Source organism: Triturus cristatus, chromosome 7, assembly GCF_964204655.1.
Source record: "Triturus cristatus chromosome 7, aTriCri1.1, whole genome shotgun sequence".
Lineage (NCBI taxonomy): Eukaryota > Metazoa > Chordata > Amphibia > Caudata > Salamandridae > Triturus > Triturus cristatus.
The window spans coordinates 440,787,262-440,931,440 of NC_140590.1; positions in this window are offsets into that span (position 1 = coordinate 440,787,262).

The window sequence follows — 144,179 nt, forward strand, 5'->3', positions numbered from 1 at the left end:
TGTTCTAACAAAAAAATGTAGTGAACACCAAGATGGTGAAAAACAATGTTACTAATTCCTTATTTGGCGAATTACTTAACAAATATTTCAATTTGCCTTAAAAATTAATAGGCGATAACAATAAACTATTCAATATTAAAAGAGTAATACTTTTTTTTAATGAAAACCTACAAAGTCACATCAATTAATAAAAGTTATAAGAATCAACAGATACATTCATTTAGCACAACTGTCTGGACAAACATAGCTGATAATTATCACAAAAGGTAGTTATAGTTGTTTTATGGTAAAATTGAGAAAACAGGTAGAGTGTAAATAGTACAGGTGAGTAAAGATACAAGTTGAAGATGATGGGCTAAGCAGATAGAGAGGAAAATCCAGACCCAGGAATGAATGGAACATGGTGCAAAGTCAGGATGGCAAACTAGGGTGGCAAGGAAGTAGGCAATGGCCGAGCAGTGGCAATAGGGATTGCATGCAGAATCTAAGATTCTATGAGAGCATGTGCCCACATAGCAAAAAATGAAAAAAAGGAAGCGGAAGAAGAAGCTACTTAGCAAGGTAATGAAGGAACTGAAAAGGCAGAGGGAGAAAATGTACAAGAAATAGCATCATGAGCGATCACACCCATAGTGCGCACAAAGCTCCACTGTTGAATCAATTTTATCAGAATGGATATTCATCCGGTTGACAATTTTTTGTCTATGTTGTAAATTTGAAGATCCCATTATAAAAGCGAATTTTGATGAAATGGATATGTCGAGGGGAGAATTAACCATGACCACATGGCATGCCATCACCACTGTTGAAACTGCTGCTACCATGAAGACCATGAACTCAGGGGCTTCATCTGACCCTTGCCCAATCACACCTCCACCAAAGGAATGCTAACAATCTGCAATACACTAACATCCGTCCTCAATACCTACGTCGACTCAGTCACATTTCTGGACACCTGAAAACATGTCACCATCATGCCACTGGCCAAAAAACAGCTGACATTGTCACATTCTTCAACTACAGACCTACCTCTCTCCTACCATACCTAGATAAAGTCTTAGAGAAACTAATCAACCAACAACTAATTGACCACCTAGGCAACCGCCAGCTCCTTGATGCCACAGAGTACTGATTCAGGCTCAATCACGGTATAGAAACAGCACTCATCGGCACCATAGATGACAATCGAGTGATCCTTGACAGAAGGGATCGGAATCCCTCATTCTCCTTAACCTCTCTGGAGCATTTGATAAGGTCTTACACCCTGTCCTGATCAGGTGCCTGCACAAGATTGGCATCCAAGGGTCCTCTCTCTCTCGAGATCGGCTCCCTAATGGATAGAACACAAGCTGTCAGCCTGGCACCTTATTCCTTGCAAGCCCACAAACTTATCTGCGGTTTATCACTCAGTCCCACACTCTTCAACACATACATGATCCTTCTGGCCGACATCAGAGTACATTATATCAACATCTTCTCCCATGGCAAAAACATGAACCTCATACTCTTCCTCAACACAAGAAGCAAATTCACTGCCTGCATGACCGAAGTCGCTAACTAGATGAAAGCCAACCATTTAAAGCTCAGCACTAACAAGACTGAAGAAGTGATCTTCGACAAGAGCACCTCACCATGGGATTCCAACTGGTGGCCAGCTGACTTAGGACCCACAACCACACCCAGCACCCATGCCAGTAAGAAAACTGAATATGGCCACACAAGTTGACGCTGTCACTGCATCCTTCTTCCAACCTTAAATATGTTGAAGATCTTCAAAATGTTCCCAAGGAACATCAGAAAAACATTAATTCACATCCTAATCACCAGTAAGGTGGACCACGATAACACCCTCTATGTCGGGATTACCACAAACTTGCCAGACTCATCCTCAACCTCCCACACAGAACTTACATCACACCTCACCTCAGGGAGATCCATTGGATCATCATACACATGCAGGCTATTTCAAACTCAGCAAAAACCAAAGGAAATGATGGACGGAGTGTTGAACATTGCAAGCACTCACCCCCCGTCAACTGATCTGGGTTTAATCCATCACCGTTCTTTAGCCCACTCTGCCATCCCAGTTCAGACATGGCCATATGCAAATCAGTCTGACCCTGTGCCTCACGGGAACAGTCCAGCCCGAACTGCTAAGCCATGTCTTCCCTGGACCAGAAACAAGCTTCCTAGGACCGGTTTCTGGCATTTCAGCCGTCTTCAGCCAGGCTTGCTTGAATCCAGTGGCAAAGTGAGCAAGGGACTCACGTCTGAGCATACCCTGCCAACTTATGGCGAACACAGCAAAAACCAAAGGAAATGATGGACGGAGTGTTGAACATTGCAAGCACTCACCCCCCGTCAATTGATCTGGGTTTAATCCATCACTGTTCTTTAGCCCACTCTGCCACCCCAGTTCAGACATGGCCATATGCAAATCAGTCTGACCCTGTGCCTCATGGGAACAGTCCAGCCCGAACTGCCAAGCCATGTATTCCCTGGACCAGAAACAAGCTTCCTAGGACCGGTTTCTGGCATTTCAGCCGTCTTCAGCCAGGCTTGCTTGAATCCAGTGGCAAAGTGAGCAAGGGACTCACGTCTGAGCATACCCTGCCAACTTATGGCGAACAAAGCAAAAACCAAAGGAAATGATGGACGGAGTGTTGAACATTGCAAGCACTCACCCCCAGTCAGACATGGCTTGGCAGTTCGGGCTGGACTGTTCCCACGAGGCACAGGGTCAGACTGATTTGCATATGGCCATGTCTGAACTGGGGTGGCAGAGTGGGCTAAAGAACGGTGATGGATTAAACCCAGATCAGTTGACTGGGGGTGAGTGCTTGCAATGTTCAACACTCCGTCCATCATTTCCTTTTGTTTTTGCTTTGTTCTCCATAAGTTGGCAGGGTATGCTCAGACGTGATTCCCTTGCTCACTTTGTCACTGGATTCAAGCAAGCCTGGCTGAAGACGGCTGAAATGCCAGAAACCGGTCCTAGGAAGCTTGTTTCCGGTCCAGGGAAGACATGGCTTGGCAGTTCGGGCTGGACTGTTCCCATGAGGCACAGGGTCAGACTGATTTGCATATGGCCATGACTGAACTGGGGTGGCAGAGTGGGCTAAAGAACGGTGATGGATTAAACCCAGATCAGTTGACTGGGGGTGAGTGCTTGCAATGTTCAACACTCCGTCCATCATTTCCTTTGGTTTTTGCTTTGTTTGCCATAAGTTGGCAGAGTATGCTCAGACGTGAGTCCCTTGCTCACTTTGTCACTGGATTCAAGCAAGCCTGGCTGAAGACGGCTGAAATGCCAGAAACCGGTCATAGGAAGCTTGTTTCTGGTCCAGGGAAGACATGGCTTGGCAGTTCGAGCTGGACTGTTCCCATGAGGCACAGGGTCAGACTGATTTGCATATGGCCATGTCTGAACTGGCGTGGCCGAGTGGGCTAAAGAACGGTGATGGATTAAACCCAGATCAGTTGACTGGGGGTGAGTGCTTGCAATGTTCAACACTCCGTCCATCATTTCCTTTGGTTTCTGCTATTTCAAACTCACACACACATTCAAGGCACTACCAATTTAGCCCGACCTAAATGAACAGTTGCATGTCCTTCCACCAATCACCCAAACGCCTCAACTCAGCAGCACTCATACTCAAACATATCCCACGCATACAAAGAACCAGATCAGGAGGACAATTAATTTCTTAAATCAATCCTAAAGTTTTGAGCAACCTACCACTCCACATCAGAACCTTTTCCTTTCTTCTTGAAATCCAGAAAAAGATGAAGATATGGCTATTAGCTAACCAATCTAACCTTGGCAGGGCAAGGCACATACACCTCCTTAGCACCAGGATACTCTTGCAGGTACTTGCGCTTTACAAATAAACATAACATAGCATATTATAACATAACAAAATGCAACATAACACATCGGATGTATGACTTTACAACGCATGCTATTACAACGCATACCTTTACAACGCATTTTTTACAACGCTAGTACTACTACAACGCATTACTTTACAACGAATTCTCTTACAACGCCAAACCTATTTAAATACTGAAAAGAGCTGTTACAACGAAGTATATCACAACGCATACCATTACAACGCGATTTTTTTTTATTTTTTATTAAAAGTACAATAAAATCTGGCACGGGATGCAGGGAAATTAGGGGTTTTAGGGTGGGGAAGTGTATTAAAACGTGGAGAAGAACTGTACGTAAATCGACTGAAACGCATTACCAAATTAATACTCGGGTATTAAAATTAATACTCGAGTATTAAAATTAATACTCGAAATTCCCCATAAAAATCCGTTTTCACACATTACTAATTTTTTAAAAAATAACGAAAAAATAAATAACAGAACAAACACATTTTTTACATGATTAGATCGCAAAGTAAGTCAACCAACTGAAACATAACACACATACACATAGGCGCCATTTTACCCATCTCACTTGTAAAACTTGTCCTACCACAGTTTCTATGTAAACAATACCAAAAGACATGTTCCAAAATGGATGCCAAAACGGAACAAATGAATGAAAACAATATTTGTTAAAAAGCATTTTTAAATTATCATTTTCCACAGTAAAACAAAGCATTAAAAAAAACACATCGAACGCAGTTTTTTAAAAAATTAATAGTGACACAGAGTAAAACTTATAAATACAAGGGAGACACCATTTTGCACTCAGTTGATTATCAACTAGCAGAGAGAGCAGACGTAATAAGCTGACCCTCTGTCACCTGCACTGCGACCTCCTCAGAGAGAGCACGGAATTCACTCGTGAAAGCATAACAACAGAACAACTACTAGTAAGTTATTAATATATTTCTAAACGTTAGTTTTTAGAATATTATATTTTCATAACCCACAAAAAATATAATTTTAATTAATAATATAAACTTTACAAATGTACTGTTTCCAATATATTATCAATAAAATTAAACACAAAATCAAAACAAGTATTTTATTTTCCACAACCAGAAAATCTGAAGATTTTGACATTCCACAATAGCTACACCTATTTTGGCATCCCCACCACGTTAACGACTGACAAACTCAATTATTCAGGTAAATGTTATTTATGTGTAATGGTTTTACTTGTAAAAATTTTTTTTAAAATTTTCCTAAAGTCATGTATAGCAAAGGTGTTTTTTTTTATTACTCAATCTCAACACATTATAAACGAAAAATTACCATGATGCTGGAGTAACAATTTCAAATAAGACTTCAGTTAGTTACCACATCTGCAAAAGCGTTTCATATTACTAGGGCAAATATTTGTATTCTAAGTCCATGAATGTTCAGCATTTTACTAATTTAGTAATAGTTTTGAAATTACCTGTTATGTTTTAGTTGAAAAATGCATCAAATGTGTAGTATGTTTACTCTCACCAATTGTTACTCATACTCCTTTTTCAAATTACAAATGTTTTTTATAATTTTTTTTTTTTTTTCTATCCAACGTTGACAAAGGAACAATTATTTATTTATTTTTTTTCCACCAGTGAACATCTTCTCACCCAAAAAATTTTAACCTCCTACAAGCATCAGGTTAAAGGCACGATAACAAAAAAACAACTGGAAAAGGTATGTTACCTTTTCCATTTTTTTAATACTATACATTATTAATCCTTCCTTTTGCAATTATTCCTCCTCTAACGTACCTAATTTGAAAAGTAATGGATATTTTAGAGAAACAATATACTATTTCTACTCTAGGAAGGAGCAACATTAGGGATATTTCTGTGTAGTGTAGGGGTACATATCTCTATTTCTACTGCAGTAAGGTGCATTGATTAGGACAGTGTCATGTAGTACTAGTTATATTGTATGTCAGTATAATTTTAAAGATACTCAGTTTCTACATTTGTAACCACCGTTAATTATTTTTTTTTCCTCTTTTTTTTTTCCCAAAGAAAACAATTTTAATTCACAACTAAAATCTTGAGCCAACAAAGAAAATCATCTTCAGCCACCTCATCCATAAAAGCAAGTTCTACAAAACAAGGTATTTATTGACAGCACGGATTCTCAACCTTCAAAATATTAGACTAACTATTACATTGCTAAAGTTTTCCAAAAAAAATCAATGCAATTATGATTACATTTCCCCATTTCAGAATTATATTTCATGTCTAAAGGATGGTTTAGCATTACGGAAGTTGTTATGTGCTGCAACTTATATCACATGTGCAATTTTTGATGAAAAAATTTAAAAAACACATTTCTCAACATCGTTCTGTTTCCAAATTTTTGTCTTTTTTCACTTTTCCAGACATTTAGTTATCGATTCCACAACAAATCACCTTGTAAGTGTCTACACAAGCCTACACACCAATACCACTGACCAAGAGTCAGCAAGAAAAGCAATTTCGAAAAAAAAGGTAATTTCAACCAACATTGTAAGGTGCAGCAGATTTTAAAATGTACCATGCTGTAGAGGTAACAATTTACTATTAGAAATCAAGGAAGGTGCAGCAGTAGGGAAAGTGTTGGATAGTGTAGGGGTATCAATTTACTATTCTAACTCCAGGAAGGTGCATCACTAGGGAAAGTGTTGGATAGTGTAGGGGTATCAATTTACTATTCTAACTCCAGGAAGGTGCAGCAGTAGGGAAAGTGTTGGATAGTGTAGGGGTATCAATTTACTATTCTAACTCCAGGAAGGTGCATCAGTAGGGAAAGTGTTGGATAGTGTAGGGGTATTAATTTACTATTCTAACTCCAGGAAAGTGCATCAGTAGGGAAAGTGTTGGATAGTGTAGGGGTATCAATTTACTATTCTAACTCCAGGAAGGTGCAGCAGTAGGGAAAGTGTTGGATAGTGTAGGGGTATCAATTTACTATTCTAACTCCAGGAAGGTGCATCAGTAGGGAAAGTGTTGGATAGTGTAGGGGTATTAATTTACTATTCTAACTCCAGGAAGGTGCATCAGTAGCGAAAGTGTTGGATAGTGTAGGAGTAACAATTTACTATTCTAACTCCTGGAAGGTGCATCAGTAGAGAAAGTTTTGGATAGTGTAGGGGTATCAATTTACTATTCTAACTCCAGGAAGGTGCATCAGTAGGGAAAGTGTTGGATAGTGTAGGGGTATTAATTTACTATTCTAACTCCAGGAAAGTGCATCAGTAGGGAAAGTGTTGGATAGTGTAGGGGTATTAATTTACTATTCTAACTCCAGGAAAGTGCATCAGTAGGGAAAGTGTTGGATAGTGAAGGGGTATCAATTTACTAGTCTAACTCCAGGAAGGTGCATCAGTAGGGAAAGTGTTGGATAGTGTAGGGGTATCAATTTACTATTCTAACTCCAGGAAGGTGCATCAGTAGGGAAAGTGTTGGATAGTGTAGGGGTATTAATTTACTATTCTAACTCCAGGAAGGTGCATCAGTAGGGAAAGTGTTGGATAGTGTAGGAGTAACAATTTACTATTCTAACTCCTGGAAGGTGCATCAGTAGAGAAAGTTTTGGATAGTGTAGGGATATCAATTTACTATTCTAACTCCAGGAAGGTGCATCAGTAGGGAAAGTGTTGGATAGTGTAGGGGTATTAATTTACTATTCTAACTCCAGGAAAGTGCATCAGTAGGGAAAGTGTTGGATAGTGTAGGGGTATCAATTTACTATTCTAACTCCAGGAAGGTGCATCAGTAGGGAAAGTGTTGGATAGTGTAGGGGTATCAATTTACTAGTCTAACTCCAGGAAGGTGCATCAGTAGGGAAAGTGTTGGATAGTGTAGGGGTATTAATTTACTATTCTAACTCCAGGAAAGTGCATCAGTAGGGAAAGTGTTGGATAGTGTAGGGGTATCAATTTACTATTCTAACTCCAGGAAGGTGCATCAGTAGGGAAAGTGTTGGATAGTGTAGGGGTATCAATTTACTATTCTAACTCCAGGAAGGAGCATCAGTAGGGAAAGTGTTGGATAGTGTAGGGGTATCAATGTACTATTCTAACTCCAGGAAGGTGCAGCAGTAGGGAAAGTGTTGGATAGTGTAGGGGTATCAATTTACTATTCTAACTCCAGGAAGGTGCAGCAGTAGGGAAAGTGTTGGATAGTGTAGGGGTATCAATTTACTATTCTAACTCCAGGAAGGTGCAGCAGTAGGGAAAGTGTTGGATAGTGTAGGGGTATCAATTTACTATTCTAACTCCAGGAAGGTGCAGCAGTAGGGAAAGTGTTGGATAGTGTAGGGGTATCAATTTACTATTCTAACTCCAGGAAGGTGCATCACTAGGGAAAGTGTTGGATAGTGTAGGGGTATCAATTTCCTATTCTAACTCCAGGAAGGTGCATCAGTAGGGAAAGTGTTGGATAGTGTAGGGGTAACAATTTATTATACTTACTCCAGGTAGGTGCATCAGTAGGCAAAATAATGGATGCAGTAAAAGTTTTGTTGTAAAAAAATATTAAATTATATCATGCTAATTTTTTTATCTTTTTTCCTTTTTTCAGATAATGTCTAGCCTTGGAGCAGCCAACTTCATTAAATCCAGGAAGGGCAAAAATTTGTTAAACCATGGTGGATACATATATAGTAAGGAAAGAATAAGTTTAACTAGAAATCATTGGAGGTGCGTGCAATACTACACTACCCATTGCAGTGGCAGAGCGGTTACTGTTGATAATTTGGTTGTGAAAACCACAGAACATAACCACTCTGCCTCTGCAATGGATGTAGAAATCAGAGAGACAATAAATGAGATGAAAGCAATTGCAAGCACCTCCAATGATTCTACAGGATCAATTTTAAGGGAGGTTGCACAGCATGTCCCCAGTCATGTTGCTAGTAACATGCCTATAATACCCAATTTGAGAAGAATTATTCAGAGACAAAAGCAGGCAAGTAATATTCAATTGTCTACACCACATACATTCTCTGACATTAGAATTCCTCATGATCTTTCTATTTCTTTTTCTGATGAACCTTTCCTTCTGCATGACAACGAAAACCCTCAGAAACGTATTCTAATTTTTAGTACCCCACGTAACCTTGCTAAGTTAGAAAGTAGTGAAATTTGGATGATGGATGGGACGTTTAAAAGTACACCCCATCCTTTCACTCAAATTTACACTATACATGCAAAAATTAACAATAGTGTAATTCCCTTAGTGTATAGTTTGCTACCTGATAAGACTTCTGCAACATACACTGAACTTTTATCAGTGATTAAAAGCAAAACATCTGCAAGTCCTCGAAAAATAATTATTGATTTCGAATTGAGCATGATCAATGTGATCACTAAAACGTACACGGATACCCAAATTCAGGGATGTTTCTTCCATTTTTCGCAGGCATTTTGGCGTAAACTACAGAAAACATCCCTAGTTGCAGAATATTCTCGGGATAGCAAACTACAGTTTGAACTAAAAAAATTAACTGCACTTTGTTTTGTTCCTCCCGATAGTGTGGACGAGTACTACACTGCAATTATAGAATCTGTTTATTATACGAGTAACGAGGAAAAATTGGCACCCATTCTAAATTATTTTGAGGACACATGGATTGGACACCTAAGCAGATCGGGTCGCAGGAGGAAGCCACGATTCCATGTGGAGTGGTGGAACTGCTACACGAGTTGTTTAGAGGGAGAGGCCAAAACAAACAATGCCATTGAGGGGTGGCATAACTCCTTCAATCATACAATTGGAAAACCACATCCTAACTTCTACTCATTTTTGGAAACTTTGAAGAAGGAGCAAAGTTTCCAAGAAATGAGAATAGCACAAACACTCGCAGGTAGTCTAAACCCACGAGTAACAGTCAAAACAAGGGAAATGTCTGAGAGACTATTGGCAATTCTGCAACAGTTTTCGTTGTGTGTGGCTATAGACTACCTGGAAAATCTTTCTAACATTCTTTCTTTTTAAAACAATGAATTTACTTACTTTCCTGCTTTGCTTTAAATTATAGTAATTTTTAAAAATCAATTGGCATACAAAGTTTTTTTTTCTAAAAAATTTTTCAAACAAACAAGTCGGGTTTTTTTTTATTATTTAAAACAAATCTTCATTTCCACCAAAATAAACCAATTAGTACAAATTTACTGTTCCATAGAATTTGAACCACTTTTCATTATCGGAACTCCATTTTCCAAATTACCGAAAAAATCCAATTTAAATACCGTCAAAACCAAACACCAAATTTCAAACAGATGTATAATATACAAATCAAACCATATTCCGAAATGCACTTTGCAGCTGAATCATCATTTGTATTTCAATTTAACATTTAGAAAATTTACAAGTACGCATAATTTTGGAACTTAGAAATGAAGATCGACAGTACGTTTTTTACTTCGTAAATAAACAAATCAACTGTCTGAACAGTAACTTTTAATTTTGTAAGAGTTACATACTATTTTTAAATAACTAACTTACTTTAAGCGACCCGACATAGGCATGTATTAATGACATTAATGTGGACATGTTTAACAACATTTAAGACATCTATTAGTTTTCCAGCAACCTCCCCTTATTCTTTCCTTACTATATATGTATCCCTTTTAAAAGTTTAATCTATAATATCAAGTTAAAAAATTTCCTACCTGGACGCAGATCAGCTTCCTGCTGCTTCCTCCTCCGATGCTCTGCAAAATGGCGTATTACGTCGACGCTCACGTCCTTACGTCATCGCGTGCATCTCAATTTATGGCGGACTACTTTTTTAAATTCTACTGTAAATAAATGTTAATATATGTAAATAAAATATATATATTTTGTTATAAAAATAAAACTTACTTTGAAAAATTAATGAAAAATATGCTTTTTTTTTCATGATTTTTAAAACAAATAAAAATGTGAAATCAATAATTGTTTGCTGTCATTATTTTAAATTCATTTTTTTATACTCCAATATTGTAATTAAATAAATGTAAATTAACTAAATATGTTCCTTACCTTGACTCTATTGTCTTTTCCCTTCAAAACTTTCTCTTACTTCACTTTCTGTACCTTCTTTTCTTGTTCCGCGGGTTGTATATTCTGAGGCTGCCAAAATAAATAAAGGACAAAGACGCTCATAGACTTCAATGGAAAAGCGTGGGAATTTATTACAAAAAGTAAGTTATAAATGTTTTTTCTAATTTAAAAATTTTTTTAATGATAAATTTGAAAATTTATTACTCTTTTAATTTTTATAGTATTTATTTGTATTTAAAAAATAAAATTATATTATTATTATAATAATTAAACCAAAAATACTCTTCCATTACTTTAAAAAAGGGCACTGTCTTTTGTACTTATAAATACTCTAGTCTTTTCATGTGTGATAAAAATACTCTAGTATTTAAAATTAGGTACTCACTCATATTTATTTAAATTATAATATTAAATACTCCATTTTATTTTTTAATAAACTCATTCAATTTAGAAAAATACTCAACTCTTAAATTTTGTAATTATTAAGTATCAACTTTTATTATTTAAAAAATCTATTAGTTTTTTAACTATCCAACAAAACATTCCTACTAAACTAAATAGCCAAGTATAAATATTAAAATACTCAAGTATTAATTTAACTGCTATCCAACCAAACATTTCTACTAGACAAAATACTCAAGTCTTAATATTTTAATTAACTACTCACTTTTTTAAAATTAATATTGCTTTTTTTAAAATAATTAAAATACTCAAGTATTAATTTAACTGCTATCCAACCAAACATTTCTACTAGACAAAATACTCAAGTATTAATATTTTAATAAACTACTCTCTTTTTTAAAATTACAATTGCTTTATTAGAAATAATTAAAATACTCAAGTATTAATTTAACTGCTATCCATCCAAACATTTCTACTAGACAAAATACTCAAGTATTAATATTTTGAAAAACAAATAACTTTTGTCAAATTATAAATGCTTTTTTAAAAATAATTAAACAAGATAAATATTTTTTTAAATGGAAAAAAAAAAAAAAATGCGTTGTAATAGTATATGCGTTGTAAAAGTACTTACCATATAACATCTTGCGTTGTAAAGCCATGCGTTGTAAATGAATGCGTTGTAAAGGCATTTTCACATAATGCGTTGTAAAGGTATATGCGTTGTAACAGTACTTACCATATAATGGCACGCGTTGTAAAAGCATGCGTTGTAAAAGTTTTTGCGTTGTAAAAAATGCGTTGTAATAGCATAGCGTTGTAAAAGTTGCGTTGTAAAGGTGGTTCCCCTAACACATCATAGCATAACATTCATTTCAGTGACCTGAATATACTCCAACTTTGTCTGCTGTGCGCTGAGCATACAGAAGGTACCAGACGATGCAATAGAGAGCAGAAGGTAGAGTAGTATAGTTCTGATGTATGTTTCACATGAGCTTTCTGGACTAGGACCAGTGCACGGTTAATATGGTGCTAGACACATGTAGGGGACTCTTCATGTCTGGTAGCACAAGGCCAGCGGTTCAGCTCCACTCACAAAATGAAATGCCTGATGCAATGTCTGGATGTGAGAAACAATATTATTGCAGATGACAACTGATTACCAAAAGGTTTACCCATGGACCTATCGCATACGAGTGTGAAAAGTAGGAAACTCTTTTCACAATTTTCAAACTTAAATCCTAAAAGCAGGATTGGTAGGTTTTTGTGTGTTCTGGCAAGTTTTAAAATGTTTCCACAATTGTAAGTAACACAGAGTGAACTTTCCTTGAGGATTGTTCTTGGAGTGGTCCATGCAAAGGAAATGAAAACCCAAAGATCTGTAACTTTATGGGTATTCAGAGGCATTCATCATGCAACAATTTAAGGATATTGTGGGGCAATTTCGTTTTGCCCTATTGGCCCAGTGCATAATTTGAGCAGGTGGTTTTCTGTGCTCCGCACCAGCACTTAGTTGTCAACACTGGCTCTTAAGACAGTCTGCCACATGGTGGTGTTTTTTGTCTAATTTTGAAATGAGCACAAACACAGTTACATTAAAAATGATGAAGACCTGCCGACCAATCCAGCCTTATCTTTTTGGGTGGCCTGGAATAGTCTGAACTGTCACACTGTTAGGAGAGTAATGGCTAGTAGTTGTGTTGGTACTGTCATTGGCAGCACCGACAGGGGCAATGGGTGGTGCAAGCTGCAGTAGCCTCCTTATGAGAGCCCTGGTACTTTTTTTTTTACAAACTAAGCACTGATTGGTGTCCCTCCTCTTGTATCAAGTTGACCATTTTAGAGGGATTTATGCTGAAGCTGGGCTCCTTCTTAAGTAGCTCCGTAAGGCTGTTGCATTTAATTCCCTAACTGTAGTGCTGTGCCATTTACAATGTGTTTCCCACACTTTTCTACATCGCTAAACATATGCCTAAATGAAGCTGGTGTAAATTGTGCAGAAACTCTGGTGCCGATCACGATCCGGTAAAAAATTCCCCCGTGCGACTCGTATCGGGTCTTTTTACCGTACGAATCGTACAAGTGCCGTACGAACTGGCAATCACGATTCGCATGGTAAAAAGTCCATACGACCCGCACCGGGAATCATTCCCCACACGTCCTCGGGTCGGAAAATGTGTCCGACACGTCCTCGGACGATTTACCTTACAAACGTAAAAATCCAAGTCCGACCGAGGAATCACGATCCATCCCGTGCGTCCGAGCCTACAACCGTATGGAAAAAACACCGTCCGCACCGAACACCAATAGCAACCATGGAGACATGTGCCCGCATACGCGCCCAACACTCCCCCCAGCCCCCGTACGTCCGACACGTACCCCCCGTATATGTATACCCCCACCCGTCTATGTACACCCCAGTACGTTCCAGTCGTACCCCCACCCCAGTACGTGTCGTACCACCGTCAATGTAAACCCCCCCACCCCTGTACGTGTCGTACCACCGTCAATGTAAACCCCCCCACCCCTGTACGTGTCGTACCACCGTCTATGTACACCCCAGTACGTTCCAGTCGCACCCCCACCCCAGTACGTGTCGTACCCCCCGTGTACCTACACCCCAGTACGTTCGAGCCACACCCCCACCCCAGTACGTGTCACAGCCCCGTCTACCTACACCCCAGTACGTTCCAGTCGTACCCCCACCCCAGTACGTGTCGTACCACCGTCAATGTACACCCCCCCACCCCTGTACGTGTCGTACCACCGTCAATGTACACCCCCCCACCCCTGTACGTGTCGTACCACCGTCTATGTACACCCCAGTACGTTCCAGTCGTACCCCCACCCCAGTACGTGTCGTACCACCGTCAATGTACACCCCCCCACCCCTGTACGTGTCGTACCACCGTCAATGTACACCCCCCACCCCTGTACGTGTCGTACCACCGTCTATGTACACCCCCCCACCCCTGTACGTGTCGTACCACCGTCTATGTACACCCCCCCACCCCTGTACGTGTCGTACCACCGTCCATGTACACCCCAGTACGTTCCAGTCGTACCCCCACCCCAGTACGTGTCGTACCACCGTCAATGTACACCCCCCCACCCCTGTACGTGTCGTACCACCGTCTATGTACACCCCAGTACGTTCCAGTCGTACCCCCACCCCAGTACGTGTCGTACCACCGTCAATGTACACCCCCCCACCCCTGTACGTGTCGTACCACCGTCAATGTACACCCCCCACCCCTGTACGTGTCGTACCACCGTCAATGTACACCCCCCACCCCTGTACGTGTCGTACCACCGTCAATGTACACCCCCCCACCCCTGTACGTGTCGTACCACCGTCAATGTACACCCCCCACGCCTGTACGTGTCGTACCACCGTCAATGTACACCCCCCACCCCTGTACGTGTCGTACCACCGTCTATGTACACCCCCCCACCCCTGTACGTGTCGTACCACCGTCTATGTACACCCCCCCACCCCTGTACGTGTCGTACCACCGTCCATGTACACCCCAGTACGTTCCAGTCGTACCCCCACCCCAGTACGTGTCGTACCACCGTCAATGTACACCCCCCCACCCCTGTACGTGTCGTACCACCGTCTATGTACACCCCAGTACGTTCCAGTCGTACCCCCACCCCAGTACGTGTCGTACCACCGTCAATGTACACCCCCCCACCCCTGTACGTGTCGTACCACCGTCAATGTACACCCCCCACCCCTGTACGTGTCGTACCACCGTCAATGTACACCCCCCACCCCTGTACGTGTCGTACCACCGTCAATGTACACCCCCCACCCCTGTACGTGTCGTACCACCGTCAATGTACACCCCCCCACCCCTGTACGTGTCGTACCACCGTCAATGTACACCCCCCACCCCTGTACGTGTCGTACCACCGTCAATGTACACCCCCCACCCCTGTACGTGTCGTACCACCGTCTATGTACACCCCCCCACCCCTGTACGTGTCGTACCACCGTCTATGTACACCCCAGTACGTTCCAGTCGTACCCCCACCCCAGTACGTGTCGTACCACCGTCAATGTACACCCCCCCACCCCTGTACGTGTCGTACCACCCTCAATGTACACCCCCCCACCCCTGTACGTGTCGTACCACCGTCTATGTACACCCCAGTACGTTCCAGTCGTACCCCCACCCCAGTACGTGTCGTACCACCGTCAATGTACACCCCCCACCCCTGTACGTGTCGTACCACCGTCTATGTACACCCCCCCACCCCTGTACGTGTCGTACCACCGTCTATGTACACCCCCCCACCCCTGTACGTGTCGTACCACCGTCCATGTACACCCCAGTACGTTCCAGTCGTACCCCCACCCCAGTACGTGTCGTACCACCGTCAATGTACACCCCCCCACCCCTGTACGTGTCGTACCACCGTCTATGTACACCCCAGTACGTTCCAGTCGTACCCCCACCCCAGTACGTGTCGTACCACCGTCAATGTACACCCCCCCACCCCTGTACGTGTCGTACCACCGTCAATGTACACCCCCCACCCCTGTACGTGTCGTACCACCGTCAATGTACACCCCCCACCCCTGTACGTGTCGTACCACCGTCAATGTACACCCCCCACCCCTGTACGTGTCGTACCACCGTCAATGTACACCCCCCCACCCCTGTACGTGTCGTACCACCGTCAATGTACACCCCCCACCCCTGTACGTGTCGTACCACCGTCAATGTACACCCCCCACCCCTGTACGTGTCGTACCACCGTCTATGTACACCCCCCCACCCCTGTACGTGTCGTACCACCGTCTATGTACACCCCAGTACGTTCCAGTCGTACCCCCACCCCAGTACGTGTCGTACCACCGTCAATGTACACCCCCCCACCCCTGTACGTGTCGTACCACCCTCAATGTACACCCCCCCACCCCTGTACGTGTCGTACCACCGTCTATGTACACCCCAGTACGTTCCAGTCGTACCCCCACCCCAGTACGTGTCGTACCACCGTCAATGTACACCCCCCCACCCCTGTACGTGTCGTACCACCGTCAATGTACACCCCCCACCCCTGTACGTGTCGTACCACCGTCTATGTACACCCCCCCACCCCTGTACGTGTCGTACCACCGTCTATGTACACCCCAGTACGTTCCAGTCGTACCCCCACCCCAGTACGTTCCTGGCGCACCCCCAACACAACCTCCTAAGTACGGAGCGCACCCCATGCCCCAACATCACAACCGCATGTACGAGTCGTACAAAGCCACACACAAGGACCAAATCGTACAACCAAATGGCCCATGTACACACCGTACACACGCTCAAAACGCACGTACACAACAAGGACAAAACAAAACAACTCAACAATACACCATTCGAAAGGCACACAGCCACTAAACATGGCCAACAACCACTAAAATAACACAATCACTGACCTGCAACTGTCAAAAACAAACAGAGGCCCAATACACCACCACTCCTTATAACACACCCACCCAAAATTCAAACACTGCCACACCCACCCATGGACCAATAAAAAGGGCCCACACACACAAACCATGAGCCTTTGCAACAGACCCACTGCTGCCAGACACCACAGAACCAGACTACAAGCGACACCACATCTTACACTTGCACACCTTCACACGACCACCCTCACAAACACCCTCTCATCACATTCACACACACACACAACCATCCACACCCCCCCCCAACATCCACACACCCCCCACACCCACACCATCCCCACCCACACCCCTCACCATGCCCACTACCAAGAATCCAAAGTTCAGTCACCGAGAGTTGGAGGTCCTTGTTGATCAAATCCTCAGAGTCGAGCCACAGATCTTTGGAACATTGGTCAGAAGCACCAGCCAGGCAGCCAAAACAGCCATGTGGCAGACCATCGTCGATGCTGTGAATGCTGTTGCGGACACCAGGAGGACCAAGCAGGATTGCCAGAACAGGTGGTACGATCTGCGGAGGAGGGTCAGAGCCAAGAGACAGGAGGAACACGACCAGGCCAACGCCACCGGAGGAGGGCCCTCCCGCAGACCCGTACAGTACCATCCCTGGGAGGAGAGGGTGATGGCCATACTGCCGGTGGAGGCAGTTGAAGGAGTAGAAGGACTCCGAGACCCGGGTGAGTACACAAACAACGCACCTCACATGGGGGGAACTGCAACCACAACCAAAATTAATAACAGGCACGCAAACACCACAAGCCATCGCATTACTCAACCACACTCCATGAGCAGGCACATGCCACTGCTGCCACCATGCCCCATGCACCCAGCTGGACAATGTCAAGTCACAGGCCACAGAAGACAACAACACATGACACGGTAACCCGGATGGCGGGAGGGTGGGCACCAAGAATCACATAGTGCGACTCCAAAGCAGACAACAATGCCCTCTGCCCATATGGCCTAGGTCACAGCCAGACAAACACTGTGTCCCAACACAGGAATGACTTGCCAGCAAATGGCGGATGCCTTGCATCAACACATGGGGGTGAAGGCACTGTTTTGCACATGCCAGCAGCTAATGAACAGCCAACAGTGTGAAAGAGTGGCAGCACACACCACCACAGCAGCAGCGCACAGACACACAGCAGACAAAATGGGTGCCTGGAGATCAGAAACAAACTCACATCAACAGGCCAAGGGCCACTCAAAGATCTGCTAACAGTGTGTGCCCAGGAAGCTGGGCCAAGGTGACAGAGGGTGACACACGGAGGGAGGGAGAGGGGGACACAGAGGGAGGGAGAGGGGGACTGAGAGGGAGGGAGACGGACAGAGGGAGGAGGCTGACACACAGAGGGAGGGAGAGGGGGACACAGAGGGAGGGAGAGTGGGACACAGAGGGAGGGAGAGGGGGACTGAGAGGGAGGGAGACGGACAGAGGGAGGAGGCTGACACACAGAGGGAGGGAGAGGGGGACAGAGAGGGAGGGAGAGGGGGACAGAGAGGGAGGGAGACACAGGAAGATGGACAGAGGGAGGAGGCTGACACACAGAGGGAGGGAGAGGGGGACACAGAGGGAGGGAGACACAGGAAGATGGACAGAGGGAGGAGGCTGACTCACAGAGGGAGGGAGAGGGGGACACAGAGGGAGGGATAGGGGGACACAGAGGGAGGGAGAGGGGGACACAGAGGGAGGGAGAGGGGGACAGAGAGGGAGGGAGAGGGGGACAGAGAAGGAGGGAGACACAGGGAGAGCAAATCAGTCCTGTGGTGTGTGGGAATGTCTGCTCGTCAGCAGGTGGACTGCGTGCATGTAGACAAGGGTGGCCAGTGCCAGAACCCCCCCTCTTCATCATGGCAAAACGCAGGGCCATGTCACAACCTGTACACGAGCACAAGGACAGCCACCTGCATCATATGAGTGTGTGGATCCACTCCATGTGCACATGTACAGTGCTACAAGGAAGGCGCAAATGCATAGCTCGGCACACATGCACACTCCACTGCTGACTGCAGTCACACTTGACGCAGCAAGTAAGACTGTGCCACACATAGTTAAAGGGGCCAAATTGGTGCCCAAGGGACACACACATGCACAAGTGCACTGTGAGTGGAATGCAAGACAGATCCTAATTCCAAGAGGAAATGTGCCAACTTTGTAACGGATGAAACATGGATGTTGCATGGATCAAAAGTAACATTGTCTCTCTCACACACAGGTCAACGTCGTGCTGCACCCCCCAACACTGGGGGGGAACACTCACAGGACCCGGATCTGCAGGAGACCGATCCCACCGGCAGCGACCACTCTCACCACTCTGCGGACGACCCCGACCGACCTGGCCCCTCTGGTGTCCAACCACCTGCAGCACCTGCGTCAGGTACAACCGTGCCAACCACCACCCCCACTCCTGCCACATCCCAGGAGACACCCAGGATCCCTGCCCCAACACCACAATGCAGCCAGGCTCGCCAGGAGGGACACGGTGTCCCGGGCACCCAGGAGGAGGCAGGCGACAACGCCAATGCCACCCCTCAGGGGTCCCGGAGACCCCATGTGCCCACAAGTGCAGGCCAGACGCAAGTGGGCAGGGGTGGTGGGAGTGGAGAGCGGCGGAGGCGCGAGCCTGACCAGTTGGCTGGGGATCCGGTATTTTCCCATGTCCGTAACATCCTGGACTCATACCGGCAGGACACCACGGGCATGGCCCAGGTTGTGTCCGTCCTCGAGGGGATCAAGGTCCAGCAGGCCCAGCAACATGCGGAGCTAATAGCCTGTCTACAGCTACACCAACGGAGGATGGAGGACAGACAGGCTGAGCAAGTGACGGCGTCCCAGGGGATTCACGCTGAACTCCGTCGGATGGCCGACACCATGGCCGACCCTCCCTGTGCCAGAAGGCGGAGAACATCACCACCCACAGGGAGGGATCATGAGGAGGAGGAGGAAACATCCGACGGAGCATCCCAGACGTCGTCACGGCCTGCTGCTGAGGTTCCCCGCAGGAAGCCGGGTCGTCCACGGAAAGGACCGTGAGGGTGGCTGCTACATCACCATCTCCCAGGACACCTGGCCTGGCACCTGGCCCACTGGAGCAACAGCATCACAGCATCAAGAGACATTCTCTGCCACATGGCCCTGCTGGTCACTGGCTGACCAATGTTGACAAAGACTGTGGCATGGACTCTGAGGATTTCCAATGGCAAGGACACCAACTCCCCTACTGAACTTTGGATTCCCTAATCCCGGAAAGGCCCTCACTTGGCCCCCCCCCCCCCCAATAATAAATCACACTATTAAGAGTAGATGCCTGCTGGTAGCATTATTACCTAACATGTGTCTTGTACAGTCTAAACATGCCTGAGTCATCTGTTCACTTCAACCATCCACACCCTGGGGCCTGAGTCTGGCACAGGACACATGGGTCACAGTTTTCTAGGCAAGACAGACATGGAGCACCATACACACCCGTGATGGTCAGAACCAGCTGAGGGGGTGGCCGAACAACCGTGCTGACAGACACATTGAGTACAGCAACAGTCATGCGCAGAGGTCAGGGATCCTGGCCCGTGTCCTGGGGGGCACCCAGGTACGTGTAGACAGGTGGCAGAACCATGTCCTGCAAGCTTGAGTCCGGTGGATGCAGAGAATGGGGTCATGGACAACGTTGGATGCATGGGGATGGCACATGTCACAATACCCACACAGTCATGGACATCATGCCCATTACACAGTCTCAGCACACACACACAGCTTGCATCTTGCCACTCGACACATTGACACATAGCCACAATCAGGGAATACCATGCCAGACATGCAGGATGCACCGTGCCAACACACCAGCATTGACTGAGAAGAGGCACCTTGGAGGCATAGGGACACCTTTAATAGTCATGTGTTTGGGATTGCAGAGGCAACTTGAAGTACACATGAACACATCATGTGGAGTAACATGTGGCTCCAACACTGGCACCCCCCTTCTGCAGCACAAATGCGTGATAGCCATGGAACTGGCACACAAGTGTCGGATAATAGCTAAATACCCACAGCTGCTCACGGAGAGCCTGCCATACACCATACATCCGCTGATGTGGAAGTCCCACGCCATGTCAAGACAATGTTAACCGTATGTGTCCGAGGGCAGTGTCACACACATTGATGCCTTCATCACAATCCACCATCCCATCACTGATGACTGACAACCAGGCAGCCCATCTATTCAGGTGTACCCAGCTGCATGTCGTGTCCCATGGGGATGCCACATGTCTGCAGAGGACCCAAACCCCGACCGGGGCAGTGTGCACACATCGTGAACAACTGCCACACCCAATACGCCCCAGATGCATCCCTTACCCCATGGAGACTTCCAAACGTGTCCGTGCCTGTAACGCTGAGTCAGCCCACGATGCCATGTCCATGAGGAATAGCAGTGCCACAACAATGCAACCAGCAAACGGCATGCGCAGGTACCTGGGGAAGAGAGACACACAAGAAGTCAGCCACAAGAAGCACAGCCACTTGCATGTGCATGTACTCGACACATGTATGTATGACAACATGCTAGGTCACAATTATGTCTGGGGAAATACTACCATCACTGCCACCATCACTCCAGTGACACACCCACACACACCTCTGACCCACGTGCCATACATGCAGGTGGAGACACACATCACAACGCATGCCACACGGGGACCAATGCGTGCACACTCAGACCCTGGTACTCACCACTAAGCAAAGAAGTCGCGTATGAGCCGAGTCCGGATGTCCTCTTGCGGCTCCACATCCTCCACATCACTAGCCCCATTGCCAAGCCCTTCGTCCTCCACGGGTGGATGGTCCTCGTCATCTTGATCCAGGATGAGGGGCACAGCTCTTTCAACTGCCATGTTGTGCAGCATGCAGCAGACCATGAAGATCTTGCAGACCTTCGCCGGGGCATATGGGAGTGCGCCGCCGGTCTTGTGGAGGCACCGGAATCGGCTCTTCAGCATGCCAAACGTCCTCTCTATCACTCGCCTTGTCCGGCCATGGGCGGTGTTGTAGCGGAGCTGGGCCGGCGTGATGGGGTTGCGGAGAGGTGTCAGCAGCCAAGGCATGTTGGGATAGCCAGCGTCCCCTAAATGGAAAGCACATGGATATCGTTAGAACAGGCGAAGCGGTAGTGCTGCTCGGCCAAACAGAATACAGGACAGACAGACTGTACCCACCAACAACACATGCACGTTCGTTGCGCAGCTGCATCATCATATCAGGCATCCCGCTACGCCTCATGATGTAGGCATCGTGTGCTGATCCTGGAAAACGAGCACAGACATGTGAAATCACCATGTTGGACAGACACACCACAAGGGCATTGATGGAGTGGTAGTGCTTCCGATTGCGGTACGCCACCTCCCGTGCGTGTGGTGGTACCAAACCTACATGTGTCCCATCTATGGACCCAATGACATGGGGCATCCCTCCCAGGGCATAGAAACCACGTTTGACCTCAGTCATCTGTTCAGGGGTTGGGAACTTGATGAAGTCATCCAGGTGAATCAACATGGCCTCCAAGAAATCATGCAGCACACCGCTGAACATGCTCTGGGACATGCCACCAACATGAGCTATGGTATATTGGAAGGTACCCGTGGCAAGGAAATGTAGGGCAGCCATTACCTTCAGCTGGGGTGTCAGTGCCGTAGGATACCTGTGCTGCGGTTGCAGGTGTGGTGCCAGTCTCGCCGTCAGCTCCAGAATCAACGGTTGGGTGAAGCGGTAGAGCCGGATCCTGTCATTCTCCTGCATGGTGGCCAAGTCTGGAATTCTTCGGGCAACAGGAGGCGCTCTGCAGTAATTTGGAAGTGACAAGGAAGAGTGAGTGCACTACGAGAACAACTCATGTCTACTGAGCACATGTAAATCTGCCAATACACACATGCCACATAGGGAGTCAGGCATGTGCTACATGCCCAGGACACGTATGGATGCAAGGTGACACTCCTTCCAAGACCCAGCTACACACGGTGATTGAGAACCTCCCCATGCCACGCCATGGGAATAGCTGTGTCCCAGTGCAAGTGAACAGCCCGACGCAAGACAGAAGTGACATACACCCACACATCAGCAGAAGTAGGATGCCGATTGTAGAGACTGGTAGCGGAACACCGGAGCCACAGGTCACATGACATTACACTAGGCCTGCCCACACACCTTGCCATGAAGGTGCACATGTCATGACTCACCACACATTCCTTGTGAGGATGCTGACATGGCCTTGTCACGCTACTCCGTGTCCCATGCATACATGTGCACCTCACATCAGATACCACATGTGGCATGGTGTGCGGAACAGTGTGCAATGACAATCTACACACAGACACATGTTGGTTGCTGCAACGGCTGCAGCTTTTGAGGGTGCTACAACATCAACCTGATGTAAATCCCGGACACATACATGACATAGTCACATTGTGCACTGTGGGTAGTGACAAGTCAGGTGTCATGACCCCTGTACCGGGCATCATGGGACACTTCCGTGTGTTGGTGTCCGTGCCATGCCAGTGACGCTCACCCCAAGTGCGCAGTACGACATGCACACATGTCAAAGGAGTCAAGGGCATGCCTGGCACACATTGCACCCTCACACAGTACACCTGTACACATCTCATCATACATCTGGTGCCTCCTCCACTCAGGAGGCATGTTCCACATCACAGCCTGTCACACCTGTGCCCCACACATGTAGTAATGCACAGACGATGCCTTGATGTCCATTCCTGGACAAGTATGTCCATCCATGGACAAGTATGTCCGCCCTATTCCTACCTGTGTGTCGACTATCACCACAGTGATGTGTACAAACCGGCGTACTGCTGCTAAGAGGGCCTGTGTATGTTCCCCAATCACTGTGGGAGTGCTGCCGTATGTGTACCCATCGTGATGGCGAGCGTACAGGCATTTGTACGGTCCGTACCACAACGAGTACGCATACGCGTGCAGAACCATAGTGAGAGGGCCGTACACTCGCATGTACGCTCACTATCACTATGGTTCTGCACGCGTATGCGTACACGTAGTGGTACGGACCGTACACTCGCATGTACGCTCACTATCACTACGGGTACACAGACCCATAGTGATAGTGAGCGTACAGGCATTTGTACGGTCCGTACCACAACGAGTACGCATACGCGTGCAGGCCCATAGTGATAGTGAGCGTACATGCGAGTGTACGGCCCTCTCACTATGGGTCTGCACGCGTATGCGTACTCGTTGTGGTACGGACCGTACAAATGCCTGTACGCTCACTATCACTATGGTTCTGCACGCGTATGCGTACTCGTTGTGGTACGGACCGTACAAATGCCTGTACGCTCACTATCACTATGGTTCTGCACGCGTATGCGTACTCGTTGTGGTACGGACCGTACAAATGCCTGTACGCTCACTATCACTATGGTTCTGCACGCGTATGCGTACACGTAGTGGTACGGACCGTACACTCGCATCTACGCTCACTATCACTATGGTTCTGCACGCGTATGCGTACACGTAGTGGTACGGACCGTACACTCGCATGTACGCTCACTATCACTACGGGTACACAGACCCATAGTGATAGTGAGCGTACAGGCATTTGTACGGTCCGTACCACAACGAGTACGCATACGCGTGCAGAACCATAGTGATAGTGAGCGTACAGGCATTTGTACGGTCCGTACCACTACGTGTACGCATACGCGTGCAGACCCATAGTGATAGTGAGCGTACATGCGTGTGTACGGTCCGTACCACTACGTGTACGCATACGCGTGCAGACCCATAGTGATTTTGAACGTAGGCATGCATGTACGGGCCGTTGCCATGCATTTGGGGTGCCCTAGGGCCCGGAAACGCACCGTACCTGTGTGTGATTCTCCTAATTACATAGGGGACAAGTATTAAGGCCTACATGCATGCTGGTTGTCATGGCGACCAGGTTCAAATTTCGATTTTGTTCTGGAAGGTGCACAGCAGAAGTCAGTTGGAATTCTTCTACTTTGTTGCAATGTGTTTGTGGGGCTGACATCATGCAGGAGAATGAAACCGATAGAGAACCCACAGACTGCTAGGTTTGAAGGGATTGGTGGAAACATAGGATGCAAATGTGAGTGACCAATCACTCTGTACTCCTGTGCATGAGACTGGGCAGAAGGCCACATATAAGGCAGCCAGGTCCCATGAGGGATTACTTGCCTGCACATCTTTGCATTTGTCGACCAAGCTGCTGCTACTGATTCCCTGGAACCATGTCAAGGGCTGTGGAGAGGACACAGCCATTCACCCTGGAGGAGAACATGGCTCTGCTGGATGTGATCCTCCCACAGTACCCCATGCTGTATGGGCGACCAGGGTATCAGGTGAGTGCATAGGCCACTGCCACAGACTGTCCCTATGTTGTGACTGTGTCTTCAGGCATTGTGACCCGGTGTGACACACATGCCATGTACTGTCGGGGGGGTACCAGGGGGGGGTGCCTGATGTCTCCCAGCAGTGCCCTGAGACAGGAGGGGTGTGTGCAGAGTCCTCCCAGCAGTGCCCTGAGACAGGAGGTGTGTGTGCAGAGTCCTCCCAGCAGTGCCCTGAGACAGGAGGTGTGGGTGTGATGCACAGTGTGAGCCTTGATCATTGATTGTGACATTGCCATCATTCCACCTGAGTACCCACTATGGCACGTGCTGCCTTTTCCCTCACCAGAGGATGATGTCCCTATGACAGAGGTGCAATGCGTTGGCTGCATTACATGCCATGTAGTAACCAGCTATTATGTTCACATATGTCTCTCTGTGACATGTGGCTGGTGTATTGATGTGGTGTCACTTGTACTTCCTCACAGGTAGGCGCCACTGCCAAGGAGCAGATCTGGCTGACCGCCGTCAGTGCCGTGAGGCGTGTGGATGGTCGGAGGCGGAGCCTGTCCCAGGTGAGGAAACGCTGGCAGGATATCCGGTGCTGGACGCGGAGGATTGCACGGCTCCTGCTGGGGGACTCACCTGAGAGCCACAAGAACCGCGGCCGCCGCCGTCTGACCCACCTCCACAGGCGTGTGCTGCCGGTGGTCTTTCCAGACCTGGAGAGGCGCTTACAGGCGATGCAGCAGGCGGAAGGGGGTAGGTACATGTGCGTTTGTTGTGTGTCACCGGCATTTGTAAGGGCACAGTGGCATTAATTCACTGGCAGGGTTTAAAGGTGCTGTGCCCATCCAGTTTGCCCAAGTGTAGCGCTGCGCCCCTGCCACCCTTCCCCTCCTTGCAATGTGTTCCCTGGTCTGTGTGTAGTCACTCCTTCACAAGGTAATGTAGGCTGGCGCTTTGTCCACGAGAACAATGACTGTAGCATCATGGGTGGTGGTGGTGGGTAACAGGTTGTGGGACCTTGCCTGTGAACTGTCAAGTTCACTGCATGTGGGTTCCATGTCAGTTGGCACTGATGCTGGCTCCAGACATGGGAGTTGGTCTCTCATGTGTCATGCCTTACAGCGCGCATGTCCTATGTAGTGGCCTGTGACATGATGTGCATGAGTGTGCGCTACGCATAGTGCAGGGATGGTGACGTGTGTAGCAGTCATTCCCATTCAGTAGCATGTAGTTGCGTGCCCAATACTGTCCCCTGGGGCACCTTATCCTCAGTGTTGTTTGTGTCATCATCAACGTGGACACTCTCACTGTCTACAGCGTAGGTTGTGCTCTGTGCCATTGTCCCCTGTCACCATGTATATAGACGTGCTATTATGTACAGGTGTCCACTGTGCAGCCTGACCTGATTGTCCCTCTTCATACTCACAGTTGCCAGTGCCTGTGTGTCTTGTTATACTCATCTGAGGATGGGCACTGGTACCTCATTATTTGTACAGGCGCACCTTTGCTGTTTTGCGTCCAATCTTGCCTTTTGCCTGCCACTGTGTTTATCACCCAGACTATGAGATGTTGGTGCCACCTGTGTCTCAGCAATTAGCATCGTGTGGGGGTTGCTTGGGGCGGGCAATGCCTATGTGTCAAATCCTGATTCCTAATTGCTGGGTCTGGACAGTGTGTGATGTTACTGGACACACACGCAAGGTGCAGTGACCGAGTTATGTTGGGCATGTTTGCAGCATTACCTATGCAGCATGTGTCTCAAGTTCATGGATATTGTCCCTGGTCATAGGTATTTTCACAAACGCTGTGTGGTGCAGAGGCAGTGCAGGATTGTCCCCAGGGCCTGGGTGCTATGTCAGACTCCGTTTCCTGTCATCAGCTATTGTCTCATGCTCTCCATGGTATTTCAGTGGCATGGTGGCTCAACCAACTGTGTTTCATGCCCTACATCGGTACCTTGTTTTGCAGATGTTAGGGATCTGCCTCTTCAGGCTATGCAATGTTGACTATGTAGATTGGACTCATGTGACAGATGTGTACAGGTGTCTGATTAATTTCTGTCTCTCCACCCTGCCCACAGCATCGTCGGGGGACACAGAGGGAGACATGGACACGGACCAGGCGGAGGGACCGAGCACCAGTGGCAGCCGTGACATCGGGGCTGGCACATCGAGTGGGACAGAGGCGGAGGATAGTGTGGCCGAGGACCTGTCGACTGGCACATCAGACTACGAAGCTGACAGGTCCGAGGAGGATGTCTCAGAGTTGGCGGAGGCTGCACCAGCAGCTGACAGTGGAACAACACCTGCCACCGCCCCCTCAGTTCCCACCAACCGCCTCCCACTTGCTCGTGTCCCTTCCCAGCGTGCCCGGTCACCGCATGTCTCCTTCCTGCCAGGCACCGCACCCCCTGCCCCTGTCTCCACTGCTGCCGCCAATGCTGAGTCTATGGACATCCAGCGGCAAATGCAGGTTGGTCAGGCTGCGATCCTGAATGTCCTCCATTCCCACGGGAAAACCCTCACCAACATCGAGGCATTCTTGGAGGGCATTCATTCTTTGCAGGCTGACCAACGCAACTTGCTGAGGTCCCTAGACTCCACACTGACTGCAGCAGTGGGTCTCCTGCAGCGCGACCTCCCCCCACCTACCCCTGCCCCATCCACACTTCCCACTTCCATGCCTGTCCCACGTACACCCAGACGTCGGCATGCACCCACCACAACAGACACAGGCACCACACCAGCAGGGAAGGTCCACCGCACTCCTCCTGACACGCACACACAGGGTGAGATAGGCACACCCACTGGGTCGGGGGGCAAACGTGTGACACGCAGCCAGAGTGGGAGTCCGCATTCCACACAATCCACTCCCTCCAAATCCCCTCCCCTCAGCTCTCCTGGCCACATCTCCCCCAAGGACTCCTTCATGGCCGCTCTGTCCCTGAGCCCCACAGTTACGCCACCACGCAAGCGGTCAAGGAAGTCCTCGGTCAGGGTGGTTGAGTCTCCCCCCCTGTCTCCACCCTCCCCCGGTGGCGCTGCAACCCATCCCTCTGAACCCCCCCCCTCCTTGGGGCCTGAGGTCACTTCGGGTGCAGGGGACTCCCTGGAGGACCTTGCTAAGGTGTGTAGTGCCATCCTGGCCTCCGCCTTTGGCCATGACACACCCCCTGTGGTTGAGTCCTCCATCCCTGCACCCACAACGCCGCCCCTTTGCCCTGATGTCCCTGCGGTGCCTGTTGCTTCCCCCCCCCCTGATGCCCTCACCAGTATGGAAGACGATGGCATTTGACTGTGCAGGCAAGGTAGGGGACACACATCCCACTGTGTCCCCCATGCAGCTGGGAATCATTGACTGCCCTATGGCCTTTGTTGACTTTGAACTGCCTTTGATCCACGGACATTGTGCTCATGCTGAATAAAGCTTATTTTTTTTTTCATTATCACACTCCTGCTATGGTGGTATTGGTGTTGGTGGGGCTGCTACATTGTTTTGGGTGGTGTTTAAGGCTTTGGGTGTGTGGGATTTGTAGTAGTGTTCTGCTCTTTGGGGCCACCCTAGGATCTGTGTGCCATCACAAGGTGTTGGCTAACTTCCTTAGGTCATGTCAGCAGTTACTGCATGGTTCAATTGTCCCAGGGTGTATTCCTTCCTCTGTGTACCCAGTTTCTTCCCTGCAGGGTGTTCCCAATGTTTAGCGCAGAGCTGTGTGTACATGAGCTGTGTGTGTGACGGAGCCCTTCTACTTTGGCCATGCATGCATGGCCATGTCTCCACCTGCAACAATCGTGGCATCCTTGGTGATCACTGTACTTGTGTGTGGAGTCAGTTGACATGAGTTCATGGGGACATGTTCCCTTGTAGGCAGTATGGATGTGGGTAATTGTGGCATCACACACATGTGTTACACCCCTCCTGGGTGTGGACACTGCTGGGAGGACTCTGCACCCACCCCTCCTGGGTCTGGACACTGCTGGGAGGACTCTGCACACACCCCTCCTGTCTCTGGGCACTGCTGGGAGGACTCTGCACCCACCCCTCCTGGGTCTGGACACTGCTGGGAGGACTCTGCACACACCCCTCCTGGGTCTGGACACTGCTGGGAGGACTCTGCACACACCCCTCCTGTCTCAGGGCACTGCTGGGAGGTCTCTGCACCCACCCCTCCTGTCTCTGGGCACTGCTGGGAGGACTCACCACCCACCCCTCCTGTCTCAGGGCACTGCTGGGAGGTCTCTGCACCCACCCCTCCTGGGTCTGGACACTGCTGGGAGGACTCTGCACACACCCCTCCTGTCTCTGGGCACTGCTGGGAGGACTCTGCACCCACCCCTCCTGGGTCTGGACACTGCTGGGAGGACTCTGCACACACCCCTCCTGTCTCTGGGCACTGCTGGGAGGACTCTGCATCCACCCCTCCTGGGTCTGGACACTGCTGGGAGGACTCTGCACACACCCCTCCTGGGTCTGGACACTGCTGGGAGGACTCTGCACACACCCCTCCTGTCTCAGGGCACTGCTGGGAGGTCTCTGCACCCACCCCTCCTGTCTCTGGGCACTGCTGGGAGGACTCACCACCCACCCCTCCTGTCTCAGGGCACTGCTGGGAGGTCTCTGCACCCACCCCTCCTGGGTCTGGACACTGCTGGGAGGACTCTGCACACACCCCTCCTGTCTCTGGGCACTGCTGGGAGGACTCACCACCCACCCCTCCTGGGTCTGGACACTGCTGGGAGGACTCTGCACCCACCCCTCCTGTCTCTGGGCACTGCTGGGAGGACTCACCACCCACCCCTCCTGTCTCAGGGCACTGCTGGGAGGTCTCTGCACCCACCCCTCCTGGGTCTGGACACTGCTGGGAGGACTCTGCACACACCCCTCCTGTCTCTGGGCACTGCTGGGAGGACTCTGCACCCACCCCTCCTGGGTCTGGACACTGCTGGGAGGACTCTGCACACACCCCTCCTGGGTCTGGACACTGCTGGGAGGACTCTGCACACACCCCTCCTGTCTCAGGGCACTGCTGGGAGGTCTCTGCACCCACCCCTCCTGGGTCTGGACACTGCTGGGAGGACTCTGCACACACCCCTCCTGTCTCTGGGCACTGCTGGGAGGACTCACCACCCACCCCTCCTGGGTCTGGACACTGCTGGGAGGACTCTGCACCCACCCCTCCTGTCTCAGGGCACTGCTGGGAGGACTCCACACCCACCCCTCCTGTGTCTGGGCACTGCTGGGAGGACTCTGCACCCACCCCTCCTGTGTCAGGGCACTGCTGGGAGTGATGGGCACCCACCCCTCCTGTCTCAGGGCACTGCTGGGAGGACTCCACACCCACCACTCCTGTCTCAGGGCACTGCTGGGTGGACTCTGCACACACACCTCCGATTTCTGGATATGTGCGCTTGGCACATACACGGTGGGGTTACGCACACTGCATTAGAGGTGAGGGTACGAGTCTACTGACACTGGTGTGGTGGGGGTACGCTCCGTACGTCCGCGGGTGTGGGTACGGGTCGTACTTACACTGTTGGGCAGGGGGGTACGCTCCTTGCATTCGTGGGTGGGGGTTCGAGTCGTACTTACACTGTTGGCATGGGGGGTACGCTCCATGCATACGCGGGTGGGGGTAGGGGTCGTACTTACACTGTTGGGCAGGGGGGTACGCTCCTTGCATTCGCGGGTGGGGGTACGGGTCGTACTTACACTGTTGGGCTGGGGGTACGCTCCGTACGTCCGCGGGTGGGGGTACGGGTCGTACTTACACTGTTGGGCTGGGGGTACGCTCCGTGCGTCCGCGGGTGGGGGTACGGGTCGTACTTACACTGTTGGGCTGGGGGTACGCTCCGTACGTCCGCGGGTGGGGGTACGGGTCGTACTTACACTGTTGGGCTGGGGGTACGCTCCGTGCGTCCGCGGGTGGGGGTACGGGTCGTACTTACACTGTTGGGCTGGGGGTACGCTCCGTACGTCCGCGGGTGGGGGTACGGGTCGTACTTACACTGTTGGGCTGGGGGTACGCTCCGTACGTCCGCGGGTGGGGGTACGGGTCGTACTTACACTGTTGGGCTGGGGGTACGCTCCGTGCGTCCGCGGGTGGGGGTACGGGTCGTACTTACACTGTTGGGCTGGGGGTACGCTCCGTACGTCCGCGGGTGGGGGTACGGGTCGTACTTACACTGTTGGGCTGGGGGTACGCTCCGTGCGTCCGCGGGTGGGGGTACGGGTCGTACTTACACTGTTGGGCTGGGGGTACGCTCCGTACGTCCGCGGGTGGGGGTACGGGTCGTACTTACGCTGTTGGGCTGGGGGTACGCTCCGTACGTCCGCGGGTGGGGGTACGGGTCGTACTTACACTGTTGGGCTGGGGGTACGCTCCGTACGTCCGCGGGTGGGGGTACGGGTCGTACTTGCACTGTTGGGCTGGGGGGTACGCTCCTTGCATACGGGGTGGGGGTAGGGTCCGTACATATCCGTCCCCACGCTATGTGATGTTTGTGCGGCCCGTACCCAGGCCTTTGCCACGTGGGTGCGATCCGTCCCGCCATTGTTGGGGTGACGTGTGTGGGCGTGGTCCGACTCGTACCCACGCTCTTCAGGCGTGGGTACGGGACGTACCTGTCTGGTTGTGTTGCCGGTTCGCGTGGTGACGGACTTCCGTTGTGGCGGTCGCTGGATTATCAGGACACGCCCCCACCCCCTCGTGGTGACCAGGGCATGGGAGTCAGGTATGTCCAGGCCATGTGTAGTGTGTCACTCATGTGGTTGTTTTGTGGCCTGCCCTGGTCGTGCCACCCCCACCCCACCCCACTTTCCCCCCTCCCTTAGTTATTCTGACCTTCTGCGGCGTCTGCGTCGTAACCTGTAGAGGAGGTGTACTGCTATGAGGGCAGGGATGACTCGTAGGTTCGGGTCCATGTCTGTCCGTCGCGTACTGGTACTCCTTGCTCGCGTCGTCCTGTCGCGTACGGGTCCTCCTTGATCGCGTCGTCCTGTCGCGTACGGGTCCTCCTTGGTGGCGTCGTCCTGTGTGTCCGTCACGTACTGGTCCTCCTTGTTCGCGTCGCCGTCTGTCCGTCGCGTACTGGTGGTCCTTGTTCGCGTCGTCCTGATTTCCCGGCAGTTTTTGGCTGCCGCAAAATATTCACCGTGCGGGGTGACGTCGGTGCGAATCGTGATTCCTGGGTCGTGAATGGCTGGCTGCGTGCGTCCCGACGTCAGGTCGGCGCTTTCCCGGATCGCATTGGTAGGTGTTTTTTGTTCGGTCGGTCTTTTTTACGATTCGTACGGTAATGGTGTACCCGTGCGAATCGTAATTCCATGTTTGTATATTTTGACGACCGGGTACGCGTCGGACGGAGAATATGCTCCGTCCGACGGTTCGTACCCGGTTTTTACCGGATTGTGATCGGCACCTCTGTGTGTAAATCTCTCAAATATACAAGAGGTGTAAAGGCAGTAGCGGCTCCTGGAGGGTGTGCTGTGGTGCTGTGGGGCAGGGGAGGGGCAAGGTGGGAGATAGTAAACTCTGGCTCACGGCCGCCCGGAGTAATGCAAATAAATAAATAAATAAATAAAACAAATTTCATTGTGCGTGCTGAAATGCCAAATGGCGATGCAGCGTGTGCAATTAAATTTGTTTTATTTATTTATTTACATTACTCCGGACGGCCATGAGCTGGGGTTTACTAGTCCCCACCCTGCTCCTCCCCCGCACCGCCTCACCGCCCCGCAGCACTCCCACTACGAGCCGCTACTGTGTAAAGGTAGTAAAGACCTGACTGACTGACTGACTGAAGGTATTTATAGAGCGCACTACTGCCTAGGCGTCTTGATTATGATGTTTAGGGTTGGGAGAAGAGCCATGTTTTAATGTTCTTCCTGAAGACAGATCTATTTGGTAAAAGTCTCAGGTGTGTGGTCAGTGAGTTCCATAGTTTGGATGCCAAGAAGGAGAAGCGTTTTCCTCCACACCTTACTCTCTTTATCTTTGGGAGTTGTACCAAGCCAAGGGTGGCCGACCTTAAAGACTGTGATGGTACGTATCGGGAGAATAGGGATTGCACATCCTTGGCCCCACCACCAAACAAGGCTTTATGCACCAGGCACAGCGTCTTAAAGTCAACACGTCGTCAGACTGGGAGCCAGTGAAGTTGTTTTATACTGTTCGATGTAGAGTGATGTTTGGGTAATTTGAGCAAGACTCTAGCTGCCGCGTTCTGGATTGACTGAAGTTTGGCAAATTGAGCGGCACCTGCTCCCAAATATAGTGCGTTACAATAGTCAATCCTGGACAGAATCGTGGCTATTACCACTGTTTTCCTCAAGGAAAAAGGAATGAATGGAAGAATCTTCCTCAGGCCTTTTAACATAAAAAAACAAGCTGATGAAACTTGGTTAATCTGAGGGGCCCAGGTGAGGTCTTTATCAAACATGAAACCGAGGTTCCTGGGTATGTTGACCGGAGCGGGACAGGTACCGGCTGCAGTTGGCCACCAAAGATGGTTCCAGATAGAGATTTTCTTACCAAACTCTATCACCTCGGTTTTATCTGTGTTCAGCTTTAAAAAGTTAGAGTTCATCCAGGTCATCAGGACAGAAGTGCATTTGCAAAATTCGGCTGCCGTGGCATCCACTGACTGTGTTACAGACCACTATAAGCTGCGTGTCATCAGCATGACACCAGCGTGAAGCCGTAACTTTTTATTAGTCTGGCCAGAGGGGCTACAAAAATATTAAAAAGTGTGGGGGATAGGGCCGAGCCTTGAGGGACTCCGCCGGGGAGTGTAAACTCCTCAGACCAATATCCATCCCAAAAAATCACTTGTTCCCTAGAGGATAAAAATGAGGCGAGGAGGGCAAGAGATATACCACTGATACCTACATCCTGTAGCCTTTGTATTAATACCGCGTGGTTCACGGTATCAAAGGCTGCTGTTAAATCAAGCAGGACCAGTACAGCCCTTCCTCCATCATCCTCAAGTGTAAATATGTATCCTTAGTGATGGGAAGGGTGGAAAAGCGAAACACCACTTATTTCCTAAACCTATTAGGTAATGATGAAATTATCACATGTATCCCACGATTGCAAAATGGCCACACAATTTCGAATTCCTCTCAGTTCTGCATAAGGCTCTGGGTTATAAAACTCTGTGGTAATGAATGCACCCCCACAATTTTACTCAAATTAAATATAGGAGATCAAATTTACCAGCATTAAACCAGGGAATATGCATATTAAATTCCAACAGATAAATAAGGGAAACTACCTTTACAACATGGCTTCAAGCACACGTTCCGTTTCACTGCTAGCTAAATAACGCTTGCCTTAACCACACATATGCCTGAACCATGCATATGCGCGGTTAAGGCAGTTGGCGTTTTAGCTTACTAAGCGGGCAGGCAGAGGAACTGAAAGGGAGGACATGCATGAAGGACTGGGATGCGATGAGGTAAGTTGGGCTGGGGGCTAGTTTTTAAGGAAGGGGCCGGTTTTAGGGCTCAGGGTGGGGAGCCGAAGGGGGTAGGTATAAAGGGGGGGGGGCTGGTTTTAGGTTTTAAAGGAGGGGGACGGTTTTAGGGATCAGGGCGGGGGGGCTGGGGGACGGGGTAGGCTTTAAGATAGGGAGAAGTGTTTTAGTGCTCAGGGCAGGGGGAACGGGCAATTTTCATGGCAGGTGGTTTTTAGGGCCTAGGGTAGGGGGGTGTTGAGGTGGGTTTTAAGGTAGGGGGCAGAGTTTTAGGGCTCAAGGCAGGGGGAAGGTACAGTTTTAAGGTCTGTGGGAACATTTTTAAGGCTTAGGGCAGGGGGAGTTGGGATAGTTTAAGGTTTTAGGGGTGCGGTCGTTTGTAGGGCTCGGGGTGGTTTTATAGGACAGGAGCCAGGATTTTAGGACTTTGGGCGGAGGGGCTGGGGTGTGAACTTTACCATACATCCCTTTATCAAAGATGCTTTTACCACAAAATTGCGTGGTAAAGGCATGTGTGGTAAAGAAGTGCGCTGTTTAGACGCATTCATTGTTGGGGCTGCTGGTACAGGCACCTGTGGTTCAGCCATGCAGAGGCCTGCTTTACATCTCTGGTCGGATGTGCAAAGCCCCAATCTTGCACGTAAGTTGAAAGGCATACAACTAGTCTTCTGTGCACAGTTAAGAGTACTTCACTTGACTGACGTGCACAGCACGATGTTCTAATAGAAATATAAATAAATAGTAAAAAATAGATTGTGGTTTAATTTGACTGGATAACTTCGTAGGCATTCTGAGCCTCAGCGGGAGAGGAGGGAGGTGAAGGGATGTAAAAGCTGCACGCAGATAAGGTCAGAACAAGCTCATCAATTCCTAATTACAAAGCAACTTGCCAAGCCACTCAAATTAACCTGTCTCCGTCCTGCAGAACATCCTCCAGCTGTCACTACTATCTCAGACTCTCAGACTCTCTTCATCTCCCTTGCACATTGGTTTTATTCATGCTATCGCCTTTGCGAAGCAGGCTCAAAAAACATGTTGCACTATCTGCGAGCGAGACGCCCAGACTTGTCTGGCGCGAATCGATTTAAACGACGACAGTCTGTAATAAAGTATTATTTTTTTTCAAAAGAGAAACCTGTCACTATGTAGTAGGAAATATGAATATTCATGTTAAACATAGATCACTAATGCCCGTATTACCAGTGGACCTTTACGGGAAAGTGAGGAATAACTGGAAGGAAACGGACCAGGGATGACCAATGTACCCTCATTTCTAAGGGAGGTTTCAAGGTCCTACTTATAAGGGCCCGAATATTACTCACTGGCATCAGCACCCCCAGGAGTGGGAACATCAGGGCCATCGTAATAAGGACCTAAATGATCCATCTGCAGTGTGAGGTTTGATCTGCATTCAGGGTCACACGGAGTACAGTGCAAAGAAATGGACATTGAAATAGGGCAATAACCAGTGGCACTGCAATAAACATAAACAGTGGCTTTCATCAAATACATCTTTTTTTTTAGAGGCTGTGTCTGGGTCAAGACATGGCTGGAGTGTTCTAGTCATCATGCCATCAGTTCATAGACTCTGGGGTGGGCAGCGAGAGTTGCACTGGTCTGTGCACGGCTATGCACAGATCATCTCCACTCATGCTGGTGGTATTTTACTGGCAGTCTTCCTCCCGGGTACTATTCCTGGCCTGGTGCATGGGATCCCTGTGCATACTACTTCCTGGTCGCTGTGGTTACAGAGTGGACCGAAGCAATGGTTTCCACAGGTGTCTGGGTTAATGCTGTCACCTGACCACAGACATCAGCTGAGGAACTCTGTCACTTGTGAAATGTGCAGAGAGCTCGTATAATAGCTGAATATCCTTGATGTGAAAGAAGACTCCAAACAGTTCTCTGAAACGCAGCAGCACGCTACGCAAGTTGGGGTGTACAACGTTTTTTTTTACTGGCAAAGTTTTGCAAAGTGAAATAATGATGGAACCATGAGAAACAAAAAAGCGTTAATGAGTTGTTTTTTCTATATTTCCGCTCTAGCTTTCTCTTCAGTGCTCCATTCTAAGCAATCGATCATTCAGTTAAGTTGTAAACACAACATGTTAGCCTACTTTATTAATAAGCGGTTGGTTTGTTTTTCGTAAGTGGTGGAGGTAAAACTGTTTTGAGGATGTTCATAAAATATAGAATTCCTTCTGCATGATGGTATTAAAATCGCACACGAACCCCGATGGATGCAGTTTATTTTACAGTGCGCCTCTTTCAGAATAAACAGTGAAAGACAAATTAAATAAATAACACATGGGAGATTGGGAGCATTCCTCGAAATTTTCTAGAAAAGGAAGTTGTGACAGTAATATATACTTGGAAAGTTGAACAGGGCATGCCCCTAAGAGTATTGTATACCCTTGTTGTTGTTTTTTTCTAACATTGTTTATTGATTTTTCAATTGACACCAACAGTAATGGACAGCGAATGCACAGCCTAATGTCAATCAATACATGAACATTCTGAGACGTGATTTCTGTTTGACAGTGGTGATTACAAACATTCTATCCGCTGCTGGTAATCCCACCATTGGCTGCATTCCTAGAGGCACTTGCATGGACAACCCCTTGATTTATACACCTGCTCTTCTACTTTTGTACAATAGTCCATCCTTGTGTCCATTCTTAAAAGATGGAGCCTTGACTAGACACCAATGTGGGATAATATCTTGCTTTGCCACAAAAAGCCCACTGCCACAAAGAGTCTTGTGCTTCTTGGGCCCCCACCCACACTTTCATCCCTCAGTCCTAATAATACTATCTTGGGTTCTGGCACAACTATTCTGCCTATTATTTTGGACAAACTACAATGTACTTGGAACCAGTACATCTGTATGATGGGACAATCCCATGTTGTGTGATAAAAGGTTCCTAGTCCCTCTCTACGTCTAATGCAGTGAGGGTCTAATCCCTTCTTTATCCTAATCAATCTATTCAGACTGCAGTATACATGAAGAAGGTACTTCAGTTGGTAAGACGGAGATGCTTGGAGACAGCAAATGTCTCTGCAGTCAATAAACTCTCCTATCCAATTGGAGCACCTGATACCTGCATTGCAGAATTGTTTGAGTGGCCTGCTACAGCGCCAATCTTTTGTAGGGGCTGTATAGCAAATTATACACACCATAGTGTTCTGTGGCCTCCAGTTCGGAAGTAAGGTGCCTATCTTCAAAAAGCCAGTAGAGCACACGTAGCAGATGGATGCGAGTAGGACAGCCTGACATCTGCCTGTCCTAGTTCCCCTTCATAAGGTGAGAGTACAGCTTTGCGGAACTCAATACTGGCTTGTTTCTCAGCCCGCTGGAAGGTTGTAATTGCTACTTGCAGTGACTGAAAGACTGCCTTTGGAATTTCGTATGGGTAATTCTGTAGGACGTAGAGCACATGGGGAAGCGCAACCATCCTACATAATGCTCCTCCACCTGCCATATTATGGGCCTCGATCCCCACACCTCCATGTCACGCTGAACTCTGAAGAACAATGATTCTATATTGAACTTGCATGTATGTCTCTCGGTTAGGGTGATATACATATGCAAATATTTCCAGTGATCACATGCCACTTGTGGAGTCTTTGTTACTGTAATGATATCTGGTCACTGGTAAATATTTTGACTTGTTCCGATTAACAGTGAGGCCAGACGCCTCGCCTTAGGCTTGCAATCTCTGCATTAGTATTGGTAAAGAAGATGTGGGATCCTGGCAATATATCTGGATGTCGATTGCAAACAACGACATTCTATCCTCCTGTGAGTTGCCCCATTTAAACCCGCTTATCTAAACTTCCCGATGAATCCACTCCGCAATTGTTTACATACCTAACGCAAACAGGAGGCGTGAGAGAGAACACCCCTGCTTGAGTTTGAGTTTAAAATATTTGTAGAGCGCACGTACACCTGGCGGTTTCATGGCGCTATGAAGTACTGAGCCCAAGAGGGCAAGAGGGTCGGGGAGGAGGGGAAGAGAAGGACGATTATGATGGGAAGGCCTGTGAGAAAAGCAAGGTTTTGAGCGCCTTGCGGAAGTGCGGGTATTGAGTGGAAGATCTAAGGTGGGCGGGGAGAGAGTTCCAGAAGGCAGGGGCAAGTGTGGAAAATTTCGTGCCCCCCCCACTTTTTACGCCTAAAGCGGGAAACTGTCAGCAATTGTTGAGAGGATGAGCGTAATTCCCTGACGGGGGCGTAGGCTTTGATTTCCGAGGAGATGAACGCAGGGGCTACGCCAGCCCGAGCTTGAAAGGTGATACATCCTATCTTGAACTGAACTCGTTCTCGAATAGGGAGCCAGTGCAAGGACTTCAAGAGCGGAGTGAGATGGTGGAATTTGGCCAGATTATGAACCAGGCGGGCAGCCTGGTTTTGGACCAGTTGTAATCGGCGCATGCTGTAGGCGGGCATGCCGCAGTATAGAGCGTTGCCATAATCTAGGCGGGTGATTACCATCGCCAGGACAATGAGTTTCAGGGCGGAAAAAGAAAAGAAACGGGAGACTTTGCGGATGGTGAGGAGTGAAAGAAAGGAGGAGGAAACCACGGAGCTGACCTGGGAGTGCAGAGTGAGTTGGTCGTTCAGTTTGATCCCTAGAGTTTTCACGGAGGAAGAGGGAGGAGGGGGGGACCTAGGGAGGGGGGCCAGAAGAGCGTGGGTCCAGGGACTGGTGCAACCACCTGTCAGAACCAACTCAGTTTTGTCTGGGTTTAACTTCAGGTGGTTGTAATTCATCCAGTCCCATATAAAGATCATAATAGACTGGAAATTCGCCATGGACTTAGGGGAGGGGGACAAAGTAAAAATAAGCTGGAGGTCATCTGCGTAATTGTAGACGGAGACCTCCATTTGCTGAAGAGCAAAGATGAGAGGGGCAATGTACAAATTAAATAAAAGAGGAGAGAGGGAAGAACCCTGGGGGACCCCGCATTGGACCTTCCGGAAGTCCGCCGAGTAGTCGCCCAAGCAGACAGCCTGGGTGCGGTCCGTCAGGAAGGAGGACAGCCAGACCAAAGCTGAGCCGCCGACCCCCGCCGCTCCGACATGAGAGAGTAAGATGGAGTGATCAACCGTGTCAAAAGCGGCGGAGAGGTCGAGGAGTACCAGGGCCTGCGGGTGGTTAGTGTCCGTGCCTTCTCTGAGGTTGTCAAGGACCGATAGCACTACGGACTCCGTGGAGTGTGCGGGGCGAAACCCAGCCTGACGGGGGGCTAGCACTCCATTTTCCTCCACAAAGGTACTGAGAGCTCTGGTGACATGGCGCTCCAGCACCTTCCCTAGGAAGGGCAGCAATGAGATGGGGCGATAGTTAGCGAGAGCGGAGGGGTCGGTGCCCGGTTTTTTGAGGATAGGGACAATGATGGCCGATTTTAGAGGTTGAATGACAGTGCCCTGAGACAGTGAGCTATTGAGAAATTCAAATTCGTTCCCCTCTGTATGGTAAATGAGAGGACAGGGTTCGGTTAACCCTAACCACTGCCCAAGCATCCTTCTATAGAATCCGGGCATATTTTCAGAAGAGCGACCCAATCCTGGATTTGGAACATGAAGGGCCCGTTTACAGAGTCAAAGGCTTTCTTGAAATCAATTGAGACCAATGCTCTCTGGTCAGCACAGGGAAGGGTGGAGAGCAATGTTCGCCCATCTCAAGCAGCGACAAGTATCACGGCCCTGCATAAACCCATTTTGGACTCTATGTACAATCACTATTATTACTGTAATCAAGTGATTAGCTAGGATCTTGGCCTGTATCTTTGTCTCTTAGTTGATCAGTGTATTAGGACAATATGAGGAGTACTTCATCAGCGGCTGTCCAGGTTTTAGATCACTGTTATCGTTGCACCTTGAAGATCATAAGGGGACCCACCTACAGTGAAGACCTCTTTATAGAGTGCAAGGAGAGGGGGAGAGGAGTCATTTAATTTACTTGTAAGTCCCCAGTAGATGGTACTATATGTACCCAGGAACTGTAAATTAAATAGTACTAATTGGCTGCAGCAATCATTGTGCCACCTACTTCAGTAGCCTTTTAAAATATGCCGTATACCTTCCACTGCATGCTATAGTGCAGTTTCAAACTGTGATTTTGACCTGCCAAAGTAAACCTTTTGTCAGGGCCATACCTTCCTTTTTAATACTTATAAGTCACCCCTATGGTCAGGCCTAAAAGCCTCCAAGGACAGTGTGCATAGTATTTAAAAAGTAGAAAATGTGTAGTTACATTTTAACTCCTAAAGTTGTTTTTCACTGTTGTAAGGCCTGTCTCTCCCATAGACTAACACTGGATTATCAAATTACATTTAATAAATGCTAACTTCAGAAAATATATTTACACTCAAGTAAATTGTAATTTAAAATAGTCTTTATTGGTGAAGTCTAATTTTAAGTTACAATTTTGGAAATGCCACTTTTAGAAAGTTCAACAACAGCAAGGTGATGGATGGAATGTTTGAATTAATTTCAGCAACTCGCAATCGCTCAGGGCCACATCCCAGTTCATTGTATTTTGCCCACTGTGCCACCTCACTTTGGACCTTGCTATATGCAAATCAGTCTTTACCCTGCTCCCACAGGAATAGCCCAGCCCGAACTGGCAGACAAGGTCCTCCCTGAACCAGATCAAAAGCAACCCAAGATCGGTTTTGCACTGAATATACTTTTTTTGTATATTTCAGTGTGTTACCCTAAGTGGGATGGGTATGCCCAGATGTAGGTTCTGTGCACACTGTGCCACTGGAACCAAGCTAAACCTGGCTGATGAGCCCAAAAAAAAGGTGAAACCAGTCCTAGGTTGCTTATCTTCTGGTTCTGGGAGGAGTTCACCTTGCAATTCAAGTTGGACTGTTCCCATTGGAGCAGAGTCAAGACTGATTTGCATATGGCTGGGTCCAATCTGAGGTGGCATGGTGTGCAAAATAACAATGGATTGGGATGCAGCTTTAGTAATTACCAATGGCTGAGATGAATTCAAGCATTTCACCCATCACTTTTGTATATACTTCAGTGTGCCACTCTAAGTGGGGACATGTATGCCCAGATGTTTGTCCCGTTCACACTAAGCCACTGGAGCCAAGCTATACCTAGCTGATGAGCTCTAACAAGGACAAAACCGGACCTCGGTTGCTTGTGCTCCAGTTTAAGAAAGACCTAGCTTTGAAGTTCGGGCTTGGCTGTTCCCATTGGAGCAGGGGCAAGACTGATTGATATATGGCGGGGTCGAAATTGAGGTGGCATGGTGTGAAAAATAATGAAGGATTGGGATGCAGCCCCGAGTAATTATCAGTGGCTGAGATTAATTCGAGTATTACATCCATAACTGTGCCTTTCTGCCAGAGCCCTGGGTCACATGACTGTGAATGGCACTACTGGTGTGGGTTGTGTATTACTTTAAGACAGTGAGACAAAGAAAGCCAAAGTGTGAGATGAGTGGGTCTTCCCCACAGGATGGCTAGGGAGAAGCTGTCTCCTGCCCTGATTACTCTTCATCGGGCTTGCCTGCAGCATACACAAAAAAACTTGACACCAGACCTGCCCTGCCTTTTGTCAACCATGACAATTTAGGGTCCATCCCAGAAACCCAGGGGAAGGCAAGAGCTGACCAGAACCAGCTTTTAGGGTAGGACAGGGAATTTCCCCACACAAAGGCTGGCAAATAATTTGCAGTGAAAAATAGTAGGAAGAGCTTCAGACAAAGTATACGTTGAGGACAAACTGTTCCTTTGAGGGAATATTTTCTGAAATGTGGGAGTTTGTTAAGAACAAAGATGACAAACAATTTTTACGCTACACAACGGCAAGCACCCATAATTCAAGATGACAGTTTAAATGTGATACTAGCATGCCTGTTTGTCAGTAATAAATTAGCTTATTGTGGGCTAAGGATACACCATAACATGATTTACCAATTGAGCCAGTTTGTTAATGATCATTATCTGGTGAGTTCTTATGAGTGAGACAATAATTAAAGAATCAGGGAATTTTGAGGCGCTTAGCCAAAATGGCATAACTATAATATTAATGAAATTCGATCCAAGCTTTTGCAGATCAGTTTTATTATCCCTATTCTAAAGTATCTCTCTTTAGGGCCCAATGCCTCTTTCACGGAAGGGCTGCATGCTATTCCCTACTACTGATGAAAAGCTCCTGAAGAACTGTCACCTACCATTGTTAGATATTGAAAGTAAACTGTGAGCTAAGAAACTTGTGAATGGATCTAACTGAATGAATGGTTTTAACAAACTGGGCTTAGGTTTAAATGTTTTTTATTGAGTGAGTACAGCACCAATATAAATAAAACAAACACCTCATTGGGCCTGTCCCCATAAGCAGTATCCCAGAGTAACCATGAGTAAACACTGATAATAAGACCCTCCAATAGTTTCTTCAAGCATAGTTCAAGGTAGGGATAAACACACTTTGCTTTTGCTAAAACATGCATATGTGAATTCTTAAGAAGTAAGAAAATCAAGCTAAGAAAGGTAGTGGGATTATGCAGAACTTTTCAAAGGAGACATATTCTTCCAGTATTCACTTAATCTTCATATTCCTAACAGTTCAGAAAATTCCCTTCTTGCTCCTACTTGGCATTATCAATGCCATGCAGGTTGACTAGGTGTCCGGCATGGACAAACAATCTCTCCTACACCATCTACTCATTTTCCAGTATCTCAACTCTTCACATCAGCTGTTCCCGATTCCAGGAAATCATGTGCCACTTTCACTTGGGTGAAAACATAGGATTTTCCATTTCTGAATGCCATCAATTGTACCGGAATGACAATCCTTGGTTCAACAGTACCTTTCGCCGTACCCATGCAGAGATTCGGGAAGTTTAGTATCCGGCTCCCTTGCAATTGTTTATCTTGCTTCATATGTGCCGCCTTCCTGAGTATTGGGTATGTAGGTCTAGATCTGATAGTATCACAATGATAGTCCCTTCAACATCTGAGGCGGATGCTGGAACATACCAAATGTTGTGTTTTTTCTTGAATTAAACAGACCTGCTATTCTATTACATACAGTTAACACCTGCACTCAGCAATTCTATATGTATGCTTTGGCCTCTGTGTGTGGTGGGTGGAGGGAAGAGGGTATAGTGTGTAAGGGACGGAAGGAGAAACTACATTCTGGGAGGGGAGAGCATTGTATACTCCACTCTGTTAGTAAAAAACAGGGAGAGAAGCATTACCCCCTCTTCTCCGTCCTATTCTTCTCAGTCCTTACTTGTGAGGCGACTCTGCCTCACAAGTAAGGACTGAGACGAGGAGGACGGAGATGAGGGGTAATGAAGATTAGCAGTAAGTAATAGGATTGTAACTGCTGCTGCAGCCAAAATATCATGCAAGCTTTCTGAGCTGAATCACTGCCCACTAAAACCAGATCCGTGTGTCAACACCCTGGAAGCTGGGTGTGGGAACACTAGCCATAGTCAGCTGAAGTGGAACTCAACACAGCAAATCTACTCTCTCTGACACGATTATATACAGGCTAATATCACTTCCTGCAACAAGTATTATTCCTTTAGCACCAATACAACAGTTTGCTTCACTTTTAAACAATTACATTTAAGTGTCCTGCATGTGTGAGTGCTATGCAATCTACAAATGTAATTTACGTACATCACGTTTGGCATCAAGTATGCCTTAAGCCCACTAGCCGAGTCAACTCCAGGCAATGCATATTATAGGTTATACTCGCAACAGCTTCCATCATAGCTCGTCCACTGTAGACACATCTGTTAATTTCCAACAAGCAGTTTGGCTGCATTAATTTGGAACACTGTGGTCCTCTTATTTCGGATACTACATTTAACTTTATCCTAGATGTAGTTGATTCTTGCTCCAGATTCCTCTGGGTTTGGCCACAGCATTTAGCTGATGCTCGTACTGTTATTGAAGACATGCACATCTCTATTGGAATACATTCGTTTGGGATCACGGCCCGTCTTTCGCTTCTAAAGTGTACCGGGATACTAAGGTTTCCCTGCATGTACCGGTACATTATTCCTCTCCATATCGGCCAGAGAGCAATTCTGTTGTGGAGGGGATGAACTGTGACTGAAAGTAGTCCTTTACAAGATGTAGTTGGATCCATCACCTATATAGGATACAATGAGCATTTAATAATCTCCCTAAAAGATCTCTGTGTGGCCAGATGCCATACAAGGTCCTCTTTGGCATCAAAATGTATGTTTGCAACCTTGACGGTCCAGAAATTGTGATGGGCTATGCCCTTTGAAGTAAATGATCGTTGTGCTGTCTTACAGGATCTACAAAACGTCCGTGACACCCAATCCAATGAGCAATTGAAGACATCTGCATCTGCAGGAATCAAGGAGAAACCAGAACCTTTCGGCTGGATTCCACAAATTGGGGATCTTGTGCGAGAGAAGGTGGCGGTAAAGAAGGAGTTTGGCCCCGGTGCCAGTCCTTGGCAAACAAGGTACAAGAACTGTTATCTTACCACTGCTTCCTGGTTCTAAAGACAAATGTTTTGGTTCCATTGATCAAGTGACATCATGTGGCCAACTCTTAACAGTAGGCCACGAGGAGTCCTTAGTAGTTCCCTAATTCCTCTTGCTACCATACAGGAAATTCCTATACAGCTCATGAGCACCACCAAAGCTATTTCTCCCCTGCTGAGGGGGTGGGAGGGTAGGCGGAGAATGCACTAAAGTTACTTCCTGCATCAGCTGCAACTACCAGCAACACAACTGAAGTGAGTACTGCTCTACTACTGTGTCTTCTGCAGTTGATGTTGCTTATACAGATCCACTGCTTTGCATTTTTTAAGTCCTAATATTGTACCTGGGGCACTAGTTTTTTGGCAAACTCGTTCTGGGTATGATGTGGGTCAAGATGATTTTTCTTTGGATTCTTTTGATGATTCTTCTGTTTTAGACATTCCTCCTGTGTTTTCTTTTCATGGCTGAAACGCACTTATCTGGTCCCACCTTTGATATATATTTGGATAACACTTTACTTGGTTTTTCTATTCCTGTGGATTGGATTTGTGACTTTTTTCGTACTGATTAATGGCATTCATCTACCAGAATGCTCTGTTACAGAACTGATCAATGAGGTGTTGACGCCTCACTCATCTTAACATAAACTGAAAAGAGACTTTGTGAACATTTCAGCTGTCCCAGTACCAGATGTAATTGTTTGGGATAAAGTTCCCATCGATTTATTCGGTCCTACGGGAATTCTGTATTTACTTTTGTATTTAGGGTTTCTATGGGTGATGTAATTATACCTGGTTTACATTCTGATGATTGGGATGTTGAAACTGTAAGCTCCATGCTCTCAGAGCTGGAATACTATACTGTTTTCAAATCAGAGGATCTGTATGTAAATTCTGCTAATTACAGTGAAATGTTCTGCTACCATCATTATGGACATCACTATTTACATCTAGCTAGTGTTCAATGCACACTTTTTAATTACACACAATGAGAACATTGCCCCGCTCCCCCACAAGGGAGCTCAAAAACAATTAAGGATAAATGTGCATATTTTTGGGGATATGACACATCTGTCCTGAAGTCATATAATTTCAAACTTATCCCTACACCACCAAAGAAATGCTTACACAAACTAAGTTAATATATACAGACTCATTTGTTAACCAATTAGCTGTAAAAGGCTATGATTAGTGGAAGGGTACCATTGACATAAAATCAATTTGGTGTAACAAACCTTGGCAGGTTCAGGGGACAGAAACCTTGTTCCGAGCCTACCTACTTCCAACACAAGTGATTTTTCTGGATGAGACCATTCAGCAGCTCACATGTCTAGGATTACCTAAAATGAAAGACATGAAGGCACCAAACATTCCTTCAATTGCCCAATTTAACAATTGGCAGCATTTAACAAAATACTCTGAAGAACAGCTAGATCGTATGTTGCAAAATGGCACATTTCATTCCACAGTCTAAGATCCTCATGAGTGGTTATTGTGGCCAGTAGATATAAATGGTTGTTATACTCTTTTTTTGAACTCCACACTTGTGGTTAAGGCAAGCAGGCCCATCCCCCGTTATCCCCACTCTGAGCTTTCAGGTATTGTCACCACATATTTGGTGTGGAAATTGTGTCAACAATGGTTGGGACATTCCATAGTGTCTGCAGTAAAACAACATCTTTCTTTTTTTCCGATTGCATGGACCTATCTGACTTCTTGTTGGATCCTGAATCTCCACGCTATAAAAGATTTATTTATGCAACATATAATGAAATTTGGAAATTGTCACAAATGAAAGCTGATGCACGTTTAAGAAAAATTGATCAAGAGAATTTGGATAAAGTGCTTGCTGTTGTTGATAATAGTATTAATAGATTGTCTTCTTGCATTTATATTTTTAATACCATTTTGTCATCTGTACTTGACATCATGCAAAGTGACATGTCTTCATCATTATTATTTTTATTATTAGTGTTAAACGTTTTATAGAATGCATAGCTGCCCAAAGGCTTCCCAGAGCAAAGTGATCGAGTTGCGAAGGGGAAATATATTAAACTTACTAAGGGAATAGCTATGTCTTTAACTTGTTCCTGAATCTGGCTTCCACTTCTAGAAGTCTCAATTCATGGGACAAGGCATTCCAGAGCTTAAGTACCAGATGTGAAAAGGATCTGCCACCCCATTTTGCTCTCTTAATTCTTGTGGTTCTGAGAAGGCGTTCATGGGGTGAGCTTAAATTTCTATTAGAGACATGTGGTACAAACAGGCCTACGATTTTTTAGGGGGACCTCTGTTGTTTATTGCTTTATGTGTCAATCAAAGGGCCTTAAATTTGATCCTAGCATCAATCGGGAGCCAATGAAGATGTTTCAGATGCTCCCTTACTGATTCATGACTTGGAAGTTTTCAGAGAAGCCTAGCTGCTGTGTTCTGCACAACTTGAAGTCAGTTTGTAACGTATTTTGGAGAACCCAGATAAAGGGTATTACCAAAATCCAGACGGGAAACCTCCATGGATTCGATTACTGTTTTCCTTGAATACTCCTTATACTCCAATATACCTTGGGCAAAGTCAGCTTAGATCTATCATGCAGTTTAGCTGGACACTTCAAACTCTTAAAAATGGTTGCATCTCTTGGTGTTACCTTGGTTCTAGCCATCTATTCTTGCCATTTAATCTGACACGTAAACAATGACTCATCATGGCTAGGAAAGATGCCACATACACTATGTTAAATCTCAAGAAGTTAGAACAGCTCCCATTTACAATAGCAGAAACACCTTTCACTGTCTGGTTATACATGGCGTAATATCATTCCCAGTTTCAACATTCCAGTTCACAGCTTGCATGAAACATGTCCCTGTTGGTAGATATGAACCCCTAGAAGGCAGTTTAATTCATGATTTATGTTCACTCCCATTTTCTTATCATTCTTAACTTGCCAACAAAGAGATCTTCCTTACTGGAAAGGAATGCAACTCTTCTGTAGGACATTCACTTGTTTGTAAACATGCTATCATTCATATCGCATGTAATGCATCAGTAGCTAATTTGGCCTGTTTTCTAAAAGGAATAGCAGTCCCTTCAATAGTTCCCCTTATTCAAGTTCTTTAAAATTGAAGCTATTTAATGATAAGTGATCAGGATTGTTGTGGAATGAAAACTGGGATCCCATATATTGAATTGGTTTCCCAAATAGTGACTTTCTGCAACAACATGCTCTTCCCTCCCAAACAAAGTCGCTTTGATAGCTTGTTGTGGTCTTCCATTCCAACTTTGAATGAATACTTTAACAAGCTTAGCAGACTCCAAACACTACTGTTACAAAAAGATGCAGTACTAACATCTACTCAAGAAACCTTTGTATTACAAGTCGCAAGGACATCCAGTGAAATACAGTCCTTGTTAACCACCTACTACATTTAGTCCATCACATTTTTAATGGATTTAATACTGCCGGCCTTGTTCATTGCGCCCTGTCTGGTTTACTTACATCCAACCTGTGTTTCATTACCTACGGGGCCCCCCTCGAATGGGCACTGGATATTTGACTGGCTCTGCAAACACCGGTCCCTGTGGACTTGAACCTGTTGATGAGTCATCTAACTACCTATTTTTTGAGTTGTCCCATGGGCTTGCATCTGCTGCACAATGCAAAGTATGAGCCCCTCCCTTCAGAGGAGATGAGTGGTTCCGCACAGAACACATTGAACTGTGGCTTTAACAACATGGCTGCCATTTGCCTGGATACTACCTCAGCATCGGCTGATAACGATGATCATGCCTGTTCCCTGGATGATTTAAACTGGGCAAATGTGGAGTTATCGTCTTCGGAGATGGAATCCATCCTGGACTCGCTTTCCATTGAACTCATGGAAGACATTATGGATGCCTCCCATACACCTTAATTGGCCACTTTTAAAAAAAATTGATTTAAGTTTGTTGTTATCATTATAATTTTTTTGTATACTTATTAGCAAAGCATTGAATTTACTTATTTTGTGCTTTATGTTTTGTTATCTAGTTAGTTTCTAAGTTCCTTTCCCGACCAAGGAGGGGGTGTTGTGAGCTCCTACTTAGGTCCTTATTTTAGCCTAACTGCATGTTGTAGGCCACATTTGCTTTGCAAAGCTATACGTAATTCATTTATTCTTGTGCCACAATATTATTTTAGAAATAGGCAGCACATGTTAGTGTTGTTCATACAAAAAGGAAGTGGCAGGGTTAACGCTGGGCAAAATCCTGCATCCCAAAGTTTACAATCTGTTAATTGCCAATGGAGCTCCAAGGATTAGAAGCGGCAGCTAAACACCTCCAATGATGAAGACAAAAGTGCTTCCAGTAGACAATCAATAATATCCTAAGCATCAAATCAGTGTCCAAAAATTCGAATGTCAGCTAAATGTTGATGTTATTCAACTGAGCCGAGTACTCTCCATATGCTATGAATGAACACAGATTCTTTTGACTTGAAGTTGGAGACTTGCCAGATACATGGTTTGGCAGCTGCACAATATGATCTGGATGTATGCAGGTATAAACAATATACACTGAAAGTAAGAACTGAGATTTTTTCTGATGCTTAGCGCCCTGATGAAGTCAAAAGTAGATTCACCATAAGACGAAGCACGTTTTATTTATGAACTTCTGCTGGAAATGTATTGGATACATGTGAAGACCGAAAATGAAGTGGTAATGATAACATCAACATTTAGTGGACATTTGAATTTTGGACACTGATTTGGTGCTCTGGATATTATTGAATGTTATTATTGTTATCCAGCTCTTCTTCTATTATTCAGTCTGAACATTTCGTACAAGGTAAAACATAATTGTGCTGTTTTTCTGTGCTCTGTAAAGCAACATCTTGTAACATACAGATACAACAAAAGTGCAGCTGCTTTTTTCCAACACGGCACTTCTTATCACATAAACTGAGACGTGCCCCAAGAAAATCAGAGAGGAGGATTCTTGCAGAGGGGAAAGGTCCAAGGATGGATGCGCTAGCTTTGCACAACCTGAGATACAGACCATCTAACTACAAATGCCAGGTATAGGGGCTAGTTCTAATCCCAGCGATCTCTGATACATTATTGTGCTCACGTAGTGAGGATAGGCTTCAGCAGATATATCATTCACCATGGTAGGGGGTTTCATTGTATATAGTTTGCTCATAATGCTGATTACTTTGCTCAGCTGTATATGTTTTCTAATTGCAGCACAGTTGCTTCATGATAGAGCATGATAGTTTCAAGAAATATTGTAATCTTCCCTTGTGTCTTTCTTTTGTTTATTATGGACATGCATGAGTGAGAAAATGAAAGCTGACAACCTGTTTCCACGGTTCCCCCGGGGACGACAGAGTTGTGTTCTGGGGTGTCTATGTTACTCTGGGAAGGTTAGGAGGGCAGGTAAGTTACTATCAGCTAGTTTGATTTGGGCCCATAATTAATGATGGGGTATGGTGACTCAGTCCCTACATTCTGAGGCCTTGTGGTCCCAGGCATGGTTCTGTTTCCAAACAGAAACTCTGCAACAGTGGTTTGATGGACATGTTCAGACAAATGGCAACAGTTTGGTGAGTGTCTCTCTGACTGATAACAAGCCTACGGAGGAAAAACATGCCATTTGTTAGAAATTGTGCATTGTAAAATGAAGCAGTAGGTATGAGGCTAACAGCGATGTCTGAAACCGTTATGGGATTGGAAAATAGGATTGCCTTTTGACATTAAATAGGTTCAGTATAATAACCTGGAATGTCTGGGGCTAGAACACTAGACAAATAGGTATTGAGTGTTTTCTGGGCTCAGACACAGAATTATAGAAATAGACATTCAATAAGAAACACACCTGAAAGTGACAGAAAAGCTAATGAAGAAATGGAGGGGCAGATTTTATGCAATTTCATAATCAGCCTGAGATCTGGATGACTTCTGAGATACCGTGTCTGGTTAGAGCAGATGAGACTGATATTGAAGGCAGTTGTGTCCTCTTGTTTGGAGCACTAGATGGGCAAGATCTTTGCATACTGAATGTATATGCTCTGTGTTAGAAATGCAATTCCTGTTTGGCTGAGGTATGCAACAAGACCAGGCAGGAACCACCACTCTAGTCAGGGTAAGTACACACTAAAAGATAGCCTCTGCTTACCCTCTGGTAGCTTGGCACAGAGCAGTCAGGTGTATGTAATGAGGCAATGTATAAAGTATTTGTGAAACACACACAAAGTAAGGCAAAGAAAACACCACAAAGGTTGAGAAAAATTGAATATTATATTTCGAACAAAACAAGATCAAAATAGGAAACAGGGAAAACCTGGACTTAAACAGGCGAAACGAGGAGAAAGGCATTATTTTGCCTCGTTTTTGCTTTTTCCATGTGTGCTGCCTTGTGCAGCACACATGAAAAAAGCAAAATGCCTTGGATTGTTTATGTACAGGAAGGTCCCCCTTCCTGTACATAAACAATCTTTAAAAAAATGGTGTCTGGCATTTAAAGATTATGTACAGGAAGGGGAACCTTCCTGTACATAAACAATCTTTCCCCTGCACGCAGACACCCCAAGGGTGCCTGCGTTGGTGCTACACTGCTAAGTGTAGCACCAGCTCAGGGCGAAACGCAAGGTTGCACCATATCATTGTAAATATGGTGCAGCCTTGCGTTTCTGAAGTGGCGAAGTGAGGTGTTAAGCCATGACGGCTAACGCCTCACTCCGCCACATCCTTGACCATATGCCCCTCAGTGTTCATTTCAAACTGAAAACTTACAATACAACTGAGCAATGGTCATGATGAAGGCGGCACCAAGTACCGATTGTTGGAATTTCCATTGCACACAGACTGCCAACTAGCAGTTGATCAAATAAGCACGAATTGAGACACGTTATCCTAGTGGGGGGAGGCAAAGAGTTTCCGGTGCCTTCCACTTTTCCAAACTGGTAATTTATTCATGTAAAAATCACAATAGAAAGTCCTGAGGATTCATGAGTTGTAGATTAGACGCTGGGAATCGTGAACTGAGGGCGAGGAGATGCACATAGCATATAAAGTTATGAGGCATGATTAATAATCTTGATTCTGGAAAAATCAACTTTAGAACTGTAAAACTTTAAAACTGGCAAGACTTTTCCATTGCATTAGAGCACTTCAAGTACACTGCGCTCATCATCAAAGATGTAGGCTGCGTGAGCTACTCTAGCAATGTGTGTCTCTGCAGAAGCACATCTTTCTGCAGCAAGACTAATACGACACATCGCTGCCCACACATCTCCGCATGTTGTGCTGCAGTGGGCAGGGCCACCTCTCCACTCAAAAACTTCAGAATGGCCATACATCCCGGAAGAGCCAAAGAATGGAAATGGGTGGGAGTTGCTCAAGTCGCACACGCTCCGTAGAATTACTTCCAGCAAATTCCTACTTAATTAACATCATTCCTTGATTCTTGAAAACTAACACAATCGTTAAAAAAAGCTTTGTATGTTTAAAAAAAGGCAGAGCTTAAGCCAGCTATAAATAGTTTGTCATAGCTTATGTTGTTTTTACCTTTGATAGTTGTTTAGACTGCATTGCCTTCAAATGATTCACAGTAACATCAGCATTTCAGCCTAGATGCGCAGTAAGGATTAGGAGCACATTCTTCAAACCTTACCTTTAGGAATTCCTTTCAATGCCATGCTTCACAAAGCTTTGGAAAATAACAAAGCTCCTGAAACAAGTATAATTCACCCTTCTGTTCAAGAGCTAGACCATTCATATGGACCTTCAGCCTGAAACAAGCAAGGAAACCTTTATTTAGCAGGCGCATCCGTCAATGTTACAGTTATGACTAATTTCAGCACTGCCTGTGGCTATGGGTGGAGGGAGCAATGTAAACAGAGAACATTTTGGATTGGAGTCAAGTATCACTACTCAGACTGACGCAAAACCGACTATTCCTCAGTCTCCAATTACATCTTCCTTTGCTTTCCACTCAGATATTCATGCACACTTTTCTAAACGTTATTTTTCATTCTCTTACTGCCTGCCTCGCTATTAATGAAAAGGGAGATGGCTACTCATTGTCTTTAATTAAAACACGTTTTTCCTACCCTGGGCTCTTTTCTATTACATTTACAATTTCATTTCACCTCTTTGATTCATTCTGCTAGTAATCGAGACCGTGTTTTTAATTTAATTCTGTTCTCACAAGTCTCTGTGCTGACTCAGGTTTGTAATTTTCAATTCTACAATATTAAGAACAATCGCTTTTATTTTCCCCTCTTTAAATTTTTTACTGGCTTTTTTGCACTTTCTCATCCATTCCATTGTTGATCAATCTATTGTCCCCATTCATGATAGAACGTTAGATTGCCGAATTCACGTCGCAAACGTTGCTGACGTGTACAACCCATTACATTCCTGCCATATCCAGAGGCAAGTCCAAGCATAAGCAGGTTGTGTTTAGTGCATGTTTTGTGATGTCACTATCAGTGAATTGTACAGACACACTTGCGTAAATTCACTAATCTGTGTGAGCGCTTCCAAATTACGAAAGTAATTTTATTTAACTCTGAGCGTGTCAAAGTACGATGGTAGTGCTGCTTTTGAGCCTGCTCGGTCGTGACGATGAGCGGTATGTGTCCAGTCATGTGACAGGGAGAGATTAAAAATAAGTCCCATCTGTGCCACCGATGCAGATTGTGCCATGTCACCTTGCACAGACGTTGCAGATAACGTGCAGCTGGATGAGGACAAGTAGCAAACCTTGTACTGAAGATATCCTAACGGTCACTGGAGGCGCGAGCACAAGGACAGGTGAGGGAGCATGTATGTTATTTTTTGGGACTTTTTTTTTTACTGATTTGGCAGAATATTATCAAACAATGTTTAGATCACTGTTACGTTCTTATACCCGAGTTTGCTGTACCTTTGTGCAAGACACTTCTCACCAACCATTGCTGAAATGATTGTGAGGACTGAACAATTGACGATTTGATCAAGGAAGAAAGAGGGCCACAGCAATCATTATATAAAGGATCAGGACAGAGCTAGTAGAGTGATTTTGTGTATTTTTGCCTTCAGTGATTTTTCATGGTCAATGTTGATGGTGTGTGGAAAGTGGCTGATGTTGCATAATCAGTGAGTATCCCCATTTTTTCTAAAGGTATCCAAAGGAAGTGATGGTGGATGAACTAAAACTTTAAGCCTCCTCTGTGCATTTCATTTTATATAATTCTAAAACGAAAAGTAGAGTTTGGGGAGGCTGAATTGAAAATCCTTATGAAAGAAGCTACACCTTATAAACCACAATTTATGGCAAGACCGGAGGCTCATATTATGCTATTCTAATCTTGCTTCATATGAATAGTAGCCAAGATAACGAACACAAACTACAGCTCCCAACAGGCCAAGCGAGAAACTGGCCAATGGGAGACAAAAGAACCAACAGTGTCAACAGCCTTCTTTTCTTGCTGCTCGCAGTCAAGATAAGTAGTCTTTCATTATTTCCTTCTGTTACTGTTCATTTGGTATTGATATCTTTGCGAGTTCAGGCATTATTGCGGTATTGTTACTGAAATATACTAGCGCACTGCGCTTTTAGTTACCCGAGTAGCTCTTTCGAGCGTCTTTTTTCTCCTGCCCTCTTCGCTCCCGTTTGCCTTCTCGCGCGTCAGCTATGCCTCGCGACGTGCGGCGGCCATTTTAAGTGCTTCCTCGTAGTGCGCTGTTCCCACTGGCCGCTCCGCTTCTGCCTTCATCTTCTCAGCGTCTGAAACTTGGCTCCCGCCCTGGGAGGGGATTTCTTGGCTCCCGGTGAAGTTTTTCCTGCTATTTGTACACGCCCACAGGGAACGGCTTCTCTTTACTGATTTTAACCCCTTGTTGTCTGGTTTTTTCAGTGTACAGAACATGGAGTTTTATAGCTCTCAGAGCTCCGAGTTTAATAATGAGGAAGGGGAGGCATTAAAGACAGATTTAAATTATTTTATTAATCATTCTGTGGAGCATGCAGTTGAGGCTTCTATGAAGCATTTTTCTAAAGATATGGAAAACTCTTTACTGTCACTAATGTCTAAAACTCTGGCCCAGTTTGCGGGGGATAGCAGAAAAAGAAAACTGGTACCTTCCAGCACTAAAAATGTTTCTGTTACTGCATTCACGTGGTTTGGAAGAGGTTTCCTCTCGCAAGGTTGAGGACTTGGTGCCTCCCAGGCCTCCTGTCAAAGAGGGGTTATCTGTCTCTTTTACCAAACGAAAAGTGAAATCAAAACATGCTGAGGTACCTGAGAAATTGGTAATTTCTCATATTTTGCACACTGACGACGATTTGGGTGACTCTGATGACAATTTTGATGATTGTGATGCCAATGACCCTAGTCCTCCTCCTAAAAAATCAAAGACTGATCTTTTTTCCTTTGACCCTATTCTGGATACAGATGGTACCCCTATGGTTGATCCCGCTACTATCCGCCTTCCTAATTCCACTGAATGGTTTCCTCTTTCCCATGTTGGCGAGTATAATTCCACCAGGATGCGTCAGCCTTTAGATAAGTCTGTTAGATCTAAACTAAAATCTGAGTGTCCCAAACCTTCTCTTCCGTCGAACGTTTCTACTACTCCTACAATTGACCAGCCTCTATTGACTTTCTTTTCCAAGTTCGGAAAAGATCCACGCAAGGGTGTCGATAAGGCTTGGTCCACTTGCCAAGACAAATTGTTGGATGTGATTGGCCCTCTGGCCCGTATTTTTGAACCGGCTGAGTCCGCCCGTTTGGACGGCACAGACCTTGACCCGCAGGACGTTTCTCTATGGGTACAGTGGGCCTTTTGTCTTTTGGGCAATGCCAATTCAGCCATCACACATGAACATCACAAAGGACTCTTGATCAAACTGGACCCCAAATTAGCCAATTTGGCCTCATTGGATCCCGGTATCAAAGCCGATGGTCTCCTGTTCAGAGATTCTCTTGTCAAGGATCTAAGTAAATTTGTTTCTACGTTTGCATCCATCGACAAGATCCAGCAGTCGATCAAGGAGGTATTTTCTCCACGTATTTTTGGAAGGGCCGGCAGAGGCAGGAGACGCTTTGCCGGCCGTTCCTCCCACAATCAAGGCTCCAGAGTTTCCTTCAATTCCAACAACAACTACCAAGATTTCAAGCCTCTGTTCTACCCACAAAGGGGTAGGGGTTTCCATGGCAGTGGCCAGAAAAACTTCAGAAACAATTACCAACAAGGTAAGCCTTCCAGTTCCTCCTCCTGTGGAGGGTCGTCTAAAGGTTTTTCTTCTAAAATGGCGGTCTCTGACTGCAGACGCTTGGGTCCTCCATTCCATCCAAGGCTATCTTATAGAGTTTTACGCTCCTCCTTTCCAGACAATTTTTCCTCCTCCTCTCGCCTTCTCAAAGGAAATTACAACTCTCATCTCTTTAGAGGTTCAGTCTTTGCTCCAAAAACACGCCATTCAAGTGACATCTCTAGATCCTTCAGGTTTCCTAAGCTCCATCTTTCTAGTTCAAAAGAAAAACAAAAAGATGCGTCCAGTCATAAACCTCAAATGGTTCAACCAGTTTGTGGTCTATCGCCACTTCAAAATGAAGACCATCATTCTTCTCAGAGATTCTCTTCGATTGAACGACTGGATGGTCAGAATACATCTACAGGACGCCTATCTCACGGTCCCTATTCACCATTCTCACAGGAAATTTCTTCAATTTCAATGGTTAGGAGTGTCTTACCATTTTTGTTCTCTCCCCTTTGGACTGTCCTCAGCCCCTTGGTGCTTCACCAAGATCATGAAACATGTAATGACTTACATGAGGTTCCTCGGGATCCGTTTGATCATCTATCCCGACGACATCCTATTGATGCATCCGGACAGACTAATTCTGCTATCACACTTACGCATTACTCAGTCTCTTCTTTCCGATTTGGGTTTCCTCCTAAACCCCAAAAAGTCTATGCTGGGTCCTTCCCAAAACATCGATTTTCTAGGTTTTCTGATGGACTCCTCCACTGCTTCCCTTCATCTTCCCTAAGCAAAGGTTTCCACCATAAAGTCAGAGATTTCCCAAGTTCTCTGAAACGACTCCATTTTTCTCAGATCTCTTGCAACAGTCGTGGGCCTACGCTCAGCTTCTATTCAGGCTATCTTTCCCGGTCCTCTCCACTATCGGGCCTTTCAGCGCTTAAAAATTCGACATCTGCGTCGAGGCCTGGCGTACTCAGACCTTGTTTCTTTAGATCAAGAATCCCGTTCGGAACTTCAGTGGTGGATAGACCATTTAGATGACTGGAATGGCAGAACCATTTTCGCCTCAGTCCCAGATCTTGTGTTAGCGTCCGATGCAAGCTTGACAGCTTGGGATGCCCGGTGTGGGACGATATTGACTGGAGGTACATGGTCTCTAGAGGAGTCCAGATTGCACATAAATTGTTTAGAGATGCTTGCAGGCTCCTTTGCGATCAGAAGCCTCGCCAAAAACAAAGTGTGTTGCTCTATCCTTCTCCGCATGGACAATGTTTTTGCAGTGCACTACATCAACCAACTCGGTGGCACCAAGTCCAAGTCCCTGGCGGAGTTAGCAAAATGCATATGGGAGTTTTGCCTCCTCAACAAGATCTCTGTCAAAGCAGAATACCTTTCAGGCAACCTCAATTCCATAGCAGATTGGCACTCTCGTTACCTACGAGATTCCAGCGATTGGAAGCTTCTTCCATCCGTTTTTCACTCTCTCTTTCAAAAGTGTGGCCCTTTGCATATCGACCTCTTTGCCTCTCATCTCAATTCTCAGCTTCCACGGTTTTTCAGTTGGCGGCCGGATCCTTCGGCCCTTGCGACAGACGCCTTTCTCCCGGACTGGTCTTCTCACCTCCATTATGCCTTTCCTCCTTTTCTCATGATCAGCAGGGTGCTAGCTCAAGCATCTCGACAACGAGCCTCCCTGATTCTAATGGTTCCTTTCTGGCAATCCCAGGTCTGGTTCCCATCTCTTCTGGAGATGGCGATGGATTTCCCGGTCCTTCTTACCTTATTCAACAACCTTCTCTTGAACCCTTCGGGACTTCCTCATCCTCTGATTCTAGACAATTCTCTGACTCTGTCCGCTTGGAAGATCACGGGTCGGCCCCATCTGACAATGTCATTTTGCAAGAGGCTTCTCTCTTCATCAGCAGGGCCTGGGCCCCAGGAACGACTAAAGTTTCCAAGCTCAGTTAAGTCTTATAGGACAGTCAATCTCTATCTGTCTGCCATTTCTCTCAATCATTCCCCTATTGATGGTAAACCAGTTGGTGAGCACACCCTTATTTGTCGTCTACTCAAGGGTGTTAAGTTTTCCAAACCGCCTTTATCTAAATATTCAAGACTATGGGATGTGAACTTGGTTCTTAAGCTTTTTGTCGATTGGCAGGACAATGCTGATCTTTCCTCAAAAATGCTTTCTGCAAAGCTTACCATGCTCTTATGTTTGGTTTCCATTAAACGTGTTTCCGACATCAAAGCCATGGATGTGTCCTCCCATCATTTCACTCCTTCTGGTGTATTATTTCAGATTAATAGACGTACAAAAACTAATTTGAATTCTGTTTTTTATCCTTACTTTCCTGACCAACCTAAATTGTGTGTAGGACTATGCCTCAAAGTTTACGAACAACGTACCTTTGATCTCAGAACGTCCTCCCATTCCCAGCTCCTCATTTCCTTCTGTAAACCTCACAACCCTGTCTCCTCTGCTACCCTTGCCCGCTGGGTTCGTTGGGTCATGTCTCTTGCTGGCATTGAGGTTTCTGTCTTTGGGGCCCATTCTGCCAGGGGAGCCATGGCTTCTAAAACCTTTTGGGCTGGCTCCCGGTTGGAGGACATTCTGAGATCAGTGGATTGGTCTAATGATAAAGTTTTTCATATTTTTTATTGTAAACCTGTGATTTCTGCTGTTTCTTCTGTTTTTAATATGCTTTGAACAAGCATAATATGAGCCTCCGGTCTTGCCATAAAATGTAGATTTTCCTAATAAGTTATGACGGAAAGTCTTAATTTTATGAAAGACACAGAGGCGAGTATTATCCCACCTAAACACTTCTAACTTGTGTTTGTTTCCCTCCCTGCAGGAACTCCAGCCTTACCACCTGCTTCCTCATGATTTTCCAAGGTGTCCTCGTTGGTATGATATTTCTCTGCTTGGTGTTTCCTCTGGTTCGTCGGATCCTGTTGCTGCTGACGGCACCAGGACCTCACTGTTGGACTTTGGTCAAGATTTGTTTACTTGGACTTTGGCTTTATGCATTGTTTTTGCTATTGTTCCTCTTATTATGAACTCTTCTTCTTAACTTGTTTGCCGAAGTAAAGAGGGCTGTTTGCAGTCTGACCCTTCATTATATCCTAGACTGCCTGTTCATTGGTTGACACTGTTGGTTGTTTTCTCTCCCATTGGCCAGTTTCTCACTTGGCCTGTTGGGAGCTGTAGTTTGTGTTCGTTATCTTGGCTGCTATTCATATAAAGCAAGATTAGAAAAGCATAATACTCGCCTCTGTGTCTTTAATAAAATTAAGACTTTCCGTCATAACTTATTAGGAAAATCTACATGATTTGGTGCAAAAGCATTCAAGGATTCCTTTATCTGTGAAAAATAAGACCTGAGAAAAATGCAGCGGTAGCTTTCCAGTGGGACTTTGAGGATTTAAAAAACAGTCATGATCCAGGAAGCTGTGGGCGAGAGAAGCTCCTGGAAGGACCGGAGCATATTTGTGGGAAGGGAATCCATTCCCCAAAGAAATTCTTATTGACACACCTGAAACAAAGAGTGCGGTCGATAACAGATGAAGGGCACCCATGAAGAAATTGTAGCAATAGGCACAGGAACAAGTGAGTAAGTGTTCGTAACTTGAGTTTAGTACTTAAACACTGGAAATGCATCACTGGATGCAGTTCCTGTGGATTAGAATAAAATAACTAAATAACATGGTGTCTTTTCTTGGGAAGTGAAATTTAAAAAAAACACTTGTTGCAAGTGGCGCGATGAGATACTACCTGGTTCTTCCAAGCAGTGACCCTCTGCACCCCAACAGATATTACTTTGTGGCAGTCCAGACAAAAGATTCCAGTTCTTTTGAAGTATGAATCACAGTCCTGTTGGGGTGCAAATACATCCACGGCAAATGCGTCTCCATGACCATACTCATGCTAGAGGGCAGTGGAGATCTAGACACCCATGCTCTTTGTGCTTGCTTCTTTTTTCAACATTGAACAGCTTGGAATGTCATGCATTAAGATGTTTATGCATCCCAGCAGTGTCGAAGGAGTAATTTATCCTCTTTCCTCTGTTGAACTCCTTGTCGCATATTTTCCATGTGACTTTTCTGACAGAAACCTTATTCTCACTAAGTGGAATTTAAAAAAAAACCTCTAATAAATGAATTCTGAAATACATTTCCTTTGCTTTTAAACCTCTTCATGGTTTTGAGGTTCAGGGTGCCCCCTCCTAATGCCATTCCCCTTATACTTTTTATATAGTCTGCAAAAAAGTGAAATCAGTAATGTCATCAGTGATGTTGCTGACCATGTCATCAGTGATGTAATAAGTGAGGTCATAAGCAGTGCATTGCGGAGGTGCAAGTTATAGTTAGCTTAGGTAACGATAACTGCTGAATTTCTATGGTTTTGCGTGTGTTAAATCTGAACCTAACTATAATGTGCCTTTAACCTTTATTTTTTCAGTGAACTCCTAAGGGTTTTGTAATGGTATTTCCAAACTGTAACTTTCCTGTAAACTTTGTTGAATTTCTAAAGTTTTTTACATTTTATTTCCTAACTATAACCTGTAAACTTTGAGAGTGGGTGTGTGAGTGGCTGTATATGTCAGTGATTAGGTTTGTGCCTGGCTGTATGTGTCTGTGAGTGGGTGTGTGATTAGCTGTATGGGTGTCAGGAATCTCACCTGCATGCCAAAATCCACAGGAGCAGACGACAAACTCCTCAGTCTCTATCACGGCTGTCAGAGGGAACCATTTGTCCACACTCACACCCACGGGGAAAAGGGAATGGGAATGAAAAAAGAGAGACTGCCTCCATTTTCAGGTATCAGTCAACCTCCCTCTGCTTGCCGCTCTTCAATGTGTGTGGATTACGAGTGTTCTACGCAGAAGAGGAGATGAAGAGACCTGTAGGGGGAATAACAAACAATTATTTTAACTGCCCTACTCTAATGCCCTAGTTCTGGCTAATCTCCCAGTCTCTCTCATCTACCTGAATTACTTGTAGGCTAGCTTCTCTCTATGAGTGATTCTGTAAATATTCTTTAACTTGCCCGGATCAAATTCCTAGAGTTGATGTAGAAATTTTATAAGGTCACTCAAACAGGAATATAATTCTGAGAATTGGGAGTAGGAAGGATTCACAGTAACGCTTGAAAAATTACAGTAAAAGTCTAAGGTCAAAGTCCATATAAGAATCAACAGTACTCTGAGTAGTTCTAATCTTACTATGCTTGAGAAGTACTGCGTCGTGAAAGCTTCTTCCTAATTTTTGCTCTTCTCAAGACCGACTTGTTCTTCTCTGACAGACTTTTTCCACAGAAAGGCTTTACAAAAATGGGGAATACCTCAGGCGTGTACACACCGCTCCGCGAGGGTGGAGACTAAAAATCAAGAATTTCTCACTAGAAATACGCTCGTAGAGCGAGCGCTATGATGAGACACTGTTCTTCCTCTTAGATAACAGTTGAAGTGCGCAGTTCAAAGCGGGAGCGCACCAGAGGAACACTGCTGCACGAGAACAGTGACAAAAGACAAGGGCGCTGACGCTGGGCATTATGGCGGCTGCCATCTTGGATTGGATTTTGTCCAGACAATACGATCGCAAGCAATAGTCTCCAAAATAGCCACCAGAGATGGGGACGCTGCCGCAACCACAGAGGGTGACTGCAATTTCTGCGTGTTCGAATCTCAGGTGGGCGTCTTCAAATTCAGGCAATCATGATCCTGACAATGGGTCTGTGAGTGGGTGTGTAAGTACCTTTTTGTGTTTGTGAGTAGGTGTGTACCTAGCTGTATGGGTTGGTGAGTAGGTGTGTGAGTGGCTGCATGTGTCTGTGAATGGCTGTATTGGCTTGTGAGTGGCTGTATGGGTCTGTGAATGGGTGTGTGAGTAGCTGTATGAGTTGGTGACTGGCTGTGTGTTTGGCTGTAGAGGTCAGCAAGTGTGTGTATGTCTGGGTGTATGAGTGACTGTGTGGGTAGTTTTGACGATGAGTATGTGTGTGAGTGGTTTTGTGGGTGTGTGAGGGGGTGTTTGAATGGCTGTATGGTTCATGAGTGGATGTGTGAGCAGTTGTGTGGGTGTGTAAGTGTGTGTGTGTGACTGTATGGGTGTGTGAGTGGCTGTGTGGGTGTGTCAGTAGCTGTGTGAGTGACTGGGTCAGAACAGATCCTCACCTGCCCGTTTATCCGAAAAGAATCCACAGTTCTGTACAAAATCTTCACACAACTAGAATACTTTCTACTGGTTAATTAGTTAGTGGTACCGCTTTGGGTAAATGTCTAACTCATGGGTACTCACAAACATTTCCCAGGGCCCACAAAGTGTGGTCTGTGATGTGCCAGAAGGCTGCATTGATGCCAGCAGGGTGGGAGAGTGTCTCTGTGAGCATGTATATTGTGGGGTCATGCAGTTATTTTGAGGGTTTCATTTCATACTGCCCTCTAAATTAAGCGCCTAGTCTCTAGAAGAGTTATAGGTTTGACAATATTGTGTTATGCTGTAACTGAGCCGCTATCTCTCTAACACTTCTTGGGGTGAGCCCTCTCTGCCTGCTAATGCTACCTTGAGAGAGTCAAGTGTAAAAAGGAAGCAACTTTATAATTGAATTGGAATTAAAGAGAATTGCACAATGGGAAGCCAGGAGACTTGCGATCAACCCCCAAGTGACCTTCATGCAATGATACCATGTTTTTAGGAGTGAGAGCACACACTTGAGCACTGATTATAATTGGTAAAGTGCACAGAGTCCTAAGGCCAACAAAAACGAAATTCGAAAAATAAGGAGGAGTAAAGCAAAACGTTTGAGGAAAGCCCACCCTCATGCGGATAGGTCTGACAAAGGGGATGTCCCATTACTTCCCATTTAGATATGACTCCCTTAATGTATTACAGTTAAGGAGTCAAAAAGCTTAAAGTTACCAGATCTTCTAACCAAACTTCAGTTCACATAAAGTCATGAGGCTCATTTCTATTGTGAAAACTGGAGTGCCTGTGTGCACCAAAGGCAATGTCAGTTAGCACGGCTGAAACAGCTGTGGTTGCTTATGTTCCTTATAGAGGAGATGTGTTCTAGAATTTCTGCCTGGACTGTCCCTTTGGGGTGAGGATACGATTGATTTGCACCTGTTTTGTCTCTTTCTTCAATGGCACCAAAGAGATAAAAACCATATTGACCGAAATGAGACCCTAAGTAAAAAAGAGTGGTCAAGACTAACTCAGGCACTCAATTAATCACATCTGTGGCCCATGTTTTATGTCTGGACTAGAGACAGTTTCAGCTTTCTTGATAGTCGTGTGATTCCCAAAATATTTATAAAGAAACTACATACATATCTTTGTACATACAAGGGCATTCGTTAATCCCTCGTCATCCATTGATCACTCCAAGTGTCAGTCACATTTGACCTCTGCCCACAGCACCATACACCGTGGGGCAGTAAATCAGTCCATGTCAGTCATTGCGCATCCACCTAAAATGTAGTCTAGTTCAGTACTAAGTCTAGCTGCTCCATCTCTGCTTTCAAGTATATTTTTTCCATTGCAATGTGTCAAATTTTACTTATGTGGTTGCAAACATATGCTCTCTAACTGTAGACAAAAACATGTTTTTCCATGTGCTGTTCTAATATTACATATGCTTGCAAAAAATGATTAGATAGAAAATCAAAACCCAGCTCCGTCGTACTGACTTTGCAAATGTTTGGCTTACATGTGATTGGGATCCAGCCACCAGGCCGATACACACTTACACTGCTCTCCCTCAGCCCCAGTAGCCATGCCACAGAAGATCTACATCCTCGAAGGATCAATGGGCTGTAATACGCCCTCCACTGACGAGGATGTTCTCTGCAAAATGGCTTCTGATGTAAATGCCTTCAAATAGCATCAAGTGCTCTTTTAATACACGAAACTGAGTTGCTTTGAAAATGCACATCAGTATTAGTTATGTGAAAGTCCTTTGTGAAAATCCGTTCTTTTTCTTTCTCATCCGTACTCTCTAAGAATATTACAACTATATGTTATCATATAAAGCGGTTTCCCGAATGCCATTATTTATGTAACTGTGTATCAGATCATTGAGACTCACTTCCTATGACTCATTATTTTTAGGCTTATGTTTTGATTTTTTCCATGTGACTGATGTTTGACTGTATTCTAGATGAAGGGAGTGTAGTCTCATGGGTTAAAATATATTTTTGTGAATGATCCCAGCGTTCGATAAACTAGAAGAAAAGCTGGCAGCGTCCCTCGAAATAAAAACAATTGCGAAGGAAATTACCCTTTTCCGTTCATCTATGGCCACCACCACATTATTATCTCTAAATAAAATACTACTTTTTATATCTTTTTCTAAATACTGAACTAGAAAGCAGGATTTCTTTAAATGGCCACACTAGCTATTTTTCAGAGCATATGGGCATTTTTTATAAAATTGTACTACTGGTAGGGCCAACCAGTTCATCTTTTGTTACAAAAATGGCAAAACAATTCTAATAGCAAAAATAGATGCAAGATTGTTTCCATTAAATTTCCGATCTTATATTATCTGCTAAATACTAAATTAAAATATAGGTTAGTTTCTTATTGACAAAAACTCACATTCCTTTTAATAATACATTTTAATTTTGACATCAAACCAGATCTGTAATAGAAAGATACGTTAATACTCACATGTAACAATTTATTACAAGGAAGTTGTAAGTTCAAAATGTCCATCATTGATCCTTATCGCTGAATAAATAAAGCAGCACAACCGTCCATCAGATGTTGTAAAAAAATTGTGTCCGTCTGTCAGAAGGAACACTGCTTTGAGGAAAGAAGACAACATTTTTTTTTATTGCACTAGGACCCTGAGACCGCTTTCACACGTCTCGGCGCCATCTGCCTCAAGCATGTATCTATCAATAGTGCAGCAGGTGCAGTGGTACCAGAGCTCAGGGGTGTGATTGCCCCCTGCACCTCAATTAGTGGCTGTGTTTTGCTATCAAACTAAGGGGTGGCGGCGGTAATTCCGTGCTTGCAGTATACCCCTTAGCATTCTTGCTACACCACCTGTTCTGCTCACAAACTCTGTCAGAAAGCACGTGCTTACACGCTTCCTAAGCTGCTTGCCAAATCTTCTTCCCCATGCACCATTCATTTGCCAAAAGAAACTCTGCTGCACCCCAGTGTTCTCTGGTAAACCAGCATACCTACTTTGCCTTGGCATTGCAGGGACTGGCTGAAGCAGCAGCACATCAAACAGCCCTGGAGCTAGAGCCACAAACAGCGAATTTGCTTTCTATTTTGCACTAACACCTTCTCTTAATAAGGAGCAGTGCTTCCTTATCCAAAGCACAATGACTCCATTTGCTTAGAGGATGCTATGCAGCCAACCGCAGGTGACCAAAGAAAATGTAGGAGACAGTCCAAAGCAAAAGCAGGACTCTTTCCCAGATGCCCAAATATGTTCTTTGGCTTTTTGGCCACTCAGCATCAATGAAAGGACTGTGGGAATCAGTAGAGCAGGTTAGTCCGCGAGTATTATATATTGAATTATTAATGGGTAACAGTGTCTAAAGGGGGTGTTTTTAATCACAAGAAATGAACACAGCATTGATTTGACCAACCATGAAGAGTGCAGAGTCAAATATAGGAAGATTTTTCACATAAAAGACAGGGTCCATCGTTTAGTCAACGGAAGAGGGCCAAACAACACCAGATTAGTCAAAGGAAAGGGCCTAAAAAACCATAGAGTTCCCGTTTTCTTGCCATTCATCTTCTGCTAATTTCATACACACTCAGCGTTCAACTCTGGTCAAGCAGTGGTGCAACTGTGAGGCATAGCCGCTTACACTGCCAGTAATTTTGAAGTTGCACACCACTTGCACAAATAAAAAGGCCCACACCGTAGGTTTGGATAAGGCAGGACAGATGGACCATCAGTGATTGAAAATGAGAGGGGACAACATAGAACCCTAAGGAACATCACAGGTTAAGGATCTGACCAATGATGTGCAGAAAGAGAGAGAGCGATATGTTGAATCTTGGCAGAGAGAACATCTCTGAAGCAGGACAGGGCCTATTCCCTAAAGCCAAGGACATCAACTCACGATAAAAGGATATAGATGGTTGTCTCGAGTGAAATCAAGGCAGCTGTGATGTTATTGACACATCAGCGCTTTTCATGCAGTGCAGCCACCACCACAACCATCGCCGTACTATAGCTGGGACGAAGAGGGTGTAGAAGGTTGCTGTACTCTACATGATCTGCTAGCTGGGGAACCTCTGCCTTTTCTAAGAGCTTAACAAGGTAAGATAATTTCAAAATAGTGCAATAGTTAGCTAGATTATCTGGTTCCTGCAAAGGATTTAGTTAAGAAAAGGATTTTTTTCTTGTGTGAATTTGACATATTTAGGAACTCGACCCGGTGATAGGGACAAATTGAAAATACCATTTTATGTTTCTGCTTCTCACACTGCGAGAAAGCAGAAGGATTTGGTTGGGGGCGGGCGGGTGGGCGTTCATGCTCTAGGGCAGGGGAGGAGGGGCTTGCCCACTGTTGTGGACACTGACTGTTTGGTCAGCATCAGAGCCGACCAAACCAGTCATACGCACTCTCCCTTTTCTCCATGACAGAGAGAAAATGGCCTCCCCATAGACACCTGTTTGGTCGGCATCGCAGCTAATCACAACGCTGCCATTGCAGCATTGTAATTGGCTTAGGGGAGGGGAGGGAAGCTGCCTGCTTCCTGCAAGGACTCGGAGCAGAGATAATGAGAGGCGGGACTGGACCAGGCTGGCTAAGATAAGATTTTATTTTTTATTTAAAATTAACCCCACCCCACCCCCGCGTGACCCCCTGGCCCCCCAATCGCGAATCATGCTGGCCGCGACTGCAAGAATCTACCTGGATTAAAACGAAGAACAGCCAGGGAAGGGTGAGCGATCAGATTGCTTCAAAGTAGCAGAAATAACAGCAATGTTTTGTTTGAAGAAATTAGCAATTTGATTACATTTAGAATCTGGAATAGTGCAAATTAGGTACGTTAAAGATTTTGTGAAAAACAATTTGGCCTTAGCTGTTTTAATAGCACGTTTGTGTGAGTGGTAGACTTTTGCTATTTAATTTTTAAAAACAGATTGTCATCATGGTGCCAAATTGAGAAGAGACCGCTTCATTTTGAGTAAATTGTCAGAAAACCAGCAACAAGAAAGGTGTGCTTGTTTAGATGACTTCTTTTTGAGAAAAGCAATGTGATTAAAAGCAATGCTAATCTGAATATTAAAATGATGCACCAGAGGTTGTGGATCAAGTTCTGAAGGCGAATTATTCGACACCACAAGGGAAGCCAATAATTGTGCTGAGACATTGTTCCAGTTGGGATTTTCTAGAAACAACGCAGGCCTAACCTCTTTCTTAACATTCAGCGAGAAGTGAGATGGAGAGGAATAGATTGAAAACCCAGCCAGCAGACTTTAAACGGACATTAGGCCTGACACAGGTGGAACAGCATCAAACTAAGGACTCTTAATGTGAGTGAGGAGCCTTTTTGAGGCGAGTATGCCAACTGTACATCCTGGTGGTTCATACAACAACGAGATCAATAGAAACCATGTTATGTGCTCCCTTAGTGAAGGAGGGGATTTCTATCCTCATAGGAGCCCTGTACCGCATGGGTTGGGAGAAGATGTGTCAAGGAGGGGTGGGGTTGGTTCTTTTATCTTCTTAAAGGAGTAGGCTGGTTTTGTGTGATGTTTTGGAGGAGTCAGGAAACTATCTGTGGAAGTTTATAAACTACCATGATGGCAAACTATAGCTCAAAGCACTATTGGATAGCTGTTACAGTAAGGCAAGTATCTGAGACAGGAAATTGGGCACACTGCAGTATAACTGATGCAGGGAAAGTGTCAACACTTTAGAGTGATTATTCTTGAAGTTGTCACCAAATGTGAACATTTTAACCTTTTAAAAATAGATGCAAAACACTCTGAAGGGAGAGACACCAACAGAGCAAAGAAGGACGGTGTACTGTCTGCTGCACGCTAGAAGAATTAGATGCTTACTTACAAGCCCCCTGTGCCACCGGAGTGGCAGTTTTTTTATGCTCCGGTGGCGCAATGATCTTGCCCATATATACAAAGCAACTCTGCATGGCTTTTAATGGCCTTGTGAATGTAGTTCCCTTTCACGCATTACTCTGTGTGAAAGGAGCATTCCATGGGTGTTGCTGTGGGTGTTCCCAAGGAACACTCCCAGAATGCATCAGAATCCAACACCTTGCCAGGGGAGGTGTTGAGGCAAAAATATATATTTGTTTTGCTTATTGCTCTTTCTATGCACAGAAGGAGCAAAGTGCCATCAATTATTGTTTTTGTACATGAAGGTGTCCCTTCCTGCTCAAAAGCAAACATCCCTGCATTTCAGGCACCCTTCTACAATCGTGCAAGGGTGCCTGTGTTGGCATTAGGCAGCCAACTGTGCACTACAGCAGAGAAAAGTACAGGGATGCATCAAATTGCTGTGAATACGACGCATACCTGCACTTTCCTAATGATGTAGCTTGGCACAGCAAGATCGCTTGCAGCACTGCGCCGCGTCATTTTCTTGTAAATATGCCCCATATTATTTATTAGCTTCTCTGCATTATCACGTAGTAATGCAGTGGGATTGTGCAGCATGCTGTGAAGTGTGAGAAAGGACCGATGCTGCACATACATAATGATGTTTCATGTCATTGCAGCCATTTTGATTTGGGACTTAGTTTAAGTCAAATCGAATCCAAAATGTACATGCCAATTAATCATGGAGATTTAGTTTTTGTTGTCAGAGTTTTTTCTTCAATATCTTGGCTAGTGACCACGAATGCTGCAGGGGCAGAAAAGTGTGGTCTACTTTTTAGTATCTGTCTGGTTTTTATAGCAACCTACAGCTAAGGAGAAAACTAACATGGATAATAGATTTTTGCACTAGGCATTGATAGTAGAGTTTCAGAAAAAGATGGAGAGAGTAGGCAATTCAGGTTTATCCTGAAACATTGAATTGATATCAAAAGCAAACATGGAATTACCCTCGGAGTCTCATCAGGAGACTCAAGATCAGGTAATGAGAGAGATTAATCAACAGAACGTAGGGCATCCATTAAGGATGTGGTGGAATATTTTAAGAATTAAAGTAGGAAAACAAATACAGGAAACATAAGGTTTTGAAGAAGAATTTTTATCTTTAGATGAAGGTGACACTACTGAAAATAAAATAAGAGGCAAAAGAAAGATTAAAAAGAAACACATTTCCTCTGGAGATGAAGGAGGTTTATTCTTTAAGGAGATGGGTGGTCCAAGTACCACAAGAGATAAAGGTGTTCAGAGCAGCTCAAAGGATATTCAGGTAGTATCCAAAGAAAACAAGCATTTGCAATGCAATAGGTCTCGCATTTTAGAAACTTTGACCTATTGGTATTGTGAATGACAATGCCTTTTTTTGTATTGCAGGTTTTTAAACACATACATAAAAGGCATTGTCATTTACAATGCCAATAGCTCAAAATCTCGCAATTGCGAGATCTATTGCATCACAAATGCTTGTTCTATTTATAAGCAGGGCCACTGGAATTATATGAGGTCAAGGCAGTTTCGGCATATGTATGTATTTGTCGCATTTGCTACATAATCTGCAGATTTTAGCCCAAAAAATACTGCTCTACCTCAAACGGATCAAAAGTTACTAGAAACTCAGCAAAGCAGGTTGCCACACAGTGGAAGGGCTTTCACAAAGGTTGATTGGACATTTTTCTGTTGGTTATTGCTGTATTGTGTGGCAAACATGTACGGAGATAAAAACATTTGCTCAGATAGTTTTAGCGTGTAAAGATGATAAAATAATGAAGTGTTATCACAAAATATGCTGTATTACATTGCATAGTTTGGCTTTTCTTGCCACATAATTTAGTGTACCCTGCCACATAATGTTGTCGTCCCTTGCTGCATAATTCCAGTGGCCCTGTTTATAGGGACAGTCACCTTTGCCTCCCAGTGAACAGGGGCACTTCATATAAGGGTTCAGTGGAGACTTCTGAAAACATGCATACAAAAACGCACAGTCAGAATATCAAATAATTTGTGAGCGAAAAGTTCATCATAACAATTGAGAACCTCTAAGTCATAGGACTTCAAGCTGAAAAGCAGCAACCTTATTATATACGTGTATGTATAATTAGTCATAATATATAGTTAAACAGAATCCCAAATTAATATACAAGGTCTCTGTCATTTAATCATGAAAAGGCTTGAAAGTTAAGAGAAGCCTGAATGGTGGCCCTCAACAGAAAGACTTTTACTTCAAGTGGGGGGGGGGGGGGTAATTTGTGGTGGTACCACGATTCTTATATTTACCACTAAACCCGAGTCATGAGTGTGAGCGGTCATTTTATTTGGTGAGTAAATATAGCACTATTTGATGTATTGTTATCAATGGTTTTTATTCATCCAGTGATATGGGGACGCTCGAACCATCTGCAGGGCAGCCTTAGCGTTTTGCTGCTCTTCTCTGGGGGCTTTGATCCATCTTGAGCCTCCTGACTCCAGCCAAACGTTAGGCTCTTCCTTTTCCTCCCTCTGTGCACAACTGCCTGGTCATACACTCTGGTGGGACTCTAAGTCCCAGAGTGCAACGCGTGTATCCTGCTTCCTGTCAACTGAGAGGGAGGAGTCAGCTGTGCCCTCATAAGCGCTGATCAACTCCCGCGGCGCAGGATGCTCAAACCATCTGCAGGGCAGCCTTGGTACTTTGCTGCTCTTCTCTGGGGGCTGTGATCCATCTTGAGCCTCCTGACTCCAGCCAAACGTGAGGTGCTTCCTTTTCCTCCCCGTGTGCACAACTGCCTGGTCATACACTCTGGTGGGACTCCAAGTCCCAGAGTGCAACGCATGTATCCTGCTTCCTGTCAGCTGAGAGGGAGGAGTCAGCTGTGCCCTCAGAAGTGCTGATCAACTCCTGCGGCGCGGGAAGCTCGAACCATCTGCAGGGCAGCCGTGGCGCTTTTCTGCTCTTCTCTGGGGGCTGTGATCCATCTTGAGCCTCCTGACTCCAGCCAAACGTGAGGTGCTTCCTTTTCCTCCCCGTGTGCACAATTGCCTGGTCATACACTCTGGTGGGACTCCAAGTCCCAGAGTGCAACGCGTGTATCCCACTTCCTGTCAGCTGAGAGGGAGGAGTCAGCTGTGCCCTCATAAGCGCTGATCAAATCTTGCGGCGCGGCATGAGCGCGGGCCATGCCCAGGTGAAGCACGGGCCAAGGGAAGGCCTGTCCTTGCCTGTCATTGCCAGGAAGAGGCAGGGCAGGGCCACCTCCCTTTCATCTAACCTCCGAACTGAGACTGAGATACAGAACTACTTACAACCCAATAAGGTACTGTGCCAAGAGCTAAATATTGTTTCAGGGACCTTTTGCTGCTAGAAGGTATCAGCAGGAATCTACTACTACAAACATTGTGTAGGGCCTTTGGATTTAGTAGGTAACTACTGTAAATCGAACATTTGACTTTGGGCACTGGGGGTACTAACACCTTGAGGGACTATTGTGAGATGTGTACCACTCAAACCTATCAGGGGCCAAAAGATGGGCAAGAGGAAAACAATTGAGGGAGTGGGGGTGGGCAATGGCCTCAATGGGGTTCAGGAAAGGGGAAGAAGGCAAGTAAAGCACATAAACATGCCGCTAATAACTGCATGATGGATAGAATAGACACCCTCATTCACGAATGTGAAGGCATCCTTGAAGCAGAAACACCAGTTCCCCACAATAACACTCAATCACCCCCCAAAAGCGCCAGCCTACCCCGCACAACTGTACTGACATATAGTAATGAAACACCATTGGAGATTAGAGTAGAGCAGGCGAATGACTTTCCGCCCCATGACTTTTCTTCTCAACCTCCAAATTTCCCAATCAGCATTGGTGAGAGTCAACCTGGCCCCTCCCTTGCCTGTTCGAACAGGTTTTCAGTTTTGGCAGATATGCCCGATGCCTCTGTGGCTGAGATGCCGCAACCACCGCCTATAACCCCAATTGCGATTAGCAAAGAGGAGATTCCATTGCCTCATGACCTCTTTCAGCTTGTTAGCTCCCTTAGGCTAGAGATAGGAGCCATGCGAAACATGATTGAAGAGCTCATGATCATGGTCAAACTCATATCCGTAAGGGACACACCCCACAAGCATTAACAGCCTACAAACCCCCTGTATGATCAGCTCCTACAGGCCTATCGAGCTTGCTCACTCACTCAGAAAGAAAGAGGCCCAATAGGAAATGGACCCCTTCCATCCCCCTTAACAACACATAAGCAGGCCCTACCAACTTCCAAGCCAAAACAGGCTGACAATCCCAAAGCCAACCCTCAGAACCAAGTTCCTTCTCAGGCCCCTATAAACTGCACTAGATTACCAAGTTTACCAGTAGCCACACATCCCTCTGCAAAAGATATCAATCAGAGGAACTCTCCAGTAATTCCACAGGCTCAAAACGATTTTATGTTCAATGTCCCAAACTAGACCTAACGGGTGGCTATGAAAATGAAGATTCTCTAATCAACAAATCGATACACTGGATCCACCATGTTAGGGGCTGCCGCTCACTCATCCGAGAAGATATTGTCAGGGCTCAGAGATTCACTTCCCTTGATCCCTCCCTCTGGACTGCACCCAGCTCACCCTGGCCAAGGCTGGCTTGGCTGAAAATCTCCTCACATTGGAGTTCCGCACTTGTCCCCCCAGCTCTTCAGCTATACAGTTTAGGCGATTCCCAATTGCATCCCCAGCTAGACTAAATGGCAAGCATCCATCGAGGGCCTCAAGTGGTCTGACCCCATTGGAGGCCATCGAATGACTGAAAAGCGAGTCCCAGTCACCGCAGGTATCACAAGTTACCCCCCACAACAACTAACCACAGTTCCAAAAACAACCAAATTCCTTGCATTGGTCCTGAACCACTGACAGATAGCTTGGAAACTGTCGCCCAAAACCATCACCACATGGATATCACAAGGGTTCATGAGGCTAAATCCCCCAACAGTCTCTGATCTCCTTGTCTCGTTACCAGACCCTGCATCTCCATGCCAATATATTCCTAACACAGATATAAGTCATGATCCAGTCTTCCCTCAACAGATAAATATAATTTCCTGGAATGTTGCCGGGCTTAGCAGCAAATTACCATTGCCCCACTGGAATGAACTAGTAGAGTGCTCTGATATTTGCGTTTTTCAGGAAACTTGGAGTTTGGTTCCTTTATATAAATCGGGTTATAGCGTTTTTACTCACTAGCTACCACCATAGCGAATGGGTGCCCCTTGGGAGGGTTGATCATTTGGGTTAACATCGCCTCGGATTGCAGAATTACTGTACATCAAAGTATGAGTCCTGACATCATGAGACTCACTATTAAGTGCCCAAGGGGGTGCGAAACGCTCAATTTATTCAATGTTTATGTAAGGGAGACCCCGGGGGTAAATCTTCACTTATTGTTACGCTATTAGAACCAGGTTTGTCTAGTTGTTTGTCCCACTCTAGAGTTGTGGTTGCTGGAGATCTTAATTGCACCTTTGAGCCTCTAAGTACAGAGGACATGCTCAGGGACGAAGAAGACAATAGAAAATTGTCCGGCCCCCATTAAGCCTACCCCCTGTCAAAAAATGGTCGCAGATAGCAATCCAACTCCATGCTCTTACCCTGGAATTCTGCTTGAGGGCAGCAAATGGTAGAACCATATCAGACGGCCAGGGGGCTAATACTTATAATAGAGCTAGCTGCCCCTCCCGCATTGACTATGTCTTGCTAGATGTAAGACTGTGGGGGCATGTAATAGACATGGTAGTGGGTAATACAACTGACAGTGACCATAACCCTCTTTACGTGACCATGAAGTCCCCATGGGCCCTCCCCCATCCCCCTTTGAGCACCCATATGTTTTCCTCAACCAAAGAGGTGGCCCCCTCAAACTGCAGAAGATTCCTCAAATGGCATAAGGTTGCTGTACAAGACTCGAAAGTAGAAGACATTAGGCAAGTATTGAATAAGAACACTACTGAGTTACAGGAAGCAATAACAAGTGCAGACGGGCTTCCTAATGTCCCTAATATCCACTCGCACACAATTGAACAGATAGGTGTATACTTCCAAGCGCCCAATAAGTATTATAAACCTGGTGCGCAATCAAGGAGCAGGCAGACATTGTACAATAAGGATTGCAGACTAAAGAGGCAGGCACTAGCCGCAGCAATTAGAATTAAGAACTGCCCTGTGATTAAAACCACAAGGAAAGACTAAAGAGCGGCCTTGCTTCAAGCAAAGCTGAAATGGGACGAGACACGCTGGTAGGATCTAAAAGACGCCGGCGCAGCAAGGAATACCAACCTTTTTTTGGAATCTCGTTAGACGGGCAGACAAGAGGGATCCAGATCAAATCCCCAATCATATCCCATGCCAGGACTGGTACGACTTTTTTTTTTAAACTTTATTCTGGGTCTGATGATGAAAGCATGGAAGGGCCATGCGATCACCCCCAAATTCTTTCTGGGGGTGGCAACAGCGACCCTTTCACGCTGAACAAAGTAGAATCTGCCATTAATAGGATAGTTACCACCAAAGCTCCGAGACCAGACGGTCTCCCTGGAGACCTGTTCCTCGCAGACCCCTGAAGCTGGGCTCGGTACATCTTGCTTCTAATTAATTCCATCTCTAATGGTTGCCCAGTACCGGATTCATGGAAGGGCGCAGAGGTGGTTCCGATCTTTAAGAAGGGAGCCTGAGAGGACCCTGCCAAATACAAACCAATCAGTTTGATTGATGCAGTGCATACGATAGTTGGCAGGGTCATACTGCAGAGGATCCAATCTTGGGTTGAGGATGAAGACATCCTCTCCCAATATCAGGCTGGATTCAGGGCCAACACGGGAACGGTGGACAAGGTTTTCAGGCTCCTTTTGATATATTAGAAAGTGGTTGTGATCGGCAAAGGCAGTATTTATGTCGTCTTCATAGATTTAAGGACTGCCTTTGACCTGGTCCTCAGGAAAAGGTTGTGGCAAATATTAGGAGACATGGGCATCCCCCTACTAATCCTCAAACTGTTGATCCAGCTCCATTAGGGTTATTATGCACAGGTGAGATGGGGGTCCCAAGGTCAGGTGACAGAAAGGATCCCAGTAAACAGGGGACTACGCCAGGGCTGTTATGGCACCCACCTTGTTCTCCTTATACGTGAACGGGGTGGTTAGTCTCTTGCAAGAAATTCCAACTGATGCTCCGGCCCTGGCGGACCATAAGGTACCCACTCTCCTGTTTGCGGATGACACACTACTGATCTCCAAGACCCCATCTGGGCTACAAAAATTACTGAACAAATTCCAATCCATTTGTAACTCTCGGGGGCTGGTCATAAACACATCTAAGACCAAATTTATGACATTTAACCCCCACCACAAATCGTTCAGAAATAATCTTACCCTAGATGGGACACATCTGGAGAGTGTCCGTACTTTTGACTATCTCGATATTCGACTCTCAGAAAAAAATGCAATGGAGGTCCCACCTTCACAAAATGCTTTTGAATCAAAAATGCGCGGTTGGGGTACTGTGCAAAGAACATCGCTCATCACATGGCAGGCCAGTTGCCCCGACACTAACGGTTTATGATGCAAAGACAGTTAGCTTGGCACTTTACAGAGCTGAGGTATGGGGATTTGACAACGTTGACGAGATCTGCAGGTCTGAACACAAGTTTTTAAGGGATCTGGTTATGCTACCCTGGGATGTCCTGCTAACTCCCTTGATGTATGACATAGGCAAGTGCCCTTTTGGCGATATTGCTAAACTCCACCCACTGCTCTTCTGGGCTCGCCTTAGGCGGACTTCGGAACTCCTGAATTAGGCTAAAGCGCTCACAGAAGTAATGAGTTTAGATGTCAACCATGGGGTCAAATGGATTACTAACGTTAAGAATCTAATGACAACTCTCTGCCTTAAGGATTCATGGGAAACCCAAAATCCCCCAAGCAAGGTAGAGCTCAAACGTATATATCGGGACTTGATTGATGCCCGGAAGCTCCGTAATCCAAATATAGGAAGGCTAACGGAAGACTTTTTCCAGCACAAACAATCTAGAAGCCTTGAACCATATTTGGATACCAAGAGATAGGGCACTCTACAACCAATTTAGTTTCGAGTTGCTCCCGGTTCATGTACTTACAGGGCGCTGATCTGTGGAGGGGGGCACTGGGACCTCAGGGGGCGCTGTGTTTAGCACTATTTTATAATAGGAGAGATAAGGGGCACTTTTGCAGGTGGTAGGGAGACAATCTGAAGAGGTGGTCATGGGATGTGGGGGTGCCAAAAGTGATTGTCGCACAGGGCGCCTTCAGCGCTAAAGCCGGCCATGTCTGGTACAATTTTCTGAATGGCGTGCTGGCCAGGGGCATTAGCTCACTAAAATTATTGGAACAAACGGATAATACTACAAGAAATGAAAACTGATTGAAAGGCTTCATTGTTTTCTGTATCTTTCTGACCTGCCCCCTGATCTGGGAAGTGCTGCAGCACCTGGGGTAACCCTAGTGAGGGCACACCTGTTCCGTCGGCTCTGTGAAATATGGTTCTGTACAGATAAGGCTCTGCAATTATACAGCAACTCTTTGCCAACTTTATGATTTTGGTGCAATTTTGCAGGTATCAGAGTGCTGGTAGGGTCTAAAACTTTCTGACAGAGCTGAGATTTATAAATGTATCAGAACCAGCCAGACTGACACTATCCGATTAAAGATACTTGCTTGTGTCAGAGGTGTATGTCTATAAAGACATCTATTAGGAATTGGGGTAGCTTTACAAACTGTAAGGTACATTTACAGACATAGCTAAAAGAGTAAGAAAAAAACATTTCCTACAGAGTCATAAAAAGATACTGCCATATTGCTAATGGAAGGATGTAGCTGGCTGTATGTTATATGACATGCTGTAAAGACCCCCCATAAGAGAGAAAATGTAATATACGGAAACAGAAGTAAGAAATGAAGCTGTGTGCGCAATGATAAAAGATGAAGCGCGGTCAGGAACAAGCTAGTGTTTACGTGAAGTCTTTATGGAACCTGCACGTATCTTGCTAGTGGCCCTTAAAGTAATTTAAGCATATTACACTTCCCCATCTATCAAAAGTCTCCTGTCTGTTGCAAAGTAGATGAGTGACAGTAGAATTGCAGACACTGAAATAGCGTGCACATGAGGGTGCAGATAACAAAAGAGGACTAACATCAAGCCTCCATATTGAAAAAGTATATTGTGCACAATAGTATACAGCGCAAGACGCTATCCGTTCATGTATACTTGCTTGCGTCAGAAGGGACAGCCGTAGAACAGACATGGGAAGGAGTCTATGAAGGGGAGGGGTAAAGAAGGAGCGAGGTAGGAGGGGTAATGGCGGGGAGGGGTCAGGGACACGCTCAAGGAAAAGAAGGAGATGAGGGGTGTGGTTCCGTGAATTCTGAACCCATTCAATGAAGGTTGTCGTATTGTGATGATTTTGATATCAGCGAACCACGACTGACAAGTATGGTATGCGTAAGCGTTTTCATCATGCTACACCGATGGATTCACTGTGTATTTGACAATCTAGTCTGCACCCTTGGGTTTCATTTTGTGCATAACCGCCATTTTGTGGTTGCCCTCACATAGGCTAATGACTACAGGATGACTGTGGCAAGCGAGCCTCTAAGGACGCGTACACATTAGCTTGAGTTCGTGTTGACTCCTGTTTGACCTGAGTCAACTGACCCTGTTGCCCAAGGCTAAACTTGTTGAGCCAGTACCTTGTTAAGCAGCTGGTCAGATAGAGATCAAAGAGCAGGACATTATTGATTCTATGGCACACGCAAACACCCCTCTATCTTTCTCCTCAACTGTTTCTGCTCCTTCCTTTTATGGCCTTATGGCCTAATTATTGATTTGGGTTGAGGTCTTTTATGATGGGCCCGTCCGGCCTGTTCGAGCAAGAATGCTGGATTTTTGCCTTGTCATTGGCGATGGGTTGGATAACTGAAAGTGGGTTTGTCGTTATGTGATGCCTCTGTAAATATCATCCTCTGATTGGTCAGATTTGTGAGTAATTGATGCTAGCCAGGAACGTGGTTTTTGGCATAAAAGACGATGCTCCACTCTATTATGTTGAGCAGTCTCCTGAGAACATACACCGTATTGTACTTCTAGGACCTCTGTTACTGGCTGCAGCTAATAAATTTGATCTTTGATATCAACAGAAGAATCCCGTGTCTCTGTACTCTAAGACAGGTGAACCCGAAGACTTCGGGCGTGTCCCCTGCACCGCTGGGTTTAATTCCCGGTTCTTCAATTGGCGCCCAACTCTGGGGCGACTTCAGCGGTACCGGCCCAAGCCTGAAGATCGTGAGGAGCTTCGTGCGAAAATTCTGGAGGGAGGCCTACCACTTCATCGACCCCTGTATGTCGTTGTGGTCCGAAAGTCTTTGCTGCGAAGTTCCCCGCATTCCAACGGCTACGAAGGACTGCTCCCCTGACTGTCGCCCTGTCTTGGAGCCTTTGATGACTTGTAAAGCGAGACGATAGACGGGTCTTCTGGCGACGTCATCGATATTTCAGTTAAGTATGAGTGGAGCGTCTCCCAGTCCTTAGTTTGTTTTGGTATCCTTCGGGATCGCTTTGATTTGGTACCTGCAGGCCCCAAAGCCGAGGGACTTGTGTATTCATGCGGCTATCGTTTTGATATTCCCTTGAAGTTTGAAGCTAGACTAGTGAGCGAAGATGCCTGATCTTAGCAGACTTGGAAAGATATTTTGTTATGGTTGTAATAGGGATTCCCGATTGGAGGACCCGTGTCCGGTGCCTCCGATTGGAACTCCGACCTATGAGCTCTATTTAAAACACGGCGTGGGCCCCATCACGTATAATGATGTATGGATTAGGTATACTAGGAAGGATGGTGTCCTAAAGTGGCCCCAATATGGTAGTTACGACACGGAGATTTTAGATAATTTAGAGGTTAGACTCTTCAAAAAGAAAGCCCGTCCGGCAATGTTTGATTCTTTCCGCCTTTGGCGAAAGGAAGCCAAACAAAAGGAAATTAAGTTAGCGAACCGAAATAAGCGTGCACGAGGTATGTCGATGGTGCAGGCTGCTATACAGTTTAAGGATAATGAGGAAGAGAAAGAAAGCGAACAGATGTTTAGGCAATGTAGACAAATGTTATCCAGCTTTGCCGCCTCAACAGCAAGAAGAAAAGAAAGATCTTGCGAAAGATCCTTTAATGTCGCATCTATTAAGTTCACCACCCCCTTATGCTCAGAGTGCTACCGCACCTCCGCCACTTGTAGTTGCGCAACCTCCGGTTGTTTTACCTCCGGTGGTTCCTCAACAGCCAGCTCTCCCTCTACTGGCTACTACTGCCTCGGCGCAGCCTTCTCAAGGGCCGCCGTCTTTGCTACCTTCTTCGTCTGCTACTCCTTTACCTGTGTTGTCTGTTCCCTCTGTCACTGTTCCGACTTCGGTTCCTTCTCATTCTGCTTTTTCTCCTGTTCTTTTGTCACCTTCTCCTTCTGCTCGACGGAGGATGACTGATGCGGTTGCCAGTCTTTTTTCTCCTCTAATGGGTTCATTGGGTATGTCTCCTGTTGTAGAGCGTAAGCAATTGCGTAGTCAATTGCCTGGTCCTGATGAACGGACAGTGTTAGATCACTTGGCGCGTAAATGGGTTCCTTTCCTTCGCACTATGATCTTGAGGGTGTTATGGATGTTTTCCATCAATGGGAAGCACCGAAACAGAGATACGTATTTGATGTGATGTGTTCTTTCCTTCGTGAACAGTGGGAAGATAGCGAGGTAGGGCAGACTCCGCATGAGTTGTTCCGTGTGCGGTCCGAGTTTGCGAAAGGAACTATAGTGGTTCTTGATGTTGAAAGAGCAGTCGCGACATTGTTGTCGTTTAGGAGTGAGTTTCCTTCTAGGTCATTATTTGAGCCTGATTCTTCAGTTAGGAGAAAGGCACGTCAATACCCGATGCGTGAGGTTCCTCCCGTTTGGAGACCTGGTGATGCGAATGCTAATCCACCTGTTCTGGCACATTTCCAGCGCGTTTGGGTACATGTTCCATGGAAGCGTGCCGAAGTCCTAGCTCTAAAGCAGACTCTGCCTGATCCACGTAAAAATCCTGCGGGGTTTTATAAGGAGCTATCTCAAACTGCGGGTTCATGTATTATGAATTTGGCTGATATAGATATGTTATTTGGGAATGTTGTTCCACAGCCTATATGGAGTAAGATTCGTCATACGGATCATGTGCAGGAATTAGGTGATACATGGAATAACCTTAGAACTGCGGATGAAAGACAAATAGGTGGTGCTAAACCCGAGAATGTGATTGCTGATCTCCCTGGTAGAATTATTGATTATATGAAGACTTTGATGCCTGCTATGTGTGTCAATTGGGACAAGTTGTCTGCATGCAAGCAGAAGAAAGACAAAACTGTGTCCGACTTTTTCACTCAATTTGAAGAGACATTTGCAAACCACAGTGGTCAAGATATGAGTACAGAAGGTGGTCAAAGGTTGTTCGTTGACAAGTTTGTGCATAATTTGCTTCCCGAGTTGTGCAATAGGTTGAAGGATTCTTAAAGTGCCTGGGCTGTTTCTTCGTCAGCACAGATATTGGCTACTGCCCAGTACTATGAGAATAGAAATAAGGATGAGATAGAGAAAGCGGATAAAAAGACTAAAGAACTGAAGACTAAGGTTCTTTTGCAGCAAGCATACCCGCCTCGCAACACCCAGCGTGATTATCAGCAACCCCAACAATATCAGAGAAACTCGCAAAGGTTCGAGTCTTCTCAACAGCGTTTTCCTGTAGGTCCTAATCAGTGTGCGTATTGCAAAGAAGAGGGTCACTTCAAGAATAGTTGCCCGACCTTATTACAGCGCACGAATGGTGTTTCTGGTATGAGAGGTCGAGGTGTTCAACAAGCTCCGCGAGGTCGAGGACGTGGTATGTCTCAGATTGCGCGTTCCTTGCCTCCGCAGAACTCGATGAATTGTTTTGATCAACAGAATGGTGCGTCTGGTAGGACGGCTCAGTACTATGCGGATGATTATTACGTTGAAGGTGAGAATATGGAAGGTAACGATTGCTAGGACAGCCACAGACAAAGGGAGGGAGTCGTTTCAGTTCCAGTAGATCAGAGTGGACCTTATGTTGAAGTGATTGCATCAGGTGTGTCAGAGCCTTTTCTGTTGGATACTGGTGCTGCGAAGAGTTCTATCATGCACTCAAAACTCCCTGGCGCACCTTTGTCTGGCTCAACGAATGTTTCAGTAGGTTTTTCTGGCGCCCCGGTTAGAAATCCGATTTCTAGTCCTTTGTCTCTTTCTGTCGGTCCTTGTGAATTCGAAGCACCCCTCATTCTGACGACAGGTTGTGGTGAGAACTTGGTGGGATTGGACTTGTTGAAGAGATTGTATGCGACGCTTTATTGTTCTCCTTCAGGAGTACAGCTTACATTGGGAAAGAGAGTGATCTCTCCGATGTATTTGGCTAAAGACCAACTTCCAGCTGAATTGTCTTCTCTTCCTGATTCTCTTTGGGCTACTGGTCCTAATGATGTGGGTCTTTTGGAGATTCCGCCATATGTTGTGACATTGAAGGCGAATGCTAGATTGCCACGCATTCCACAGTATCGTATCTCAAGTGATGGTGAAAGAGCACTCTTGGCGATCATCTCTGATCTGTTTGAGAAAGGTGTGATTGAGGAAACGAGAGGTAATGTGTGCAATAGTCCGGTTTTGCCTGTTCTGAAGAGAACCGATTCTTCTCAGCCTCCTGTATATAGGTTTGTGATCGATCTTCGCGAGGTGAATAAGATCGTTGTTCCACAATTCCCTGTCGTGCCTGATATCACCGCTTTACTGACTTTGATTCCGGCCACAGCCACGTTGTTTTCGGTGATTGATCTGAAGAATGCTTTCTTCAGCATCCCAATTGCCGTGGAGAGGAGAGATATTTTTGGCTTCTCTTTAGGAGGCCGAAGTTTCCGGTTTAAACGCGCTCCTCAAGGCTATTGTGAGAGTCCATCGATCTATAGTCAAGCCTTGAAGACGCAACTTGATTTGTTGGTTTTACTTGATGGTGCTGCCCTTACTCAGTATGTTGATGATCTTTTAGTTGCTTCTGACAATGAAGAGACTTGTAGAGAGGCTACTCTGTCGTTGTTACGTCACTTGTCTGATTTCCATCATAAGGTTTCTCTTTCGAAGTTGCAGTATTGCCGACAAGAAGTTACCTACTTAGGCCACCTCTTATCGAAGGAGGGAAGAAGATTGACCCCAGAAAGAATTCAAGCGATTGCGAAAATGAGTGTGCCTACGACACAGAGAGAAGTGCGTGCGTTTCTAGGTATTACATCGTACTGTAGACAGTGGATTCCAAATTTTTCGTTGCTTGCAAAACCTTTGATAGCTCTTACTGTTAAGGATACTCCGAATCCTATTCCTTGGACTGACGAATGTCAGAAGAGTTTTTCAGAATTGCGTGATGCGCTGTGCTCGGCTCCTGTGTTGGGTACTCCCGATTACAGTAAACCCTTCACATTGTATGTCCACGAGAGAGAGGGATGTGCATTGTCAGTTTTGACTCAACAGTTTGGCGATAAGCAACGTCCATGTGCTTATTTTTCGTCGACTTTGGATCCAGTAGCTAGAGCGTTGCCGAGATGCTTGAGAGCTACAGCGGCAGCAGCTGTTTCAATCCGACAGTCTGCTGGTTTGGTGATGGACAATACACTGATCATGATGGTTCCACATGCAGTGGATACCTTGTTGAACCGTACCAAGACACAGCACTTAACTAGTGCTCGGTTGTCAGGTTACGAATTGACCTTGTTAGCAAGTCATGTACATATAAAGAGATGCAACACGTTGAACCCAGCCACGTTGTTGCCGATCTCAACTGAGACCGATGATACCGAACAGCATGATTGTTTTCTTAGGACTGAGGAAGAAACGAAAGGGAAGATAGACCTTAGGGACACTCCTCTTGCGGAATGAGATGGTACTTTATGGGTTGATGGTTCGTGCTTCAAGCTTCCGAATGGTGATACGACTGCAGCATATGCGGTTACGACTTTGCATACGATTGTTGAAGCTGCTCGTATCCCACATAATTCAGCACAAGCGGCAGAGTTGATTGCATTGAAAAGAGCGTGTGTGTTGTCGAAAGGGAAAAGAGTGACTGTGTACACTGACAGCCAGTATGCGTTCAGTGTTGCTCTTAGCTTTGGACGATTGTGGAGAGAACGTGGGTTTCTGACTTCGCATGGGACCAAGATCCAACATGGTCAATTGGTGAATGAACTTCTTGAATCTCTTACTCTGCCGTTGCAAGTTGCGATCGTGAAATGCAGTGCGCATAAGAAAGTCACGGATGATGTTGGTCGTGGTAATGCGTTTGCAGATGAAGTTGCGAAAGAGACTGCGAGAGATGTGATGAGTCGAATGTATGTTGCGGGTTCGGCGAGATGGGTTCCAGATAGAAGTATGTGTGAAGATACGATTGAGAGTGTGAAATCCATCCAAGCTGAAGCTACAGAAAAAGAGTTGAATGAATGGAGAGAAAGCAAGGGTAAATTGGACTCGAATGGTTGTTGGGTTGAGTTGTCAGAGCATCAGCGATGGTTGTTGCCTGATGCGTATGTACTTCCAGTGGTTACGATGGCACATGGAATGGCCCACATCAGTATGAAAGGGATTTGTAAGTTGTTGGCCCCAGTATGGCAAAATGCTGGAATTCCTAAGTGTGCAGAGAATTTGGTCAAGAACTGTATGGTTTGTTTGATGTACAATCCTGGTAAGGGAACTCCAACTCCAGCTGGTCATTTTGCTCCTCCCACGTATCCGTTTGAGGCTTTGCAGCTAGATTTCATCCACATGGAGAGGTGCAACAACCTGAAGTATGTCTTAGTGGTTGTTTGCTCTTTTTCTAGATGGGTGGAAGCCTACCCTTTGAAGGACAATACTGCCTTGTCCACAGCTAAAACCCTTATTAAGGAATTTTTCCCTAGGTCTGGGTTGCCGAGAATGGTCTGGAGTGACAATAGGAGCGAATTTGTGGGTCAAGTGATGAAGAGAGTGTGTGATGGGTTAGGAATCCGGCAGAAGTTCCACGCTGCCAATCATCCAGTCAGCTGGTCTAGTTGAGTGCTACAATGGCACGTTAAAATTGAAATTGGCCAAAATTCAAGCGAGCTCTGGTCTACAATGGCCTGATGCTTTGCCGTTAGCCCTTCTGTCCACAAGAATGACTGTGCATTTGCGAATGGGTCTGAGTCCTTATGAGGTTGTGTTTGGTCGCCCGGCAAATATTTGGGGAGTGCCGCGGCCGACAAAATTTAGTGAGATAGAACACCCTGTATTGCTTGACTACCTGTACGAATTGACGGCTAAATTGCGTGTTCTGCATCAACAGGTTCATGATTCTTTGCCACAGGTTTCTGAAGATCCAGGGCACACCATTGAACCTGGCGCGTGGGTGCTCGTGAAGAATTTTCAGCGAACCAAGAACGAGCAGCCCCGCTGGACAGGTCCATACCTAGTGTTATTGTCTACCCGTTCTGCGGTACGAGTGCACGGTAAAAAGAACTGGATTCACGGTGTACATTGTAAGAGGGCCCCTTTGCCTCTGCCGTATGACCGGTGGGTCCAAAAAGGACTTCCTGATTCTGAGACTGAGACCGTGCCTCGTTTTCTGCCTTTCAGCGATGCCCGTTTGATTGGAACAAACACTGAGCCAGAAAGTGATAATCTTCTCCAAGAAGCTGTGCCTCCATCGAACCGTTTGAACACTGTTAAACCTGAGCTACTTTTCCGAGAACAGACATTGCCTGGCAAAGAGCGTTATAATTTGTGACCAAGAGTCGCGGGACAAATAACAAATTAAGTTCCTTCTTTGCTATTTTTTTAAGGTCAGCTCCTCTCCGAGAAACTATTTTGATTTTTGTTTTCGAACCACCATTCTGGTTCAGCTGTAGGGTCGCGGTGCCAAGTCTTTGGAGTGCAAGCCGAAGACGTTAGGTCGACGGTTCTGGTTGGTCTAAGGGCGTTCCCTGGACCAACAGGCGCATTCCTTAGCACGGAACACCCATCCGCCGCGAGCAGCACGGTTAGAGGATGAAGTTTTTTGGGATGGAGAGACCTACTAAAAGAATGAGCTTCAAGAACGAAATGTGTATAACAATGAGTAGAAAACGTTTTTTAATATTATGTCTGTTTATACTGTTTAGTTTAATGATGTTTTTAATCGGATATGTGACATTCTGTATTCAAGTAACATTTATGCCCACTGCACAACCCATGCCTCCTCCTACTGTTTCTTCGCATTCTTTTCACCCTCTGCCCGAACATGAGTCCATTAGGAGAATGGAATTCGCTAATAATTCCTTTGTTCAGCTTCTGCACCAACACCAGCTAGTAGTGAACACAACTAATTGTTGGGTGTGTGGCCTTATGCCCCATACTACCGATAAAGGTATTCCTTACCTGATCCTGCCATTTAGCTACAATGGTTCTGTGTGGGCATACAGAACAATGTTCATTTATGCCCGTGAAGTCAACCCCCTACGTTCCGTGAAGGATAATCCGAAGAATAGTGCTCTGGTCAAGGGAATAGTCGACATGATTAGAGGAATAGGTTCTTATGAGACTATCCCGAGAGATGAGACGCTAGCGTATATTGGATGGAACGTTACTGGATATGGAGCTAGTCTGAGTGGGAACCAGCGAACGAAGAGATCCTCCCCGATTTGGATAGTACCCCATCAGGGTCATTACTGTCTGCAAGGTAATGGCAAGAATCCTAGAGCTCAGTTAGGGAAGAGTGTCTGCATTGAGACATATGTTTTTGCATCCGAGACTTCCCCACCGTTTCTAGCAGCTAAGGGTACCTACTTCATTTGCCATGACAGAGCGTATACATGGTTGCCCCCTGATTTCTCGGGCACATGCTTTGTCTCGTTCTTGTTACCCCCTACATTTACAGCTGCGGCAGATTACCACAAGATGAGAGTCGTTAGAGGTGTCTTCAGAAAGGAAGATACCGCAGGACAAGAATTGGGAGATTTCTCGAAGGGTTTTCTGCCGTTTTGGGGACCTATGATTAACAGCAGGAGCATACGGCAATTGACGAGAGTAGTTGAGTCCACCATAGTGGAGACTGCCGGCGCCCTTAGTAACTTGACTGCTGAGCTCCAGTCAGATCGCCTTATGACTCTGCAGAACAGAGTTGCGTTAGATGTCATACTTGCAGATAGAGGAGGGGTCTGTAAATTGATCCAATCAAGCTGTTGTGTTTTCATTCCAGACAACGCTCCGACAGTTTTCCAAGCCATCTCCAAGCTACCTAAGCTCTCCGAGTCCGTACATGTGGACGAAGGATATTGGTCGTTAATGGGATGGTTCTGGGGATTGTTATCCACCTGGGGATGGAAGATTCTGATGGTCATTGGGATGGTATTGGCTATCCTTTTCCTGTTCTGTCTTTGTATACAGTGTGCTCCTGCAATCTGTGGCCTTTTTGCTACCTCGTGTTCGAGGAGACCTGTCCAGAGAGAGTTACTAAGTACCAGGATGATGCTACAGCAACATCTCAATGATCTGATGAATATAGACCTGGACTCAGATTGACGTGAGTTTAGGTTATTGCCTATGTAAGGGCAAAAGGAGGGTCTGTGGTTCCGTGAATTCTGAACCCATTCAATGAAGGTTGTCGTATCGTGATGATTTTGATATCAGCGAACCACGACTGACAAGTGTGGTATGCGTAAGCGTTTTCGTCATGCTACACCGATGGATTCACTGTGTATTTGACGATCTAGTCTGCACCCTTGGGTTTCATTTTGTGCATAACCGCCATTTTGTGGTTGTCTCACATAGGCTAATGACTACAGGATGACTGTGGCAAGCGAGCCTCTAAGGACGCGTACACTTTAGCTTGAGTTCGTGTTGACTCCTGTTTGACCTGAGTCAACTGACCCTGTTGCCCGAGGCTAAACTTGTTGAGCCAGTACCTTTTTAAGCAGCTGGTCAGATAGAGATCAAAGAGCAGGACATTATTGATTCTATGGCACACGCACACACCCCTCTATCTTTCTCCTCATCTTTTTCTGCTCCTTCCTTTTATGGCCTTATGGCCTAATTATTGATTTGGGTTGAGGTCTTTTATGATGGGCCCGTCCGGCCTGTTCGAGCAAGAATGCTGGATTTTTGCCTTGTCATTGGCGATGGGTTGGATAACTGAAAGTGGGTTTGTCGTTATGTGATGCCTCTGTAAATATCATCCTCTGATTGGTCAGATTTGTGAGTAATTGATGCTAGCCAGGAACGTGGTTTTTGGCATAAAAGACGATGCTCCGCTCTATTATGTTGAGCAGTCTCCTGAGAACATACACCGTGTTGTACTTCTAGGACCTCTGTTACTGGCTGCAGCTAATAAATTTGATCTTTGATATCAACAGAAGAATCCCGTGTCTCTGTACTCTAAGACAGGTGAACCCGAAGACTTCGGGCGTGTCCCCTGCGCCGCTGGGTTTAATTCCCGGTTCTTCAGGGGAGAGATGAACTGACAAAGAGGAGAGGGAAAAGTAGCGAGGCTGAGTGCGAACAGGCAACGGGGCTTGGGATTGTGTAGCGACAACCTTATGATGGACAGGAGGGAGAGCAAAGAGGCAATGGGGGGAGGGAAAAGAGGAGTGAGGGAGCAAGGGCAGTGAAAGGAAGGACAAGTGACAACTGGGAGGGGGAGGAGACAGGGAGAGGTGGTGTAATGAAGGCAAGGAATTTAGCGGCAAGTGGGGGAGGGATGGAGAGTCAACAAAGCAAATGGATGCAGGGAGAGAAGAAAAGGGGCAAGGCAAAAAATGAATAGAGAGAGCAGAGTCACGGCTGGCTTGGCTCTAAACATTTGGCATAAAATTGTGTCACAAACATCAGTTAAACATATGATAAAGACTCATCAAAATTCAAAAATTGTTTCACTTTAGTGCATTGGATTTTATCACTGCATTGAAGGTTTTTATTAGTGGTGATATTTTCTAAACATGAACTTGGAAACACTGAAGCAGCTCTCCCCTGCCGCACCCTGCCACTCTGAGACAGTGCTATTGTTATGTGAGCCCCGCATATGGCCTAGGTCGTTGTTATCGATAGAGCAGTGCTGGCTGTGGAAACAAGCAATCAGAGAGAGGTCACCCAGGGGCTTGTGTGAGAGGGTGAAAATGAAGCATTCCTCTCAGGATAGATGATCCGATTAGAGTTAATTACAGCAGCAGGCGAGGCGGGGACACCGATCTCTGCCTCCAGCTCTTCAGGCTTATGGCGAGGGCATTGTAAAATATCAGCACTCCGTCCGCATTGCTCTCCTGCTCTGCTGTGAGACAGGCCAGGCTAGAGCTGACTAATTGGAAAGGGGAGGGAGAGCAGAGAAAATACACATGAATGAAAGCGAAACCAGCACAGGGCTGATAAAGTATGTCCACAATTATCAAAACAAATAACTGAGTGGGAGCCATGGTGGGGGAGGCAGCAGTAAAAAAAAGGCAGCAGTAGCACAACTGTGGCATTAACAGGAGTTGGGAGGAACAATGCTATATTTGAATGTAGGCCGCTAGGGCACTGAAGCTAAAAACAGGCAACCAGTAACAGAGCAGGAAACCAAGGAAAACATAGTGCCCCCAGAGAACAGATAAAGAACCATAGCGGAATGAGACAGTGCTAAGCCCTTGTTCTGTGGGAGAAACAGAAGAGAGAAAGAAGGGACAAAGAGGCAGGACTGACAACTAGCAAGCAGGGATTTTTTAAGGACACTGACATAGACAAATGAAAAGTAATGTAAAGAAAGGGGATGGACTTGATCGCCACAGAACGATTACAGCAGGTCTTGAAGAGACAGCTGCGCTGTCTAGCTCCACCTAAAAATGATGATAAGTATATACTAGATCTTTTTTATAAGAATGTTGGATGGACGTGTTAGACCTGTCAGCCTTAGGGTGGCCTTCCCCCAAACTTTTGGCCTGTTTTCCCTCCATATTTGCTGGAATTTGTTTTTGTTTGACTTATGTGCACTTTACCACTGCTAACCAGTGCTAAAGTGCTTGTGCTGCCTTGCCTAAAAAAGGTAAAACTGGTTTACACCTGATTGGCATATTTAATTTACTTATAAGTCCCTTGTAGATTGAGATACCATGTACTCAGGGCCAGTAAATTAAATGCTTCAAGTGAGCCTGCAGCACATAGTGTGCCACTCACTTAGGTAGCCCATTAAAAATATATCCAGGCCTGCCATTGCAGCCAGAATGCAGTTTTAAATTCAACTTGGAAATATATTGCCAAGCCTTAAAATTCCCTTTTATTGCATATAGGTCACCTCTAAGGTAGGCCCTCGGTAGCCCATACGGCAAGGTGTGTTGCAATTAAACGATTGGCCATATTTTTTAAGTTTTACATATCCTGGTAGGAAAAAACAACCACATTTATTTTTCACTACTGTGAGGCCTACTTGTCCAATAGCATAACATTAGGTTGCCCTATTACATTTATCAAGTGCTAACTTTTGATTGTGAGCAGATAAGCTTTTCATGTTTGGTATCTATGAAACTGTAAAAATCCACTGTAATGGTAAAGTCGTATTTTAAACATAAATTTTGAAAATGCAACTTTTTTAGGGTGTTGGCATTTTCCTACTTTTTGGTCCCTGCAGACTATCCTGCATGACTGGTTGTAACTGGCAATCAGACTTTGTGAATTTTTCCCAGACAGTCACACATAGAGGGATTAGGTATGCCTTAATGGGTCATATGCTGGCAAGATGACGGGGGCGTAGATTGGCATAGCCCCACTTGCAATTGAATAGGCTGTACTCTGCAGTCACACAAAGGGTTTGTCACCTCCATGTTGTCTCTGCAGCCAGCTTGGAGCCAAGGCAGGGGATTCAGTAACCTCCTAGCACTTCAAAGAGAAACCTCTAGAATGTTTTTCCCAACATCAAAGAAAGCACCAAGTATATAAATTGGGCCAACAGACCTACTCTTCAGTTTACTTTCTGGACATGTGGAAGGGCTCTCAGAGAACTGCCTGCTGCTGTGAGTTACTCTTCCCCAAATGGTACACCTCAGGCCCTTGACCATTGTTGTGGCCTCAACTGAGATCCCCTTAATGTTTTGGGATCTTTGCAAATGTGAGTGGGCCTGTTCACGCCAAGACCTTGCAGCCTGCACCACTTGCCAATGCGAACCTCCGGCAACTGACTCTATGAGTTACATTATCGACCTCTCGCAGTGACTGCCAACGCTAAGCTCCAGCAACGCCCCACAGAATATTTCTGCTACAGCGATGACTGACCACAATTCCTTGCCTACTTTTAGTGTTACTTTGACAGCCATTCACCAAGCTCTCCCGGTTCCTCACGGTCGAACCATTTACGCTGGGCTGTGAAGGTAATTCTTTCAGTAGGACTAACCTGGTCTCTTTATAAGACTCATGCTCCATTGAGGTCGGCCTGTGCTTGTGACTTTCACAGTGACCAGATAGTTGCAAGTACCGCTTCATGTTTATTTGTGCTATTATTCATCTAAAGTTTTAAAAATTCATAACTCCGGTTCTACTGATTGAATATTCTGTTGTTTAAGATGGTGTGTGATCCTAGAAAAGGAAAAGCAAAAGCTTTGAAGCAATGCAATGTTAGGCTATTGGGTGTAAATGGTCCTTTGGCCAGAATTTGAGATATGGAAGAGGAATCTAAAGTGAAGGAAATAAATGTGGACTTTGTCCCCCTTAGAGGATGAAGTCAAAAGGTGATTTGCTTTCTTGGTAATGCAAATGTGGGCTTGACTAGTGAAAGGTATAAAGTCATCCTGATGAGAATAAGCCCTAAATTAGGAGCTTTTGCTAAGAAAGAACCTGTTGGATATCTCCAAATGGTCTTCTGTTTAGAAAAGGTATGGTGAAAATAGTAGGAAGATTTGTGTTGATGTTTACTGCACTATGTCAAGTGCAGTTTGCCTTACATGGAGTTTTTGGTGAAAGAGTTTTTGATATGGCTGGACCAAGGGGACATTTCTCTAGCCATCAATGTAACAAGTCCCATTATCAAATATCAGATAGGGGATCAATCAGAGGATTTGAAGCAGCCACAGGTTATTTCCCTCAATGGGGTATAAGTGGCAGAAAATGCCAACATACATAGGGGCAGATTTATGAGGCCCATGCGCCTCATTTACGCCGCCGTTGCGTCACTTTTGTGACGCAGCGGCGGCGCAAATCCTGTGCCATGGTGCGGGGTATTCATAACGTGACGCATCTGGGAGATGCGTCACGTTGTGAAGCTCTGCGCCACATATAGGCGTTCCGGAGCGGGGGGGGGGCGTTCCCGCGCAGGAACGCCTCCTAAAAGTGGCTGAGTGAAATCTACAAGATTTCACTCAGTCACTGTTGAGCCCATGCTGCGTCAAAACCCTGCGCCTGCTTGAAGCAGGTGTAAGGATTGACGCAGCATTGTGCAGATAGGGCACCCCAGAGCCTTGCTGGAGCTGCGTCGCGCTTGCGACGCAACTCCAGCAATGCGCCACTTTTACGGCACAGATGTGTGACGCATCTGTGCCGTTTTTGCCCCATGGAGCGCCGCATTATAAATGCGGCGCATCCATGATGGCGGAGCTGGGGCGCAAAATAACTGGCGCATCCCTGCTGATATGCAGGGATGCGTCAGTTATTATAAATCTGCCCCATAGAGGATAACTATTAGGTCAATGAAGTCAAGTTAAGAACAAAGATTTTTTCTGGTTTGTCCCACAAAAAGGTAGAGAAATGACACAGGTTATTCTGGGAGAAAGGAGCAAGCTGAGACTCGATCTTTGGATTTTAGAGACAGTATTACGTTATTTAGCAGCTTTTACTCATACTCCCTTTCAGGAAATAGAACCAAGAAAAATGTTTTTTTCTCTCAGAAGTAGAAAGAGCAATTTTTAGCAAAGGCGAAGGAGATGTCAATGAAAGGGCTGATAGTAAATATGTCAGAGGAGTTGAAGTGGTTTGTGAGTACAATTTTCTTGGTTGAGAAGAAGATGAAGGGTTGGCACCCTGTAATAAATCTAAGAGGTTTTAATTGGTTTGTGAGGTACAAACATTTCAAGATGGAAGACATCCATCTTGTAAGAGATTTTTTTTAAGAATTAGTGAAGATCGATTTAAAAGATGCTTATATTTCCATTCCCATGGTGCAAGACAGTCAGAAATACCTTCAGTTCAGCTGTAAATTATATCAGTTTACATTTCCCCATTTGGGATAACATCAGCACCTTGGTGTTTCACAGGGATTTACACCCAGTGGCAGCTTACTTAAGAGAAAGGGCATTTACACGATTATGCATCTAGGTAATTTTTTGTTCATGTTTAAGAAATGCAGGAAATTGAAGGAACAGTTGATTTTGGTGCTAGATCTGTTTGTTAGAATGTTTGTGGTAAGTTCCTGGTACCAGTGAAGGAACTGGAGTTTTTTACGATTTCCGGTCGATACTATAAAAGTGGAATTGAGTTTACCACACAGGAAGATAAGGAAAGTTGTCAAGAATATTTTGGGGAAAGAGATGATAACATCAAGGTCTTTGGTAGGGATAATAGTTGGTGTTTTCATTTATTCAAGCAGTATTTCTAGTCCCACTACATTGCAAGGCTTCTCAAAGAATGACAGGCAGATGAGCTGAGGAGAGGTGTATGGTATGGGGATGTGGTCCTTATAACAATGAAAGAATGAGAAGAGTTGTTCTGTTGGTTACACAACAAAGAAGCATGGAATGGGCAAGCAATTTTTAGGGCTTCCACAGATTTTGTATTAGAAACAGATGCAAGTATGCATGGGTGGGGTGCTCATTTGGGACAACAGGGGACTGCGGGGAAATGGCCCCTTAAGTGTTTGGAGTTGATAACAGGTTGCATTGAAAATTTTCAAGAGGACAATTGGCAATTGCAATATTTTATTGAGGATGGGCAATTAATTGGAGGTTCATTATGTGAACAGATTTGAAAGCTGCATATCTCACAATCTGACAGCAATAGCAAAGAAATTATGGAATTATTGTTTGGAGCACAAGACAGGTTTAAAGCAAAGTGCGTTTTAGGTCATGTGAATTGTGTAGCAGATTGGAATTCAAGGCTTTTAAAGGACTACAGAGATTGGAGGTTAGCTGGGAAAGGTTTTTGCAGTTTATAAAAGCTTTGAGGTCCTATAGAAGTGGGCCTTTTTGGATTATGGTTGACAAAACAGCTGGAAATGTTTTACAGTTGGAGACCGGGTCTGGAAGCATATGCAGTGGATGAATTTCCACAGAATTAGAAAGCACTGAAAGGGTTTGAATTCCCTCCATTTTTTATGATTCAGGGAGTTCCTGATGTGGAGACAGAAGTGTAAAAAGTGTCTGTAACACCTTTTTGGTTGAGTTAAGCCTGGCTTCCTGGTGTGATGTAATTAGCAGAAGAAATGCCTTTTTTGATTCTGGCATCTCAGTGTCCGTTGTTGGTCTAATGGTGAAGAGCATCCTTTGGTAATCAATGGTTCAATTAACCTTCCTGCTTGGAAGATTTCAGGATTGGAGAGTAATGGGAAGGACATTTGCATGAGTGTGGAAATGCCTTGGGCACCAAGAACAAGAAAGAGCTATGTTGGAGCATGGAAGACCTGGGTGCCTGGTGAGAGATCTGGATCCCCTGGAGCTTACTACAGTAGATATATCTGTTGTTTCAAGTTTGTTTAGCAGAGGCTTGTCCTACAGGAATATTAATTGTTATGGTTGAGGGCTTGCGGCTGTTTGTTAGCTTGTTGAAGGTAAGACTATAGAAAGACACATTTTGGTTTCAGAGTGATGAAAGGTATTAAATTGAAGAGGCGGCCTACTGCAATGTATGATTTTGTATGGCATGTAAATCTGGTATTTAAGCTATTTGATTATAAAAATATATTTTTAAGTTGGCAGCTTTATTAGGTCTCATTTCATGCAGAAGATTGGTATATAAAAGATCTTTGGAAAAAAGCAATACATTTTACAACAGTGATGGAGGTTTGATTAACTTCATTCAAAGGGCAAAGACTATGGGCCTAATTAAGTGTTTGGTTTTCCCTGGGACTGCAAAACTCACGGTGGAGTTGCGGTGGCAGTCCGGGTCCGCCGCACCAGTGGTCCGACTGTCTTATTACGAGAACAGTGGTTGGACCTTATGGGACCAATGAAATCACCATGGATCCGTGATCCCTGGCATTGGTGCTGTGGTCTTGAGGCTGCAATATGCTTGGTGGTCCAGCTTTGGCACCGCCAAACATAATCCAAGTTTCCTCACCGTCAGCGGTCTCATGGCGGTTCACACAGCAGGAAGCTGATGGCAGGGAGGAACAAAGGGGGCCCTACAGGATCCTCTCTTGCCCCGATGCATGGGAGTGCATGCAAGGGGACACATGTTGTGTCCACCTGTGTGCATGCCTCTCTGTTCCTGCACGGAATTGACCTGCACAGTCCATGCCGAGCAGGAACATGCATTGACAGTCCAGCGGTGGTGCAATTCTAAGGCTCACATTTGAGCTTTTGTACTGCACCACCACGGGACCACCACGCCGCCCGCCAACCAGACCACAAAATTACTCATAATCTATTGGGAGGGTGGCAGTGAGGTTTGGCTGTGTGGGAGATGGTTGCTGATGTCGCTGCCTACTCCAACACCACCAAACACATAATTAGGTCCTATGTCCTTATCAATTTTTCAACCCAAATTTGATGAATATCCTTGTTTGGGTGTGGAGAGGGGCTTGAAGGAATATGAGAATAAAATACAGTTTAGAGCAGATGGTGTACATCTAATATTACTGTCTTATGTTGAGCATTTAAACCTGTGAGCACAGCGACAATAGCCAGATGGGAGAGAGTGATTATGGGAGAAGTAGGTGTGGATTTCAGGATTTTTGGACCACATTTGGTACATAGCACTATAGAAAGTAAAGTATTTTTCTCAGGTGGACTTTTGGAAGAAATTTTTAAAGCAGCATTTTCTAAATTGATTCCATGTACTTTAGGTACACTCCAGATTGTACCCAGGGCATAGGTACCCCAGAGGCCTACCAGGGGCTTAAGCATGTATTATGCAACCCCTGGGAAGCCCTTCAAAATGACACCGCAGGTCTGCTACTACATGCACCCCTTACTGAGGTATAGATTCACTGTACCTCACCTATCACTGCACATAGAAACCTACCAGGCACCCCTATGGCAGGCCTTATCTGAAGCCAGGGTGCTTGGTTATATGTGAGAGGGTGCCCAGGCATGAGCTGAGCCCCTCTGCAGCCTTCGGAATCTCTTCTCCGGGATTGTCAGTGGTGCAGCCTGACCATACACTCTTAAGTGCATTATAACCAAACGGTAAATACTAACATTGGACTGGCTGCACAAACATGTCGTGTTTGGTGTCAAGCACCTTGGAATCATACCCCCGTGGGTGCCCTGTGTCACTACCGTGGGTGGTTCCTTGGAGTCCCAGCGATTCTACAGGCTCTAGGCCTTGTGTCTAGTTAAGTCATGGTTCTTATACCATCATTTTAGTATATGGTTTGGCTCACCCCTAGGGCCTGATGTGTATTTGTACTATTTTACTGTACTATTTGAAGTGTAACTTATGTTTTTTGACCTCTAGCCTCATAAAGAGTCTAGTAGGGTGTGTTTAGAAATAAATACGTATATTTTATATATATACCTGGTGTGGTTGTCTTTCATTTAGCCATTCAAGAGATTATAGACTTGTAAAACAAGCTGCTTTACATTCCTTCAAGACTTAGCCTGAAGGCTACTCTCCATAGCTACCACTGGGATAGCTTTCAATAAAGTTGTCTTTAACCTATCATCAATAAGGGGTTGTTTGGACTGGTACAGGGGGCCCACTATAATTAGTGGACAGCATATACCAGGCCAACTTCTCACATTGGTGTGCAGTGTGTGGTATTCCAGCTTGCTATTGTTTTACCAGATAATCTCAATTGAGTGACTAACTGAAAACCACTAAAGCTACCCAAGGTACATATAATACAAGCTTTGGAATACAGTATGTTCTACTGAACTTAGAGTTGTGTGTTAAGGGCTTAGCACACCCTTTCTACAACTCAAGAGAGTTTAGTAGGCCACACTAGAGTAGGTAGTGCAATACACCACACTTCACTAGTGAAGTCTTCTAGGCCAGGAACCAGTGGATCCCTGCCAGAAGCCAATGGGCTTCTTCCCTCCAAGTATGATAGCCTCCCATTCATGTATTTGAGAGCATTATGCACTATAGGAAACTGAAGACAGGCAAAAGCCCAACCACCCAGCATCTCATAGAGGTACTCAGGCTGGATGATCTCAGAAGACCTATAGGGTCTGAAGGGGTAGTCAGAGTGGGTAGGACAGCACATGAGGAAGGGCCTAGGGGTGAAATTCCCCATGACCTGACCTCTAATGCTGGCCAGGAAGATGGCAATGATATTGACCTGGAAAATCCAGCTCCCCTGGAAGATGAGGGGGAGGACCACAATGGCCCCCTCTGTGTCCCTTCAGGAAGAGTTGGTGGTGGGCCTAGAAGGTCTAGATCTCCCTCAGTGGAGTCTAACCATTCTGATTCATCTATAGGGACCTCTATTTCTTCTCACAGGAGGGAAACCTCCCAGGAGCGGAGAGAAAGACTGCTGAAGTATGAGCAAGCACAGCTCAAAATCAGAAAGCAGCAGGTAGCCCTAGATAAGGAGGCCCTAGAGCTCTAAAGAGCTAGAAAAAAGAGGGGACTAGATTCCCATGGTGACAGCAACTTACCTAGAGATAGGGAGAAGTCTCATGACTATAGAAACCTGAATAAGATTGTCCCTCCCTACCAGAGTGGGGATGACATCCACAAGTGGATAACTGCACTAGAAAGGGCCTGTAAAGTTCAATGGGTCCCCCAGGAGCAGTGGGCAGCAATTTTATGGCTCTCCTTTGCAGATAAAGGTAGAGATAAGCTCCTCACTGTTAGAGAGGAGGAGGCAGATGATTATACCAGTCTGAAAAGTGCATTGATTGAAGGGTTTGGCCTAACCACTGAACAATACAGGTTAAAGTTCAGAGATATCCAAAAGGCACGGAATCAAGACTGGGTGGACTTTGTAGATTGTGCTACTAAGGCTCTGGAGGGTTGGTTACTTTGCAGCAAATTGCATGAATTTCAAGGATTGTACAATTTGATTATGAGGGAGCAGATCCTTCATAACTGTCAAAATCAGCTGTTGCACCAGTACCTGGTGGACTTAGATCTGACCTCTCCCCAATAATTGGGAAAGAAGGCAGACAAATGGGTCAGAACCAGGGTGAGGCAGAAGGTTCAGAACCAAGGTGGTGACCAGAAGAAGCAAGATCCTAAAAACTCTGACAAGGGTGGGGAGAAAGGTAAAGACCAGAAGCCTTCAGAAGGTCCCCAAAAGTCTTCTTCAGGGGGTGAATCTCAATCTAATAAAGGTAACGGCCAAAAGAAACCATGGTGCAAAATCTGTAAGCAGAAGACTCACTGGACAAGTGATTGCACCAAGTCCAAAGACTCAACTCCAGCCACCATTGCCCCTAAGGCAACTGTTCCCCCTAGTACAGCTACAATTGGTGGTGTTAATGTTCAGAATAAGGGTGTAATAGGGTTGACCCTGGGTTCTGAGATGGACTCCGGCCTAGTCAGAGTTTCAATTCAGGCTGTCCTGATCTGTGATGGGGGCATGGATTTGTCCCCCTTTGTGAGTCCCAGTAACTTGGGCAAATACAGACAGCAGCCTTTGATAAATGGAAAAGAGGCTTTGGCATTCAGGGACACAGGAGCAAGTGTCACAATGGTGACAAAGGATCTTCTGGATCCTGGGCAGATTATACCAGGTGAAATGTACCAAGTGACCAAAGCTAGCAATGTCAGAACAGACCATTCTCTGGCAGTTGTTAACTTCTTCTGAGGAGGGGTAACTGGCCTTAAGAAGGTTGTGGTAAGTGCAGACCTACCAGTTGAATGCTTGCTTGGCAATGATCTAGAAACTACAGCTTGGGCTGAAGTGGAGCTCAGGACACATGCAGAAATGTTAGGGATCCCTGCTCATGTCTTTACTGTGACTAGGTCACAAGCCAAAATGTCTAACACTGGACAGGCCCTGGATTCTGGAAGAATGGACCAGGTGCCTCCCAAGAAGAGGAGGAGAAGTAGGGTTAAGGCAGTGCCCTCCCCCTGACTCAGAATGCAGATCAGTCTCCTGAGGGAGATGATCTTGAGCCTGAAGAAGGAACTGTCGCAGAGGAGCTTGAACCTGACCAGATTGAGTTCTTGGGGACGGGGGGCCCTTCCAGGGAAGATCTGAGCCAGCAACAGAAAACCTGCCCCTTTCTTGCACCCCTCAGAAAGCAGGCTGCTGATGAGGCTGCTGGGAATGCTAGTGGCACCTATAAAATGTATTGGGATGATGGACTCCTTTATTCAGAGTGTAGAGACCCTAAGCCTGGTGCCTCCAGGATGTTGGTCATACCTCTGAAGTTTAGGGGTTTCCTATTGAAACAAGCCCATGATAATCCCCTAGCAGGGTACCTGGGCCAGAACAAGACTTGGGACAGAATTGTTCCTCACTTTCACTGGCCCCACATGTCTGAAGACACTAAGGAGTTTTGTCGCTCCTATGTGACCTGCCAAGCCAGTGTCAAGGCAGGTGGAACCACAAAGGCCACCGTGATACCACTACCTGTGGTGGGGGTTCCCTTTGAGAGGGTTGGGATTGACATTGTTGGTCCAATGGATCCTCAAAGTGCATCTGGGCACAGATTGATCCTGGTGGTAGTGGACCATGCCACTAGGTACTCAGAGGCAATCCCACTTAGGACCACTACAGCACCTGCGGTGGCAAGAGCTCTCTTGGGTGTATTCTCAAGAGTGGGCTTTCCTAAGGAGATAGTATCTGACAGAGATGCCAACTTTATGTCAAGTTACTTAACTGCAATGTGGAAGGAGTGTGGAGTGAATTACAAATTCACCACACCCTATCACCTACAATGCAATGTTTTAGTTGAAAGGTTCAACAAAACCTTAAAGGGCATGCTCAAAGATCTCCCAGAAAAGCTTAGGCGCAGATGGGACATCCTTTTGCCCTGCCTTTTGTTTGCCTACAGGGAGGTGCCACAAAAGGGGGTTGGTTACAACCCTTTTGAACTTTTGTTTGGCCATCCTGTTAGGGGGTCCTTTGTGTCTAGTGAAGGAGGGATGGGAGTTACCTCTCAAACCACCTAAACAGGACATAGTGGACTATGTACTTGGTCTCCGCTCCAAGATGGCTGAATACATGAAAAAGGCAACTAAAAACCTTGAGGCTAGCCAGAAATTGCAAAAGGCCTGGCATGACCAAAAGGCTGTACTGACTGTTTACCAGCCAGGACAGAAAGTGTGGGTGTTGGAGCCTGTGGCCCCAGCAGCCCTCCAGGGCAAATGGAGTGGCCCCCATACAATTGTTGAACAGAAAGAAGAGGTCACCTACTTAGTAGACCTTGGAACCCCTAGGAGTCCCCATAGGGTACTTTTTGTCAACAGACTTAAACCATACGTTGACAGGGCAGACATGGGCTTGCTCATGGCTACAGATGAGGGACAGGAGGAAGAGAGAGACCCACTCCCTGACCTGCTCTCTCAGAACCCTGATGATGGATCAGTAGATGGTGTAGTTTTGGCAGGTAGCCTCACTGGCCAGCAACAACCTCACTGCAGAAAACGTCTCAGCCAGTTTAGACATATGTTTTCTCTGACTCCAAGTAGGCCACCGGGTGCACTCCTGAAGTGGACACTGGGGACAGTCTGGCTGTGAAGAATAAGATCTACAGGCAACCTGATCATGTCAGGGACTGTATAAGGACAGATGTCCACAAGATGTTGGATTTGGGAGTCATTGAACCCTCAGATAGCCCTTGGGCTAGTCCAGTAGTCCTTGTGCCTAAACCTCACACCAAAGATGGCAAGAGAGAGATGAGGTTGTGTGTGGACTAGAGGGGTCTCAATACAGTCACTAGGACTGATGCCCATCCTATCCCAAGGGCATATGAGCTAATAGATACTTTGGATTCAGCCACGTTTCTAAGCACATTTGACTTGACAGCTGGCTACTGGCAGATCAGGCTAGCCGATAATGCAAAGCCAAAGACAGCTTTTTCTACCCCTAGTGGGCACTATCAATTTGTAGTAATGCCCTTTGGTTTGAAGAATGCACCTGCCTCTTTCCAAAGGTAGGTGAATCAAGTCCTTACAGGCCTGGAAGACTACAGTGCAGCATATCTAGATTATATTGCTTTCTTTAGCTCCACCTGGGAGGATCACCTGGTCCACCTGAGGAATGTTTTGGAGGCCCTGCAAAAGGCAGGCCTAACTATCAAGGCTACTAAGTGGCAGAGTCAGGTTGTGTACCTGGGCCACCTTGTAGGTGGAGGCCAGGTTCAACCATTGCAGAGCAAAATCCAGACCATAATGGACTGGGTTGCTCCCACTACCCAGACTCAGGTGAGAGCCTTCTTAGGCCTGACTGGGCATTACAGAAGATTTGTCAAAGGGTATGGATCAATAGTGACACCCCTGAATGACTTAACCTCTAAGAAAATGCCCCAAAAGGTTGAGTGGACAGCTAGCTGTCAAAAGGCATTTGATGACCTGAAGCAGGCCATGTGTACTGCTCCCATTCTGCAAAGTCCTGATTACTCCAAGAAGTTCATTGAGCAAACAGATGCACCTGAGTTGGGAGTACGGGCTGTACTGTCACAGTTGAATGATGAAGGTCAGGATCAACCAATAGCTTTCATAAGCAGAAGGTTTACCCCCAGAGAGAAACGTTGGTCAGCCATTGAGAGGGAGGCCTTTGCTGGGGTTTGGGCTCTGAAGAAGTTGAGGCCATACTTGTTTGGTACTCACTTCATTGTTCAGACAGACCATAAGCCCCTCTTATGGCTAAAACAGATGAAGGGTGAGAACCCCAAACTGCTCAGGTGGTCCATTTCCCTACAGGGGATGGACTATACAGTGGAACATAGACCTGGGAGTAACCATGGCAATGCAGATGGACTCTCCAGATATCTCCACTTAGAACATGAAGACTCAACTGGTCAAGGTTAGTTTAATGTCCCTGCGTTTAGGGCGGGGGGGTTGTGTAGGAGAGTCAGATCTGCTTCACATGGTTACCCCCACTTTTTGATGGTGTTTCACTGTTTTTCGACTTTGGTCTGGCTGTGACCCTGCTATTCAGGGCCCCAGCCTAGCTGCTTCCTCTCGAAATTGATTCCATTGATTCAAGCTTCACCTTCTTCACCTGAAATCACCTGACTTCGGTGGGCATTCGCCTATCGGGCTCCTGGTCACTGGCAAGTGGCCCAGACTCTGTCCCCTCTGCTTTCAGGTTCTTCTCGACTTCGATACAGTCTTGGATCTCTTCGGACACTTCGCATCTTCCCGGCAGCAACACTTCTTTTCCTGCTCTTATTGAAAACGACGACACAACACTATTTGACACCTATGCACCCGGCTTCTCTGGGTGAGGTAACACGAGTACTGGGTGTTGATCCTAGAACTTCATAAGTCCCAAAGGGTTTGATCCTGACTCATTTCTAAGTGTCCCTAATCTTTAAAAATCTAACCGTGACTTTCCCCATAGAAGCTAACGGGAGCTCGCGGCTCTGTTCTCACACTGCACACGGCCCCCGTGAGTCCCCTGTGTCACTACCTTCGGTGGTTCCTTGGGGACCCAGCGATTCTACAGGCTCTAGGCCTTGTGTCTAGTTAAGTCGTGGTTCTTATACCACTATTTTAGTATATGGTTTGGCTCGCCCCTAGGGCCTGATGTGTATTTGTGCTATTTTACTGTACTATTTGAAGTGTAACTTATGTGTTTTGACCTCTAACATCATAAAGAGTCTAGTAGGGTGTGCTTATAAATAGAATTAGAAATAAATACATATATTTTATATATATATACCTGGTGTGGTTGTCTTTCATTTAGCCATTCATGAGATTATAGACTGGTAAAATAAGCTGCGTTACATTCCTTCAAGACTTAGCCTGAAGGCTGCTCTCCATAGCTACCACTAGGATAGCTTTCAATAAAGATTGTCTTTGACCTATCATCAATAAGGGGTTGTCTGGGCTGGTACAGGGTGCCCACTATAATTAGTGGACAGCATATACCAGGCCAACTTTTCACAACATGAAATATAGATTCTCCAAGGTTTAGAGTCAAGAGAATCTGGATTTCATTAAAGACACAGAGGCTTGTATTATCAAGCCCAAATTGCACCCTTATGTTTGGTGGATGATAGGAGTCATTTAATTTCCAAAAGGTTAAATTAAGATAGTATGGTAAAGGCTAAGTATGTTCAAGATCACTTTAGTGATAGGTTACTTATTTATCCACAGATGTACAGTATCTACATATTCCTAAAAAGAAAGAGGAACTGGTTAGCAAAATAGATTACATACTGTTGTTGAGGAGTTAAGGAGACACCAGAGCAGATGAAAAGAGGAAGACGGCTACCATGTCTGTGTTTATAAGCACTATGGTGTTCTAGTTCTGTACTCAAATTCTGGAATTTTACTTTAAAGTGCTGATTAAAGAGTCTTAAAAAAAGGCTTATGCATAATGCTATCATCTCTGTCTTTAATGGAATCCAGATTCTCCTGACACCAAACCTTGGAAAATCTGCATTCCCTTCTGCCACTCTATCCAAAGATTTCTGCTGGTTCAACTAAGATCTCCACCAGGTCCCTACTTCTACACTGTTGCTGGCACTCATCCAGCTGACCGCATACCCATGGCCGACTCCCTCATTGACTTCTGCAACTCTTTCAGCCATCTCAGACTGGGTAATCATGGTGGGGTTGCAGGCAACCATGATTTTCTGCTCCAGGATGTCCCTCTTTAGGTACATCTTCGCGAAGGAACTTCCCACCAGATATGGACAAGGGCTTCAGGTTTTTAGCTCAGTGAGTAAGACAAATCAAATATACTTGAATTTGATTTGCTATAAGCAAAGTTTGCTGCCTTTGACAGTCAATGAAAGTGAAGTATAACTATTACCCGCCCTTAGTTTCGACCTCTTGAGAGTTGTCTTTCTTCTATCTCCCTCCTGCTATTTTCCAGCTAAGACAGAATGGTCAGCTTTCTCTTGTCTATACATCATTAACAGACATCACATATTTCTCATTTCCACTGCGTTTTAGCTATTTCTTGTGTGGTAAATGAGGAATTTTTCCTTAAAACTCTCTCTGACTTCAGTATTTCTATCCCCAATATGCAACCTGTCCAGCTCATCCTTGAGATGTATGCAAATCATTCTTTTCCATTTCTACATGATATCAAACAGTTTGAATAGGGCACCTGGAGCTTCAGTGATGTGACAGGTTTTTGATGCAGCTCTTTGTGCAACAGAGGCTTGCATGGTCAATTTTGGTAACCATGGCGCAGGTGCATATTTTGCAGACAGACAACATTCTCTCAATTGTTGGTAGCATGGTTAAATGCAAATGAGAAATTACCAGTAGCTCAGATTAATTGTTTGCATTTCACCCCTCACTTTTTCTGTTTTTCTCAGTTTGAGGCCGTATGTAGAACGGTTATTGCCAAATATGAACTTCGCACTCATTAACCGATAGGACTCCAGCTGTACCACACGTTAAAGCTAAAATAGGCTGAAACCAGAATGAGATTCATGTACTCCCATTCAGAGCAGACCTGGTTTGGCAGTTCATGCTGGACTGTTCCTAATAGAGCAGACTACGTTCCATTTGACTCATCCATGTCTGATGTGTGGTGGTGGTCATATGTTTTCTCTTGTATTTATGCCAGTTTCCCTTCCTTATTTTTTTTGCCAGTTCAGGCTCTGGTTTTGTCTGTGACTTTCTTCTACCAATCTTCCATTCTTGCTGTGTGCTAACTCTGGTCACGGGATTCTCTTTAATGATGCTGGTGGTTCCTCTGATGCTGTGTCACCATATGCTGAAGCCCGCCTTCACAAACTACTGTGGGTTTTTGCCTTTTACCTTTGTGGCGTTTTCCTCCTTACAGGCTCCTTCCTGAGGGCACTACCTGATTGACATTCTCATCATCTGTGGCATCGTGGCTACTGGAAGTGGTCGCCCATACCTCAAGCAGACCAGGTAGGTGAAGTAAAAATCATCTAGGACAGATGAAAGTGTCAAGAGATCAACCACTCTTAAACACAATCACTATAATAAGGCAATTGGTTAATGCTGTAGCCAGCTTTCTGGTTTTCCTAGGTTTTCCTGATTGGTTGTCCTGTGGTCAGTCCCATTTATCAACAATTTCATACAAGTATGAGTGAGATGGCAAATTTATCATTTATTTCTCCATCTTTTTCCATTTTCTCTTGTCTTTTTTCTCCTCCCTAAACCGATGGATGGTAGGATGTTAAGAACAAAAGGTGGGATTTCAGGGGTTACATTATTAATTCGGGGGGGAGCTACTCTTTCAGACTAATAAATAGAATCTGTTTAGGTAAGTACATAGTTGTAAGTGAATCTCTGCTTAACTCCTGACAGTTGTGGCACAATCAGCAGGGGATTCCAAAAAGAAATATCAGTTAAGTTCAAGCAGTACCAATTACCTTAAAGTTATGCACATGAGACAATAAAATCCCAAAATCAGTTTACAAAAATACAGAAACCCTTAATAAGCAAATAGACACAAAATTATTTAAACTGGATTCGGGGGAGTAAAGATATAGATTTGAAAACAACAGAAAAGGTGTGAGATAAGGCTAGCAGGTCACACTAGTGAAAGGCTATACCTTGGGACTTTATTATTGTCCTGCTTCTCAAAATAAATTCTCCATCAGGCAATGCATGACGCTGAAGCCAGTGAGGAACCCATAAAGTCAGATATGTCATTTTCAAACTCCAATGAAGACTTCAGTGTTGTGCCAAGACCTCTTGGTGGATCCAAGCCAGATTTTGTAACCACTAAAAATGCTTCATTGCGGGAGTAACTTATCTGCCTAGCCCTTGTCCCACGCTTTAGTTTTAGACTTTGGGCCTAATTCAGAGTTTGGTGGCTAGCGCACTGCCTCTCAGGGTGATGGAGGTTTTACCTCTGCCACCATGATGGACTACTGCCCACCAACTTTATCGGTGACCGTAAAACCAGTGTTCAATTGAACATTACTGCTATCATGCAGGTTCCTTTCAATATACAGAACGTTTGGTGGATGGCTTGCTTGAATATTGATAGCAGGTATTGCCTTTCAGCACACCCCTATCATACTGATGGAACCTCCTGCCTTTCTATGCTGAAAATTGTCTTCCTTTCTGCAGGGAACACAGACGAATATCGGAAGAAGCCTTAGGGTTAAATGGTTTTAGTCATGGGATCTCCTATTTGAGGGCTACACTTCAAAGGAAGAACTAATGTGGAAGTCTTTGTGTTGCCATCTGTTCCTGTCCCCTCCCAGATAAGTTATCCAATTGACATTATTTCAGCCCTCCTGTTTCCAAAGGCTCCCCCATTGTCCTTGAGGAGGCCAGTCATGTACATACATTCTTGGTGTTGCTTGGTATCTTGAATGAAGAAAGCCCCACAAAATAACTTTTTTCAAAGTTATTTTTCTGCTCCAGTTATTCCGAAAAATCTAATTCCACTTTGAATTGTTTTAAATAACAAGTAAAAAATTAACTTTTAATGATGGCGCAACTATTTTCCTACCCTGGGTTCAAAAAAGTAATTATTAGTTACAATCAGAGCTATTAGCCAGACACATAGCTTGGCCTTCATAGTGACAAAAACCTTTTGGCAACTGTTCACTGTGGAGACCTAATAGTACTTAATATTTAGTGTGTTACACTTTTATATTTTAGATACTAAGCCTTGTGGGCTTGCAAGCCCCAAATATCTGGTGGTTTAGATGATGTAGAAAATTAGGTTTCCTCCTACAGGACAAAATCAATGCAGTGGTTTTAAATTCAGCCAGCCAAAGAACTTCTGTATTCACTGGAGACATACAATTAAGAAATATTTGTGGATGGTTTAAATGCACACTGTAGCCCAGCTATGATAATATAATGCAACTACTGCTTTTCCAGCACCATATTATCATGGCTCTACTGGAAAGGTAAATAAGCCAATTGTATGTAACCAATTTAAATATAATGTGCATGCTGTGACACTGGTTGTCAGAGACACATCACACAGAGTCTAAATATCAGCAAAACCAAATGGGAAAAACTCAGAGGACCACTAAGAAATGATGACCTATGTTACAATTGAGACATAAGCAAATAATTGGGGTGTCAATAGTTTGTTTTCTTATGTAGATAGTCAGAGACACACTTGGTTTAACACATAAAATATGCATGTGTGTATTGCTATGAGTTCAGTTTTGCTTTCGGAATCCAATTCGATTCAAACAACTTTATTCAGCAATATGCCATCAAAATTCATAAAGGATCACAATAGAATATTTAAAATCATAGAGGGAAAATAACATTGGATATAAAATGTGTAAAAGATGTAAAAAACCGTCCAAGTTCAAATGATAAAATAGTTAAAAATATGCATAAAATAAAACAGAAGGCTAAAAACTGGCGCAAATGAGTGGGTTGAACATTCATTAGTGCTTTGCTGCACCAACTGGAATACTTTTTTGTCTAATTCTCAACATAGCCAGCAGGAACCACAAAACCACAAAAACCACACATTGGCTAGTATTTGTTTTTAAAATTCTTGATGTCTCTTTACATTCCCTAGCCCCTGTGTTACGACAGAGAGGTAGAATTATTTTTTTCCTGATGCTCTGATATGGGGCAAAAACATAAAACGCACTGAACTGTTTCATTTGGGTCGGTGAAGGATGGGCACTGGCTGGCTCTTGGTCTAGAATCTCACCCCAGGCTAGCTGTAAGAGAGGAGAGAGACAGGGTTCCATATCTAAATTGCAAATAAAGCTTCCTAGCAGTTGTAACTTCTATTTCGTCCAGGAGCTGTTCTTCCTCAAATTCATCCTTCAAAAGGAAAAAAGTCGAGGTCAGAGGACCCAGACTAGACTGGCCTTGCAATAGACTCAATTTATGTCGCACAGGCCTCCACGAGAGACAGTGTACCTGTACAACAGGAACTAAGATCTTCAATTCAAGGATTAGTGCATCATGGTCACTCTCCTGGTGAGTTAAAATACTCATATCAATTAGGTTGGGCTACAGCCGAACATCGATCAAAAAATAGTCTATAAGACTTGTGCTCTGTAGCGGATTAAACATGTGGTTATCATCTTAATCAGAATTTGATCTGCCATTACATGCTCTTAGGCTCTGATTCAATGTAAGGGCTTAAGTTGAATTGCCAAAGGGGACCTTTTTTTTTACAGGAGGGATTACTAAGACCAAAGATGGTCTTCCTCGGTTAGATGTTGGCTAAAAAGGGAATCAAGTGGCTCGAACTGGCAATTGAAATCGCCCCCCACAATGTTAACAGTTTCAGCAGGGAGTTCAGCTCAATGTATGAACAACTACTCGATTGCACCTGACTCTAGTTTGTTTCCTGTGGGCCTATAGTAAACATTATATATGTAACCGGTTGCATTACTCTGGGAGGTCAAGCTGTTGCACAACATGGCAGGTGAACCTTGCTTAAATTCTAAATATTGCACAATACAGTGGTTTTAACCCAAATAGTAACACCTCCGAGGGTTTGCCTCTCCCAGATGGAACAGTCTCCTGCCTGTACGAGGTAAACCCTAATCGATACACAGGAGTAAGTGACCAAGTTTCTTGGAATAGGCATATGCATCAATAAAGTCACACAACTCCAGGCAGGACTACCTAAGCAGGGGCCCTAGAACATTTCAAGAGATCAATTTAAAGGTGGGGTAGAGTCCAAACGCCCGTTCTCACAGCCAGAGAGCCATGCCCAGCCCTAACAAGTCAATCTATATCCACCAATACATCAAGGCAATTGTGAGTCTGGATCCCAAATGAAGTGGTGGCACATGTAATTGGGGCTGTTGTCAGAGTAGCCCAAGCTGCACCCAGTTACTGTCGCACACGACGTGAGGGCCTGGTTTATAGAAACAACACAATGGCAATAGTACAATGTTGCTATTGTCTTACTTGTTGCTCATATGCAAAAAGAGTAACTACTGGACCAAAAAACTTGACCTAAAGTTGACAATAATGCAATCTCCTTGTCAATCCACAGGCCTAGTTCTGGTCCAACCTACCCTCCTTGTCAGCAGGCTGTTATTTGCCATAGAGAATGGAAAGTTTCTATCTTGGCCCAACCAATTCACAGTCTTATTAAACAGGTCATCCTGGCACTCCTTTTGGTCTATTCTCTAAGGTGGTACTCTAGAAAGATTTATCACTTAATTAGAGGAGGCTGGGGGGAGGTTGATCACTGGCTGCGGTGCCTTTTGTACGCAACCTCGCTATCTTGCAGTTCCTGATACCTGATCAGTTTGGATGGAATGTGCCTCAAATTGGGTTTGACTTTTCTGATTAATAATGCAACGTTGGATGTTTTGCTTGGAATTCAGAATGTTAGGTCCCAGACAAGGGGAATCATGGGTAGGTCTTGAAGTTTCTTTAACCGATGGGCAAGGGATATGCTTAGTGGCATCATTTAGGTGCAATCTTTAGCCCACCTCCGGGCTGGGATTTATAGCAGATGACTGCTGGGGGCCTACACAACTGATTCCCCTAATTGTTTGACATGTCAGATTGTGTGCGCCATAGCGACCAAATGAAAACTGGAGACAATTCCGCCCGCAATAGATCCTATATCTTATCTATGCAGGCCTCAGACTCATTGCCCCAGAGGAGTCAAGTAACGAGTCTCCCATCTGTAGATTATCTAGTACGGATTAAAGTGTGGCATCTATATTCTGTTAATGCAACCCTGCAATATTTAAATGCAAATAGCCTTCCTTATTCAGGGAATTGTGCAGTTGCAGGTTACACATGCAGAAATATGGCGCAAAAGATGCCGAAATACACCTGCAATGTGTAAACTAAAGTGCCAATCCCATACAGATAGCTCGTTCTGCTATTTCTAGCGGAATGTGAGTCACTTCAGGTTGTATCTTCTATGAAATATCTTGTAGAGATCTATGTATTTTAGAAATGTATAACTTCAGTAACATAGCTTTGTAAATTAGTAAACCTGCTACAGAGGTCTGTACGTAACTTTATATCTCTATGAGCCACTGTTCACTTAGCGTGCAAAGTTGAAAAATCTTAGGGGCATATTATCAAGACAGGCGATAAAATTATCGCCGCTTTAGCGGCAGAAAACTGCCGCTAAAACGGTGATAATGGGCTTGATAATATGCTCTATGGAATTCCAATTGAAGCCCATGTTCGAGGTGAAGGACATCTAACATGGGCTTCAATTGGAATTCCATAGAGCATATTATCAAGCCCATTATCGCCGTTTTAGCGGCAGTTTTCTGTCGCTAAAGCGGTGATAATTTTATCACCTGTCTTGATAATATGCCCCTTAGAGAGTGGCAAGGTTCTGGCAGGGTTGGATTGGGATCAAAAATCGGCCCGGGAACACCCAAAAAAACTGGTCCACATCTGCGTATTGCCTTTCTGCAAAACACTGCTTCAGCGAAGTTTTATGAAAAGAAAGGGGGTGGGGGGCATGTTTTATTTTTTTTTAAATGCACAGATTAGTTCACACTGCTGAGCCACACATGAATGCTAGTGAGACCACTTCTGCTCAGGCCCGCTGCCCCCACTCAACCAGCATGCATTAATGGGCCGGCCCAGCGAGAGAAAGGGAGTGATACCTTCGCCCATCTGCCTCTAAAAAGGCCACTTAGGCAACCACTGGGCCGCTGGCGGCATCCTAACAGCACAGACATCCCCCAAGCTGCCCAAACAAGCACCCTACAGCTGGAACTCAGCTATCGGCCCTTCAGCCATTTCCCGAGTGCCCGCATTACCAATCCGACCCTGTGTTCTGGCACAGTAAAGTGTCTCTAGACAGGTCACTTCCATTACTTCAGCTTCACAACTTTGATTACCATAACTCCGCCCTTACCATTACTTTGTTTGATCTGCATCACTGTGTGGTCATCACTTAGGCCTGCCCATTACTATATTGCACTGTGATTGCTCTTGCACAAACATTGGCCATTACTGGAGTTAGAATAGTAAATCCACCGAATCAAAGTACCTATCAGTTAAAGGTCCGTCAAAGTGGGGACGCCCATGTATTAGGAGGCATGAGAGCACATTGCAGCAATCATCAGCTTTCCTATTTTTGCACAGGGCATTGTAAAATGTTGCACAAAATAGATTTTGATCCTCAATACACCAAAGTTTTTGCTGAATAGCTAGACTCGCTGGCGTTTTCAATGCTTGTTTGTTTAATATGGAGATCAAGCACACAGTTACTGGTGAAAGAAGGGTGACAAGTAGAACTTCCTCACAGCTCATGGAATTGAGATTATTAAAGTACTCCCATTTTCAAATTTCCATTTCATGAAATATACCTGACGTATGTCATGTTATGTAAATTTCAAATCCTTCTTTTCTTTCTTTTTTTTTTTTTTTACAAACTTTTATTTTTATTTTTTACAATCACGGAAGCTTTAAGTTCATGTTATTGATGGGTAATCGCAACACTGGTGCCAAACTTGTTAATGCCCCTGGCTCAGACAGTGTGATTGGGAACTTCTCTGTTCAGCTGGCATGAATGTCATCGGAATCTAAACCATGATGTTCCCTAAGTTTATGTCTAGCCATAGATAGAGGTTAATGAGCCTCGCAGGGGCGTAGCTTCAGGGGGGTGTCTGGGGCGTTACACCCCCTTCCCCCCAGTAAATGGAGTTCCTGATAAATAGTTGCGTTCTGGTGCCATCAGTCGGGTATGGGGAGGTGGATTTCACCAGGAATTTTTACACGCACACAGACAAAAAAGCACACATACGCTCGCTCCCTCTGTTCAGAAATTCCTCAAAAATGTTGGTTATTTGTCAAAATGTTGTGCTTTCTCTCACTTAGTGCCCCTGCCAGTCCCATTCCTAGCCCTTTCCTCTGCCCCTAGGCCCATGAACCCTGCTCTTCGTATCATCTATTTTAACATTATATGCTAGCGTGTGCTTGCCTGGAAATGTGAAACTCACCCCCCACCCCCCAAATCCTAATGGCCAAGCTACGCCCCTGGAGCCTGGTGTGCTCATACATTTTTGCACGATAATAATTTTTAGGAGTTGAGGTTTCAGAAGACCTGTCTTATTTCTCAGTCGCGTATTAATACTGAATATATTATCTTACAGGGCATATGATAAAGTTAAAAACCTACTCAATGGACCGCTTCAGCATAGATAACAGACGCTGTAAAACAGTAATGACACTAACGTGCATCATGAATGAAAACACTTTGCTGTAGAAAGGAAATCTCACACCAAGTGGAAGATATATTTCTGATGGCAGCCAAAGGGCAGAGGGCTGGGTTTTAACTGATGAACGAATTGGTTACAAAACGGATTCTAGTCCTGGAGACTTCTCTCGTTGCAATTGAATTTTACACAAAAGGCATCCAGCCAGGTATAAACAAGAAATGTTAAATATATACTGTAATAAGAGTGTTTTTCTAAAGTATTGCTCTACTCAGACTGCTGTGCAAAAAGATCCACAGAGAAGAAAGTTATACTGGTCACTCGGGATACCAGAACAGCAAGTTAAAGAACAACAGGAACTAGAAAGCTACCCGTGGCAGGAACCTCTTCATCTGCTAGGAAGGTGTCCTGACCTGTCTGTAAACCACACCTCACTTCTGCCTTCGCTATACATTTTCCATGAGAGATGAATACTATGTTCTTTGGAAAATGGAAGATTGCACATATTGCTTTCTGTGAAAGAAGGAAGCTCGCCTTGCTTCTTCCATGCAGTTCCAGTTCTGTTAGGAAAAAAAGCTTTCACTGCAGCTGCCAGATTCGAACCTGCCCTGTGATTTGGGATAGGAAAGGCTTCTACTGATGCTACCCTAGATGTGCCTGTCCTCTGAAGTTGGGAAGCTTCCAAAGTTTGTGCTTGTTTTATGAAGAGGGAAGTTGTCAATGATGTTGTCCCATCTTATACAATTACAAAGGATATTGTGAGTGCCCAGGACAGTCAGAAGCTTTTGTTGGAGTCAGGGCAAAAACTGGTTGTGGGGCCCTGGTTTCACCGACAGCTTTCCAGCTTGACCAAACTATGTGACCCTGGGCAATTACTTGTCTTCCCTTTGCTCCCCACCCACCCCCCTTTTCTGTGATCATCACATTGAGAGCATTCAGTTCAGGATATGCACTGTACATAAACCTCTCTCATATGGTTTAATTAACCACAATGTTGCTTTATCTGTAACAACAGCAAAGGCCTTAATAGGTTGCAGAAGACAATTAACTTGCCTCTTCAGTCACTAAAACAAGCATTGGCATAGCCAATAGGTCTCGCCTCTGGGACCTTATAAGTGCTTATTTATCCATCACAATATCCTTTGGGCAACAACATCAACTGTTGCATGGCTAAACACTTATAAGGTCCCAAAGGCGAGACCTATTGGCTATGCCAATGCTTGTTTTAAGGAGTTGCTGCAGGCCATCGAATTTGAGAGTGCAGCCTGGAATTCACATTGGAAAGTGCAGAAAGAAAGGAACAAACATCAGCGCACAGTGGTAAAGCTTACGTGCGCTCCACTCCGTCACTTCTGAAGCAGTACAAAGCAGGGCAGAGCTGCATGGCATCACCTAGTGACAGGCAAGCATTGCTGGGAGAAGTTTCCGGATCCAGCCTGGCACCGGGAAAAGTATTCTTATGTGAGAAATTTGCAGTTTCAAGTATCCATCAGAAACAGTGGCAAATGGAAAACGTTGGGAAGAGAAAAAAACTGTTAAGAGAAAGATAAAGGGCTAAAAGGGGTGTGTTGGTGGATACAAAATAAATATTGTGGAATCCAGACTATGTTGCTTATCATTCACTAACCCTAACATTTGGCAGCTCAGGAAGCAGGATTCTGAGAACAGCTTTGGGCACCAGGACTGATTATTTTACAAATTAACCTCTGCTAAAGGTGCTTCACCATACAGCCTGTAACTAATCATTTGTAAAACTCTTCCTAATTCACACACCTTTAGAGAAAGGAATAACAGAATAGGTAGATAATATGGTCAAATAGAAGGAGGAAAAAAAGTCTGAAAGCTGAACTTCGATTCGTAGATTTGTCTGAGGAAATAACGTACAATTAACCTGACTCACTAAGGGGCATATCAACAACAACCGGCGATAATTATCTCTTAGCGCACTTAGCGCCAGGATAATTATCGCCGGCTAGCGTGAATTTTTATCGCTGAGATAGCGTGCTATTAGCAACGCTTATCTCAATAGCGATAAAAATCCTCACGCTAACAGGCTAACGTGAGATTATTGCTGGAAACCCAGCGATAATCTCACGTTACCTTGTTGATAGGGACAGGCAAACTTAGCCATGATATCCTCCTTCCATAGGATATCATGGCTAAGTCAGAAAAATACCAGACGTAAAAAAGCAGCGTTAACCGCGGTTAGCGCTGCTTTTTTGTCTCTAACAGGGTTAGCGATATTCTTGATAATAGGAGAAATGTCGCTTAGCGACATTTCTCCTATTATTTTACTCTGGAACGCCGCCTTTGCATCTCATTAGAGATGCAAGGGGAAGCGTAGAGTAAAAGGGTGCTAACATGCAAATTTGCATGTTAGCACCCTGTTGTTGATAGGGCGCTAGTTTTATCTCTCCTTTTTTGGCTTTTAAAGCCAAAAAAGCAGAGATAAAGCCCTTGTTGGTATGCCCCCTAAATGTGCAGCTTCGCACGGTCCTAGGTGCTTGAGGGATAAAGGCATAAGGAATAGGCAATCAATCCTATGTCCAGGCAAATTCTGCCTGCCAGGGGTTGCTGTCAACTTGTTACTCATATATAAATATTTTAAAGGGTAAGAAACTTCATCTAAGCCCACTTCCATGGGTGGATAGCCAATCCTGAATCAGTAATCAACAGCAGCTGGCCCTTCCCTCAAAGCTCACTGGGCTTCCAGAAACTTGGATGGTAAAAAGGAAAGCAAGTCTTGCATTCTCTATGAGGCATGATCAGAAAATACGAGGGTTAGCAGCATACTTAGATCAGCAGCACTGTAGATGCAGGCCGGGTGAAGAGGCAGACCAATCAGTGATCTCACTAGTGAGAGAGCAAATGTTGAGGCAGTTGTCACACTTAAAGCTAAGGGTGCCTCAAGCACTGTGGCAGCAGCTGAGAATACTTCAGTCCTGAGGAGCATCAGCAGGGCCCTGTCATCATGAAGGTCTGCCGAGAAGAGCTGCTTTTCACGTTCAAAGGATCTTAATAGCCCCTCACCTCAAGGTGATTTTAAAGACCTGCTAGCTAATCCCTGAGAAGGAAGATCAGCCTTCAGCTATGGATTTCTTGCTCCGGTAAGAATGTGTCCAAACCTTTCCAGTGAAGGTGGGCTTCTGTTTGCAAACAGGCCACCCAATGTGCTAACTACCAGCACACTGTGACGAGCACCTCCCAAAAAAACACACAATGTGGAGCTGTAGTATCCTCTTAGCAAACACAGTTATAAAACAAGGAGTATTTTGGTAAGCAACCAATAATGCTAAAACCAAGACGATCTAGGTTAATGCTGTGTTAGCTGCTGAAGAAGAAGCGTGGACATGTGGATTTAGGACTAACCGGGGACCGGGTTTTCACAAGTATCAGAATATAAAAGGCTGATGATGAAAGAAGATGCCAGCGCGTCTTCATGACACAGACCTTTCAAGAATAACACACAGTGAACACAGGTACTTTTTCACTGGCCAGAGATCTTAAAGAGCAATATAAGAACCTGATTAACGTATTCATAAAGGAGTACAGATTTGGATGTGAGCACAGTTTTCTGGTAATTCCAAGCGGTGATAAAACAAACCAACACTAGGAGAACATGACAATGTACCTACAGCACACTGCATTCAAATCAAAACACAACTCGCAATCCTAAAGCAAAAGCCTTGCTGCACAGCAAAAGAAGCCATATCGCACTCGCTCCTGAAACCTGTTTCCTGCGAGTGAAGTAAACTAACGTAATAAAAAACAAGAATTAAAGCCCTGTTTTAAAGTCAGAGGAAGCTGCCACGTGCCTTTCTGTTACCAACACGGTACACGCTTCATGGCCTCTGCACTTCATGAAACATGAAGCGCGGTGCCCTGAAGCGGACGCTGTGTTGATAAAAGGCAGGCGGCCGCACACGAATCCACAGAAGTGGCAGTTGTAAAGAAAAACAAGCATTGGCTGTGAAAGTGAAACCACCACGTGAATAAACAAGCCGAGGTGACAAGAAGGGCTGGGCGAGAAGGGAGGGGGGGATGCCAGCATCAAAGGAGCCTGAAGCTGACGAAAAGGGAGGGGGAGAAGGGAGGAGGGAGTGCGAGCAGCAGCTGTGCACGTGCACTTCATCGTGCACTCAAGCTTTAGGCCTGCCAAATCATGTGGGTAGCACTTTTGAAAGCCCACTTACAAAATATCTCAAAGAGACAGCTTGCGCTGTCTCAGCGAGACCTAAAAAATGTAATCAGGGCAGAAGCGGGAAAGAATGTGATGCCCATCCAGGATCGGAATTGCACAATGTCTAGTCAGGAAACCTGGTTTTAATCCTGGCTTCCAAACTTGACCAAACAGTGCAACCCTAGGTGATTCCTTTCTTCCCTGTCCCTCCTTTTCCATGATCATCACATCTGAGCGCACCTTCAAAGAATTCAGATTAGGATGCAAACGTCAAACAAAGATTTTCTACCTGGATGAAGGAGATTGCCTTGTGGATGTCTCGTAATTATCTCCAACAGAACGGGAGCAAGACAGAGATCATACAGTTTAGCAAAGCTCAGAACCGCTGGACACAGGACTGGTCACCAGCAGAACTAGGCCCCACTCCACCACCCTCCAAAACCACAAACAACGTAGGCATAATTCTTAACGAACAGCTATCTATGCAAAACTAGATCACCGCCACCTGTGGCATCTGCTTTGGCATGATGTGTCTACTTAAAAAAATCTTCAGAAGGCTTCCACTGCACTCTCATAAAACTCTCACCCAAGCATTAGTCATCAGTCACCTGGATTATGGCAACGTCCTGTATCTGGCCTCCAATTAATCCCTTTTATCAAAACTGCAAGTGGTCCAAAACACCGCCGCACAAATGGTAAATAACTCGCCTCCAAGATCCTCGTCAGCCCCCATTTTAAGAACACTACACTTGCTCCCCATTTGTAAGAAAGAGATCACTATTTAAACTACTCTGCCTAACACATAAATCGCTCTCAGGACTTGGCTCAAAATACATTCAGCACAGACTTATCCCTTATGCACCTTGTAGGAACCTACGATCTAGCAACCAATCTCTTCTTTGCCCAAGACAGATCCGTACCGCGAAATATGGTGCACGATCCTTTTCATAACTAGCTCCGCTCTACTGGAACAAACTCCCCCTGTTAAAGCACACATGCTCTAGTCTTGTAGAATTAAAAAAACACCTCAAAACGTGGATGTTTTAAATACTGCCTTTTGCACCCTCCTGCCGATCCAGCGGGGATGAGTTGTGCGCTATATCAAGTCTTAAATAACATAACATGATATCTTACATCATAGTGAAAAAGCACAGAGTTGTGAATTGCAAACTATAATTTAGTTCTGGCTTCCTTCATTTGTCAGTGGTTAATCAGCCCATTGGGTGAGAGAGCAGAGATTTCTCATGCATTACAAGCATCTCGCTACTTATGGGCTACCGCAACACTCCTTAGAAGTCGTGCAAAAGGTTTCATTTACCTGAACAATGCGAGCAGCAAGAGTTGGACGAGTTTAGAGACACTCAGAAAGGAAAAATGATGTGCTGTCAGCCTGTCACCGGTATTCCGAACACATTCTCGACCTACCCAGTTCTTGAAATGGAAAAATAGAAATGCGGGTACTCTGTACCAGAGTACCTGATTGTTTCTGAGAAGTGCCGGTACTCTCCAAGCAAAAGAATTACGTCACTTTTGAGAAGTGCTGGTACTTTCCCTTTCAAAATAAAAAAGTGCCGGTTCTCTGTACTGGAAAGTACGGGCCCATTTAAAGCACTGGGCATACCTAAAACCTGGTGCGATGTAGGTGGCATTCTTATAACAACACTTTGAAGCACTCTACTTGAACAAAGACTACTTTGCGTACTCATAAATGGCTTTGTAACTTGGCCCCATGGGCGTAGCCATCCATAGAACAGAAGGTGCAGTGGCACCTGGACCCACTTTTGTAAGGGGGGCCATTGCATCCCAATTTCAACTTTTTTTTTTGCGCTTCCAAACCAGTAGGTGGGGGGGGGGGGGCATTTTCCTTGCATGCGTTAGGACCCATACACTTGCGCTACGTTTCTGATTGGCCCTATAAGCACGTGTTTCTCTGCCCCATGCTTTCCTTATCCTTGCGTTTGCACTGATAGCAAAACAGCCGAGGCTGATCGCTGGAGTGCTGCTGAGGGGAAGATTTATGCCTGCATTGTGTTCCTGCCAGTAGACGTCTGCCCAGCACTCCCTACGCATGACATGTGTTTGTTCAAATGTAACACAATTCATGGACTTTGCTGGAGAGTGTTGATGCATTGACATTAACCAGCTGATTCTTCCTGCTTGCGGCGGACAGTCAGGCTTGCGCCGGTGTGGCTCGCGGCCAGGTCTGCCTCTGCGGAGCGTGCGCCGGCGTAAAAAATGAGAGCGACGCAGGTGATTGTCGGGGCGGCGTTTCCATTATTTACGTTCCGTTTATAAAGCATCTTTATTCTCCAGGGCCTGTTTTCCTTTTGTTTCAGCCTCGTTGGTGTATGAGCGAAAAATGATTCTAGAATTAGGCTTTGCTGCTTGCGTGGGTTTGATAAACTTTGACTGAACCTGAGAGCATTACAACGAAATGTAAGCAAAAGGTGATGTTGGCATCAGTTTCGAAGTCTATTTAAAATCTTCATCGAGTCAGCTCAGGGTAAGAGAATCATTCTGTGGGGGATGGGTAGTCCTGCGACAAGAGAAAGCAAGCTGTTTAACCTTACCGCGCTGCGACCTGTCATCTCGAACAAGTTTAGAGAATAATAGTACTAATATTAAAAGCGCGGTGATCCCTAGGTCTGGCTCTGAGACGGGGCCTAAACATTCTTAAGTACCTTAAAAAGGACTATAAATTTAACAAAAACAGGAAAGAAAGAATGGGTAATATGGAGTTTTACAACAGTCCTGTCTGCTAATCTGCGATCTGTTTGGTCTAGGTGCGGGATTATTATGGTGGGTTTATTGAATAGGTGCCAGAAATGATCTTAAGTAAACAGTTTACACAGACCTGGTCCATGCTTAAAATCAGAACGCACAAAAATCAAACAATAACTTATTGCAGGTTTTAACAAAAATAAACCCTGCGACGCTTTCAAATGAACACTGAAAAAAGATAGCTCGTTCTGTTTGTTACATGTACAAAAGTAAAATAAATGGCCTGTTCTCCCGCCTTCTGACACTTTCAGCTGAGGTCCCTCAACTCGAAATCCGCATTTCGGCACCTGGAGCTGTCTATTTTTGAAACTGTTTTATTTTGCTTCCTTTGTAGCTCTGCTGTCTTTCAGAAAGCAGCATTTTTATTTTTAAGATATGATTTTCAACATGAAGGTTATGTACACGAATAAAGGTAAGGGCAGCATGCGTATACCCAGTTCCCTATTCATTTAGTAAGTTATACACAGGTTAATTTTCCGTCATAAAGAGTACATTAAAGAGCCCCAGAAAAATCTGCTAGAACAATATATTAATGAACTGCATGTCTTAATGGGGCTTGGTGAAATTTGGACTTGCACTTTTCAGATAGAAAAAGAGTAGATTGCTGCAGAGTTATATAACTGTCAATGCTTCTAGCATTTACCGAGGATCAATGGGTGGAGCAAACACCTTTCTCAAGGAAACTTTAAAAAACTACATGATCACTCTACTCTGCACACGCGTTTTACTACTGTCAGATATCTCTCATCACTAAACCTATAGTCAATTAGATTTCCTTGCAGCCTATGAATAAACCATCGAACTGGGTGGCCTTATGTACATAAATGACTAGGTACTTTTGAAGCAGACCCACTCAGAATTTTACAGGGGAAAGAAGTTAGAACTGAACAGCAAACCCGCTCAACGAAACACTATCTTGCATGTTACCAACAGACAAACAGAGTGTGAATAAATGCCACTTGTTTCTTCAATATAGATAACAGCACACATGCTACAGTCTCTTGCAAACCCACATAAATTAGTGCTGAATCCACAAATAAACTGTGTACAGCACAGATATCTATCCCAAAGAAGCATTTCTGTTCCACCAGGTTGTGATTTCTTAAGTAGTCATATCTTTTCACTGCTGAAGTCAGGATCTTCCATTGCACTGCACGAGGAGTTATTTTCTCTACCTTGTCGTATAGTGCTCTTTCACATTTTTCTCCTGACTTTTAAAGTATTAAGGTCTGACTCTCTCTTTGAATGGGCCTGAATGCCGTCTTAGGTACTCTCAGCCACCATATTTCCCAGTTTCTACAGAATCATTGTCATGTCTGCCATTGACGCATATGTTGTCTGACGTTGTGTTTCTAAGAACTGTAAAAGTTTAAAGTCATCTGGCTAATGAAATATTTATAATACCTTATGTGACATAAGTCTGGGACAAGTGTCTACTTATCACCATGGCAAGGTCACATAAGAACAAATCCCAACATATAGCCAAAATAGTGTAGTCTGAACTGTCATCCTTTCACCTTATACATTCATAAGAAAACGTCTGGGACACACACCTTGTTGCACATAATCTATGACAAAAATGCCAGTCTCTGATAACATTTAGTGCATAATTACTGCCACTTGACCACTTGTCAGGAGAGGTCATTCACCCAGATTACCACACAAGATTCTGCCAGAGACATCTCACCTACTGCCAGTGCACTTCGAAGATGCTACATCTCACCTGAAGCTGCTAAAGCTGAGTCCCTGAGCAAGGCAAATGTTTGCCCTTCGCAGGTAACATTGCCTTATGCCTCTGCTGATAACAGCAGCTCTTGCTGTGGATAAGGAATGCAGTGCGTCTCTTCTCTCTAAGAAACTCTAGACTGCAAGTTGCTATACTTTCCATGCGCTCTTAATGTAGCAAATAGTAGTAGGTTTTTAGGGTGACAGGTTCTAGATTACATTTTAACCATGTTAGAAGTATTTGTTTTATTCTTGTGCGCAATGTGCTTTCTTGCTGTTAGTGTAGTTATTTTAGATGTACTGAGAAACAGATCCACTCAGCTGTACTAAATACGTTTAGATTAGATAAGTGTCTATTCTTCTTATTACTGTGTGTATGATACTGTAAATAACAAAATATGTTTGTTTCTGTTACCAAAGAGCCCCTGATCCCTTTGCAGGGATTGATAGTAACCCAAAAGCAATAACTCTACTTCAACAATGTATTAGGTAGGGTTCTGTGGGGCTGCAACAACCTGTCTTCCATATTCAGCATTGGTGCATTGAACAAGTTCACCTGTGTCACAGGTGGGTAGTAAAGCAACCCTTGTAGAATTATGTCATGTTGAATTTTTTCACATTCAGCAACAAATGAGTATTTATCAGTGCTAACTAATGCAGTACTATATAGATTTCTTCAAATTCAAGGAAGATCTCTAATGCATTATGTTAGAAATGGGATTTCTGGTTGGCTAAGGCTTGCGCCAAAGCCAGGCAGAAACCACCACTCTAGTCAGAGCAAGGAAGTTACACTCCCAATATAACCCCTGCTCTCCCCCTTGGTAGCTTGGCACGAGCAGTCAGGCTTATCCCGGAGGCAATGTGTAAAGCGTTTGCGCGCGCACACAGGAACAACACCCCAGGCACACCACAAAAGGAACTCCACACAAGGTTGTATATAAAAATAGCCTTTGTATTATAATAAACACATTAGATCATAATCACATAATATACACTGTGCCAACTGGCACTGGGCAGTATCTACAGGGGATTATATATACCTGAGATTAAACAAAGAAGACTAGCTAAAGTTGACCAAAGTGATGCAGTACTCAAAGTAGTTCTGTCACAGACACCTTGTAGGTGTATTCATGAAGCCCTCACCCACCAACCTAGTTGGTGGCATGCTTCATCATCGGGCCCACCCAGTGACACCTAGTATGTCCCGGGTGTGCTACGACGCCTGATTACAGCGGAGCTGGTATATTGCTGAGAGTGCAGTGAGGTTGGGTGAATTGTGATTTAAAACGGCTTGGTGGTGGTCCCAGTACCCAAGGGTAAATTAAATTTTAATAACTGGGCCGACACCAGTGGTTAAAAGTAAGGCTACAGGACGTGTAAGGGTGGAGAGTTACTGCCCCCTGCGTCCTTCAGATGGTCGACATGTTTCAGCCAGTGCCTTAGAGTATTCTGGCTTTCCTCAGGACCGTTTTTAAAAGGGTGTGGTGAAAATAAAACAGACTTAGTGTTGTGGTACAGACTATGTGATACACTCACTAAGGCGTTTTTCTATGTGTGAGAGGGGGATTCCCTTCTCATGCATACGCTTTGGGTTATTAGCCAAGGCTTCCTGGAGGGAAGCGGTAAGGGGATGACCAGTCTTTCTGGTCAGTGCCTGCCTTGTACCTGTTGTCCCGCCGTCGTCCTCACGTCCTGTAGCCTTACTTTTAACCGCTGGTGTCGGCCCAGTTATTAAAATTTAATTTACCCTTGGGTACTGGGACCACCACCAAGCCGTTTTAAATCACAATTCACCCAACCTCACTGCACTCTCAGCAATATACCAGCTCCGCTGTAATCAGGCGTCGTAGCACACCCGGGACATACTAGGTGTCACTGGGTGGGCCCGATGATGAAGCATGCCACCAACTAGGTTGGTGGGTGAGGGCTTCATGAATACACCTACAAGGTGTCTGTGACAGAACTACTTTGAGTACTGCATCACTTTGGTCAACTTAAGCTAGTCTTCTTTGTTTAATCACATATAAATCCCTCGGGGACATGGACTAGCTTTCTAGTCCTCTCTCTCCCTCTTGTTACACGATTATATATACCTGACAGGGCCAATTGGGCCACTGTCAGAAAAATCACAAATGGCAATTAGCAAATGTAGAACATATACTAACTGTAGCATAAAATAATAAAGGTAGTCAATCAGTAATAACAACCAGTCACTACTGGTAGAAGAAATGAACTTGGCATCATCAATTTAGCATAAATCCCATTATACCTAACATCCTAAGCATAAATACACTACACATTAGGGATCAAATATATCCTACCCAACCCTCAGGGGCATAAATACATTACGCATAAATCACATTAGGCATCATGTTAGGTATAAAACATCATGTAATCAATATCACAAACCCAGTGTGCCCCAAGAGGGGGCACAACACCTGAAAACTGGCCCCAGGCCAACTGGCCTCTCACAGGGGCTCAAATGCTCGATGTCCAGAATGTCCGGGCGGCTGCGCACGCAGCAAAAGCAGAAGGCACAAAAGATCAGGCCTAAACGTTGCAGCTGCCCACTAATTGCTGGGCAGCTGTGAAAATGAGCATGGGCCCCAACGTGCCCCCTGAGCCCTTCTCTGGGATTCTCAACTTTAAAATAAAACTGTCCACCCGTTGCAGCTGCCCTCTACAGCGGCGCAGCTGAGGACGCCAAACCAGCACTGGCACTGCGGGGGCTTTAGGAGTCCACACTGGGACTCTCAAACTGAAATGGCCCCCAAGTCCCCATGGTACTTCTAAAGACAATGTGCCCCCAAAAGAAGTTAATACTGGCAGGAGGGGGGGCAGGCACCGGCAATGTGCCCCGACGCCCCCTCTAACAACTGCACCAATGAGCCCTAATCACCGGGCTCTGACAGTGCTTGGGGAGGGCTAACACAGTTCCCCCTTCAGCCCCCACTCACCGGGACTTTGACAGGCTGCTCCTGTTGCGGTGGGAGGCTCTCTGCTCCTGTCGTGGCGGGATGCTCTCTGCTCCTCTCTGGCCTTTCTCTTCGCCGTCGGGGCTCTCTTGGCCGGCAATGGGGACAGCTGCAAGGGAGCACGCAGTGCTCCAACTTCCTCTGTGGTTGCGGGGCTCTTCTTTCTACACGGGAGCCCCGCTTACTCGCAGGCTTCCTTGGGCACCATCCAGTGCGGGGTGGGCTCCCGCCTGGACTTTTCTTCCAGCCGGCCATCAGATGCACCACAGGAGGTAGAGCCGGCATTGTGGAGGGAAAGCACAGCCCTAGTCAGGTCCCAGGTGCAACTCCTCCCACCCATCTACATGGAGATCTCTCTATTCAGCCCTGTGCTGACTCACCCTGTCTCCGGGAATTCCCCAGTCCCCTGGAATTCCCCAGCCCCTGTCACTCAAACTCCAGACAAGGAATACACAACCTAGCAGAGGTAGGTTTGGATGGATAGACAAGAAAATACCTACTTTCTAAAAGTGGTATTTTCAAACACAGAATGTTAAAACCAACTTCACTAAAAGATGTATTTTATCATTCTGAGTTCAGGCATACTAAACTCGAATTTCCACCATGTTCCCTAAGTCAGTTAGGATTATAGGATGTAATAATCAAACTGCCCATTCTGGCCTATGGGGAACAGGTTGCCTTGCAATAGTGTAAAACGAAAATGGCTGTAATTCACTATTAGGACATGCCATACGCACCAGGGCATGTCCTTCCTTATACTTACAATGCACCCTGCCCTTGGGCCTACCATAGGGGTGTCTGATATGAAGAAAAGGGAAGGTTTAGGGACTGGCAAGTGGGTGCACTTGCCCAGTCAGCATGACAGAACCAGACTGCACACAGGCTCTGCAACGGCAAGCCTTAGACACACTTTTACAGGCTGCTTATGTGGGTGGCACAACCAGTGCTGCAAGCCCACCAGCAGCATTTGGATTACCAGCCCTGGGCACTCCTGGTGCACTGTACTAGGGTCTGACAGGTAAACCAAACCAGCCAATCATGGAATCACTAATCCATACATCAATTTACAATAGGGAGAACATATGCACTTTAGCACTGATCAGCAGTGGTAAAGTGCCCAGAGTCATAAAACAGCCAACAACAGGTCAAAAGAAATACAGGAGGAAGGTAAAAAGTTCAGGGATGACCCTGCAAAAAGGGCCAAGTCCAACAACTAGGCTTTGTGCGACTTTTTGTAAAAAAATAAAAAGTAAAGCACGGCCTGTCTTGTGTTACCTTGCATCAAGGAGGCATTCCATGATTGGAGCATGGGTGTTCCAGTGCATCCACCTATGTGTTTTGATGCAAACCCATATGTACGAAAACCAATAAACATGGGCTTGCACCGAAATGGTGTTCTTACTACACATGTCTGGTATAAGAAGGAGAAATATCTTTATTCCTCCTCATTAATTCACCTTTGGATGTGTGCTGCATTTTACAGCACTCTTACAAAGAGGAATACATGTCTAACAATAGTTTTTGTGCCATAAGGTATTCCTTCCTGCACAAAAACTATTCTTACCACAATGCAGGCATCCTTGCTTTTTGGTGTAAGGGTGACTGCGTTGGAGCTAGGCAGCCTGTAGTGCACCAGCACTAGGAGAGAGCAGAACCGCTCTGTATTCTAGTAGATATGATACATTTCTGCTCTCTCCCTTTGACTCAATGAAGTGCAGCAGCTTCCCTTGCTTGATTGTATTTTGTCAAGGTTTGGTAGATCTTCCCCTTGGTACCTTTAAAATAGTAACCCAATACATTAAGTACCACCACAAACATTCTTCTAGTGGATGAAACCTACAGTCTCGCCTCAAGATAGCTTTAGTTGTCAGTTATTAAAAACCTATAATCACTAATACATTAATATATATACATGGAACAGGGAGCCCTTGCACTTGATGGCCTGACTTTCTTCTCTATCTCTTTTCGCTGTGTCTTATTTGGTTGCTTCCCCCTATTTTTTGTTTGTCTCTCTTCCTTACTGTTTTCCTATCGGCTAACTTGTATCCTTCTACTGATTGAACTCAGGAAACTACCATTTTCTTTTCTTCTAGGGGTTGCATGTGTTTTCAATCTCTCTCTCTCATGTGCCACTTTCACCCTCAAATCGCTCCGAGCTGCCACTCTTTATGTTGCTGTCCTCAGTTTGTTTTTTGCTTTTTAATTGTCCCCAACAAACACCCCTCATGGCTCCTAGTCCCCACGATTCTCCCCCAACCCCACCTGCTCCTCTGTTAATCTGTGTGATTCACTGTGTTATTTTGCTATCTTTCTTGGCTTTTATTGCAAGGCCAGGAAGCTCCAATTGGCTGCCAGGTCACCTCTTTCTTAACACAGGCTTCTAGCCCATTTTCTTTACTTACTGCGACTATATAAGCATCAATTATCTTGTACTGTTAAATAAAAAAATGTAATATTAGTCACATCATGCCATAGTCTGTTACATGCATGATGATGCATGAATGTGTATACTCAATTGTGAGAAAGTGTTTTATCAGTTTGGTTGGATTGTGAAAAGGAGTTTATTAGTTGGGGTTGATCGGTGAGTAATAAAGTCACTATCTTGTTAGGTTCAGTCAAAGGTTTCAAAAAGTTAACCCTGAGCTCAACCTCTGCTAGCTATGGCATAGAGCAGACAGACTTAACTTAACCAAAATGGGTAATGCATTTAGAAGTAACAAAACAGTTAAAACGTTGAAAACACACCAGTATAAAAATCCCACTCTACTTTATAATAGTAGAGAAAAATTTAGTAAGCAGAATGACACCAAAACGACAACAATCCAATTAGGGGTACTGGAGGTATGAATTATTAAAGATTTAAGCAAAAATAGTACTAATAAGTCCAAAGTGCCAATGGTAGTCAATGGTGACGGTAGACCAGTATGTAGGTGCAATTTGAGGCCGACTGCAATAAAGTGAAGGATGAATACACCTAGTAGGTTGAGCCTGCTGGGGGCATGAAGTAGGGAATTTAAAAAAATGTACAAGTCCCAATCTGAAAGGGGACTGTGTCATTTTTCTGAGGACATAAGACAAACCTGAAATTCAATCCAATACTGTGAAACTGGGGGTCAGGTAATTTTTGCGGTTGGCTCTCTTGAAACTCTGGAACAAAAGTTTTAGAAAAGTTCCCAAACTTCTTTTGGTGCTCAGACATCCAGAGTAGTACACATCGAAGGCCTCAAAGACCCCAGGAGGAGCACTTAGAGACTTTCAGGGTATCAGGCCGAAGACAACAGTAAAGTCCAGTCAGTGAACAGTTGCCTCTGGTCATATGGTGGTATTGCTAGGAATTTCCTTTTCAGTTTTTTTTGTGTTCTGGAGGCATTCATGGTATCAGGGTTATGGTCCTTGGAGATCTTTCTGTTCTCGGATTTCAAGTAGAAGGGGGTTCAACCTCTTCAGGCCCTTCTCACATGTCACAGTGCCAAGTCCATCAGGTTCTGTGCACCTGGTCTCCTTTAACTCATCCAGTAGTGTTCTGAGGTAGGCTGGGTGAGGGTTCCACTCTGTAGGATTCACCAGTATCTGGGTGGGTGGGGGAAACCCTACACTCCTAGTTCCTCTGACCAATGGAATACATATTCCCAAGACAGACCTACCTACATTTGCATGAGTTTAGGTTTGCTTTATTATTAAATGTGTCAGGGCAAATCTGAGATTGTAAAGGTTTTGAGCCACACTTACCTTGAGCTCTGAGGCTGGGGGTGTGAGTGGAAAGTGTACTATGCTAATCCTAGTGTTGTCCCTAATACTATTATTAATTGATACTAATACTAAAATCCACTTTCAAGCAGATGATGTACCCAGAACAAACTCAGATATCGAACTCTAGTAGGACAAAAGTAGGGTCCTTGAGCAACCGGATGGGATACACAAGAACTGTCCTGCATTACTGGGTGCTCCCTTTGAAGGGCACCAACCTTGTACATATGCTTTAGACAGACCTGTCATGCAGGTGTACTGTGGTGTTAACAGGAGGGGCACTGGCCCACCCTGCATATTGGATTGAGCCTGGAGGAGTCATCTGTGCACATTTAGACCAGCCTATTAAGTGTTCTTGGGAGGAATTGCCCTTCACAGAGCTATGCACAGTTAGGGAGAAGCTGGAAAGTTAATGCAAATTAGACTCCAAGATCTCCAAGATCTTTAGGCAGGGAAAAGGCAAATTACTAAAAGTTACTTTTCCTTAATATTTATTAAAAATCTGACTTTAATATTGAATTGGATTTTTAATAAATATTTGTTGGAAATTATCATCTTCTGTGTGGTGTTCCCCTAGATTTGTGCTTTGACTGTTTTTGCTGGCTTTAGACCTATGTGTATTTTATCCCTGCTAACCAATGTTAAAGTGCCTGTGCAATCCCTTTTAACAAGGTGAAATTGGCAAACCTTAATTGGTATATTTAACTTACCTGTAAGTCCCTAATATATGATACAAAGTGCAGCCAAGGTCTGTAAGTTAAATGTCCCAAGTGGGCTGCAGCACCCTCTGTGCCACCCACTACAGTAACAGTGCAAACATGACTGCAGGCCTACCATTTGTAGCTTGGCTGATCAATATATAAACTGCAAATACAACCTGCCATTCCTACGTTCTAAGGGCTATTTCTACAAAGAGCTAATTCCTGACAGTGGTCCATGTGGCCCTGTCCCCTGTACATATAATCCCTTGTAAACTCTGCCCGTGCCTGTTGGCACATTGTAAAGTGTGTGTTTTTATCTAATGTGTTTTGGTAATACAAAGGCTATTTTTATATAATACCTTGTGTGGAGTTTCTTTTGTGGTGGGCCTTGGGTGTTGTTGCTGGGTGCGCGCGCAAACGCTTTACACATCGCCTCAGAGATAAGCCTGACTGCTCGTGCCAAGCTACCAAGGGGGTGAGCAGGGGTTATCTTTGGCGTGTAACTCCCCAGCCCTGACTAGAGTGGTGGTTTCTGCCTGGCTTTAGCGCAAGCCCTAGCCAACCAGAAATCCCATTTCTAACAGACCCCTTTTGACAGGTCGAAACCTTCCTTTTAGAAACAAATAAGTCGCCCATTAGTAGGCCTCATTTAAAAAAAAGGAAGGTTATGCATGATATTTAAGTGTAGAACATTTAGGACTCCTACCTCTTGCTTTACTAGCCTCGGCATTCCGGGAGGACATCAGGAAAGACATAATTGAGTATTTCGCAGTGAACGAAGGGTCGGTGTCCTCGTGAGCATACTCTGGGAAGCCTTTAAGGTGGTAATAAGAGGCAGCTGTATTGCCAAACAGTCTGGGGTTTTGAAATCCATCAGGCAATCGCTAACATTCCTGGAATCACATATTAAAGTAGAGGAAGAGCAGTATTATAAAACAGGAGATAAAAGCCACCTTGCATCACTAAGAAAAAAAATCTCTGAATATGAGGAGGAAGCACACTCAAAGTGAAATTTCTGGTTAAATATACTACAGCCAGGAGATATGGGGAGGGAGATCACCCAGCTAAAACCTTAGCTAACACGCTTAGACCACCACGGAACTCGGCATATATTACTGAACTTAGGAACGAAAACTGCCCACCAATGAGAGGATCCCAGCAAATACTTGCATACCTCACAGACTTTTACACAGAGCTACACTCCTCCATGCACCAGACATTTCTGCTGACTTGCAGACATATTTAGATTCCATAGAATTGCTATGGTTAAGCAATGCACACAGAGACTACCTGGATGAACCCTACACCACGGAGGACATCTTACAGGTCATTGATTGCCTACCTAATGACAAAGCCCCGGGCCTAGATGGCCTGATCACATCCTTTTACAAAACATATGGCATAATGCTAGCCCCACACTTATTGGATGTGTTTCAAGAGTCACTGGAAACCGGTCGCTTTCCACCAACTATGCGTGAAGCGGTGATACTTACTTTGTTAAAACCCGGAAAAGATCTGACCTGTCGAGACTCCTATCGCCCGCTTTCCCTCATCAATGTCGATAATAAAATATATGCCAAAACTCTTAGCAGAAAAGATTACAGCCCATCCTCCCCCTCATCGCCAAACCGGACCAATACGGCTTCATACCGGGTCGGTCCACTGCGCATAATTTGAGAACACTTTTTTGCTCTACTGCACTAATCAGCCCCCAAACACCTGCTTTGGCGGTGTTGCTGGATGCTTCTAAAGCTTTTGACTCCATTGAATAGGTGTATCTATTTAAGATACTGGCTAGGTTGGGCATCAGCCAAGCATTCATTCGGCAAATCAAGCTCCTTTACTCCGAAGCTACCGCCCGGCTAAGAGTTAACAGCCTTATATCCGAGAATTTCCCTATCGCAAGAGGTATTAGCCAGGGGTGTCCCCTATCCCCACTCCTCATCTCTATAGCCATGAAGCACTTGGCGGCACGCCTACGACAACATCATGCGGCCAGTAGGCTGGGATTTACATCAGGAGGCCTGATAGTTTCGCTATACGCCGATGAAGTGACACTATACATAAGCAAACCGGAGGAAAACAAGCTGCCTGTACTGTGTGAAATGACCATATTTGGTGGATTATATGGTGTTCAAATTAACTGGTCCAAGTTAACTCTGTTTCCCCTAACGGACTGCACTGCTCCTTTCAAACTCGCCTACCCCCTTAAGTGGAACAAAGGGCCGGTTAAATGTGTATGGCTAAGTCGTAACATCCAGGAGCTTTGGGATATGAATTACGGTCGTACGGTGAGCTGGATGGAAGGGAAGATTAACACCTGGTCTAGACTGCTGCTGTCACTGGCAGGTAGAATAGCTATAGCCAAAATGATCATACTACCTAAACTTTTGTACCTATTTGTAAACCTCCCTCTCCCCCTCACTCAAACATTCTTGAAATCTGTGAGATCCCTGATGACAGTCTTGGTCTGGGCTGGGAAACAAGTGAGAGTCTCCTGGGAACTACTCACATTACCACTCAGACAGGGTGGACCAGGTGCGCCGGACATCCCTTTGTATGACTACTGCGCGCAGGCCCAGTTTGTACACTACTGGATATACCCCTCCCCATTTCAGCCGCACGTGGTGATTGAATTGGACCGTACAACCCCCACTCCACTAAATGTAGAACTCTTCTCCAAATTCTGGATGCCCAGAAATGAAATAGACACTACCGAGATGCTGCGATGGGCATGGAATGGGCTTCGCATAAGAGCAGGGCTGAAGAAGCTATATGCTTCCTCTGCCCTATTGGCACACAATCCCCAAATACCAGCGCTAGCTGATAGAAGCGAAGTGCTGCAGGCTGGGAAGCTGGGCATAAATACCTTTTTAGAGCTATACCCAAAGGATACATTTGTTACTCTGCCGACGCAAGTTGGGGAAACCAAGTCACACTTCTCGGATCTGCTGCTGTACTATTGCATAAGGGCAACTTGTTGCCAGATAAATAGCCCCTTCCCTGCTCCCCCACCTACACTACCAGCTCTCAAGCAAATTTTTGACAAACTCATTGTCACGCAAACTAAAAACACGCCTATACAACATGATGCAACACACATCTCCGATCACACAGCCTACAGCCCTAGCAGGTTGGAACGTGGAGTTGCCCACTCCCCTAACTGAGGACCAATGGAGGTTCTGCTGTGGCCAGTTGGAGGCACTATCCCCGAACTATAAACTTAGATTAATAAATTTTAAGTTCCTACATAAATATTATAGAATGCCCCCACAACTCCACCGTATGGGGCTTCGCATGGACACCAGTTGCTGGAAATGTCACTCTGCTCAAGCCTCTTTCCTTCACCTTGCTTGGGACAGCCCCCCAGTTGCACAATACTGATTAGAAAACTTTGGTGTAGTCAGTAAGATACTCAAAATCCCCGAGGAACCATCGCCGCTCCTGGAACTCCTGGGGTACACGAAGGATGCTCCTACAAAAATCAGACGTTTAGTAGCAATGCTATTGCTGCAGGCCAAATGCCTTGTGGCTATACATTGGGAAAGACCAGTGGCCCCAAAGGTTAAGTAATGGGTCTTAGATGTGACCTGTTGCCAAGAGCAACTCACCACCTTCTGGGAACTGATGCCGGTAGCCTCTAGACCACAAGACATCTGGTGCCCCTTTTGACATGGGTCCGCACACAGGACGCGGTGAACTCTTCAATGTCTGAGCCTCCTGGGCAATCATTCACATTCCAGGCAAGTGCCTCCGTTTCGTCTGGAATCTGAGGATGCGGGGAAAATGTTGTTGTACTGTTACATTTGCCTGGGTATTTTCACTGTTGTGCCAGATCCTTCCCCCTCTTTATTTCGGCAGTAAATCACGCCATATCCGTAACAGTAAACTCGGTGCTTGATATTATATGTATTTGGAACAATATTGCAATTATGTTCCCTAATGTTGTTCTTTTCTTCTTATTTTTTCCTCTAGTCTTTATAATATGTGCGTTGCTAACACTGATAATGTGATATTCACTAAATACGCCTTGTTATGATTTTGGGACAAATGTACGACCAGTTTATTCGTGCGCCAAACGGGTTTGTGACCCATTTGCGCACACAACAACCTACATTGCCATGTACAAACAATATTTTGCGACTCGCAAAAATTTGCACCTCCCAAAATAGTGTTTTGCGACTCGCTATTAGGAAGGGGCGTTCCTTTCCTATTAGCGACTCTCTAGGCATGTATGAATGTTTTGCGGCCGCAATTGCGGTTCCAAAACACTTGCAATTTACTGCCCTCTTCAAAAGGGAGGTAATGGAGTCGTAAAGGGGAAGGGGTCCCCAGGGGACCCCTTCCCCTTTATGACTGGCTCCAAAAATATTTTTTAAGGGTAGGCAGTGGTCCCAAGGACCACTACCTGCGCTTAAAAAATTAAACAAAAACGTTTCATGATATTTTTTTTAATGCAGCCTGTTTTCCTTTAAGGAAAACAGGCTGCATTTAAAAAAAAGAAAACTGCTTTATTGACAAGCAGTCCCAGACATGGAGGTCTACTGAGTCCTGCAGGCCACCATCCCTGGGGGGGCCAGTCATTCCCAATGGGGTGGCAAATTGCGAGTGGCTCATTAATATTCATGAGCCTTGCATTTTGCGGCCCCAATGGGAATCACAATCAGTGTCTCTGACACTGTTGTACATTCCAAATTGCGACTCGCAATTTGCGACTCGCAATTGAGCGCAAATTGCGAGTCGCAATTTGGAATGGTCGTACATCTGGCCCATAGTGTATGAGTCGAATTCAAATACTAATAAACAAAAGTTAAAAAAGTGTAAAACATGTAGAAATGAAATGGTCCACATGTCTTTACAGTAAAAAGTACCTAAAAGCTATTTCCACTGCAGCAGGATTGGCAGTTTTATAGGAAAACTTTGGGATACAATATTCAATTTAATAATTTTATCTTCGGCCAGGAAACATCTACAAATTTAATTAGTAGACATTTTGAAATATTTACTTCAAGCCCAATTCACTGGTGAAGTAAGATTTCTAACAACTGTTTTGGAAAAGATACTTTTAAAAGGTTACCTTTTCCTGCCACTTGAATGAGCTCCAACTGTCCACTGGCGGCTGAGTAGCCCTTGATGAGGTGTTGAAACTGCTCCTAAATATGGACAAAGTCCTTTGATGTGGGGAGGTGTGTCTATTCCTCTGAGAGGATGACCATCTAGGTTCTGCCCAGGAAATTGATCAACTTCAAAGAGGCCTACTTTGCACTGGCACATGTTAACTGACACCTGGGCGGGGCATTTCTTTGTTCTCCCAGTCAGACAGGCACTAATGCCATTGAGAAAGAAGCTGTTGCCAGAACTGGTTTAGAGTGACTACAGAGGGGTGGATGCTCATTTCCCAGGCCACATCGCTATGCTGGGAACAGGATGTCTGTACAGGGAAGAAATGTTCTGCCCTCTTGGTTTGAGGTAGAGAAGGGCACTGTGAGATCGTTTGCAGTAGGACACACAGGAAATGTTGCAGATGTGGGCTGGGTTAGCCCTGGGAATGTTTACCCCATTGGTAAGGTAGGAACCAGGAGGCATCCTCACCCACAAGCTGGTGTTGGACAAACATGCAGTACCAATAGTATCCTCCTTAGAACACTTTATGGAACTTTAGAAGATGAGAAGAGGACTGGACTTGCTTTCCATGATCTACGAACAGCCTAGAGGACTGTACCCACTCTCCCTCTTGTCACCAAGACAAAGAAATGGGCTCCAAGGTTCATAAGTCTGACCTCCTGTTCAAGCTTCATGGACACAACAAGATATGAGAGGCATTTTCTGCAAATTCCAATCTTGTCAGTTTCAACTAGATCTACCCTGGACCCTGCTGCTGGTATCTGCTGGAGTGATTTTTGACACCCTAGTGCTGGCCATAGGGTCCTGTACTCTTTCCTGGTGTCAAAATGTATTCCTCCTAACTTTTCCTGAAACCTGGGAATTAGAAACATTTTTGCTCCAAGAACCTCTGGAGGACTGGGACTATAACAAACAAAAATCGAATACTTCAAAGAGAACCTGCCCTAGGGATTAGTGATATGATACAGTGAAAATCCTCTGTAATCGCTTACTAGAAAATATACTTTTTTTCTAGAGCTCCTAACCCTAGGTGGCATGCTTCCTCATTGGGGTTCATCCCAATCCTCTACGGATTGAGGCGTGCTGCAATTTAGCGATTACGCAGGAGCACTTACTGGTGTAGACTAAGTGAAGTAAAGGGGAGTCAAAAAGGGTTAATTAAAAATTCCTAACTAGTGGGCCACTATTCCATTCCCGCCCCTAGTTGGTACGTTTAAAATCAGGGGTTATTACTGAAAAACAAAACCATAATGAGTCTGTTTTTCTCTCAGTAATGGCTAGCCAAAATGTTTTGAGCCGTTCCCCCACAGAATCTTCTTCAGGACTCCACGGGGACCAGCCTCGTGTGTACCACTCCTAACCAATCCTATAACAAGGACACACTCGTGCCCACTTATTGCGCATGCATTATGTATACATACGGTTTGTTAATTAAAAACCCCATATTTAGGAAACGCTATGCTATAGCGTCATGGTCAAAAGCAGGGTCGAGGGGCCCGTAGTCAAACCTTCATCAAAGCCGCCTCGGACCAATGTACATACTTCTTGCCCTGGGGACTGTATATTGAGGACTGGGACTATCCTGCCAAGCCGATCCGACTAAAGTGGGTTGCCACTGGGTCAACAATTTAGGTTGCTCCCGCTTGGAGCTTTTCTGCAACAGCAAATTTAATTCAGCTATACCACGAGTAGAAGGTATCCAGCCTCATGGAGCCCTTTTTGGTTGCTCCTGCATTTGCCCTGCTGGAAAAATGTCAGCCTCAAAAATGTCTGAAGGTAAAAATCTTCACCGGGCGAAGGCACCAAATGAATCTGCCTGGTGAAAGACCTTCTCTAGGGGCAAAAATGTGAATTTTTCCTAATCGGATCCTGCCAACAAAAGTCAATCGCTTCTCCAGGACCACGTCCAGTAGCTATATGACATCGTGAAGCCCTCTTCAGTCACAGCCTGCTGCCTTGCCCCACTGAGGATTTTTGACTTGCATTTTAGAGAGTAAGTCCAAAGGTAACATTTCAGACTAGGTCATCTGTATCCTGTATCCTATCTGCACTCGATTGCGGTTGGCTTAACTTGTATCTAGGTACTGGTCAATGGCAACCAGATGAACCCATTAATCACTGAATGATTTTTGGCTCTATTTTTATATTTAAACTTTAAAAATTCATTATTTCAGTTCCCTTATTGGATTTTTGTAATTTTGGTGTCATTTTATTTATACATTTATACTCTATTTTTAGGTCGAGCCTGAGCCAGCGCGCAACTGCTGTTCTGGGGATGATCTGTTTTAGGTCAGTACAGGAGAGAAGCCCCATCCACTCCCCACCCATATTTTTCACTGGCTTGTGTCTTTCTCCTTTGTAAATGCTGTCTTCTGATTCCTAAATAGGCTTGTTAGTCCCTCCTTAGTACGGCCATGTCACGTCCCATGGTTACTGGCCCCTTTACTTGGTTGTTACACAGTACATGTACTATTTTATTTTCTCCTACTTTAATCACAACGTGCTTTGTTTAGATTCAGCATGCTGTGCGCACTTTCACTTTTAAAGCCGCAGGGACAATGCAGCCGTTTGTTTGCAATGCCATAGGTTTCCCATTTAAATGCGAGTCCTATAGCATTGTAATTAACATAGCTCCTAATACTGGGAGTCGGAGCGTTCATTATGTTAACAGATGACATAAGGAGCTGGTGGGATCTGACTTCTAACTACCACCCACTGCATTTCTGTTTGGAAACCGAAGTTCAAACCCAGTTTTTTTCTACTTGAAGAGTCAAAAAACAAAGCACACGAAGGCAATATCATCTCTGTGTCCGTGTGTGTGCGCACAGCCTCTCCCCCATATCCCCTCACTCTCTATGCAGACAGCACTTGCAGACCTAAACTGCAATGAGCATAGCAAGCATAACTCCTCTCATGCATATTTTATGCACTCTGTAAAATCAACAATACTAGGAGCAGTGACTCTCCCCCCGATAGATGGAAACGCTCAGCCGTGAAAGGCTTCAACGAGGGACGACAGCCCGCTCACAAAAACAATGCCTCGCAAAAAAGACCATTGTACTTCCAAAAAGATGCATTGTGTGCATTCCACAGCTAAACTGCAACACGGCTAGGCAGTACCATAATATCAATACCCTGGCATGCCCACAGTCCCCAGAAACCCTTATGTATATTATTGGGACTGGCACGCACAACGCGTGTTCACTGTGCGCATTCGTTTGCACTATTCGAGCACATGCTGTTGCACCTTGTGTAGAACAACGGTAGCATGGAGGGCAGGTAGACAGACAGGAGAAAGGCTACATATATATGGTCCAGTCTAAGACGGAGAACTGAAACACATAGACCATCCATACTTTTGTTTTACACCATGGTGTGCTGAATAAACACTCTTTTTCAAAAAGGGAAAACTACCTGTTGAGTTCACTCTTTATGGTGCTGTGAAGTCCTCACCGCGTGAAGGTGTGGAGATCGTTGGAGATATATATATATAAGGAACTTACCTTCAACTGTGTTGGCATTCCTAATCAAAGGGCAACCTTGTGTGGATATATATATAGATATATATATGCAAAAAAGAAGTAGAGAACTCTGGGTAGTTCTCAAGTTTAGGTGGAAAGCAGCTCCTGTATAGAGCACTCTCAACACCAGCGACACTCTAGATCTGCTCACCTCAAATGTCTGCTTTTCTATCAAAGTTTTTAAGCATAGGATTAGCACAGTGCTATCCACGCCAAGATAGAAATGGACAAATTCTTTTGCGATTTCTATAGCAAAGTCTTTAAGCATAGGACTAGCACAGTGCTGACCTTGCCGAGCTGTAAAATGACAAAAGCCATTTACCACTCCAGGCACAGTATTACAGCTTTGAATTGGTAAAATACCAACCAAGCCAACCTGAAATGAGTAACAGCAACCCCTGACACAGTGTTTCGCTCTAATTAGAGCTCTTCAGAGAGGTATAGCTTTGTCCAGACACAAGGGAGCACCCAGTATAAGTCAAAAAATTACCCTTTCAGGCATAGAGTGACGAATAAATTATGCAAAAAAGAAGTAGAGAACTCTGGGTAGTTCTCAAGTTTAGGTGGAAAGCAGCTCCTGTATAGAGCACTCTCAACACCAGCGACACTCTAGATCTGCTCACCTCAAATGTCTGCTTTTCTATCAAAGTTTTTAAGCATAGGATTAGCACAGTGCTATCCACGCCGAGATAGAAATGGACAAAGTCTTTTGCCATTTCTACAGCAAAGTCTTTAAGCATAGGACTAGCACAGTGCTGACCTTGCCGAGCTGTAAAATGACAAAAGCTCAATATTCATTCTCGCACGCGCGGAAACGTCTTACCATGATTTTGCGATCGCCAACTTGCTTTTCTGTCCGTTCGCGAGCGCCACGAGATTTGTAATATGGCTGGCCAAGCCTGCGAGAGTGTGCGAACACGTCATTCGGGTGCGCGAGCTGACTTCTGGCGGCTGTCTTGGTATGATCGCGATCCCGAACATGCAAAAACTACAATCTGGCGAAGAATATCTCTCGAGCTTCATAAAACCTTCTCTAAAGTGATCATTTTGCTCAGAAAAACTCCTCAGATTGTGATTTTGCTGTAGTCTTTTGTGTAAGGAGGAGTCCTTTAATTTCTTTAACTCTTTTTTCAAGAGGAAGGAAGTGCCCCTGAGTCTACAACTTCCTGTTCCTGTCCAGCAGGCTCCTCCCAGTGCTTTGTGCATGTGCTGTTCACTTTCATTTGGATTTGGTGCTTGAAGGATCACTTTTTATGTCTGTCTGCTGCATCATACCATTGGATTGGATTTATTTGAGGACTTTTTGATTTGAGATTTAATTTACTACAAGTAAGTTGGAGAATTGGTGTGTTTGTTTCATTGGGGCTTGTTTGTACCTATATTTTTCTGGGATTTTCATTGTTTTTAAAAATTATTGTTGTGGCGGGTGGCCTGTACTTTCAATATGTGCCTAGTTGTTTTTCTCTGCAATTTCAGCCAGTAGGGTACCCATGGGTCCATGTTTCGTGGTGTCTGTAGAATTTCAACATCATGTAGGGCATGGATGGCATAGGATTGAAATGCTAAATGTGGCTGTGGTGTACTTCACTGTTGGTGTGTGTGTGTGTGTGTGTGTGTGAAATACCTTTGTTGGATGTGTGTGCTTGATGTGTAACTTCTTTCCAATCCTTTCGTAGCCCTGTTGATTTTCATTTTTGTATTAAAGCTGTGTTGTTTAGCAGGCCTCCTTTGTCCGGTCATATATTATAGGCCTGCTTCAGTTCATTGTTTTCCATGGCTTGTTGTTACTGTGAGTGCCCATGTGGCTTGTGGCAATTTTGTGGTCGTAGTTTAGTAGTGTGTGCTTCTTTTTCCATAAAGGCCTGCATTTCTTTTCTTTGTTCCCCTTGGCTTATGCTTGTTGTTGTTGTGTCCTCCTGGCCATGTGTGTGGCGGCCATTTTGTGAAGGCAGGCATTGTGCTTTTGCCATAGGCTTACATTGACTGTTCCAAGCGTGTGGCCTAGTCTGTCAGTAGGCCCAGAGGTAGTCAGCCTCAAATCTTTGGTGCGTTATTTAAATTTACAGTTTGTGTGTCTGTTGATTTTTTTTACACCATGGATGGCTTTGGATTTCACTGCAAAATGTGTTTTTTGGGGTGGAATAGCAGTTTTTGGGTGTGTGTTAAATAAATAGGGCTTTTCAGCCAGTAGGTAACCCTAGGTATTCAGCTCGCGTACTTTCAGTAACTCTGCACAGCGCTACAACGCAGACTTACAGTTTTGCGTAATTTTCGCGCTCTCAATATACGTGTTCGCGCACGCGATAAAGCCTTTTTGTACAGTTCGTGATCCCGAACACGCAGCATTTGCAATCTGGCAAACAATATTTTGCGAGCAACATAAATCCTTCTCGAAAACGCTGATTTTGTGCATTTGGCTAAAAAAAATCCTCAGGTTGTCATTCAGCTGTAGTTTTGGAGCACGGAGTCACTTTTATTTAAAAAAATATATTTTTAGGAGAGGAAGTAAGTTCCACAGACACTACAACTTCCTGTTCCTGTCCTTTGTAATCACTTTTTTGTTATTATTGTGGTGGGTGGCCTGAGCATGTGTGTGGCGGCTATTTTAGGAAGGCAGGCATTGTGCTTTTGCCATAGGCGTACATTGACTGTCTTCCATTTCTTGTTGTTGTGGGTGTGTGTTGGCCATTTTGTGGAGCCATCCAAGCAGTGTGCTTGCTTTTGCCATTCTGTTCCAAGCTTGTGGCCTAGTCTGCCAGTAGGCCCAGAGGTAGTCATCCTCAAATCTTTGGTGCATTATTTAAATTTACAGTTTGTTTTGTCTGTTGATTTTTTTTTACACCATGGACGGCTTTGGCTTTCATTGCAAAAGGTGTTTTTGGGGGTGGGATAGCAGTTTTTGGGTGTGTGTTAAATAAATAGGGCTTTTCAGCCAGTAGGTAACCCTAGGGATTCAGCTCGCGTACTTTCGGTAACTCTGCACAGCGCAACAATGCGGACTTACAGTTTTTGTCACTTACGCGCTCTCAATATGCGTGTTCGCGCACGCGATGAAGCCTTTTTGTACAGTTTGCGATCCCGAACACGCAGCATTTGCAATCTGGCAAACAATATCTCTCGAGCAACATAAATCCTTCTCGAAAACGCTGATTTTGTGCATTTTTCTACAAAAACTCCTCATGTTGTCATTCTGCTGTAGTTTTGGAGCACGGAGAAGCTTTTATTTTTTTAAAAATATTTTTAGGAGCGGAAGTAAGTCCCACAGAGACTACAACTTCCTGTTGCTGTCCTTTGTAATCACTTTTTTGTTATTATTGTGGTGGGTGGCCTGAGCATGTGTGGCGGCCATTTTGTGGAGGCTGGCATTGTGCTTTTGCAATAGGCCTGCATTGTCTGTCTTGTATTCCTGACCTTTTCTTATTTTTGTGAGTGGCCTGGCCATGTGGTGGTGGCCATTTTGTGGTACCAGCCACTGTGCTTTTTCAATAGGCCTCCAAGCTTGTGGCCTTGTAGTACAGTAGGCCCAGGGGTACTATTCATCAATCATCACGGGTGCATGGAATTTAAACAACTGTTTTGTGCGTTAAATTTCAACATCATGTATGGCTTTGGATTGAATTGTAAAATGTGGGCTTTACTTTTTTTCGGGGGTACATTTCACTTTTTGGGTGTTGTAAATAAATGCCTTTAGTTTTTATGTGTATATGTTCGTTGTTGTTGCTCCCTGATGCTGCATCCATCCCATAAGATGCACAAATTTTTATTTAGGGCAAACAGGCTACACTACATTTATGTTTTTGTTCTTTGCTATTCTTCTTCCTGAGTGTCCACAGTACAAGTACACCAGGAGCCCTGGCCTTGTCAGTCTCTTAAATGGCTATACTGTTGTTGTTCACTGACTTCATAAAATTTTATAATTGTGACCACCCACCAGACACTATGAAGTTATATATTATATTATTGATCTTTTGACTGATGTTCTTCTGGCTTTTTTACTATTAGGTGCACAAAAGACAGAGGAGGTGTGCCATCATCATCGACCGTTGTGGTGCCAGACCAACGTCCTGCTGCTGTACACGACGTGACGTGTGAGGGACCTGACCAGGCATCTCTGCAACTTGTGCAACTGAGTGCTGTTTTGACATCTGAAGAAGATGCCCCCAAAGAAAGCAGGTAGCAGGTCCTCCGGTACCAAGAAAGGTGCCATGGAGAAGAAGGAACAGAAGAAGAAGGAAGTGTTACTTAAGTCTGGTGTGCCTCCCAAAACCTTTTTTGGGACACCAAAAATGACACCTGCAGCAGCGGTGTCGGGCCGCCAAGCTGGGGGCAGCACCTCCACATCAGTGGGCCCAACCCACCAACCCAGGCCCAAGCAGATGAGTGTGGAAGAGGTAGCCAGCCTTATGGTGGAAAGCAGTGATGCTGAGCCTGAACTAAACTTATCGCTATCTCAAAGTAGTACACAATCAACGCAGGAGGGAACACAGCAGATAAGTGGTCAATAGCCGCAACCACCACCCGCAATAGTAGCTGTTGTAGGTTCTCCCGAAGTAGGGGCAGTTCAGGAAATTGAGCCTCATGCAGAGGAAGAAGAGGAAGCCACTCCTTTAGAAGTTCCATTGGCTTTCAAATCCCCAGCAAGGAAAAGGAGGGTTAGTACATCAAGTTCTTCATCAAGCCCCCCTTCTGATGATCTAGATGCCACTTGGAAGGCACAAACTGAGTCTGAGAGGGAAACATGTCACAAGAGCAGGCATGGGAAAAGGAAGGTTCCAGAAAGCCTTACACTTGATGTAGAAGAGCAGGATGAAGATGATGATGATGAGCCAGTCATCACGAACATCACTCTCGGGCCTGAGAAGATGGAGACCAACATTTTTACACTATCCAAAATGGCTGTGAGGGATGTAGCAAGCATACCTCCAACACAGGTAACACCAACACGACCTCCAGCTTCCATATTTACATTATCAAAGGGCCGGCAGCGTCCTACATCCAGTACAAGCACCACCTCAGCAGAAGTAGGTAGTGGTACTGCACAGAGTCAAATTCAACACACACCCTCCAGTTCATCCGGCATTGGAAGTGGGAGTGGCACCTCCAGCAGGAGACAAAAGTTAAGCTCCCCAGTGCGGGACTTCTTTACGGTTAGCGGAAAGGAGGAGAACATTGCTATATGCTCCGTTTGTCATACCACTGTTAGTCGTGGTAAGCTTGGTACAAACTATGGACCCATCTGAAAAAACACCACGCAATCCAGTGGGAGGAGCACCTTAGTCGCATGAAAACTGGAACCATTGCTCTTGGGCATAAAAGAGTAGAAAGTCCGCTCACGGTGGAACAGGAAGAAGAGGGAGACATTCTCTGTGGTAGTGGTACACAAAGTAGCCCTGTCCCCAGCACTGCAGTGGTAATGCCCACATCCTCAGCCACATCTCATTGGCACACGTGTAAGAGCCAGCCTGAGACACCAAGGAGTACTGCTGGCCCAAAAAGTGCAACGTTGACCACAGGAAGGAATACCATGCAGCCTACCACTCTCAGCATGTTTACTAGGCCGGAGGGGCAGTACGAACGCAACCACCCAGTAGCACGTTTGTACAATACGAAGCTGGATAAAATGTAGCACTGGACCTTCTCCCTTTTTCTTTTGTTGAAGGGGTGGGTTTTCTTGAATTTGTGACGACCATCTGCCCAAAATGGAAAGTTCCAAGCCGCTACTATTTTGAAAGAGTTGCTGTTCCAGCACTACATCACGACGTGCTGGAATTGCTTGGAAAAGCCTTAAAACAGAGTGCTGTTCAGAGTATACACCTGACAACAGACATGTGGACCAGTTGCCAAGCCACTGATTACATGTGCATCACTGCACACTGGGTCTCTTTTTCGGGTTTTAAAGATAAGATATCTGACGGTGTTGTTGACACCGCTGAGATTTTTAAAGACACTCGCAAACATGCAACTGTAGCCATGTTTGCTATGGAGAAATCTCATACTGCTGCAAACATTTTGGATGAGTTTAACAGCAAGGTGTTTGAGTGGCTGCAACCAAGAGGGCTTACCATTGGTTTTGTTGCCACGGACAATGGCAGTAATGTAGTTAGGGCCATGAAAGATTGTGGCTATTTCTGGGTCCCATGTTTGGCACACTGCATTAACATTGTTGTTCAAGACTTTCTGAAAAATAAAAGCAAAGTCAGCAGCTTACTGACCACCTGAAGAAGAATATGCTCACATTTCAACCATTCTTTTAAAGCCCGGAAGCAGCTGAGGGTCATTCAACGTGAGCATAAAATGCCAGTCAAAGCACTCATCCAGGAGGTGCCAACACGTTGGAACTCAACGTATTACATGCTTGAGCGTCTGTTTGAGCAGTACATACCACTTAATGCTTATGTCATAAAAAGGTCAGGAGATCCTACTGTGAAAGGCATGACCGTTGCGATGGCCCAATGGGACCTGGTCAAATGCCTGACAGAGATGCTACTTCCTTTTGAGGTCTTCACACATGAAGTGAGCAGGGAGGACTGTACTATGGGCCAAGCTATCCCATTGTTGTACATGCTAGAGCAAGAGCTGAAGGAGGTGTCAGAAATGTACGCAGGTGTGAATGACAAAGTAGACGCATATTATTTGGCAGACACCTTAGTCGCTCGCTTATCTGACAATACAAGGATTCAAAATAACATTGTGTCACATCCACATTACATTACTGCCTCAATTTTGGATCCACGTTACAAATTATTGCTGCGCAGTAATGAAGTAATTCCTTTTTCAGAAGTGGATGTTGCCAAGTACAAAACTTTGATAGCTGAGGAAGCCACTGACTTTGAAAACGAACGGATCTTAATTAGAGGCCCGCCACCCCAGGGCAGAAAAAGTACTGCAGGGCACCCAGAGTCAAGTTCTACTTCAGAGGCCGAGAGCAGTGTGTTTGCCTCCCAGCAGTCAACAACACTGCCAGCAATAACATCAACAGCACCAACAGGATCATCAGCCAAATTTAAAAAAACGGCAGGTGATTGGTTTCTACGGAAAGGGTTTTGTACGTCCATGACTGATGCAAAGGCAAAAGAGGCCAAGCAAATCAGAGCACCCCTGAACATTGAGCGGATGGTTCAGGCCTATCTAGATGACACAACAGAGGCCTTCATGGATCAAAGCCCATTGGTGTATTGGTATGGGAAAAGAAGCCAATGGCCAGTGCTGAGCAGGCTGGCGATAAAGTATGTGGCTTGCCCTGTTGCAAGTGTCTCTTCAGAGCGTGTTTTCAGTGCTGCTGGTGCCATTGTTACTGTGAAAAGGACCAGTCTCTCGCCCAAAAGCATAGAGAGGATAACCATGATCAAAATGAATCAACACTTTATACCACCGGAGTACAAAATACGTGAATCACAGCAGGAAGAGGAGAGCGACTTCAATGACATAAGTAGTGGGTTGTTAGACGTCCTTCTGTCCGAACCACCAGAGTTTGAGGACGAGCTCCTCTTCCCTGACAACTAGGCTTTAAAATTGTTCTCCCTTCCTTTATTTGTGTGTGACCGTGTATCTGTTTTTC